This window comes from Metopolophium dirhodum, chromosome 1, assembly GCF_019925205.1.
Source record: "Metopolophium dirhodum isolate CAU chromosome 1, ASM1992520v1, whole genome shotgun sequence".
Lineage (NCBI taxonomy): Eukaryota > Metazoa > Arthropoda > Insecta > Hemiptera > Aphididae > Metopolophium > Metopolophium dirhodum.
The window spans coordinates 11,501,760-11,645,938 of record NC_083560.1 but is presented as its reverse complement, the minus strand read 5'-3'; the positions used below and the strand labels follow the sequence as shown (position 1 = coordinate 11,645,938).

Genomic DNA, 144,179 nt, shown 5'->3' with positions numbered 1-144,179 from the left:
AAAAAAAACTAAAAAAAATGAGAACTGACAATGTCCGCAAACAGCACAAAAAGAGTCAAATTATTTACAAAATTTTATCGTGTATAGAAAATGCTAATATAAACATTCGGTGAAATTTTCAAGTATCTACAGTTATACGTTTTTTAATTACAACAAAATAAGAAAATCGTTACACCAGAAATCGAGTGAATATCAAATGTTGTAAAAATATGAATTTTAAACGCTCATAAAAATTTAATTTGACTTTCTTGTAGACATTTTTTTTTGATAAAGGTAGACAAACTTATGGATAATCTTGTGTTACATTTTGAAATCTTAGATTTAAAAACAAAAAATTTTATGAATTCTCAACTCATAATAATTTGCTAATTTTCGTGATTTTTCCGTATTTTGTCAATATTTGAACTTTAAATGCTTATAAAGTTATAAATAAAAACTGTGACTAAGGATTTTTAATTTTTTTCATCTGCCTTTGAAACAATAACTTAATAGCCTTCTATTAAATTTTCAAGATTTTTTACCCAACAAATAAAATGTTATTGATATTTATAGAAAAAAAAAACTAAAAAAAATGAGAACTGACAATGTCCGTAAACAGCTCAAAAAAAAGTCAAAATATTTTATAAATTTCATGGTATATATAAAATGCAATTATAAACATTCAGTCAACATTTCATGTCCCTACGGTCATTTGTTTTAGAGTTACACCAAAAACCAAAATCGATTTTCTCGAAAACTGATTTTGCGTAAAAATTCCCGCTTTTCCTTAATTTTTCTTTTGTTTTTCACGTCGCTTTTGAAAACTACTGGGAAATTTTTACTTTTGACCCCCCAAAGTACCAACTAGATTCACTTTCCTATCAGAAAAGTTACTATTGAAGAAAATCCAAGCACTTTTACTGTCCTAAAAGGTGATGACAGACACAAAAAAAAAAAAAAAACACACATCATTGTAAAATCAATACATTCATCGTTCCACTCAGAATCTAAAATATATTTTAGACAAATAAAAAATGTTTATCTTATAGTTATAATTTCATATATACTCTGTGTTTGGTATGATTTAAGCATAATGCATTTTTTTTTTTTAAATTATTAACTTTTCTTATTAATTGAAGTTAAGCTAAGTTAACAGTATATGTTAACTTAATTTAAATTTAATTGATGTATTCAAAATAATAGCAATTAACTTAATTTTTAATTTAATTGAAAAATAAATACTCAAGTTTTCTTAACTGAATATACATATTATTAAATTGCCCAGAATTGTATAAATGTAATTTATTTGTCGAAAATACCTAACCTATTGTTGTACTAGGTAATGCATAATAATAAAATTAATTAATTTAATCACAATAATATCATCAAATGTACTTAGTAATATAATAGACAGCCTCAGAAATCATAATCGTTTTTTTTTAATACAATTATTATAGATTAGCCGAACGACACCAACCTAGCGGTTTTTATTGTATCCAGTGTACATATCATTCAATTAGTTTAAATAATAATATCAAAAGCTAATCCTTTTACAAATGGATTGAGTATGAAGAAAGTTCTAGGGGACCGGTTTTATGTGCTGATTGTGATGTGTTACAGGTTTAATGCACTAAACATAAATACCTATATAATATATACATTAGAAAACACAATTAATTGATATACTAATTGTATTTTGTATTTATAAAGATTTTAGAGAAACAATTGAATACTTACATCTTCTTTGGGTACCTTATCTTATTTTAGTTACAAACTAACTTTTGTAAAAAAGCATGACAATTTAATACAAGGCTCCTAATATATTGTTAGAATAGCAGTTGAAAAATATTAAAAATACATAGTTAAAATTTTTTTTTATAAGCATTTAAAGTTCAAATTTTGACAAAATGTATACAATTTAAAATTTAATAATTATTTTATAGTTAAAAATGTATAAAATGCTCAACTTTTGTAGCTAATGATTGAAAATTTAAAACACGGTTCCACGTAAATAGGTTGTATATAAATTACTTTATTCACAATAATATCATCAAATATACTTGGTAGTATCATATACCTAGGCTGACTGACCATTTTCGCTCAGAATCGTTTTTCTTAATGATATTATATCATTCAATTCAAATTTAACACCATCCATTACATTGACCCACTTGTAACCTACTGTACATCAGAGAAATATCCACTTACCCACTTTTTTATATTTTTGAAATTTTTTGGTTACAGAATAACCTATTTACGTGGAAACTTGTTTAAAATTTTCAATCCTTAGATATAAAAGGAGAATATATTTTTAATGATTTTCTACAAAATAATTATTAAATTTTGTCATAAAATATGACTTTTAGTGCTTATAAAAATAAATTGTCCTTATGTATTTTTAATATTTTTTAACTGCTATCGTAGCAGTATATCAGGAGCCTTGTACTACATTTTCAAAATTTTTAATGTGTATAATTAATGAAAATATGAATATTCAGTGAAATTTTCATCTATCTACAGTTATTCGTTTTTGAATTACAACAAAATAACAAAATCACTACCTATAGGAGAAATCGAGTGAATATCCAATCTTGAAAAAAATCTTCAAACGTTCATAAAAATTTAATTTGATTTGCTTAAAGACAAACTTATGAGGCATCTTGTATTTTATTTTCAAATCTTGGATTTAAATAGAAACATTTTTATGAATTTAACTCAATATAATTTGCTCATTTCCGTGAATATTACGTATTTTGTCAATATTTGAACCTTAAATGGTTTAAATAAAATAATATAAGTATATTGTGACTGTGGATTTTTAATATTTTTCATTTGTCTTTGAAACAATATATTAGGAGCCTTGTATTAAATATTCAAGATTTGTTAGCCAACAAATAAAATTTTATTCATATTTATAGAATAAAAAAATAAAAAAATTGGAAACTAAAAATGTCCGTAAACAGCTAAAAAAGACAAAATATTGAAAAATGTTATGGTGTATAGAAAATGCTAAAATAAACATTCAGTCAAAATATCATGTATCTACGGTCATTCTTTTCAAACTAAAATCAATTTTGCGTAATAATTCCCCTTTTTTTTTTTTTAATTTTTCTTTTCTTTTTCATGGTGCTTTTGAAAACTACTGTAAAATTACTTTTGACCTCCCAAAGTACCATCTATATTCACTTTCCTATCAGAAAAGATACTTTTGAAGAAAATCCAAGCATTTTATTACTGTCCTAAAAGGCGATGACAGACACAAAAAAATGTGGGTTCAGGACTTATAGCACTTAAAAACACAATAGGTAATAAGCGGTTTAACATGCACTTAAAAACAGTAGAATATGCATTTTCAATTTTAAAAATAATTAAAAGATATTTGTATTATTTATTTTAGCTGTTTATTGTTGTTCTAACGTTATTTTATATATTTTACGTGTTGTTCTAATAACATATATAATTACTTATTTCAATTACAAAAATAGTTAAAATGAACGATCTATTGAAGGTTAAATCAATATATTTTAATGTTTATTCTTACAAACTAACAGGTTGAATCAAGTAATCTACCTTTTAATTTAACTTACTCATAAATGAGTAAAGTAAACAACTAGCAATCTTAAAACAGTGGGCAAGTGGGCGTCGCTCTGCTTTACAGTAGGTTACAAGTGATACACTGTAATGGATTGTGTTAAATTTTAATTCAATGATATGTTATCAAAATATAAAAAAAAATAGGTTCTGAGCGAAGACTGTCAGTCAGTCTATGATATAAATAATAAGTATGTACCTAATAATATGATGATATTATTGTGAATAAAGTAATTTATATTATATAACATGTACGTAGAAGCTTTTTTTAAATTTTTAATCCTTAGATATAAAAGTTGAACATTTTATAAATTTTTAACTACAAAATATTTTAAATTTTAAATTTGACGTATTTTGTCAAAAATCGAACTTTAAATGCTTATAAAAAATTGTGCATATGTATTTTTAATATTTTTCAACTGTTATTGTATTTATATATCAGGAATTTTAATTAAATTATCACGCTTTTCGGCCCAACAAATACAATTATATATATATTTATAAAAAAAAAAAATAAAAAAATTGAAATTTGAAATTGTCTGTAAACGGCTCAAAACGAGTCTAAATTGTATAGTGTATAAATATGTATATATATATGATATATATTAGGGATGGTCCTTTATCAATTATCAATCCGATAAATAATTTAACAATGTTAAAAAGTTCACAAACTTCTGATTTGATTTCAATTTTTTGAAAGGTTTAACATAGGTACAGAATTTCAACTATCAAAAAGGAATATCTTTACTTAGTCAAGTTAAAGTTTCAAATAATGCAGCTGAGAGGGGAGTGAAATTAATAAGTGATTTCAATGACAAAATTACTAAAGACGAGGGACATAAACAATTTTTGATGCAGACAGTTATACTTATGATATGATATGTGTATAGATAATAGATAATATGTGATATCTTGTAAAAATATGAACTTCAAACACTCAAAAAAATGTAATGTAACTTTCTTGTAAACCTGAGATATCTATTTATTTTTCGGAGGAGTCAAAACAACTATTATCTCTCTTCCTGTAGATATGACTAATTGTCATGTTATTAATAATAATATACATATTACTACTATAGCGTCTATATATACTATTTAGGTACCTATTTGTTATACATTTTTTTTGATACTACCTACTAAAATTAATGTGTCTATAAAATATTTAAAGTTAATTATTGCTACCTAGAAAATATTGTGTGAGCCATTAAATTATTAAATAAAAATAAATGACAATAATTACAATTTAAAATATAATTTCAGTTAATTTTTGTATCAAAAACATATATGAGTTTTTCTATTTTATTAGGTATAATTGATAATTTTGATATTCCTATATTTATATAATTATAAAAGGTGGGCAAGTCGATGTCGCTCTGCTGTACAGTAGGTTAAAAGTGAGTCGCTGTAATGGAAGGTGTGAAATTTGAATTCAATGATATAATATCATTGTATAAGGAAAACGATTCTGAGGAAAAACGTTCAGCCTATGATATTACTAAGTATATTTGATGATATTATTGTGAATAAAGTAATGTATAATATTTTTCAACTACTATTGTAGTATATCAGGAGTCTTGCATTCAATTTTCACTCTTTTTGGCCTAACAAATAAAATGTTATTGATATTTATCGAAAAAAAGACTAAAAAAAATTAAAACTGACATTGTTTGCTAACAGCTCAAAAAGAGGCAAATTTTTTTCAAAATTGTATGGTGTATAGAAAATAAAAATATTAACATTTATTAAAATTTCCATGTATCTACAGGTATTCGTTTTTGAATAACAATAAAATAACAAAACCGCCAAATGAGAAATTGAGTGAATATCTAATATTGTAAAAATATGAATTTCAAACACTCATAAAAATTTAATTTGATTTGCTTGTAGAATTTTTTTTGATAAAGATAGACAAATTCATGAATAATCTTGTATTACATTTTCAAATATTAGATTTAAAAAGAAAAATTTTTATGAATTCTCAACTCAAAATAATTTGCTAATCTTCGTGATTTTTCCGTATTTTGTCAAGATTTGAACTTTTAATTCTTATAAAAAAAACTGTGACTAAGGATTTTTAATATTTTCAAATGTCATTGTAACAATATAGTAGGAGCCATGTATTAAATTTTCAAGCTTTTTTACACAACAAATAATAATGTTTAATTTACATTCATAGAAAAAAATACTAAGAAAATTGGAAACTGAAAATGTTCCTAAACAGTTCAAAACAAATCTAAATATTTTGAAAATTTGATCGTGTATGGAAAATGCAAATATAAACAAATAGGTAGTAAACATTTCATGTTTATACGTTCATTTGTTTTAGAGTTACACCGAAAACCAAAATCGATATAATCGAATTAAAATTAAAAAAAAAAAAAACACTCATTATTTTAAAATTAATACATTCATCGTTCCACTTAGAATCTAATATTAAAATGACTATAGATAAAACTTTTAAAAATATGAATGTATAATTATATTTTTTCTTTATTTAATCTGCGTATTTTTAGCACATATAAATGCATATTTCTGAACTTTTTAAGGTATATTTCCAATTAGGGAAATTTTTATTATGAAAACATATAATAATCATTATAAAAAAATAATGTTCGACAAATATATACGCGTTTTATGTTAGTAGTTTTCAAACAAATAAGTACACCTGTTGGTCGTAAATGACAAAATATAATTAATGAGATGTTAAATTCGATTACCTATTCGCAATAGTAGCTAATTCGTTATTTATTGAAAAAAAAAATAATACTACATATTTATTTGTTAATTATTTTTTGATACTATTAATTGATAATTGATAATTTTGATATTACTATAATATTAAAACGATTACAAATATGAACGTTCATTTATATTTTTCTTTATTTAATCCGCTTATTTTTAGTGAATATAAATGCACGTTTCTGAAATGTTTAAGGCATATTTCAACTAACGATTATGGATCGATGACATAGGATTTCGTTAAAACGAAAAAAGACGTGTTTCTTTATTTTTAACAGGCAATTTTTTTATAACAATCTCAAAATGTTTATACACGCAGGTGTACCGATAGCAAAATCAACTTTATTTTTTCAAATGGCAACTACTATATTTTTAATGGATTCTGGTAAAGCTTTTTTTTCTGAACATTTTGATAATCAAATCATCAATTTTGGTTTGCTAGTTTATTAACTATGGCCCTCTAAAGTTTAGTAAAATCTGTATTAATACTTTTAATTAAAATAATTATTGGTATAGGTTTAATTTACAAGAACTAAATACATTTTTCTTATAACTAACTTTTATAAATTGAAATTTGAACCATAAGTTCCCTATATTGGTAAGTATGATAGGAATTTATGATAGAAAAAGTACAAAATAAAATTTAAATGGCCAAAACTAAAAAAATAAGAAGGGTTATGAATTTCAACTCCTAAATTCATGCTTTGCATGCGATACCTACCAATATGGACCTACCAATATGGACCTACCAATAATTATAACCTATATGGTTCAAATTTCAAGTTTATCCCACTACGAGAAAAGGACCACAAAACATTGCACTTTTTTCATTACACAATTTTTTTAACCCCCATACATACCTAAGACATTAATGACAACAATCGAATAACATTTACCAATTTACCATTAGGTATTACTTCAGCCACCTAATAAAGAATCCAAATTTATGATATTGTAAGGTAAAAGTAACTGTGAAGTAATTAATTACGATTACCTATAATAACAAATTATATACTAAATTCATACTTTGCATGCGATATCTACCAATATAGGAAACTTCAAATTTCAATTTAAAAAAGGTAGAATAAGAAAAAATTATTTAGCTCTTGTAAATTAAACCTATACCAATTATTTCAATTAACAGTACTCATGCAGATTTTACTAAACTTTAGAGGGCCACAGTTAATAAACTAGCAAACCAAAATTGATGATTTGATTATCAAAATGTTCAGAAAAAAAAGCTTTACCAGAATCCATTAAAAATATAGTAGTTGCCATTTGAAAAAAAAGTTGATTTTGCTATCGGTTCACCTGCGTGTTTAAAAATTTTGAAATTGTTATAAAAAAAATTGCCTGTTAAAAATAAAGAAACACGTCTTTTTTCGTTTTAACGAAATCCTATGTCATCGATCCATAATCGTTAAAAAAGAACCCCGCGTACAATGACATAAGATACACCCTGTATAGTTAGTGGCTCAATTATATCTATCCATCCAACTAGTAATTTATGGATAACTTCAATAGTAGCAAAAACCACCTAGCTATACATACGATAACACTGATACAAGTTAAATGCATGAAAAAATAAAAAAATTCCTTTAGTGTTCAATAGCATCAGCAAAAACAAACAAAAAATTAAGGAAAAACTGAGATTTTATTTTTAGTTTCAAATTTATTGTAGCTAATCATTTACTATAAAATGTTCAATTTTTATAGCTATTGGTTAAAACATTTAATTTAAAGCAAGGATTCTCGTAAATAATTCATACTGTAACCAAAAAAAAAATAAAAAAGTGGATGTCGCTCTGCTGTACAGTAGGTTAAAAGTGAGTCGCTGTAATGGATGGTGTTAAATTTGAATTCAATGATATAATATCATTGTATATGAAAAACGATTCTGAGCAAAAACGGTCAGTCAGCCAAATAATTTATGTGGAGCCTTGTTTTAAATTTTCAATCCTTAGCTATAAGGAGTTATATAACGGACCAAGTATTATATCATACATAAAAAGCAAACAATTAGAATGGTTCGGTGATGTTTGGAGAGCGGATAGACAAGTATAAAAAAAGTTTCAGTTAAAAAAATAAAAACAAATGTCCATGATGTTGTTTCTTCTCTTCTCAAAATAATTTGAAAACTTTCGTCATTTTTAGGTATTTTGTCAAGATTTGAACTTTAAATGCTTATAAATAAAAACTGTAACTAAGGATTTTTAATTTTTTTCATCTGCCTCTGAAAAAATAACCTAGGAGCCTTCTATTAAATTTTCAAGCTTTTTTACCCAACAAATAAAATGTTGTTGATATTTATAGAAAAAAAAACTAAAAAAAATGGAAACTGAAAATGTCCGTAAACAGCTCAAAATAAGTCAAAATATTTGGAAATTGTTATGGTGTATAGAAAATGGTAATATAAACATTCAGTCAAAATTTCATGTACTTATGGTCATTTGTTTTAGAGTTAAAGCAAAAACCAATATCTATTTAGTAAAAAATCGATTTTACTTAAAAATTCCCGTTTTTCCTTAATTTGTCTTTGGTTTTTCATGGCACTTTTGAAAACTACTGGAAAAATTTTACTTTTGACCGCCTAAAGTACCAACTAGATTCACTTTCCTACCAGAAAAGATACTGTTGAAGAAAATCCATGCACTTTCTAATAAAAGGTTACAGGTACAAAAATAAATAAAAAAAACACACATTATTGTAAAATCAATACATTCATCGTTCCACTCAGAATCTAAAATATATAAACACAGTTATTTTTCTACAGACATTTAAAGTTAAAATTTGCATGAAATTACATAAAAAAACCAAGAATACGTTTTTAGTTATTTTGTTGTTATCTAAAAATTATTCGTTAGTATATGAAACTTTTAGTGTCTATTCTTATATTTTATAGACACAATTATATTTTTAAATGTAATTTATTCGGAAAAAATACCTAACCTATTATTGTAATAGGTAATGCCTAATAATAAAATAAATCATTTTAATCACAATAATATCATCAAATGTACTTGGTAATATCATAGCCTGTCTTCGCTCAGAATCGTTTTTTTTTTTTAATATAACGATTTTAGATTAGCTAAGCAACACCCACTTACATGGTTTTTTTATTGCATCTAGTGTATAGATTATGAAATCTGTTTAAATAATCATAATAATAATAATAAAATATTACTAACGGATTGAGTATGAAGAAAGTTCTAGGGGGCCGGTCATTATGTGTTGATTGTGATGTATTATAACTCACAGGTATAATACACTGAACATAATATAATATATACATTAGAGAACACAATTAATTTATATATTCATTGTATATTGTTTTTATAAAGATTTTAGAGAAACAATTGTATACTTATATCTTATTTAAGTTTAATTATAATAATATTTGTTTTATATTTAACTTTATATTATGTTTATAATATATTTTTGCAAAGATTTCTAGAATATCCATGATAGAATTATTTCCACAATGTGCTCAATAACAATAACATATAGCAGATCATAGATTTTCTGTCTACTAGTAAATTTCTTTAATTATATGGGTTGTACATTTTAAGGGTTACAGCAGATTTTCCTAAATAAAAAAAGGATAATCTGAAATAAAGGATGGTAAAATTATTAAAATATTCAATATGCATACCAAATTATAATAAAAAAGGTGGATAAGTGGATGTTGCTCTGCTGTATAAAATCAAATAATTGTTAACTTGTTTCTTGAATTTAACAGTTTTTTGAATTTTATTCGTCTACTATAGTTACAGAGTGTAACAGATAGAACTGACTTTTGGAATAACTTTTGTTCTAATCAATATTTTAAATTTTTTTACATATAACTAGCCGACCAGTCACAGCTTCGCCCGTGATTGGTTGTTTATTTTGTCTTCGGACGATGTTATGTATAATTTTTTATTCAAATTTTGTCGTTTAATGTGATCGGCAAGTAAATATAAAAAAAGGTCTATGGAAACGGATTGAAATGTTTCCAGCGGTATTAATGTTAGTATATTTTTATTAAAAAAAACACTGATCCCGTGCACTTCGTTGCCCGTTAAATGTATCAACTCTATATGACTCAAGCTTTGTTCAATTCGCTATTTAATATTCTGTGTTTGGTGTTCAAAACTTATCTTAACTTTTCCGTTTCCCGGAAAAAAATTCTGATTCGCAGCAGTATATTATCGGACCACGTGCCGTTTGTACGTAAGTGTATGATTTAACTCTAGAGTATCAAAGTTATACCAAGTTTATCGTTTTAACTTAATTACACTACGGTGAATTTATATACTCAATTAATACAAAATTCTAACCTAACCTAACCGTACTAAAATCCGATGAATAAAAAAAAACAAATTTAACACTTTTTAAATTAGCCTATCTTGTTCTCAGAGGTCAATCTACACACACACATTGATTCATATATTATATATTATATATATTGACAAAAAATGTTCATACAAATCAATAAACATGCCTGATTAACCTTTGGCAACCAATATATTATAATACACTACTATTATTTTAATCTGCAACAATAAATTACATTTTTAGATACTGAGCGAAGCGATGAATATATTGATTTTACAATGATGTGTGTTTTTTTTAAATTTTTAAAATTTTTTTTTATTTTTGTGTCTGTCATCACCTTTTAGGACAGTAAAAGTGCTTGGATTTTTTTCAACAGTAACTTTTCTGATAGGAAAGTGAATCTAGTTGGTACTTTGGGGGGTCAAAAGTAAAAATTTCCCAGTATAGTTTTTAAAAGCGACGTGAAAAACAAAAGAAAAATTAAGGAAAAACGGGAATTTTGGTTTTTGGTGTAACTCTAAAACACATGACCATAGGAACATGAAATTTTGACTGAATGTTTATAATTGCATTTCCTATACACCATAACATTTCCCAAATATTTTGACTTATTTTGAGCTGTTTACGGACATTTTCAATTTCCATTTTTTTTAGTTTTTTTTTCTGTAAATATCAATACAATTTTATCTGTTGAGTAAAAAAGCTTGAAAATTTAATAGAAGGCTCCTAGGTTATTGTTTCAAAAGCAGATGAAAAAAATTAAAAATCCTTAGTCACAGTTTTTATTTATAAGAATTAAAAGTTCAAATCTTGACAAAATACGGAAAAATCACGAAAATTAGCAAATTATTTTGAGTTGAGAATTCATAAAAATTTTTCTTTTTAAATCTAAGATTTCAAAATGTAACATAAGATTATCCATAAGTTTGTCTACCTTTATCAAAAAAAAAATGTTTACAAGAAAGTCAAATTAAATTTTTATGAGCGTTTGATATTCATATTTTTACGACAATTGATATTCACTCGATTTCTTGTGTAACGATTTTCTTATTTTGTTGTAATTAAAAAACGTATGACTGTAGATACTTGAAAATTTCACTGAATTTTTATATTAGCATTTTCTATACACGATAAAATTTTGAAAGTAATTTGACACTTTTGAGCTGTTTACGGACATTGTCAGTTCTCATTTTTTTTAGTTTTTATTTCTATAAATATCAATAAAATTTTATTTGTTGTGTAAAAAAGCATGACAATTTCATACAAGGCTCCTGATATATTGTTAGAATAGAAGTTGAAAAATATTGAAAATATATATGCACAATTTTTTTTTATAAGCATTTAAAGTTAAAATTTTGACAACATTTATCAAATTTAAAATAGAATAATTATTTTGTAGTTAAAAATGTATAAAATGTTCAACTTTTGTAGCTAAGGATTAAAAATTTAAAACAACGTAAATAGGTTATATATAAATGACTTTATTCACAATAATATCATCAAATATACTTGGTAATATCATAGGCTGATGGACCGTTTTCGCTCAGAATCGTTTTTCTTATTATTTATTATTTATTTATTTATTTATTTATGTATGAACGGGCTAAGAGCCCAATAGTACAACACAATTTGTAGTAATGAAAATGAATATTATAACAATAAATAGGTAAACGCCAAACAATCCACGGCGATTATATACAAATAAAAATAAAACAATAATTAAACAAAGGTAGAAACAGTAATAAGTAATAACAGATTAAGTATTAAAAAAAAAAAAAACAACAACAACAAAATAGAACTTACTAAGAGAAGCATAGGTGCTCATTACAAATGCGCATCATACGATGGATTGGATTATTTCTACCATAGTTGGTACTTGGTGTTGTGGAAAGGAACAATAAAGGGAGAATTAGACCTTATTAAGCTAAAGGGAACTTTAAAATCAATTAGAGAAAGGAGCAGGGAGCATATTATATCATTGAATTCAAATTTAACACCATCCATTACAGTGACCCAATTGTAACATACTGTACAGCAGAGCGACATCCACTTTCCCACCTTTTTATTATTTAGTTTAATTTTTTCTGGTGGATTTTCCTAAAATTTTCTTTCATAAGAACCCTGTCCCAACAATTACGAACACAACAAAAAAAGAATCAGCCAAATCAGCCAAATCGTCCCTCAATTGATAAATTAAGATACATTTTTGATACAATTTTTGTATATATAGATGAAAAATAAAATGAAATTGTGAATAATAGATCACTTAAAGGATTATTTGGTATACCCTTGTGAAAAAAATTGGAAAAATGTTAAATGGTGTCGTCGCAAAATAAGAACATATATATAAGAAAATTAGCTTTGTTTTTTTAATTTTTCAAGAACTGTATACTAATTTTTTATTAATAAAAGTAGTACTAAAACCTTCAGCAGACTTTCATGTATAACAGTAAAAAATTTCAGCCAAATCTGTTCAGTAGTTTTCTCGGTTTGCGCGGTCGTAGAAAATCCCTCACAATTTTATATAGTAGTATAGATTTATAGTCACTTGCGCTACACATAATATATTATACAAAAAAATTATTTTTATTTTTTAACATTGAAAATAAAAAAATTTAAATTTGATTTAAATTTTTTTGGGTACCTATATTCAAAATAGCCAATTTGTAAATCTGTTTATAAGAACAATTTTGATACTAAAAACATTTATTCATGTCAAGTAGTTATACGTATTCTACAATATATACTATGAACTTACTTATTTACTTACGTAACACTAAACCGTCACATAATTTATTTTCACAGGTACTTGCGAAAAGAAGTTTCTCTTCAAAAATACTTATAGTAGTATGGTATGGCCTGTCATAGGTACAATATAGCAATAACAATAAATTATTTTTCTAGATATATTTCAAAATATCTATAAATTATAATATAAATGCATGAAAAATCAGAACTATTCAAAATATTAATTTATCTCACAAACAAAATAGGAGTATATTATTATTATAAAACTAAAGCTAAATGGATAAAAATATGTAGATGCAAAATGATACTACTTGGAAGGGAAGTGTTATTTTTTATGAGTATGTTTTTAATACTATAGAATGTATTTAAAAAGTAAAGTAAAGTATATAAGTATATTTCACTCTCACTCGCCTAACTGTTGTCCGTGATTTTTCTAGGTAAGATATTTTGAACACTATAGTGTTAACTCTATAGATATAGTTTATTAAGAATTATTTTAATAGAAACATTTGTTTGTCACAAATTTAAAATTATTTATTAATTAATATATGTATATACTACGCTTGATACAACACCGAAATTAAGTAAAAATATGGTTGTAAATATTTTTAATGTTTAATTAAAGGTATGAAGGTCCGTTATAAATATTGATCAATAAAATCAGTGCAAAATAGCACCCAAAGGAAATCGACATGCGCATATCTACTAAAATCGCTCAACTGTAAATTATGTTAGGTACCTACACCGATCGTATTGTTAAAAAACACATTTAAAGCATATTATATTAATTAATTAAAATATTTTATTATGTACAATTCTGTAAAAATTAAAACCTCGAAATAAAATATCACGTTTCCTAATAATATTTTTACGATAATGTAAATTGGCTTAAACCCGATAACTGAGGCCATGACCTGTATAGGATGGTATTGTATAGGGTTTTGTAAGTATTTGAAAAAAAATTCCCGAAATAAGAATTTTAATAAATTCACAATCATATGAACAAATCTGGATAAGCATGTTCGGTCAATAACTCTGTATATTGTAACAAGACGTAACTCTCGTTGGTTTTTATCTCGTTAGCTTTATTGGATTTAATTTGAACATATCATACAATTTTCTCATGAATTTTGGTTACATTATTATCTTTTATATATTCATACTCTTCATAGTTGTATAGAGCTCATATTATGACATAATAACATTCATAGGCGCAAATTTGGGGGGGGGGCTAAGCCCTAACTTAGCCGTAGCCCCCCAAAAACCTAGGACCTAGGACCTAGTTTTTGAGTTTATTCGTTTCAAACAAACAAATCCTTCCTCTTTATATAATAATATAGATAATGATTATTATACCATTATTACGAACTATATTATAATGGAACAGCTACATACACACACGACGACACTTATCGTTATTTAATATTTTTATATTCTCGTAGTTTTAGTTCGTGTCATGTGAAGTATATAACAATAATTTGATTGTATACTACAGGTATATTAATTATTGTCGTTATAAGATTATGAGCGACGTGTTATCAGCTTGCAGGTGTGCGACTTTTAACACAGCCACCGGTTGATTGCGTGCGAGCCATATTTTTATAGATCGTACTAACCACAATTAGGTATAACATTAATTATTATTTTTTTTTTGTTATTTATTAACAGCAGTCGGTTTTTATAAATTATAACAATATCGACAAAATTATACAAAAAAAGTAATATGATATAATAAATATACGCAAAACTGAAATAATAAAACATTTATGCGTTGTCGTATACGCCATTAACAGACGTACACAAATAAAAACTTTATATTTATAATAAGCACTTTTATTCAACTTTGACGTCCAGTGATAACCGAGTCTCACGATCACCACTCACTGACCCTCTTTCTGTCTTTCCATATTACTTATGTATCAATATTACAATCGAAGCACTATTGGTAGTATCGATATTAAGTTTAACCTAGTTACATCATACTTACTGACTATGCTATGAATGTTTACTTAACCTAGTTTTAATTATAATTTTTATATATTATTAAGCATGATACAACAGCGTTAAACATGAATGAAAATTATGAATGTTTCTAAGTACGAAATTATTGGTACTTTTTAAATATGGACATCATTCTTATAAGGGGAACATTTCTTCCGAAATTGCCACGGCCTAATGGCATGTAAAAGAAATCTTCATTAGGAGTATTACCGGGGATTTGAGATTGTATTAGTGTTATAATGTATGGTAAATTATTCACCTCTTAGTACCCACGTACTGGTCCGCGGTATAGTCGTCGTCAAACGTTGCCGTGAACCGTGTTCTTATTATAATTCTCAGGCGCAAATCGCCAGTGTTTTTTACTGTTAGTATACCGTTTTCGTTATTGTTGATATCACATTAATCACGATCATTCCAAGTTATGATAATAAGTTTGTGAAATATTACTAATTTAATTTACTTATTTTTAATTCAGATATTAAAAATGCACTTTACAATATTAGAACAATATTATTATATATTAAGTCACTTTAAAATTTTGGCGCCAGGGGGGCCAAGACTCCCAGTGCGGCTCAATTTCGGTTCTAGAGTAAAAATATCTATAGTAAAATTGAATTGTGACATTATTTCTGAGGGCGGGTCGTTTCGTTTTTTTCCATTATACATACCTACCCAATATAACGTTCATTATATCGATTAGAAATAGAAAAAAATTAAAAAACATTAAAATTCCTTTAATTTTTTTAAATTTAAATTTTTAAAAAAAAACTCAACGTCTTACTCTACAAAATATTGTCATATTTTAATTTTGTAGTAGGTGTTTTTATTCTAACACCAAAATATTGAGCTAGTTATACTCGGATTGCGTAAACGCGTTTTGTCTATGTCGTACGTGTGTAAGACAGAGACAACTTTACTGAAAGCCAACTGACAGCTATAATCGACGACGTCGTGCGACGCTTTATATGGTACATCGATACCCCACTATCGGCGTAATAATTGAGGAATTTGGTGGGACAATTTTTTTTTTGTCATTCTACCCAAAGATTAGATTTACTATAGGTATCTGTAGTTTAACGTAATATGTGTGGAATTTTTTTTTCAAGTACTTACGATTTTTTATACCATTTATAAAAAGTTGCTTTTTTACAAATGAAAACCACAATTTTACTGTAAATGATTGTGAAGCAGATGATTTAAATTAAATACATATGAATTTAATTTAAAAGATATACGTATAGATACTAGATGGACAGTAATACCTACTATAATTTATTTATAGGTATATTATAGTCAAAGGTTCACACGTATTAACTATTGAGTAAACATAAAATACGAGGGACTTTAACCTATAATCAGCCCTTTTATTTCGCTCACTTTCCTTCTGGAGAGTCAAAATCGTAGGTTAGTCCACGCAGACCCCCCCCCCCCCCATTCTTTCCAAAATTATTCAAAGGTCACCCACCTCTGCATCTTGAAATTTAATAACTGCATAACTCAAAATGTTAAAAAAAAAAATGCGGATGACAAAATATAAACAACTTTTAAGTTTCTAAACATAAGTTTAGAAAAACTTATACCTCAGTACCCCGTCCGTCCGTTATTTACCAGTAGGTACATAGTTACAATATTGTTGATATTAAAATATTTATTTATTGTATATTACGTATATTTAATGTAATATGTAGATTCATATTAGCCAATTTACAGTATCGTAAAAATATTATTATGAAACGTGATATTTTATTCAAGGTTTTAATTTTTACAGAATTATACATAGTAAAATATTCTAAATAAACATAATGTGCTTTAAATGTGTTTTTTTTTTAACAATACAACCAATGTACCAATGGACTTTCATAACAATTAAATATTAAAAATATTTACAACTATATTTTTACTTAATTCGGTGTTATAGACGCACACCTTTATGGATTGATAAAAACTCAGTGACTCGGCACTCATAAATTATGTAGGTACCTATAACTATTATAATATCGGTAATTTATCACATATTAATTGGCTATTATTTATTAAGTATTTATTACTTTATTAGTATTCAATACAATATACCAACTTTTGAAAAAGGTGGGCAAGTGGTGTCGCTCTATATACGTATTTACGTGGAACCTTGTTTTACTTTTTCAATCCTTAGCTATAAAAATTGAAAATTTTATAAATTTTTGATTACAAAATAATTATTAAATTTTAAATTTGATACATTTTATTTTACTTTAAATAGTTATTAAAAAAAATTGTCTTTGTTATTTAAATATTTTTCAACTGCTAGTGTTCATATATAAAGCCTTGTGTTCATTTTTCACTTTTTTTGACTCCTACACATAAAATTTTATTGATATTTATGGAAAAAAAATTTAAAAAATTGAAATTTAAAATTGTCCGTAAACAGCTAAAATTGAGCCTTTTTTTTGAAAAAGGTAGACAAACTCATGAATAATTTTGTATTACATTTGAAAATGTTAGATTTAAAATAAAAATTATTTATGAATGTCTAGCTCAAAATAATTTGCGCGTTTTCGTTATTTTTACGTATTTTGTCAAGATTTGAACTTTAAATGTTTATAAAAACAAACTCTGACTAAGGATTTTCAAAAATAAAAACACACAACACTGTGAAATCAATACATTCATAGCTCCGCTCAGAATCTAAAACATATCATCATGAAATAAATTTGTAACGTAATTTGTACGACTATCAGTGTGGCAACGGCTGAATGAATCACCATGAGTAGCTCTAAATTTAAGGAACAACCTCGGGCTATGTAAAAAATATGAAATTTTTTCTTTATTTGATCAGCGGCGTGACAAAGGGCGGACAATTGGTAGCTTCTGAGTGTTTTAATGGGTGGTGGTTAATAGCTATACTAGGTAGTTTAAAAGTGTAACCTATCAGTTGATTTTCGGATATCATAAAATATTATTGTCTATGATAAATGTAATGAAATATAATTATTTAAAACTTAAAAGTCATAAATGAAGAAATCAAAAAACTAATTTATCTCTTTTTTAGAGCAGTATACAGGACATAAGTCTAGGTAGTATTTATAGGTGCGTATACAATTCTCAGTGAAAATTCCAAACTAATTTATTATCATTGTACCTAGTGATTAAAGTATGGTTCATAAATACATAGGTATATCATACCTATGACATAAGTCATACCATAATAAAAACCGTAGGAAGGAACCTAACTGTAGTATGTAACCATAATTGTTGGTGATAGTATAATATAGTATATTAATAAGCCTATTGCCTATTATATACACAATGAAAGTAATTGTCAAGCAATTTTATTGTGTTTCTATTTATGATATGACCTTTTAAGAAACATTATTAATGTGTTAAACTCTCAAGCTTTTATTTTTAAGATAAAAAATAGCTGCTATTATGTAGGTACCTTTATAATATACTTGCATATATCATATATTTACTTATATACATACATTAGATTCTGAGCGGAGGCGTGGAGCGATGAATGTATTGATTTTACAATGATGTATGTTTTATTTTAATGTTTTTTTCTATTTGTGTCTATGTACACGATAAGTGGTCGAAATAATGCTTCGATTTTCAACTTAAGTATCTTGTTCGATGGGAAAGTTTATAATTTTTTTTTTCTATGAATGTCAATAAGGTTATATTTGTTGGGTAAAAAATCTTGAAAATTTAATACAAGGCTCTAAATATAATATATTGTTACAATGAAATTTGAAAAATATTAAAAATCCATATTCTCAATTTTCTTTATAAACATTTAAAGTTGAAATGTTGACAAAACGCGTAAAAATAACGAAAATGTGCAAATTATTTTGAGTTAGAAATTCATAAAAATTTTTCTTTTAAATCTAAGTTTTGAAAAAGGAATACAAGATTCATCATGAGTTTTTCTACCATTATCAAAAAAAAAAAAAATTTCTACAAGCAAATTAAATTAAATTGTTATGATCGTTTGAAATTCATATTTTAGATTCTGAGCGAAGCGATGAATTTATTGATTTTACAAAGATGTGTGTTTTTTTTTTGTGTCTGTCATCACCTTTTAGGACAGTAAAAGTGCTTGGATTTTCTTCAACAGTAACTTTTCTGATAGGAAAGTAAATCTAGTTGGTACTTTGGGGGATCAAAAGTAAAAATCCCAGTAGTTTTCAAAAGCGACGTGAAAAACAAAAGAAAAATTAAGAAAAAACGGCAATTTTTACGCAAAATCTGTTTTCGAGAAAATCAATTTTGGTTTTTGGTGTAACTCTAAAACAAATGACCGTAGGGACATGCAATTTTGACTGAATATTTAATTCAGCATTTTTTATACACCATAAAATTTTGAAAATATTTTGATAAAATTTTAAATTTAATAATTATTTTGTAGCTACACATGTATAAAATGTTCAAATTTTATAGGTAAGGATTGAAAATTTAAAACAAAGTTCCACGTAAATAGGTTATATATACATTACTTTATTCACGATAATATCATCAAATATACTTAGTAATATCATACACTGTCTGATCGTCTTCGCTGGGAATCGTTTTTTTATACAATGACTTTAAATCATTGAATTAAAATTGAACACAATCCATTACAGTGACCCGGTTATTATGAATTGTAGATACCTTTGGAATATTGTTATAATATTTTAAACAAAATTATAATATGTGATGAATAATATACCAATTCAGTTAAGGTAAAAGACATTAGAATATTTGGCTACTAATTTCCATCACTTGCGTCCTTATTTTTAAATTAGGCACAACATGTATTATTTGCAATAACGATGGAGGTCCTATATATAATTGTAATTATTATAATGCACAGTGATAATTTAATTTTTATACGAGTATTATGATATTTTTTAAATTTTAATGTTTTACATGCTTATAACTTGCTAAATTAATTATTTCAAAAAACCCTTTAGAAAACACAGATAATTGTCTTTATTTTTCTTTATTTGATAACCAATACAATATTTACTCTAATACAACAGCAATATAAAAGCTAACCATTATTTGTTTCTATGGTGATGACTAGATCTCGGATGTTAATGACCAAAATGTCATTAAAATATGCATTTAAAAATTTCAAAATATGCTGATACCTATGCCTTTAAATATATCAAAAATATACCTATTTTTCAACAAATATATATGCTAAAATGAAAAAATATACGCAAAAAAGGTGTTAATATTAATTCAAAATAAATTATGAACACTATTAAATGTATAATAAATATTATATTTATTTTAAACAATTACAAAAAATGGGATAATAGTGATTCAGAATAACTTTTGTTTTAAATGATTTTAAAATAACTTCGTTGCAAAATACATAAAAGAAATAAAATACTATAAATAAAAATATATAAACTAAAATACATATTAGGTTAGTAAAAAGTGTTATATTTATATTATATTTAAATAATTTAAATGCCACTAAATCTAGAAATTAGCAATATATGCATTTATGTGCTCAAAAATGTCAAATATGCAAAAATATGCAAAAAAAGTTTGCCTATTTCTAATATAGACTTCAAGAATCAAATTTATATCTCACTCTGGTGTAATTCTGGCTGCGTGAAAAAAATATGCTATGTCGTCAACATCCGAGCTCTAGTGATGACTGATGAACAAAGCGTTAGTAATTAAAATCACGTTTTTGGCGGTTTTTCGTAATTTCTCAGTAGTTTTTTCCCGTGACATTAAATAACTATTGAGATTATATCGAAAAATGACCTGTCTAAAGTACCATTTTGATCCAATTTGCTAAATACTATACGTTGAAATTAGAGCACTCCTCCTGGTAGAAATTTTGTATACAGGAAAAAAAATGACAATAAACACCATTGTAAAACCACTAGCTTCCTCGCTCCGCTCAGAATCTAATAGCCTGATTAAACAATATAATTCTTTTCGTTAATTTCACGTTGGGTTCCATCACTGGTTGACCTCGCTTTTCATATTATTCAGTTATAATATTTTACATAAATTATCAAATTTACTTATTGTGCTGTCAAATACAAATTGTAAATATCTAATAAAAATAAAAATAAATTAAAAATTCTTTTCACAAAATAATATACGTAAATATTCATAATTAAAATTTAGGTATGCTTTTTCGGTGAAAATATTCACTATTTTAAATTACGAATAATAATATCATAATTATTGTAGAATTTAAAGTTAAATTTTTCAATATTATTACAAATTGCTGGCATATTATAAATAATAATATAATAGCATTGCAATAGTATATTTTGATATTTTTCTTAAAAGAACAAAATTCATAATATCAGCATGAGAATTATCTGCCAAACTAATTGAACTGGTCGTAATTTATCCGCATTCCCACAAAACTAGGTATTTTATAGAGGGCATTATATTATTATATCTTTTATTCTTATTTAAAATAAACACTTTAATACTATGACGATAATTTATTTGGACGAATGCGATTAAATGTCTATAATACAATAATGCCTATATAATAGTATATATTAATATACTTTACCTTTTATAAGAAAATAATTTTTGAGTATTATTTTTTTTTTATTACATTTCGTACTCGTAGTGATTAGGTTTAATTATTATTTAGTAACTATACCTATCTAATGTTGACAATAAAAATATTTGAATATAATTAATTTTCACTTCAATAATCTAAATGAGTACTAGGTATACATATAATATACACAGTTATTTAATGCATTCGGGTTCTAATCTATTCCATGGTACAAAAACGTAAAACACAATTAATAAACAGTAAAATAGTATAATATCTTTTGAAATAGGTAGCAGGTGTCCTACGATAATGTGGGTATTTGGTGCCGTACAGTTTTCGTATTGATAATGAAAATCGATACATTTATGTTCTTGTTAAAGTATATACCTACCCGGCTACCCAATATTATTCATAATATTAAATATAGAGGTTGAAATATTATATGTCAATAATCGTGACTTTAACGTAGATATTATGTTTCTGGGCAAGGTATACGACTTTTTTTATTAACCGATTTTCGCGAAGCCAATTTTCGTAACGCTTTGTCTATTGCCGTAGAAAAGCAAAGCAACTACAAAAAAAAAATCTACCAAGTTCCTCACAAAATGTACCATGGCTATGTGATGTTTTTCCTCTACACCGTATACGCATAATCATATATATGATTCCTCAAATTTCCTGGCAGATGAAAAATATCTAGTGGCACGATGCTACTCATAGTATTGTGTACGAACGACATTTTAAAATCAAATTGTATTGTATTCTAAGAACTGACTATAGTTATAATTTCCTAAATAGGTATATTTGATATTATAGCCGATAATCGATATAGATATTGATTATGGCCGTTTCTGAGTGGCACTCAGTTACAGTTCAGCGGGAATAGTGTGGTTTTCTATCAAATATTGAAACATCGTTGATGGACATCCATACATTCTACAATAGTAATTATATGTATTATTACACTGGTCTTGTTGTAATCATATTATTATACGCCTTAATATTGGGCCGTTGGCCGTTTATATTTTAGATTCTGAGCGGAGTGATCAATGTATTGATTTAATTTTTTTTATTTGTGTCTGTGTACACGATAAGTAGGTAGTCGAAATAATGCTTCAATTTTCAACTTCAGTATAGTGTTCAATGGGAAAGTGAATGTAGTTGATGCATTGGGGAGCATAGGGCATTGCATCTCAGTAATTTTTAAATGCGCCGAGAAAAACAAAACAAAACAAAAAAAAATTAAGGAAAACCAGGAATTTTTAGATAAAATCGAATTTGGTTTTTGGTGTAACTCTAAAACGAATCACTGTAGATATATGAAATGTTCACTAGTTGTTTATATTAGCATTTTCTATACACGTTAAAATTTTCAAAATATTTTGATTTTTTTTGAACTGTTAAAACCATTTTCAGTTTACAAATTTTTGGTTTTTTTTTTTTATGAATTTCAATAAAATTTTATTTTTTGGGTAAAAAAGCTTGAAAATATGAGGCTCCTAATAAATTTTCACAATAGTAGTAGAAAATATTAAAAATACATAGTCTATTTTTTTTTTATAAGCATTTAAATTTCATATCTTAAGAAATCACGGACATATGTAAATTATTTAGTGTTAGAAATCTAAGATTTTGAAATGTTATACAAGATTCCTCATAAAACGTCCTAATTTTATAAAAAAAAAAGTCTACTGGAAAGTCAAATTAAATTTTTATGAGTGTTTTAAATTAAAATGTTTACAAAATTGGATATTCACTGGAATATTCATGTAGCGATTTTCTTATTTTGTTGTAATTTAAAAACCAATAACTATAGATACATTTTATACTTACAGTTTCTTTACACCATATAATTTTGAAAACGTTTTGAGCTGTTTACGTTAATTTTCAGTTTTTAATTTATTTTTCTATAGTTAAAAATATAAAAATATATAAATATATAATATTTATAAAATTTAATTTGTTTGGTAAAAATCTTTAAAAATACAATACAATACTCCTGATATGTTGTTATTATAGCAGTTTAAAAATATTAAAAATACATTTGCACAGTTTTTTTTTATAAGCATTTAAAGTTCAAATTTTGATTAAATATGTATCACATTTCAAATTTCAAATTATTTTTTAGTTAAAAAATTATAAAATGTTTAACTTTTATATCGGAGGATTGAAAATTTAAAACAAGGTTCCACGTAATAGGTTATAATATATAAATTACTTTATTCACAATAATATCATCAAATATACTTAGTAAAATCATAGGCTGACTGGCAGTGGTTTTCGCTCAGAATCATTTTTCTTATATTGTATATCATATTATATTATATTATTATCTTTGAATTCAAATCTAACACCATCCATTACAGTGACCCACTTGTAGCCTACTGTACAGCAGAACTACTTGCTCAACTTTTGTTTATATTGTGTTAAATTATTTTGTTAATACGCAAAGGATTGCAAAGGAGGTACTTACTTTGAAAAAAATATTCCAGAGTAAAAATTAATTAATTAATTTTAAAATGTGTAATACAATATCATGTTTGCATGGGAATTTATATTTAATCTTACTTTATTTAGTTTTAGTAAATATAATTGATAGGTAGCTTTTAATGGTTAATGCGTAGTGACATACATCTAACACGACATACTCAAGACATAGGAACTTACCTATAATAGTTAAAATTGTAATATTTTTTTTAAATAAAACGGAATAAATTAGAACTGATTGCATCAGGTAACTGTGTATATTGTATATTATCTATACAGTTCATCCCAAAAGTCGCGTATCGCCCTTAGTAGCTCCATGGAAAATCAATATATTTAAATTCGGGTTTCTTACAGTAATGAGTATGTAAATTCTGATTGAATAACTTGAGTTTCGATTTTTTTTTCAAAAACTCAAAACATTTTTTTAGGCGATTACGTTTTTTTAAATTTCCAGCCGTTTGTTGATCATATTTTTTAAACAATGTTCTTTAAATTTCTTCTTTTTTTTTTTGCAAAAAAACAACAAGTGACACATTGTATAAGTACGTAAAATAATTATTTGCAGCACCCCCTAAAAGCTAAGCTTGTGCTAGGGGAGTGGTTCTTATATTATATTACTTAAAATAAATACATAAATAATAAATTAGTGATAGTTGGCATTAAGAAGTAGCAAAGTATATATATACAATATTTTAAACAGAGTAAAAGATAAGAGTATGAAGAACAAAATTAATTATAACAACATATTAATTATATAATAGACAGATCAAGATTTTTAACATATTTTTTTAACGATTTCAAATCATCAAAATGGCTAATGTTAATATTTAAGGTTTGCCATAGTTTTAGGCCGTTATATAAAACACTCATTTGACCAAAAACTTTACTATAGTTAGGTAGGCATATATTAATATTATGTTTATATCTTGTATAATGATCATGATCAAAAGGGATAGTTAAATTTTTATTTTTATAAAGTACAATTAGTGTATTAAAATTAAAAATATACCTAAAATCCTTGATTTTTAGTTCTTCATAAATTAATGTAGTACTTGTTTGAAATGATAGATTTAGAAGATATTTAATAATGCAGTTTATGATTGTTAATAATCTAGATAGATGATTGTTGTAAGTTCCTCCCCATATTGATATACCATAAGTAAAAACTGATTGTACCAAGGATAAATAAATAATTCTTTTAAATGTTAAATTATTGTATCTATGGCTATATGAAATTGTTTGGTGAAAATTCGATGTAAAAAAAATACGAGAGGGTGTGAGCCCACCATTACACTCTGAGAAAGTAAAACTTCTTTCATAAGTATTGGGGCCCGTGAAATTATAAGTGAATTAGGGAGATAGTGAGAAAAATCAATACAATAAAAATAAACTTGCACGCCGCCGCAACCGTGCATGACTTGCAAAATAAATGCAAACGTGTCGTTTCATTTTTCTGATCGTTTTATTTATTGTTACGATTTATTTATTGTTATTTATCGTACGATTTTTTTTTCACCCCACACCTCAAGAAAGAAGTTTTACTTCAAAAATTGGACAAGTTGGTACCGCTCTGCTGTACAGTAGTTGTGATGGATGTATTATATTTGAATACAATGATAAACCATTGTATGCGAAAAACAACTCAGAGAATTTCCCGGGGATATAATAAGTTCTTAAATATTAATCATAGGTTTCAGTTTTAAATTAAACTTATGGTTGTAAATGATCCAAATGACAGCTCTTTATAGATATTATGTCAGTTTAGATATTTATTCTTTAAAAAAAAGTTATTAAGTAACTCTAATTTAATTTTTTAATTAAAATCTGTACAATGATCACAAAATAAACGATCCAACTTTAATTTATATATGTTGAAAAAATAAAAATAAACATACTGTAATTGAAATACTGAATAACATAAAAGTTATCAATTTTTTTTAAGAAATTTCCCGAGAGGTTGGGAACCAAAATAATGCTAATAAATCTATACTAATTAAATTATTCATCAATTTTAAAATTACAAATTACAATTTGTTTACATAGGTACGTGATTTAGATTTAGATTTGAATTTTAAAACTGGTTTTAATCAAGAAAACAATTGAATATTTCGTTTAAAGCATTTTTCTTAATAGGTAGGTAAAATTAAACTATTTGATTGTTGAAAAATATACAGATATAAAAATGATAAATAATTCACTCATAATTATTCTCTAATTGTTAAAAAAAAATTGTAATGTTCTAAAACTTAAAATAAATTACCTATAATGCTATAAACGATAAAACGCAAACAAATTCAAAATACAAATTAGTTGTATACTTGTATAGATTCGTATGTAATTCAAACACATTTAACGCTAGGAAAGCATTGTCTATCATATTCTACCTAATTGATTTAATATTTTATTTTATTTCATATAATTATTGAAATTTTGATGAAGCTAAAGCTTTCTTTTAACAACTTCTAAATTCTAAATTAATTTTAGTATTTTAGATTCTGAGCGAAGCGATGAATGTATTGATTTTACAATAATGTATGTTTTTTTTTTATTTTTTTTTTTGTGTCTGTCATCACTTTTTAGGACAGTAAAAGTGCTTGAATTTTCTTCAACAGTAACTTTCCCAGTAGTTTTTAAATGTTACGTGAAAAACAAAAGAAAAATTAAGGAAAAAACGGGAATTTTTAAGCAAAATCTGTTTTCCAGAAAATCGATTTTGGTTTTTGGTGCAACTCTAAAACAAATGACCGTAGGTACATGAAATTTTGACTGAATGTTTATATTAGCATTTTCTATACACCATAACAATTTCCAAATATTTTGACTTATTTTGAGCTGTTTACTGACATTTTCAGTTTCCATTTTTTTTAGTTTTTTTTTCTATAAATATCAATAACATTTTATTTGTTGGGTAAAAAAGCTTGAAAATTGAATAGAAGGCTCCTAGGTTATTGTTTCAAAGGCAGATGAAAAAAAATAAAAATCCTTAGTTACAGTTTTTATTTATAAGCATTTAAAGTTCAAATCTTGACAAAATACGTGAAAATTAGCAAATTATTTTGAGTTGAGAATTCATAAAAATTTTTCTTTTTAAATCTAATATTTGAAAATGTGATACAAGATTATTCATGAATTTGTCTATGTCTATCAAAAAAAAAAGTCTATAAGCAAATCAAATTACATTTTTATGTTTGAAATTCATATTTTTACAATGTTGAATATTCACTCGATTTCTCATTTGGCGGTTTTGTTATTTTATTGTTATTCAAAAACAAATAACTGTATACATGAACATTTTACTAAATGTTAATATTTTTATTTTCTATACGCCATACAATTTTGAAAATATTTTGCCTCTTTTTGAGCTGTTAACGGACATTGTCAGTTTTCAATTTTTTTAGTTTTTTTTCTATAAATATCAATAAAATTTTATTTGGGTAAAAATGCGTGAAAATGTAATACAAGGCTCCTGATATATTGTTACAACAGCAATTGTAAATTATTAAAAATGCATAGGCACACATTTTTTTATAAATGTTTGAAGTTCGAATTTTGACAACATTTATCAAATTTATAATTTAATAATTATTTTGTAGTTTAAAATTTATAAAATATTCAACTTTTTATAGCTAATGATTGAAAATTTAAAACAAGGCTCCACGTAAATAGGTTATATATAAATTACTTAATTCACAATAATATCATCAAATATACTTGGTAATATCATAGGCTGACTGACCGTTTTCGCTCAAAATTGTTTTTCTTATACAATGATATTATATCATTGAATTCAAATTTAACACCATTCATTACAGTGACCCACTTGTAACCTACTGTACAGCAGAGCGACATCCACTTACCCACTTTTTTTTTAAATATAATATTATGAAACAATGAGTATGCAAATATAATGGTGTAACCACGATTTTGGTTGGACAAAGGTCCATGTGGTTACACACATAGACAACTGTTGTAGATTCAACACCATTTTGAGTTTATCTCATACACATTTTCCCTTTATATTTTGACTAAGGTTGGTTTGGTGTCAAGACAACACCAGTAGTTTGTTAAGCATGATTCTCAAATTATCCCGCTATTTTGGTCCTTTTGACTTCCAAATTTGGTTAAAATAACAACAATTATTGGTTATATTAAATTGCATAATATGTAGTTGGATTTACTATCATAAAAGTTGTCAAATCTACACCAAAACATTTTATTAATTGATTTTGAAAATAAATTCTAAAAAAATGCAAAATACGAGGTACGGCTGGCTTTTGCTAGCCAATCACCCTCACGGCCTCACGGATTCGATCTCGTTACCCCCAGATTTTTTCATTATTTCTATGCATACTATGAAAAGTATGTTTTTTTTAAAAAATAAATAAGTAACTTAACATTTGAACCTAATATGCATAGTTAGTGTTTTAAAGCAAACGTTTCAATATACTAAAATAAAATGTAATTAACTAAACATATTTTTAAAAGCAATTATATTATTTTTTGTCTTAAAGTTATTAAATTTACCTCAACGCCTCAACCAAATATTCACATTTTTACACTAGAAAAGTAAAAAAATATAAAGTTATAGTAAAGGGCGTCTGTGTAATACAGTAGTTACTTTTAATTTTGTATTTTTTTTTTTGATAAAAAGGTTAAAATGATAATAAAAACAAATTTAAGTGCATGATTATTTAGAAAAATAATAACAAGTGGTATTTTTTTTCCCAACATTTTTTACTGTAAAAACAAATAAAATAATTTACGTTATATTAAAATGTTTACAATACAATGTATATCTGCTTTAAGCGCAATAATACGCCTAAAATTAAATACTAGAAAATCGATAATGTCACAATTATTTAAACCTCCATTCACACTGTTTTCTGTACCATTCTTTATTTTTTATATATTATATTATTATCTCAACATTATAAATTATATAAATCCTAACATTTAACTTATTAGTGAAAATAACCACACGCCAAAGCACACCGCTTATATTACACGAACCTCATCACTGTTGGTATAAAAAGTAATGATACACACAAAACCCTCATTATTGTGATTGTAAAACAAATTTAAATTTAATAAACGCATAATAATAGACGTCGAGTAAATGGAAATGTTTAATCGAGTTAGTTAACTGTTTAATTTGTACAATATAATATTAATAGGTAGTTAATCTAAATCGTAAAAAGTTAATTTAGAGAATTATTGTACCTACAACAGTATTCACTGATATGCTCTGTTAATAAAGTTATTATGTTTTTAATTGCCGCGCCCGAGTCACATATAGTATTGTGATTGTACCACTTTTAATTATTTTAATCAAACATTTTTTTTTTTAAATTCTTACTACTTAATTCACATTGTAATGATAATAAGCAATAACATGTTTGTGTATGCCTAATACTAAGTTATATTAAATACAGAAATATATTGTGTACTGATTTGTTGTTATCAAAGACCATTCTTCTAGTATAGCAAATAATACGACAAACTGAAAAAAATATGTACTTAGGTATCTATGTAGTTTTAAATTTATCTACCAATAAATTTATATTTTTAAGCACTCGCGCAATAATGCACTTTTACTTTGTATTCGACAAAACCAATGGTTATTGGGCTGAATTAACTGAAGAACATTGTTACATAGTATTATTGTGTACGTCGTCGACGACGGTTGTTATTATCTTCTAGAAAACAAAATAATAAACTGACACGTAATTTTAATATTTACGATTATACATATAATTTTTTCTATCTATAATGGTGGGTACCTACATCAGGCTATCTAAGCTATCTTAGTAATAAAATTTAACAATTATCAACAAAAGATGATAGATTTATCATATATCGTATAAACGCGTAATACCTATATATAGTGCGCACGAGTGATTACTTATATAATACTTTGCGCGGTTTTTAAAGGGAATTTTGAAAAAGTGTGCTAACTAGTTGTTGCCTTTCACGTATTTGTGTGTAACTATCGTCTATTGGATGAGCGAAAACCGCGATAAATATTTGATTTTTATTAGGTTAGGTGATTATGAAAGCAAATTATAGTTTTAATATTATACAATACACTCAATACAGACACGCATAATTTTATATATACGACCAAAATTGAATACACGCAGATCCATACAAAAATCACTAGCTTCGTAAAAATTTTAATGTAAAATGCGTATTAAAAATATCGTAACTACCTAGGTAACCAGTTTTGGCGCATTTAAAATAAAATGTTATAAATTTATAAATTTTAATACCGAAGGCGACGATCACAATATTATGTTTGCAAGCAAGCGACGGCGGCGCATTTCCGGCGCATAACTGCGCTGTCCAGCGATGTCCTTCACAACCATACCTATTATTAATTATTCTATATATTATATATACATAGGGTTCCGAGTATCAGATATTTCAATGCAATTATGAAAAATATTTTTTCTTTTTTTAACGTGTTCGGTTATAGATGATTAGAAATAATATATTGATTAAACACTTGAAAATAAAGAAAAACATATTATTTTTGTTGATTTATTATTTCATATTTATATATTCTATATGTAGTGCTGAAAAATATTCCTAGCGTTATTTTGAGAGTAAAAATATTTTTTATATGAGTTTTAAAATATTGTTGTATGCGGACCGTCAACGATCCGAAGATAATGGTTTGACATAAAGTTGAAGTCAATTTCAACAGTGAATGAATTAATAGTTTAGTTTCAGTAATTATAAAGTGTGCAAAAGTCGTATAATATAATTATTATGTGTGTATGTGGCTGAGTGGTGTGAAGGTGCTCTAGACTCTTTTATTAAGTACACGGAAAAAAATAATTAGTTAGTTCAACTGCAATTATATGTACTTCAGCTGTAAAATATAGTTCCCTATGGCATAGCTATATTGGTAGTTGCAAATACTATTTGATTTTGGTTAAAATATTAATAGTCAATTCAATTAAATTTAATTCTAACTAAAATTGTAATTATATTTTATAGTTGTACTAACCAAACACTTTGATTGAATTTATAGTATATGTAACTAAAAAAAATAATTATTATTACTAAATATTTCAGTTGAAATAACTATTTTACAAAATGTATATTATAGTATTTCCAACTTAAAATTTCAGTCGAAATAACTATTTTACAAAATGTATATTATAGTATTTTGAACTTAACATTTTAATTGAATTAACTATTTTACAAAATGTATATTGCAGTATTTCCAACTAAACATTTTTAGTTAAAACTACTAATTACATATATATAAAAAATATATTTAGACCAAGTGTTGTACCCAGGGTGGGGGGACTAAGGGATTCAATCCTCCCTATTTACCATGAAAAATAATATAAACTATTCAATATTAAAAACTAAGATTAGATGACAAACATAATAATATTATATATTTGGTTCCCCCTAATGGAAAATCCTGAGTACACTACTGATAGGAATGGTAAATTTAGGTAAGCATACAATATATGAATAACACAACTGATGAAGTCAAAAAATGTATTTTATTGAATATATAATAATACATATTTTAGGTATAATAAATGTATAAAAGAATATAACATTATATAAAAACTATTTATTTTGGTATAAAACATAACCCATTAGACATAACACAATGAATTGTGGGTTGTACACAATCCAAATTTTCAACTGAGCAACATATTAATTTATTAGTAAGTTGTACATTATACGCTTGTAAATGTTCATCAAAATAATTATTATTATAAATACTACAAACTAAAAAAGGAATATTGTTATTAGTTATTATAAATACAGATAAAATTAATCCAAATAGAGGTAAAATATTTGGGTCATCACTAAAATTAATCAAAAACTGACATATTATTACAATTGTAAATGGTACCTTTAAAATCAATCCATGAAAAAAATTGTACCTTATCATCCAAAATATTAAAAGGCGAACATATAAATTTAATATTTCTGTATTTGACCCGCGTATTTGCTGAAAGTAATGTACGACGTCCTAACTTAATATTTATTGTATTAACTGACGACAAAACTCTATACGACAAATTAAGTTGATGCTTTAATGCTAAGGTATAAGGTGAATTTTTTCGGGAAGTTATAGATTTAGCTGTATCTTTTAATTGTTTATGCTTTGACTCGAAACGCATGGACCAAATTAATGATAAAGGTCCACACTGTTCCATTATTAAAGGATAATGTGTCATATGATGGAATTTGGGTTTTAAATTAGTGTTAAATAATCTAATATATAATGCATGGTGTTCAGATATTAACAGTTTACAAAGTTGAATATCTTCAAATTTAAGACATTTATCAAATATAATATCCATAATTTGTTTTAAAATAATATATAAACTCCAAAATGCAGAATTGAATGGAACTAATTCACCTATAATTAGTGTTAAATATTTTGTGAAACATAATGTTTCACTAGCGGACATTTTAATTGAACCATGTTTCAATGAATCATTGGATATTAGAGGAGGTCTGTTTCGAATGTCAATGGGTCCATAATTGAATGACTCTATTCTATTATTTAGAGTATCAATTGTAAAGTAGTTTAAATTGTATACCATTTCTTTTAACATCATACCAATATCATACTTGCAAACACCTTCCAAAATATCGTGCATAATGTCAACTGCATAATTGTTTGTCACATGAAATGACTGTATTTCATGAAAAACACACAACTCTTTTATCCCAGTGAGTGAAAGGTTATTAATCGCAATATCTGTAGAATAATTGACTTCATCTCTTAGGTTTTCATCAATCTGTACTAATTGATGATTGCAATCAGATTTATTTGACTTGCAAAAACGACAAGAAAAGTTTGCCATAAAACTTTCTGAAAAGCCTAGTATACTATGCAATCCTAAATTATCCCCTAAAATTAAACCCAATGAAAAAAAAACTCTTTTTATTTCACCATTATATAATATGTCTATTCCTGTAACTTCTAAAAAATTCAATTCTGATATCAGTTCTGAAAAAATAGCACGGTTCCCAAACTCCTGTCTATCCACTGATTTAAATAAACATGCCAAAAATATATTTTCTAAAGAAGAAGAATATTCAGGTGGCAAACATGGTAATGACGCATATACAGCACCTAACTTATTGTTACCTGCATGGGAGCCTAGAGCATTATTAATTTCAAAATCATCAAAATATAAAAATAATGGCAATAGTATCTTTTGTGAATTTTTTTCAAGTTTGCTTTTCCATAGTTTACACTGTACAAAGTTACTAATACATTTATTTGAATTAGATTCTAAATGATTCATAAATTCTATAATTACTTCAAATAAATTGCAATCTTGTAGCATGGTCTTAAGCACATACCTAAGAGGAACAAAAGACATTTGAAAAACTTTTGGTTCAAATATAACACGTCCAGCCTTCATTCTATCATTTAGTCTACATCCGATATCTACCAATCTTGGTCGAATAAGAATTCCAATTTCATCAAAGGTTTTAAAACGAAGATGCTCAGAACTCATAGAAGAAAAAGGATTTGAAAGTTTATCAAACATAAGAAGGATATCTTTAGTATGGTTTAAATCATATTTAACTTCAAGCATTTTATCTTTTAAGAGGGATAAAAATGAATTATTAAACTGTCTGATATCATTAAATAAGACTTGAATTATTTTCCTTGGTATTATACTATTACTATACCACTTAGATGCTAAAGTCACTGAACTACAACGCAATGTATCAATAAAATTATCAACGGATATTTGGTCTGAACTATTATTAGAATTTGAAGAAATAATTTCATTCAAAATGGGCGAATTGACAATATTTAAATCTGCATGTTCTTGTTTAGATGTGGAGACAGGAAAATTATCAGGTTTGTTATTTTCAACCAATACATCTTTATGCTGGGCTATATGATTTTTGAATGAATGAAAAGTAGATAAAACTCTATAACATCCAGTTTCTAAGCATTTAAATTCACTTACAGATTTAACATCGTGGAAGATATTTAAATGGCTTATTAAATGAGAATTTATTTTAAATATACTTTTGCACATAAAGCAAGAAGGCATTATTTTATAATTACTTAAGTACATAAAAAGAACATATTTTTAGAAAAAAAAAAATTATAATTATAATTGTATCTTATTACTATAATAGGTAAGTTATCGATAACTTATTAACTACATATTAATGTAAAATTTAATTTAATTTTATATACCAATCGGCAATCTTACATAACAAAATGCTTATAATAATAATAATATAAATAATGTTCAGCAAAACAAAATTTAATTATATCAAAATATAATTATATGTTACTCAAATCATTTATTAGAGTTTGTACTGATAATATGTTTTTATACGATTTAAGATTTATGTCATAAAAATATTTCTGTATGAAAAACCATACCTGCTCACTTTCAGCAGGATAGTGTACATTTAAAGAAAAAAATGTTTTGATACATACGTCCAGGCCTTTCAGTGGTGTTTTCAATTTAAAATAAATATTATTAACAACTGTAAATATTTCGGTTGAACCAACAATTACTACATACGGTTGCAATGTCAACCCAAATTGTAGAGCTTTTTCTATTTTTGAGTTGTGTAATGTTTTCAATTCACCAACATCCTGTAATATATTGTTTCATGTTAACATATTTTTTATTCATTTATTTTTAAGTTTACTTTCATAAATAAAACTTACAGGTATAAATGTTATAAAAGCAGCAGCTTGCTCCACTTTTGATGGTCTCCAAACTGATGGCATGCAATCTTTTTTTCTTTTATTGTTTAGTCTTATAGTTATTGGTTGAAACAATAAAGGAAGTAATTTTAAAATTGATACATAGTCGTTACCTATATAAAAAAAAAAAATAAAGAAATAAGGACACTTCAACAAAAATAATCGTTGATTATAATATTTACCAGGTTTTGAAGGATTCTTTAATTCTCTAACAGTATTGAAATGTTGAACTCCAAATTGAAAATTAAATTTGTCTATGTATTTTATGAGTTGAACTTTAAAATCATCAATTTTATTCAGAAGTAAAAATTCTTTGTTTGGATATAAATGCTGGAAATCAAGTTCAATCTAAAACAGATATAGTAATTTATTGTTGATAAAATATATAATTAAAGCAAAAACAACATTTTGTAATATATTATTTTATATTCGTAATATTTTTTTTTTATACTACAATACTAGTCATAAATCTGAAGTATAATTGTATTGTGTTTAACTCTTTATAAATAATGCAAATTAAAAAAAGTACCAAAATATATCCTGTAGGTCTTTGAAGACCAGGATAGAGTTCTATTAAATTTTCTTTTTTTTTTTGCCGGTATTCAATAGTTTCTATCCAGAAAGTTTGAAGTGTTTGCATGGGTTCTGTATTGTTTTTAAGCCATAATAATTTATCTTCATAACCTATTAAAATAGATTAATAATATAATAAATTAACATATTTAAGTAAAATGTCTTAATGTATTAGAAAAAAGTTTTAGAAAAAAGTTAATACCTGAATCTTTTAAGTTTATGCTATTATCATCACTGACCGAGTTTGTGGGTATATCAACTGATTGATCATTAGTTTTCTTAATTTCTTTTTTTAAATTACAATATTTTACTTACTTTTTTGTATATTTTGAACTTTGCCTAACAGTTGTATTGCTTTAAGACAATATCAGCTGGTGCATCTTATTTATTGAATTCATAATAATTAGGTGCAACATTAACTAATAAAATGCTTCTAACTCCTGTACACCAATAGAGTCTAATCCATTTAATATTGTAAGAAAAAAAAAAAATTGGGTATTTATTTTTTAATTACAATTATTATTTTTATTAGTATGATTTAATATTTTATGCATTGTGGATTTAGTCTTAAACAAATTATAAAGGTAAACACAATACCTTATATAAGTATATTTATAAGAAATCACTAGTATAAACATTCAATTATGATGATTAGAATTTAAGTATAACTATATGTGCAATATTCAATGTGTGAGTACAATAAGACCTCTCTATAACGGACCCTCTATATTAGACGAAATCCTCCTTATGACTGAAAATATCAAGTTCCGATTCAAAAATATGTGAAATTCACCTCTCTAATGCCAAACAACTCTTTTAACGGAAAAACTGGTTGGTCCCCAGCGATTCCGTCAGGTTTCATTGTACTTATAATATGTACAATACGCTAGCATTAGTTATATAATTTATGTATGAATCACCATGTCCTTATAATTCAACTAGCTTTATATTACCTTTGAAAATATTTATCGTATTATCATCAATTCCCCATTCCGAGCCCCATTCTTTCAACAAAGTTTCTGTAAAGTCGTCCATCTATAGATTTGTTGACTGAATAACATAGTGAAAAATAGCACGTAATTAAAAATAGTGATTTTGACTTACGAATCACGCTTATAAGTGTATACTGTATAGTGTATATTAGTTCATAATATTCATTATGTGGAATATATAATATATAAATATGTAATAAATGTAGGTAGGTACTTACATATAATGCCGCTTGCTGTACGCGTCCAACACGTGACACGGCGAAATGCGAATACACGATCAATAAATTCACAGACTTACAGATAACTAATAACAATGTTTTATAACAATTTAATTAAACATACACGCATTACATAAGAATATGCAGTAGGTACGCACTAAGAGTATAGACACGTTTCGGTTTCGATTTTCGAATGACAAAGGAAACAAATTCACAACACGATGACACAGCGCAGTGGGAAAAACCCATACTTACTATAGTATTATGGTTGTATTAACTATTTTTATTTAGTCATATCATTTTGACTATATTTTACAGTTAAATCAACCAAAATATTTCAACTAATTATAGTTAGTTGATTTCGCTAACTTATTTGGTAAAAATGTAGTATATTCAACTGAAATATGGTTGATATAACTATAATATTTCTACCTAAAACTTTTTAGTTAATATTTTTTTCCGTGTACTTAGATCATATTTTGTATATTGTAAAAGGTCACGACTCACGACTATTAAGAGAAGTTTATGTCTCATCATTGTGAATATAATATGCATTCGCAGAGCTATGGCTCTCAACAATATGTTATGATGTTGAGTTGGTTTGTAACTTAAAAGTTAAAAGGCGATGTTTAAATTTGTTATAATAGGTATAGGTTTGTTAAACAACTTATAAATTATATGTAAATATGTTACATGTTTTCTTTGCTTCATACAACAAACCAACTATTAAAAATGTTCACTTGGAAGTTGACGACTATTAACTTTTAGATATAATAAACATTTTATTTTTATTTCCCATGCAAATGAAATATTTTAAGAAAATAAATTTCATGAAATTTTAAAGCCCTATAATATAATAATATATTATAATAATTGTAATTATATAGATAATACATATAATAATGGATAGGCCACCATTAGCTATATAGATACCGCGAGAATGAACATTTTTTTATGTAGGACGTGTTAGTTTTCAAAGGTACTAATCAATTAAATAACAAATACAATTAATGATAAAACTCCTTTCTAGATCGAGTGCACTATATTATAATAATACTATAAATGCATGCAGCCGTCTTTCATCCAAATAAATTTATTTATTGCATATAAATACGGAATCGTGGACATTCCCCCCCCCCTCAACACCACGGATATATTATTGATGCGGACATTTTCAACCGATATTTTTTTTAAAGTTGAATATTTAATATGAATATATTTATGCCTATTGGCTAATATTTTTAAATATTTTCATAAATATAACAAATTATAGATGTATATTATATTTTTGATCAACTGAATTACTTGAATCAAATTCACAAGCAATTATTAAATTGTTAAATATTCAAACTGGTACAATTTTAACAAAAAATAAAATGATACATTTTTATATTAGAAGAAAAAATTATTTAGCTCTTGTAAACTAAACATATATCAATTATTTACATTAAAAGTATTAATGCATATTTTACTAAACTTTAGATGACCATAGTTAATAAACTAGTGAACCAAAATTGATGATTTGACTATCAAAATTTTCAGAAAAAAAAGTTTTACTGGAATTCGTTAAAAAATATTGTAGTTACCATTTAAAAAAATAAAGTTGATTTTGTTAGCGTGTTTAAACATTTTGAAACTGTTATAAAAAGATTGCCTGTTAAAAATAAAGAAACAAGTCCTTTTTTTTATTTTAGCGAAATTCTATGTCATCGATCCATAATCGTTAAAAACCCCACGTACAATGACATAAGGTACACCCTCTATATGTATTGTGTAGATACCTAATTTTACGCAGCATCGGCGTTATTAATTATGTGGGTCTAGAATCAAAAGATTCTAAATCGCATTTTTTTTCAAAATTCACTTTTTAACTGAAATGATTTTATATTGCAAAGGCGCATCTTTTGAGCTAACATTTATGCTCATTGTTGACGATTTTTTTTAAAGTAAAAGGTTCTAAATCACCAAAAATGAAAATAAAAACACAATTTAATCAAATCTAAAACCAAATTATTAACAATACGTTAACTATATATCACTACCAATAGTACCTACTACCTAATAACTATAACTGTTACATATTTTATCCATATTCAACAAGAATTTTACAACCAAGATACAGATTTCGATGTTTCATAATATTATTACATTGTTTCGTATTATAAGATTATTCTGAAAAAGATTCAACTAATAATAATAAAAATAATTAAGAAAAATGAAAAAGTTCTAATTAAATATATTTTTTTTTATTTTAGGATGAAAAGGTTCTAATATTGTAGAACCTTTTCATACTAAACATTTTATAATTTGTATTTTATTAATTTGGATACAGCAAATTATAATTATAATGTTTTGAATTAAACTATACAAGTTGCTGCATGTCTTAGAACTTAAATTTTCAAAAACTGTTGTTCAAGTAGTAAAATATTTGAACATAAACCTTAAAATTACTCTCGTGGACAATTTCATAAAAACGATTTGGAACCTTTTCATTCTAGACCCACGATTAACTTCCGATAACGATGCCCTTTTTTGTTCACGTTAGTAAATAATATGCTAAGTACCTACATAAATGTATAACAATAAACAAACAAATCATTTTTGAATTACAGAGTATCTTCGTGATGGAGTCTGCCAGAAAGAAATGCAAGCTCGCCGTGAGTGCCAAACAATTTTTGAGGATTGAATATATATTATGTGTAGTCACTTGCACAAAGCCTTTGGACTCTACATCAAAATTATTGAGTTGCCTTCATGGCGTATGCAACCAAAGTATTGATTTGGTTTTTTAAAAACCACGTGAAGTGTTTTTAATATTCTACTTGTTTACAATATTGTAGTATATATCGATGATAATACCTACGATGTACAATTTGATCAACAATACTAATATTATGTAATTACAATATTTTTAATTCATGTAGCACCAATGTAAGCTGACGGAGTAAAATAAAAAGTGAAAACCAATAATTAAAAAAAAATATCTCATAAAAAATGACAAAAATATATTATTTTTAGTTAACACGAGCTGTTTAAACTTGTTGATGTTACACATTTTAAAAATACAAAGCGTCATACTGAAATTCCCAATTAAATTTATCTACAATGACGCCCCATCAGAATTTGGTACTAAAATGTTAAAACATGAATTTTCTGGTAAAATTAATAATTACTATTAATTGTTGTTTTATCGTTTACCTACTTTTCTGCTAAAGACTACTTCATGGGTTAGGGAACACTTGGCTAAATATGTAAAATATTTGTGTTGTAATAAGTTTTTAAGTCATGTACTTACTGTACCTACCTATAAAATTATTTTAAGTAGCAATAAGAAATATTATTACTTAAAAACTATAGATTAAGAAAACAATCATGTAATAAGTAAAATGCGATACAAATGATACGATTGTATTCACAAGCTAACTTAACAACATACAAATTCGTCAAAACTTGGTCGAGACAACATTTACGTAATAAAATAACAATTCATATAATTTTACCCATAATACGTACGATTTAGCCAATGCCATATTTAGGTTAAATTTGATTATTAATTTATTATTATGAAGAATATGTTGAGACAGAAAAAGGGTTTTCGTGGTGACACGACCACTATATTGAACGCCATGCCAGCTATTAATAAAGCTATTAATAAAGTGCTATTAATAGGTATTATAATATTATAATATTTTGTTCATTTATTTGTGCCTTTAGGTACGTCTGAATATCGGCGTATAGACGACATTATTGTTTGTAAGCTTTACTTGCCGATGACAAATAATTGTCTAATCATGGCACAGATCAGAACAATTTAATAAGAAAAATATACAACATATAATATTATCGGAATATGTAAAAATATATATTATGACATTGATGATAATTAATTACTGTAAATTTTTTTGTACCATTTTCTTTTGTTGCTTTCTTCGTGTCCATACAACTGTACTTAAATATATTTTAGATTATGAGCGAAACGAAAGAATGTATTGATTTTAAAATGATGAGTTTTGTTTTTTTTCTGTCTGTCATCAACTTTTGAGGCAATATAAGAATGTTCCGATACTCTACTTCTGCATCTTTTCTGATATGAAAGTGAATCTAGTTGGTGCATTAAAAAAAGTCAACATTTAAAATTCCTAGTAGTTTTTAAAAACTGAAATACGAAAAAAAAATAAGGAAAAATGGGAATTTTTACGCAAGACAAATATTTGACAAAATCCATTTTATATATTTGGTGTTACATAAAAACGTAGACACGTAATAAACGTAGACACGAATCATCGTAGACACGTGCAATTGTCATCAAATGTTTATATTTTTATTTTCCATACATTATAAAATTTTCAAAATATTTTGATTTTTTTTGAGTCATTTAAGGCAATGAGAAAATTTCAATATTTTAAAGTTTTTTTTTTATAAATGTTGATAAATAATATTTTGCTCAATCAAAAAACTTTAAAATGTAGCAAGTACATTAGTATATCAGTACTTACATAGTAAGTTGTCAAAAGAGTAATTAAATAAAAGTTGAGCGCAAATCCACAATATTTTTTATGATTGTATGAAATTGTATGAAATTGTATGAAATGTTGTTAAAATTCATCAAAATTCCGAAAATTTGCTAATTATTTTTCAGTTTAAAAAACTTATTTCAATTTAACATTTTTACGATATTGGATACCTCTATTCATTGGTAAATTAACGAATTCCCATCAATCGATTGTTTCAATTCATCAATTGATATTTTAAATTCAAAAACGAATAACTGTAAACGCTTGACATTTTCATCAAATGTTTATATTAGAATTTTCTTTTTTTAAATTATTAAATTAGATTATTTACGTCCATTACAATGACATGCCCGAAAATTACTGAAAGTGGTACCCACTTGCCCACCTTTTTGTTGGATTGGGTGCAGTTTATTTTGAATAATATTCTATATTTAATATTTATATAATATTAAATATAGGTACCCACCTACATAACATTTTACCTGTTTATAATAGATAATGGCATAAAAGAACATTTATTAAGTACTAACTTATACAGTTCTAATATTCTATATAAAAGTATTTCACTTTTATATGTTTATAAATTACTTTTGGAATATTATATCGGTTGACTGTCGTGAATTTTTTAATTTGCGGGTAAAATATTAAAAATACACTTTTGGAGGAATGGTTCAAATACAACATTTTTATTGTTACAAATAATAATAATAATAATTATTATTATTACAAATAATAATAATAATAATTATTATTATTTGTTATCTGAATTAAGACACCAAAGACTGAAAGATGCATTTTTATATGAACAAAAAATGTAAAAACATAATGTTTAAGAATACTTCAATTAGAATTACTTCTATTTGATTTACTTTGTAACGGTAGTACAAGTGTGCTTATTATAATGTTTTTTATTGTTGATTAAGGTCATTTCGTATGCGATTGTGGAATGGTAACTGGAATTTCAAAAAGACTCATACATTGTATATTATTTTGTGAACAGTTTGATGAAATAATCAAAAGTTGTATAATATATATTTTATATACCAGCTTGTATAATATTGTATACTCAGGGTACGGGTGCAATTTTATAGAAAACAATAGTAGTGAAGGCCAGTAGTGAAGGCAATTTTGTATACAGGATATTAACACAGTTTTTTCCATAGGTAGATATTTTAAATTTGGATGAAATTAGTTATTTAAACAAAAAATAACAATTTTAGTTATTTTTATGTAATTTAAAAATATTTTTATATGTTTATAGTAGATACCTATACCTAAATTATTATATTTTATACACACAATGACATTTTAAAAATTACTTCAACCTACCGTATTACTTATAGATAAAGTTATTTATCGACAATAATTGAACAAAAACTTTCGAAAATCGATAATGTCTCATGGCTATAAATAGCTTTAAAAGTGTTAATTTTTTTTTCAAAATATTATCAAGTATAGAAAATAGTTATATTAACATTTGAGGGAAATTTAAAGTACCTATCTACAATAGTCCGAAAAAAAACACATATCATTGTAAAATCAAAAGTTTCTTTCGGTTCACTCAGAATCTAAAATAGTAAGAATTGAAGTCCTAGGTATTATTTTGATAATAATTTACTAGTTGAATAAACATAAATAACATTATAATTATAAATGCTAAGTTTTCTTCTAAAAATTATTTTGTTTTTCATTATGTTACAGTAATAAGTCATAGTATAATAAATAATCACCCAACATCCAACCAATCATAACAATTTTTTTTATAAGCATTTTAAGTTTAAATTTTGACAAAATTTATCAAATTTAAAGTTAATTAATTATTTTGTAGTTAAAAATGTATAAAATGTTCAACTTTTATAGCTAAGGATAAAAAATTTAAAACAAGGCTCCACGTAAATGGTATATATAGAAATTATTTTATTCACAATAATATCATCAAATATACTTGGTAAAATCATAGGCTGACTGATCGTTTTCGCTCAGAATCATTTTTCTTATACAATGATATTATATCATTGAATTCATATTTAACAACATCCATAACAGTGACCCACTTGTAACCTACTGTACAGCAGAGCTACATCCACTTACCCACCTTTTTTAAAATTTTTTTTTTTTTTGTGTCTGTCATTGTGGTTTGGGACAGTAAAACTACTTCGATTTTCTTCAAAAGTATCTTTTTTGATGGGAAAGTGAATCTAGTTGGTTCATTCAGGAGGTCAAATTTTAAAATTCTCAATAGTTTTAAAAAACACCGCGAAAAAAAAACATAAAAATTAAGGAAAAAAAAGAATTTTTACACAAAATAGGTTTTGTTTTTTTTAACTTCCTAACAAATTAACGTACATGAAATTTTCACCGAATGTTTATATTTGCGTTTTCTATACACGATAAAATTTTGATTTATTTTGAATTGTTTAGGAACATTTTCTGTTTCCAATTTTATTAGTATTTTTTTCTATAAATGTCAATAAAACTTTATTTGTTGGGTAAAAAAGCTTGAAAATTTAATACAAGACACCTACCATATTGTTACAATAACATTTGAAAAATATTAAAAATTCTTAATCAAATTATTTATTTATAAGCATTTAAAGTTCAAATACTGACAAAATACGGAAAAAACACGAAAATTAGCAAATTATTTTGAATTGAGAATTCATAAAAATTTTTTTTTAAATCCAAGATATGAAAATGTAATACAAGATTCCTCATAAGTTTGTCTACCTTTATCAAAAAAAAAGTCTACAATCAAATCAAATTTAATTTTTATAAGTGTTGGAAATTCATATTTTTACAATATTGGATATTCACTCGATTTCTCATGTAAACGATTTTCTTATTTTGTTGTAATTAAAAAAACGTATGACTATAGATACTTGAAAATTTCTCTGAATGTTTTTATTAGCATTTTCTATACACGATAACATTTTGAAAATAATTCAATATAATTGAGCTGTTTACGGAAATGGTCAGTTTTTAATTTTTTTACTTTTTTTTTATTAGCATTTAAAGTTCGAATTTTGACAAAATATATCAAATGTTCAACTTTTATAGCTCAAGATTGAAATTTTAAAACAAGGTTCCACGTAAATAGTTGATTTAAAAAATTACTTTATTCACAATAATATCATCAAATATACTTGGTAATATCATAGGCTAACTGATCGTTTTCGCTCAGAATCGTTTTTCTTATACAATGATATTATGTATATATTATGATATAATGGGTCACTGTCCCACTTGTAACCTACTGTACAGCAGAGCGACGTCCACTTAACCTCCTTTTTCAATTTAATAATAATAAATTATATTCAAGATATAATAGTATTATGGTGATTTGATAACAAATTATCCGTGGATAAATATGCGTCGCGCATTCGCATAAGTGACCCACTTTTTTTTATAATTATCGTTATCATTACTGAATTAAATAATTTCAAATAATTATAATACACATAACTGGACTGAAATTATTTGTCATCTTTTTGTGAAGCTTTCGTAAAAATGTATTACTATTAAATGATACAACGGCAGCTTCAACACGTGTATTAATAGTTCCCTCGACTAGAAAAATTAATTCGTTTACCAGCAACGTGTTAGTTAATTAGCGAGTTAAATTGTTCACAGATATTGTTCTCTTTATTTTCCAATAAACTTTCGGCATTAACAATAAATCTCGACACACAATTTTGAATTTCAGACATAATTCCCCCACCGACAGCTTCTAGAACTAGATTCCTTTCGTTGGTTTTTGAATCATTGCAAAAATAAGTTTCACAATTCAAATCATTTCAAATTCCTGAATATGTAAATAATTAATATTAACTTAACTTTCACAAAAATAAGTACAATAATCAATACACCAATTAAAATCTATTAATAATAAAAATTTAAAAATTTAAAATTCATACACTCGCCTTAATTTTTTTGAGACATAGTTAAACCATTTAAATTTTGGCAGCTTCAGTGACATCAGACCGGAACCGAAAAATGTTTTTTATATAAATTTGCGGACATGAAGTGGATATTTTGAATTCCTAGCTAACGTCAACTTAGTCATATAGTTTCGTATCAAATGATTACAACATTCATTTTTTTTTATATAAAAGTTTGGTCCGTACTGCTGAATTTCGTAGATCCTTTTTGTTTCACTACTATCTCCGTCCCCTACATCAAAACCTGGTACAAATGTTGTTAAATAAAAAAATTTCTAGTTATTATGCAAAAAAGGTTTGTCATCTTTATTTTACCAATTAGTCGATTAAACTTTAGGCCGTGCATTTCCAGGATTTTTAAAAAGCCTTCAACCACACCATCAGCTTCCATACTTGTGGACGATTTTTTCTAATTTAGGAAACATTTGTGTTCTACAACTTCCTTTCTCGACGCTGATCTCTGGCAACTACATAATATTTGTCGCGAATACCAACAAACAAAACTTTTTTGGTCTTATGGTCAATTATTGTTGCCTGTTAAATTAAAATGTAATTACTAAACTATAACTATTAACAGATCCACATATTATATTGAGTACAAATTAAAATAACTTACAACACTAGATGACGCGTCTTTGTCGCTCTATAGCTCCGTTTGGACCGTTGTCCATCCGCAACTAATGTAATCATAGGAATACCATCAACATCTATATCACCACAATCTAAAGCTATTCTCTTTTCTTCCTCGCCAGCCTTTTTCATTTCTTCCAATACAGTATCGTGAACAATTTCGGCTATAGAAGATAAGATAAACATAACTACTACATGCCAATGATGGTAGTTCTAAAAATGCCGTGAACTCGTTCAACTGAGTATGTCCAATTCCTAAATTTAAACTTATATTATTAATTAACTTATATATTCCAAATTATTTAAGGTTTAAAGTTAATAAATACGACTGTGAAATTATAGTGTACCTTTCCATATTTAATTGGTTGCTAGATATAAATGGTTATATGGTAACATATTACATGTTATATGTTATATATAAGTACAACATTTAAAAGTGTATGTATATTGACTGTGAAAAAATATTATTTTTTTGCATTTCTAGTAAAAATAATTCTTTGATTTTCAACTTCAGCAACTTTTCATATGGGAAAGAAGATCTATTTTTTTAAAAATTATTATGGATAAAAATGTTTTCGCTCGATCAAAATATTTAAGTTAAAAAATATTAAAGATACATAGTCACGATTTTTCTTGATAAGTATTTAAAGTTAAAAATTTGACAAAATTCGTCAAAATCTCGAAAATTAGCAAATTATTTTGTTGTTACCAATTTATAAAATGTACAATTTTTATAGCTATAAATATTAAAAAATTATAACAAGGTATCTCATTAGAAGTTCATACTATCACCAATAATCTAAATTCAAATTTGGACGAAATGAGATATTTAAACGAAGAATAACAATTTTAGTTATTTTGTTGTAATTTAAATATATTACTATATTTTTACCTGTAAGGTTGTACAATTTAGAATTGTTTACTTTTTTAGTGCCATAAGTTCACAAACCTGGTAATGATAAATAATTGTTATAATATATAATATAAAAATGCAAACTTATAGCTTGACATGCATTTACAACTGATTTATTAACTGATATGGACTCGATATTCGAAATATTATCAATATACAATTTTTACACTATATTACACATTTTACATTTGAAATATAGACTTGATTGTAAACCTTGAATTATTTCAGATTGGTATTCCATATCAATAAAAGAACATCCCAATCCACCTTCATGTCTTTTTTGAATCTGGTTAATAAAATATTCAATATCGACAATCCTTCTACCTTCAAGACTTTTAATACAGTCGATGAATAAATACAAATTATTTCATTATAATTGGTCAAACATTTAAAATAAATTATTTAATAAATTATTTACTTGGAAAGTATAGGTCCATTATTACTCGATTTCACATTCAACTTTTGATCAATAATAGAATCCATAGTTGAACTTGTATCAGCTGGTGTATCAAATGCGGTACCTACTAGGTTTCTGAGCCATTGCATGCGATTTATAAAATGATATCGGAGTGCTAGTTAATATAGGTTACCTAAACAAATTTAAAGATATTCAAAAGTTGTATTGGAATTTAATGTCTTATGCGTTTAGTATTATACTTACAAAATAAAAAAACAAAGACACAATAGCAGTTTTCATTGTATATTGAACTAATGCTGTAATTTATTATGGATTGCACAATAAATAAATAACAATAAAATTGTATATTTGTATACATATCTACGTATTGGACATTTAGATAAATTTACTTCTTTTTAGCGCGAATCGCTCTCATTCTAGTTTAAATTGCTTTCGATTTATATACATAACGCGTACTTGTATAACCGTGTGATTTTTTTGAGCCTCCCATTATAATTTAATTTGAAAAAACAATATTGTTCAATATAGAGAATAACAGAACACAAAATTATAATACCGTCTTCCAGAACACTTGGAAAGTAAATGATAAAACTATTTAAAATATGTTGTTGATGACTCTAAATTGGGGCTATATTGCTTATTTTTGGTACCTACTGAAAACGTTGAATATTAGGTAAAGTGCTTTTATAGTTCGCCATACATGTCTTATTTTATTTTACCCAGAATATTATAATATTATTATTTTACCGGTCGAAGACCATAATTATTATTGTAATTAGTTATTGGAAACTCAGATAACACCAAGTCGTCGCCCGTATTGCTGAAATTAGAATATATAGTGACGTCAGTTCGTCGTCGACCGTCCTGTATAATAATTAGGGCTAGGATTTCGATGCACTTTGCATTGTTTTCCAAAGCTTACTGTGCAATGCTCGTCTTGTCACAAATTTGTTTTATGTTTTTTTGAATAAGAATAAGAAAGTTTATATTGCAATTTTTTGCATTTTTTTTGCATTTTTTGGAATTTTTTAGTTTTTAGGTAATTTTGACATTTTTTACGGCATTTTAGAGGCTTTTAAGTCATTTTTGATGTTTTTGAATTTAAAATTAAAGATTATAGATCAAAGATTTATAATATAAAATATTTATATGCTAACAATATATAAAAACCCAAATGACCTATTTCTTATCTAAAGTTCTTACATATTAAATTTATATTATATAAAATATATATATTCTTAACTAGCATAGCGATCTACTAGAGCAATAAAATCGCGCCAAATTAAATTGGAAAAAATCGTTTATCAAAAGCTATTACTATACGGTTTTCAATAAGAATGAAACGCTCTCGTGATTCAGTGAAACAATAAAGAATAATTTTTTATTTATTAATATATGAAGACACGAAGTAAAATAAAACGTTTATGCACATGTAATGTAATTTTTTAAAATTTTAAGCTATTTTAAATAAATTTTAAAGACATTTTTTTAATGAATTTTTGAGTTTTTCAAGTAATTTTTCATTATTTTAAGGTAATATTTCGCGATTTTTAAGCACATTAAAATCCCAGCCCTGATAATAATATATACGATATACCTACTATCCGCTGTATTTCTGTGACAGCACATACCACGTACGGCCTAGCAAGATTTTCATATTATTTCGATTCAAACTAATTTTTGCTCTATAACCACAATTTGAATAATAATTAATATAAATAAAATGTTATTCCACCATCTGAAAGTTAGTTATTTTAACTACAGCCTAGCGTGGAGTTTTTTTCGATACCTTTTTTGTTACTGTCCAAACGTTTGTGGTTAAAAAATGTAAATATTCAAATTTTGACATAAAAAAAATGTATGCCTGTATTACCGACTTAACTGTTCGAGTGTTTCGAGTATACGAGTACGTAGTAACTATACGATAATTATGATAGTCACAGCCGTTTAACATTTTAAGTTTTCACTCGACATATTTTTATATGATATTGAAGTTTTGATGATTTGGTGCTGTGTTATTAATTTGTGATAGTTTTAAAATTGTATCTACTGACTAGTCACTATACTGTTGTACTGTTACAAATGGATCAATTCGTTTTTGATATTTTAACGGATTTACGTATACCGGAACAAATTATTCAAGAATTTAAAGGTGAGTTTTATACTTAATTTGGTAAGCATTTAAATTATCATATTTTTTAGGTAGGTAAAAAATCCGAAAACCTTTTATTAAACACGTGTTTGGGTAGGTAATAGGTAGATATTTAATCTATTGATTGCTTGATCTGATTTTCCATTTTTAATTTTCATAGGCTACGCTATAGTATTCCATTGATAGAACTTCATGACGTATTTACCGTGTGTCCTAGGTACTGATCTAGAAGTTAAATTTGATTTTAAATATTTAATGAATTATAGATCAACAAATTGATGAAGAAAGTTTCAAAAGTTTGACAGAATCTATGGTCAAAGAACTAGTTCCTCAAATGGGATCACGCTCTAAAATTTTTAAAAAAATTGAAGAATTAAAATCTACTAGCAGAAATTTGTACAATGGACAAAATACTTTTAGTGATCAAGATCCAGATCAAGTATTACCTCACTTATAAAATTACTTTAACTTTGAGAATATTATAATAATTGTAATTATTTACCTACTTATAATCAACATTTTGTTTAAATAATAGGCCTTAACAAATTCTATGTTAAACATTGGTTCAACTGAAATATATGATTTTCCAATTGTACCGAATAGTTTCAATACCGATGTTAGTGTAATCAATTCAAATACAACTCCTAATAATATACTCCATAATATGGACCTTGGACATAATTCATCATTAATAGACAATATGGTGACTCCTAGTGTTACAACTCAAATCCAGTCAAATACTGTGGATAATACTAATGTATGAATTTTACCTTTCTGTCATAAGAAAATTCTTAATTTAATATAGGTACATATTTTATTTCTTATCAGGCAATCGAAGCAAAAGACTTAAAAGATATTCTTATGAAATATCATGATGGAACAATTATTTTAGAAAATTATGAAAGTCATAATGAGCTTAATAGCTCCATGAGAAATAAATTAAGTCATTTACTAATTAACCATTATTTTAGCAACAATGCAGAAAAAAAATATCGACAGATACATTAAAGAAGTTATCTCAAGCTATAGCATTCCTCTTCCCTAATGAAAGTAAAGAAACATATTATACCGCCTACAAAAAATTATCAAATAAACTTACTCCTGCTCGTGGGAAATTATGGGATAAATACTGTAATATGCGAAGGGAAATCAGAAATAGCACAAAGCAATTGGATGGCATAAGAAATTATTTGGATACAATAGGCCAAGAACAGTTAACCATAAACAATAAAGGTATCCATACTAGTATGATTGAGATTTAGGTACTTAATGAAATAATTATTTACAATTTTTTGAAGTTAAAAACCATATTTTATTTGCTTACTATTTGAACTTGCTGAATATTTGTTTTTATTTTCTTATATTGATTCTTAGAGCTATTTGAAGAAGATATATTGTGGTTAAAGAATAATATTGCTCCATGGGACCTAGTGAATACAAAATGGAAAAATACATTTCAAACAAGATTTAATTCTTTGGTTAACGGAGTAGAAAACAATTCTTACCTAACTGATTATCCTGCACTTAAAAGTTCACTTGGGTTCACTTTGGTTAGAATAAAATATAAATAATTGTATTCATAATTTTAATAATATTGTTCGTTTAGGGTACCTACCTAATGGCCTATTAACATTATAATATTGTACATTAATTAAGTACCTACATAATTATAGATTGAATTGGATTTTGAAGAAATATACCCATGAAAAAACCTTGCATTGTACAATAAGTTTGAAGTATTCAAAAATAAACTGCCAAGTTTTGTGAGAAAATGTAACATCAAGGAAGTTGACCAACAAGTTGATGTAATCCAGAACTCTTTTGAATTTGGTAAGTTTATACTAAATTAATAAGAATTAAAACAAATCATAGCACTTTCAATGCTTATATTTAATTACATATTATACTTAAAAATTGTTTATAGGAAATGTTGTGACTATTGCTGCTCTTAACATTTTTGTTCAGTTATTTAAACCAGTTACTGTGTCGAAACGAACAAACACTGGGAGTTCAAAAACAAGTTATTTCAGACCATCTAAACTTGAAATACAGCAGTCATTTATATACTACACCAGTGTAAGAAAAAAATATATAAAAATTATATGAAAAATAATAAATGCATAAAATATTAAATGAATTTGTTTTTTACAGAATGTATCGCAGTTAAAAGAAGTTGATGATGCCAAATCAAATAGGGCCTATGAAATAGGACAAAAATTGCAACCATACATGATATTTGTTGAAACTGGTGATGGGCAAGTGATCTCTTTTTATGTTGTAATTAACAAATACTTTTACAAGGTCGAAAGTGCGCTAAAAGCAGTAGATATTTGCTTCAAATCTTTTTTTTCATTTCATTTGAATTATACCCCTGAATGTGAACAAATATGGAACTTCATTCAAAAATATATGTATAATATTGAAACTAAATATGACAAAAATTTTCAATCTGTCAATAGTATGATCAACGACTTAAATAACTGTTAGTTCATATCCAAGTTTTATTTTCACTATTCTATTTAATTATTTATATGTTATTTAAAAATTAAGATACAAACATTTTATTTTGTTAAAGTTTTGTTAAAAATTATTCAGTTTTTATTAAATATTTTTTAAACTACTATCATGCCTGGTTGTTTTGTTTGTTCCAATAATTTTAATTGCCCCATAGCTTTATTGAGGCATATAAAGTTATTTCATTGTTTTGATAAAATAGCTGAGTATGAGTGTTTAGAAGTGAACTGTCATAGAATTTATAGTTCATTTCATTCATTTAGTAAACACTGTAAAGGTCATAATTTTGTTCATCAACAACCATTGGATAATATAGCTGCACCATATAATGTACCATTGAATTTGAATCTTAATGCTAATAATGATAATAGTTTAAGTTTTAGTGTGCTAGATGACCATTCTGAAATAGCTGATGATCAGGAAATAACTGTAGCTAAGTTTAAAAAAATAGTCACAGGGGATACAATAACATTAATGTCAAAATGGTATGATGAATCAGTTGTACCAATAAACAAAGTTCAAACACTTATTAATGATGTAAATTTTTTTAATGAAAATTGCTTACAAACATTAAAAACTAAAGTCTTACACAGTCTAAAAAACCATGAAAATGATTGTAATTCACTAATCAAAATATCAGAAATGTTTGATGTAGTTAGTAATCCCTTTATAAACCTACAATCCGAGTATAAGCGTATGCAAATGTTAGAAAATATGGGCCTTTATATAAAACCTATTGAAATTACTATTGGCAGTAAATATAAAGAAGTTATGAAGGATGGTAATATTTTGGTTGAAACTGTTAATGTAAATATTTGTTTTATTTCATTAAGATCTGTCTTTAAAGTTTTTTTTGAACAACCTAATGTTTTAAAAACTATTTTGAAATATTTTGATGATTTGATGTCTGAGAGTGAAGACATTATTTCTAGCTATATACAAAGTGAAGTTTGGAAGGAGAAATGCCGTAATAATCCTGGCAAAATAGTTATACCTTTCTTTTTATATTTTGACGAGTATGAGACTGCTAACCCACTTGGATCTCATGCTGGGAAAAAAAAATAGGAGCTGTTTATGTGTCTTTTGGATCATGTTTCCCTCCAGAATTTAGTTCATGCTTAAACTATATTTTTCTTGCCCAACTTTTTAACGCTAATGACAAGAAAACATTTGGGAACAAAATTATTTTTAAACAATTAATTTCTGAAATTAACTATTTACAAAGTAACGGTATAAATTTAAAAATTGAAAATAAAAGTATAACTGTATTCTTCTGTTTAGCCTTAATTCTTGGTGACAATTTGGGTATACATTCTATTTTAGGATTTAGTGAGAGTTTCATGGCAAATTTTCCATGTCGGTTCTGTAAATGTTCTAAATTTGATTGTAACTACTAACTATTCAGTAATTTGTAACAACTGTAAATTAAGAGATGAGGAAAATTATTTACAAGACTTGTTAACTGATAATGTATCTGCAACAGGCATTAGAGAAGCATGTGTATGGAATCAAATTAATGGGTTTCATGCAGTTTATAATTATTCTGTAGATTTAATGCACGATGTTTTGGAAGGTGTATGTTCGTACGATATTTCTAATATATTATATGAATTTATTCTAAATTTTAAATATTTTTCTTTAGAAATTTAAACAATCGCATTCAGTGTTATAATTATGGTGCTCTTGAAATTCAAAATAAACCACAGTTAATTTCCATTGATGTTTTGAAAAAAAAAAAAATTTTAAATGTCTGCTATTGAAATGTTGTGTTTTAGCCGGCATTTATGTGTAATGATAGGTGACTTAGTCCCTGTTGATTCTGAAATTTGGCAGTTATACATACTATTAAGAAAAATTATTGAGATTGTGGCTTTAACATCGATACAACCAGGATATGCAATACTTTTAACAACTTTAATCACAGAACATCACCAGTTATATCTAAAATTATTTAACACCAATCTAAAACCTAAACATCATCATTTGTTACATTATCCATATGTTATGAGAAAAGTCGGACCAGTATCTCATTTATGGTCGATGCGTTTCGAGTCAAAACATAGGGAATCTAAATTAACTGCACATTCTATTACCAGTCGAACAAATATTTGTTTAACATTAAGTATAAAACAGCAATTAAAACTTGCATACCGTTTATTATCAAAAATATCGAGTATATTATCATTATCATTAGACATAGGAAAAAAAATTGATTTATCTGAAACTATCATTGAAAATATTCAACTTGAGATAACTGATCCAGTTATTAATTTTAATGTTGTGAGCTTTGTATCTTGGGTAGAAGTGAAGGGTACTCGATATTCAACTAAACATAATATGACAATAATAGTTGATGTAGAAGACATGCCAACATTTATTACCATTAAATATATATTTTTTAAGCCCCAGAGTGAAATTCCATATTTAATTGGTCAATTATTGAACACTCAACATTTTAATGAACATTTACAAGCATATGAGGTTAAAACTAATACTAGTTTAATATGCATTTCTTTTAACAGTCTTTTAGTTGAACATAGCCCATGTACTTTAAACACATCAGCCAATGGTTGTACATATCTTGTAATTTATAAATGTATGGATATTATAATATATTATATAATTTTGTATTAATTTTTATTTTTGATCTTTATAATAAAATTATTAACCTTAATAGGTTTTTGTGTATATTTTATTTTTGTATCTTTATTCTTTAAAATTATTGCATATTTATTACCTATTGTTTTCTCCATTTGTGTTTCAGTAAGTAGATACCAATCTATATTTGATGCATTTGGTATAGGTAATTATATTATATGTTATGAGCATATAATATTTAAATATATAAAAACAATTATAAAGAAAACTTATTTTTAAGTTTTTTAATTCCAATCTCTAATGTACATTTTATGATAGTTATTTATGTAATAGGTACTAATTTATAAGATGTTAACTACCTACCTAATTAGATTTTAAAAACATCTGTAGGTGCATAATACTACCTATAGTCTTCAGAATATTATGTTGTGCATAAATTACACCTCTACCGATACATAATATTAATAATAATAAAAATAAAATAACCACCAACATAATAACTATGTCAGGACAACCATAATACATTGAAGCTGTAACTATTTTGTATGGTTAGATACACTATATGAGACCCTATAAAATAATAGAACTAACCTAAATATTATGTTAGGACAACCATAATACATTGCTGCTGTAACTATTTTGTATGGTTAGATACACTATATGAGACCCAACAAAATAATAGACCTAACCTAATTATTATGCTAGGACAACCATAATACATTGTAGCTGTAACTATTTTGTATGGTTAGATACACTATATGAGACCCAACAAAATAATAGACCTAACCTAATTATTATGCTAGGACAACCATAATACATTGTAGCTGTAACTATTTTGTATGGTTAGATACACTATATGAGACCCTACAAAATAATAGACCTAACCTAATTATTATGCTAGGACAACCATAATATATAGTTGATAATTTAACCATAATATTTATGTTGTCGCAACACAATCATTCCAACATTCTTCATTTGGTATTCCCAACTATGCTAAAATGTTGTCTGTATACTGTATAGCTACATTAATTAATGGTTACAATAACCATTTTTATGGTTACTGCAACCAAATATTTTTTTCCGTGCTTCTTTCATAATCTGTAACGATTTTGTTTATACGATTAATACAACGAAATCTGTACGCAGAGCATGCGTACGTGTTTTATTACGTATAGAATGGGTGTGTAGCGTCCTCTCAATATTATTATCGAACACCTAATTCGGTTACTCGTCGGCCTTCGCTGATATCAAAATGTTGACATAAAAAAAAAATGTTTATAACAAAAACTCAACGCTGGGACCCAGTAAATATTCCCTTCTTTCATAATCTGTAACAATTTTGTTTATACGTTTAATACAAAGAAATCTGTACGCATAGAGCATGCGTACGTGTTTTATTACGTATAGAATGGGTGTGTAGCGTCCTCTTAATATTATTATCGAACACCTAATTCGGTTACTCGTCGGCCGTCGCTGATATCAGCAACGTTGTATTGATCGGGGCTCCGCCGTCCATTGATAAGACAGTATACTTTCTCCGTTCAACTTCATAACAACTCGTCGCATAATACATCAAGTATTTACGTAATATAGTATTTACATAAATATATACGTTAGTATTTATAATACCAATTGTGACGAGGCAATCGCGGCAGCTCCGAGGATCGTGTTATCACTACTATTATGTATGTATCGTAAAACATTATCATTTTTAAAATGTTCGTGAAATCAGAATTTGGCGCACGAATTCGTAGTTATAGCTGCTAATCGAAATGTTCAGTTTACATTATTATAACCAAAAAATACTCAACATTATGCTACATTTTTCATCGGCCGACCTGTTGCGAGTGATTATGTCTCGCTGCGCTGGGACAAATAAATCGAAAACATCCCTAGATTTGCTGTGTAAAACCCCTGCACCTTGGGTGTACCTCGGCATTAAACAATGTTCTTAAAAAACAATTATCTGCCTGTTTAAAGAAATTAAAATCTGTTATAGGCACCGAGCGTTGTCGTCAAGTAGTGTAGTTGCCCATAAACGTGTGGTAAACTGACAGCCGGGTCGACTGTGTGGTTTACCGGGTTGCAGAACCGTTGTGATGAGGTTTTCCTTCTTTTGGATCGAATAAAATGTAACTCTCGTTGAATCGTTAAGACATATTTAATTAATGTATACTCCGTTGAAATTATTCCGAGTCCAAATAGTACAATATTTTATTAGCCCGTGTGAAGATGCTTGTGATGGCAATGGGCGAACACGTCTGAATACAGGCGACGGCTGTTAGGTCTGCTTTTATAAGGCCCCACGCCCCTCCTACCTTCCCCCTTGTCAATCGACTTATCCGTATTGCGTAAAGTCATTATCTGTATCCTGCATGCCTACAAGTTGTGCAAAAAGTCATCATATCGTCGTTTCCCCGAAACACAAACATTCATTAGAGATACCATGTCCTTGTTTCTAGTTTATGTATATATATATATCCATATCCTGTCGCCACATACGCGATTCGTGTTTTGCATAATATAATATGATGTGATTTTTCATATTAGAAGTTAAAAGGTTAAAATATGTACTGCGCTTTAAATACTACCTACTCCCGTATTCCATGATAATTCGGCTGACCTCCTCCTACCCCCCCCCCCCCCCCCCCATAACATCGTCGTATATCTGTGTGTTTGACAATTGCCAAATTGTTGTTGTGTTTGCTTTCCTAAGTCCCACGGACGGTACTATTATTCATTATATCTTTCAATTAACTACCTAGGTACCTATGTTAATTATGTAATACGCGTCGTAGTAAACGGACATCATCCGCTACAAACGTATTATCGAACACTTTGGAAGGCTATCACTTCTAAAATAATAATTTCCTGTGAAAAAAATGCACACCGTCGATTTAAGCATAAAAAACAAGTCGTTTGAAAAAAAAAAAAATTGAAAACCGTGAGGGGGTTGGTAAAGTGTATTTTAGCCCGATATACATAGTAGGTAGGTACATAACCTATATCGTATTGTGGAAAATAAACTTTCGCACTTTTTGTCGTACACTTCTGTAGATTTCACGTTTGAATTCAAAATTTGACACCCACTAGTAAAACACTGTACAGCAGAGCGACATCCACTTACCCACGTTTTTTTAAATCAGTTTTATAACTCAATAATATAATAATATTATAATGTAATTTATTGCAAACAACAGATAACGTATTATCTGAACGCATAATAGTAGTGATAACACGATCCCTCGAGCTGCCGCCATTGACTCGTCTATAATAATAATTTTGTGTTTATGTGTTTTGTGTAGTTGGTGGACACGTTTGCGTTCATTTTTTTCCTTACACTTCAGTACTCAGTAGTCACGGTCACGGTTTCTTTTGTATCTACGCTGTTTGCTACTGTTGTACACTGTAATACTGTAGTTGTACGAGTATCGTCGCTGTTGGAGTTTGTCATTCGGAAGTCGACTGTACGAGGACCGTTGTTGATCCGATTCGACGTCCGTCCAGTCCACAGATTAGCATAACTCCACTCTCAGGTCGCCAACGGTTCGTGGTTCAGCTACCTAGTACTAGGTGTGCATGTTTTCAGTCCAGAGGTCTCGAGGTCTCAATCATCTGCAGCAAAACGTGCTCTGCTCCGGCGACTCGTAAGACCTCCGTTTATTGGTAATATTCTTGTGGAAGTATCGGCCGTGTACAACAATAGGTGATCAAGTATGGAAAATCGATTTTTGTTACTTTCGTTTTATGTTTTGCTACCCTAGGGACAGACCAACTCCTTTGTCGTAAGGCCAAGGGGGTTGTCACCGTATCAAACCTACAATATAATGACTATAATATTGTTGTTTCTCGTCCAAAATTTAATATTGCTATGACCTGTTAGTCCTTGCACTAAAAATTATTGATTTTGCTCCTCAGCACCTGTGCTAAACTGTGAAGTAAAAAACCTTTGATTATTTAACTACCTACTAAATAAATACAGTATATCAGTTGTCAGTATATCATAAATATTGAAAATTTCAGACAACAACAATAACAACAGCAACAGCAAACAATGTCTAATTCAGCAAATTGTGTTGCACCAGTAAGCTTTTAGAATTATTTTAAAATTTGTTTCATTATTATCATCATTATTTATTTTATAACTTCCTTAATATTAAGTATCTACCTATCTATACTTTGTGATAAACATAATAGATACAATATTAGTATCGTTGAGATGTAGGTATACATGCACTTTTCATAAATTTTAATGTGCTTATTTTTACTTAGTTAATGTTGATCACATTATTAGTTCTAATATAATTAACGGTCAAATATTAAATGTATAGAAATATCATTTGTAGAGTTTGTGTGTTATTCATTGAGTGTAGTTGTTTTAAAATTTCATAAAAATTAGTTAATACATCTTAACCTCTATAAAGTAGAGTATCTATAATCGGTTAACCATTATTTATTAATTACCTTTTTGTTTTCTTGCCTAAAAAATGATTATGATGATAATAATATTAATATTAATTATTTTATTGTATTTAATATAGTAACTATATTTGCTTTTATTTTTAGAAAACAACTACTCCAATGAAAAATCATATTCAACAACAATCCATGCTCTTGCATGATGCACCATCACAATCAATGTGTCCTAAACCTGTTGTTGAAACTCAAATACTGACAGCCTCAGTTGCTCAAACGTCTTCAGTTAAAGATTTGGAGGTATATCGCTATGTTTTTACATTTAACGATTGCAATGGTCACATACTCATATTTACATATATATACATGTAGAAGTTAATACAGTGTCGTATAACTTTAAGTGGGTTGAGGGTGATTAATAAACATAATTAAACATAATAATATCAAGCATTAAGAAATTATGTAGTACTGTAACTCGCCAAAACTTAACCTACTTGGTACAAAACATCACGATCACGGTTCACTGGCTACTGACCGGACTGTGTGCTATTGTGACAACAATTCGATAATAAGACTAATAACAATAGTAACAACATAATAGTACAATACAATAGATTATAGAACTGATAATAGTAAATCTAATGATAATACAAATAATCCCACATACATGAAATCACTTTTATCACCATTTTTAAAAACTTATGATTTATTAACAAATTTATTTACCATTGCCTTGAGCGGTGTTAAATTTTTTATAGTGAATACTAATTACATTTATATATTTAAAACTTAAGGTTAATATAAAATGACACCAAACTATTAATTTGTGTATTGATTTAGAACGAATTACTATAACATTGCACAAGAACATGTCTATATATTCTGGCAGATTTAAGTTTCCTACATATTTTAAAATTACAGTACATCTATTTCAGAGTCATAGTGAGGATTTTATCAATCCATATTATTTTTGCAAATATTATTGAACAAATGCGAGACAGCTAAGCTTAAAATTTGTGGTGATGTTTTAAATTCAGTTTGGTATGAATTACTTATTATTTGTATATGTTACGGGCAATGTGGTCAATGAGTTCCTGCCCGGGTAATGTGAAATACGATATTTTTTATCAATCAACTAATATTATTTTTTATTTTTATTATAATTTTACTATAACCTATTGGCTAATTATAATAATTTATAGTATCTATTGTGTTTTTTTTTTATTTTTACATATTTATAATATTTTTTTAAAAAACAATGATTATTAATTTTATTATTATATAACGAATATTTTAAAACAATTATAATAATAACAATTCTTATATAATATTGATGGAATGAAAAAGAAAATTAATTAATATTATCATTATGTTATTTTTATTATAAATTAAATTCAATGCAATTTTACAATATAATTTATAATAAAAAAAAAACTATAATATTTGTTAATTTTGTTTGTTATTCAATCAAAAAATTCGTAATAATTATAATTAGGCCCGGAAATTCTTGCATTTGCATGTGTTTTTGAACCATTCGATTTATTGATAAGTGAGCTAAAAATGTATTCCAATACACTACAAAAAACATATCAAAAGTGTATTCTGCATATTTTTGCATATTTAGTGGTTTTTAAATTTTAGAGCATATTTCTTAATTTTACAATTTTTTAGAGCATATTTTATAATTTATGAAGATACAGTATGAAAATTTGTAAATTAAAAAATAAATATATTTTTATTGAGAGAATTTCCTAGATATTCTTATATCGTATTTTTCAAATTTCTATTTGACATTAAAAACAATATTTTTCCCCAATTGGTTAATATAATATATTAATATATATATATTTATAATTTTTAACTACAGCTAGCTTTATCGGCTTTATCGGCTTTATCTTATTACGCCGATCGACGGGCGCACCCATGTCGAATCGATGTCGGCGTTTAACGTGTTTAACTTGCTCATTATAATATTCCATTACGATAAGTTATTGCCTATCCTAATAAAGATAGTTATCTTTTTCAAATATGAAAAAAAGTATTCTTAAAGGCACCAGCTCGCGTTGAATTATTCAGAAGAGAAGCTTCAGAAACGCCATTGCCTCCTTCTCCTATCATTACGCGTTGGGAAATCTGGTTAAAAGCTGCATTGTACTATTATAAGAATTTTAAAACAATTAAAAAATCCTCTATTTATTAAATGCTGATGATGCACTAGCCATTGGAAAAGTTAAAAAAATTATGTCAGAAACAAATTTAGAATCAGATTTAGTTTTTATTTATACAAATTATGGATTTATGGCTACAGCTATTACAAGTTTAGAAACTCAGCTAGGGAACTCTTATTTTAACTGATGCAATCATAACTGTGGAGAATGTAGAAAATAAATTAACTACAGTAAAATGTTCCAAAGGCATTCCAATTTATAAAAAATTTGAACAAGTTATTGAAAAGAATCTAGGCTTTAAAACACTATCCAAAATTTCCAAAATTATGCTGGGAGAAGAAATGACAATGGATAATTTACCTGAAGATTTTTCATGTAATGATTTAATATATTTTAAATACGCACCAATTTCTTTGGTTGACGTAGAACGGAGCTTTTCGTAGTACAAAAATATGTTGGCAGATAACAGGGAGTCATTTATATTTGAGAATTTATCAAAATCGTTGATTGTAAATTGTAATGTTTAAAAATGTATATTTATCAATGAAATAATGTTTTTAATCACTAGTCAAATAAATTGAAATAAAAATGTTTTTTCCCTCATATTTATAAATTATAAAAAAATATATTTAAGCGCATAAGTGCATACATATTTTGGTAGTTTTTAGTGCATGAACTTCCGGGCCCTAATTATAATATATGAATACAATTGATAAATAAACATTGTTTAGTTTCATAGTTTATTGTAAAATTGTATTGAATTAAATTTAATATATGAATAACATAATCATAATATTAGTTAATTTTTTTTTTTCATTCCATCAATATTATATAACAATTATTATGATGATTATAATTGTTTTAAAATATTCGTAATATTATGTTAATAACATTAATAATCATTGTTTTTACAAAAAATATTATAAATAGGTAAAAAAAAAAAACAAACTATAAATTATTATAACTATCCAATAGGTAAAATTATAATTTATAATGAAAATAAAAAATGATATTAGTTGGTTAGTAAAAAAAATTGTGGTTCATATTGCCCGGGCTGGAACACATTGACCGGACTATGTACACATTGCCCAGTATTCCATATTGCCCGTAATATATATAAATATAAAATTTCCAATATGATTACCTAACTGATATAATTAAACTATTCAAAAGAAAAAAATAATTTGTGTGTTTTTAGTTACACTAGACTATTAATTAAGCTTAATAAAGTTTAATTTGAAAATTAATCATATTTTTATAATAAAATTACCTATATTAAATCAATTTAAAATTTTAATTGATTGTGATTGGCAACTTGTAAACCCTACCATTAATTTTATGGTTTTTATCGTATCATCTGACAAGGAGGATCTGTATATACACAAATTTTGTGGTTATTTACAGTCCAAGTCAGTGATATTTGTCATAATTTGTGATGGATTGTGTCACAGCTTTTTTGGTAATAAAATAGACCTTGGAAGATTAAATACATTCCTCTTATAATAGTAATAATGATAATTATAGTTAATACAATTAAAATATTATTATTTATACTAAACTATTTTGATGGGTTATCTGCTATAGTATAATATGTGTCTTGCGCTGAATGAAAATACTTCTTCACCGCATTTATAAAAATTGCTTATGTTGTCTCTTTGTCTATACAGAATAAAGGGATAAACCTTGAAGATGAAAAATCAAATAGCAAGATATCAGAAGTAAAATTGCCTGTCAGACGAAGTATGCAATTTTTTTTAAACTAAGTTTCTGTAATTTGTATTAATTTATTATTTTAAATTTATAAATTTATTTTTGTGTTAGAAATTAGTAAGAAAGAACAGAAAAAGCGCCGGAATGCTCAAATGCGTCGTTTAGTATCTCCTAAAAGTCCATTAATGGTATTTTCTGAGTTGTTCAATGATGTACCAATTCACTTACAAGAGCACTCAATAAATAATGTTACGGGTTACACTGCTACACTTCGGGTAAGATAAATGTTGAGATATAATTGAATGAATTAGAAGACTTAATTTTATTTCTTGTGTATTATTATAATAATTAATAATTTATACTTTAAAAAACAATGTAGGTTGATGGTCAGGTGTATACTGGAAATCACATTTCCAAGATTCAAGCCAAACAAAAGGCATGTGAACATTTCTTGCGCATTATGTTGGCTAAAAAAATAAGTGAACAATCAGGTAGGTTAAAAGTGTTAAACTAGTTAACTTTTAATATTGCTCGTATAGTATATGTATACATATATATGAATACTGTCATATATTTAATTAGAAAAAAAAGAAGAATCTCCCATTGAAATAGATATGGAAGATAGACAAAATGGTACTGTGCCAAAACCTAAAGGACCCCCACAAGAGGATTTCCCATGGCCACATTTTGCTTCATTAGCTATGCATAACTTGATACATTACTGGGAACTACAGCCTGTTTCAAAAGTTATTAATTTACAAGAAGGACAACCAAATGCCATAAGATCACCACCAAAAGTAAAGGTGAATAATCATTTATTTACTATTTAAATTTTATTTTGTGATATAAACTTGTAACTAAATAATTATTAATTCAAAATTCATTATTCTATGTTTGGTACATACACACAATTTTTTGTATAATGGAATAGTTTTATTTTTAAATTTTAAAATGTTATAGTTACAACTTAAAAGTTAATATTACAAAATTAAATATATAATAGACCAAAATAATATATCATTGTATTTTTTTAATTTGTCAATATAAGTTGTTGAAACTGGTAGCAATTTCAATACAAATTCAGGGTCATATATTATTCATATTTTGTGTTACCTTTGATTTTTTAGTTGATATACACAAGTACACTACACCATATTATAGTTGTATAATTTATATCTTAAGCCCTTTTATTTATTTTAGATTGGTGCTATGAAAAAGTTTCCCGAAGACCCAAAACACTGCAATCCAGTACAGTTAATAAATCAAATGAAGCCCGGTGTCAAATTTATTGAAACTATTATTAGTTTAAACACCCCATCAGTTTTCCAAGTGAAATGTGAAATAGACGACATTCTATTCACTGGACTAGGTAATGTTTTTGTAACAATTTTATGTTACAATTTTACTTGTTGAACTTATTTTGAATTTAAAATAGATTTAAAAATTCCATTTAATATAAACTGATAGGTAAATTACTTTTGAAAATTAATAAAATTATGTTACTCGTTACATAGAATATTTTTATTTAAATTGCATTTACGTTACCTTACATTATTTTTATCACGTCACTTAATGTTTTCATTCAAAAAGTAAGACGTTACAAATAATGTTATTTTTTTTAAAAAATAATTACAAAACCAGTACATAATGACTAAATGTTATACATGGACAAAATGTATAAGTATTAATTCCCGTAATCTTTAATAATATTGTTATTTATTATAAAAACTTTCGGAATCATAAATAAATGTTATTGATTTCTAATTTTTCTCAAATATCATATTCTCTAGTTTTTGTCATACATTTTACGATCATAACTTGTTATAATAACGTGGAAAATAACACGTTTCCATAGAAATTACTTTTTAAAAGTAATTCTGTTACAATTGCGTTAATATAAATAAAATGTAATGATATTACTACAGCGATACTGCAAAAGTAATTTTGCTACAGTAATTTGTAGTTTGGGAAATGTTACTACCCAATACTGCTGATAGTATGATATGTGAATTTTTTTTTTATATAATCAGTAATTACTTGACAATATAAAACAAAAATTAATAGAATTATTAGTCAATAGGTACCTCAAATGTAGAGATTAGCTTCACAAATAAATTTTAAAAAAACCAAAACTAGCTTTAATTTTGCAAAAAAAATTGTATTTATATGATAAAACCTAAAAAATAAATTTGGAAAAACATAAATAAATAATAATAAATATTTTTATTTTTACTAAAAATTATTTCTACTTTTATATCTTATAGGATCATCAAAAAAGGCTGCTAAGAAGGAATGTTGTATTGCAGCAATCAAATATTTTTGGCAATTTGATTTCCATGCTATAGAAGACAATTTACTCACTAAGAAATGAACATAATATTTAAAATAATATATTATGTTTGCGTATTAGTCAACGTTATTAGTTAACTGTATTTATTTTGCTTTCAACGTTTAAGGTTAATCTTGGTTAAGTGAATTAGTATTATCATATAACTTACAAATATATCATAATATGTAATATTTACAATTTTAAAAGTCAAACAAGTATTAACATTTTAAAGAGCTTATTTTTAACATATTATTTTTAATCAATTTTTTTTATTTAATTTAATTTGATTGTGAAGGTACTATGAATAAAATAATTAACACATATATTATTATTTATAGTTGAATTATTGGGCTCATTGTAGTCTTCTTCATCATGAATCGGCAACGATTATTTTGATGAATTTGATCAATCTCATCACTTTCATCTGCAATATTATCATATTCATCATTGTGACAATTATATCCTATATTATGCATATAATGATATTCATAATTGTCATAATTTGGTCCAGAAATAAAATAATAAAATATAATTATATAAATAATTGTCTGTAAATACCATCATATTCCCTATATTATATACACCCATGTTTGTTGTATCTGCATTATAAATGTACATTGTACAATATAGTAAAGTTTATGTTAATACTTTATATTTTAGAGTTCATTTTGCAAATATTAGGTATCACATTTTAAGGTGAATATACAAATATAAGGCATCTTGTAGATTGGTATTTTTATTATGATTTAGGAGTAAGTTATGAGCATTTTTAAATACCTATTGTAATTTTTTTCATATTTCATAACTCACTATAAAATTAAAATTTCAATAAAACCCTAAAATTCCCTAGATAATATACTTTCCTTTAACTTGATTATTAAGGACAGTCAATGAACTCTAAAATTAAAGCGTTCATTTATAACATGAATACAACAAATATGAGTGTATAATATAGGGAATATGATGACAATAACAATTATTTGATCAAGAATTTTTTTCTATTATGGCTGAATGCCAAATCACAGTGTGATTGTAAGTAATAAAATAAATATCCAATACTACATCACAGATTTTCTGCATTATTATTATTGTAGAAAATCAATACTGTCTAATGTCTTTGGGCTAACGAGTGTTTTCGCGGTCGAAGTCACCGTCAAAAGGGTACTGCCTCAAATGTCAGCTAGTGACTTGCGTGTCGTGTGAGAGGCTGCCCAAGCCATCTAGTTAGTTGTTAGTTGCTTGCCAATTCCTATCGCTAGATGTGAATAGTCTTAAGTTTAACGATTTGGTCCGATTATATTTGTATTCTGTGATCATTGCATTGGACAGAACAGACCACTAATTTATTGCTCTAGGACATGAGGGTTTTGATTTTAAAATAAAAATACACCCAAGAGTGTATTTAAAATACACCCAAGAGTGTATTTAAAATACTTTAGAAAGTGGTATTTTAATACATTTAATTATCCAAATAGCTTTAATTACCCATTTATTTACCCAAATAGACTTAGAATAGGCCACACCCGTACGTCACACGGATACCTCATGGCCAAAAAAGATCATGCACTACTTGCGGAACAATAATTACGGTCAAACACATCCTCCTCGAATGTCGCCAGTTCAACGAAATGCGCATCCAACAGGAACTACCGGAAACACTATACGAGATACTTTCACCCACTCCCGAGACGTCCGAGTAAATAATCAAATTCATAAATGAAACTGAGCTGCATTATCTTATTTAAAACGTACAAATATATTAGTAATAAGTAATTTATGTAATTTAATACATGTAACGCAGGCTAATAACCTTGAAGTCGATGCCTTTAATAATTAATAAAAAAATACAACAAAACCGTTTTCATATTATGTAGAATTGATGTAATTTATTACAGTATTATAAAATATTAAAACATAAACAATCATTTGTAGGTAAATACTAAATAATATAATTTGTAAAAAATGGAAGTCTTGTACTTTTTTGTTGAAGAAATCCGTATGTAGAGGTTGACCGGCGTTCACTTATTGGGTGTTTCTTATTTTTAAAAATATGAAGACTATTATATATTTGGAATATGCGTTATACGACGTATTATGACAAGGGTATACGTATATAAGACGGATTCCCAACAATATATTATTATGTTATTAACCCTTGATTGATAAGATTAAAAATCAATTGATATAGTTAGCAAGCATAAGTACCTACTTAGGTATAAATACAAATACAACTTCCTATATACAAGCTATTAGGTAACTATTATTATAAAATAGTATAAAAAAAAATATTATAAAAAAGTAGTTACCTACCTATTTAAAAATTAAAATATATCATTTTTCTGAATTAAAATGTATAATTATATATGTTACCGTAAATGCCCGATCAGTAGGTAAACCTAGGTTTTACTAGTTAATGCTAGGTCTTGCTGTTTGTATACCTACTCAGTAAATGTTGAAATTCTTAATTTTATTTGGGCTTTTACTAAACACGTTGTGTACATCCTTGGATATACAAATTGACTTAGTAAAAGCTGATCAATACACGACACATAACATTTAAGCGATAAGCTGCGTAAAAATTATATATTATTAAAACAAACTACTGACATTATTTTATTTAAATTATTTTTACAAAATAAAAATGCATTTTAAGTTGTACAATTTTTCTGGCAATCACACCTCAAAAATTTTTGCTCGCAACGATCAATAACAATTAATTTGCGAAGATAAATTTACGACTACAATGTGTATACCTAGTTACAACATTATACGTGTAGATATTAATAATTTACTTTAGGACTTGCATTTTATCGGGTTTAAGATTAATATTACATTACTTATATCATGATATAACTTAGTAAATAGTAATAGCTGATCGGTAAATTGATCGGCGGCACTAACGGATACGTCATCGCTTAGATATTATGGTTTTATTAGGTACATGTTCAGTCTGTTTGGATTTTACGTGATAGACGGATCCATTTGTATAACGGTGTAATATGTGTTACTACCCACCAATTTTACTAATTTTTATGAGCAAATAAATAATAATTCTGTTTCCAAATGGTTTTTTATTTTGTATAAAGAATTTAAATAAATTTCAGTAGTTTGTTTTAATAATAAGTAATTATAATTTTTACGCAGCTTATCGCTTAAATGTTATGTGTCGTGTATTGATCAGCTTTTACTAAGTCAATTTTTGTAACCCAGGATGTACACAACGTGTTTAGTAAAAGCCCGAATAAAATTAAGATTTTTAGCATTTACTGAGTACAAACAGTAAGACCTAGCATTAACTAGTAAATTCTAGGTATACCTAGTGATCGGGCATTTACGGTAACATATCGATAGCTAAGAGGCCAAAAAGAGATTTTAAATTATTCTACACCAAAACATTTGTGTTTTAGATTTTTGTTTTTCGGTGTTGCAACTGATTTATTTGTAAAATATTCTGTAGATTACATAAATTATTACTTTTAGGTCTTATAATTTTTTTTCAACGTAATTATAATGTTTCTTTAAAATTTAAATGGAACTTGTTATGAATGGAAATTATAATATACCTATTTTTACCGTGGACATATAAGGTTTTGGTGGACATATTAACAGTTGTTAATTTAATATAAACTCTAAATTATTTATTACATAAATAGTTAAAATGTACGTAAGACTAATTTTTTTGATATAAAAAATTCTATTTGTTTATATAATTAGTCAAATAAAACCCGTGTTTAAAGATATCATATTATTTAGTGTAATTTAAAATTAAAAATTTTTATTATTTAAAATAATACGTCCGGACATATTCATTTTTTATAAATAGATAAACAAATTCAATATTATCTAAAACATTACCCGTCCAAAATTGAATGTATTATTTTTGACAAAAGTAACAAGTTCGGACTTGTTATATTTGTCCGCTTGATATTTAGATCATGTTAAAATATTTATTGTATGTCTCATTAAATTAGGACTTGTTATATGTGTGCACTAAAAAAACCTATCTTGCACTAAAAACACAAACATTAAAGTATAAATAAAACATGTTTTAATTATAATATTGACTTGTAATGTTTTACCGAATTAAAAACACGACCCAGATAAACCCTATGGAGTAATAAAACTATTTTGAGAAAAATTGGACTTACAACTTTTGGCCTCTTAGCCATCGATATACATTTCTAAATTGTGTTCATGAAAATTGTATCGACTGTTACTTAAAATATATTTACATACCTATGTAATGAAAAAAGTACGTTCAGCGTCTGCACTTGTATCAACACATATTTAAAATAATTTAAAGAAATTGACGTTATATCTAAATTAACATTTTGATTTCCTGCCATAACATCAGTAAGTTTTATTAGTTTTATATCCTTCATTTTTCTTTCTAAAACATATTTAAATTTATCTTTAACTATTTTCGCTTTGGTACCAGCTGGAATAGGTACGTTGGTAAATACTTAATTATTATTATCAATAAATCAATAATAACACGACACTATCGTATGACCATATTTATAGAACGCTTCTCTACTATTAGAAAAAACAATAATGTAAAAATTTACATCGTAGTTATATTTTTATTGTAAAATCACCTAATAATGTGTATATTTTATATGTCCATGAATTTGACCCACCCACTTTCTATGATAAGACCCAAACCAATACCAAAAGTTAGCAAATAGTTAGCAAATAATAGCAAATTTACTATAGAAGATAGCAAATCATTATTGAGGCAGTTATAAGCATTATTTATTTGGGTGGGCCAAGTTCAGGTAACCCACCCACTTTGTCCGATCGTCTCCAAACAAACGCCGGTAGTTAGCAAACAGTTAGCAAATAATAGCAAATCAATTTTTGAAGTTAGCAAATCAAAATTCTATTTTTGGCCGATTTTAGAAAAAAAAATTCCAGCCCACCCACTTTGTCCGATCGTCTCCAAACAAACGCCAATAGTTAGCAAACAGTTAGCAAATAATAGCAAATCAATTTTTGAAGTTAGCAAATCAAAATTCTATTTTTGGCCGATTTTAGAAAAAAAAATTCCAGCCCACCCACTTTGTCCGATCGTCTCCAAACAAACGCCATTAGTTAGCAAACAGTTAGCAAATAATAACAAATCAATTTTTGAAGTGATCAAATCAAAATTCTATTTTTGGCCGATTTTAGAAAAAAAAATTCCAGCCCGCCCACTTTGGCCGATTTTAGAAAAAAAAATTCCAGCCCACCCACTTTGTCCGATCGTCTCCAAACAAACGCCGGTAGTTAGCAAACAGTTAGCAAATAATAGCAAATCAATTTTTGAAGTTAGCAAATCAAAATTCTATTTTTGGCCCATTTTAGAAAAAAAAATTCCAGCCCACCCACTTTGTCCGATCGTCTCCAAACAAACGCCGATAGTTAGCAAACAGTTAGCAAATAATAGCAAATCAATTTTTGAAGTTAGCAAATCAAAATTCTATTTTTGGCCGATTTTAGAAAAAAAAATTCCAGCCCACCCACTTTGTCCGATCGTCTCCAAACAAACGCCGATAGTTAGCAAACAGTTAGCAAATAATAGCAAATCAATTTTTGAAGTTAGCAAATCAAAATTCTATTTTTGGCCGATTTTAGAAAAAAAAATTCCAGCCCACCCACTTTGTCCGATCGTCTCCAAACAAACGCCGGTAGTTAGCAAATAGTTAGCGAAATAATAGCAAATTATTAATTATTATTTTTGCATTACTCTTTTATATTATTTTTAGATTATGAATTACGATAATATCCATAATAAAACTCATATACTCATATACGATATTAGTTATTACTTATTAGGTGTAATTTTTAGTGTTTTATAAAATAGATACGTGTATGAGTATGATTTTTCGTATCCTTGGTGATATGACAACTTCTAAAATATTCTCAATCTGCTTGAGTAGCGTACATAAGCCTTTTTTATGGGTGGGGGGTTACAAAAATATTTTCATATCTACATTATATGGGATTTGACCATGTTATAAATAGTATAGTTAATACCTACATCACTTTCACGAACTTCATGCCTGTGTATTATTTGGCTGTAATAATATTATATACTAATTAGTGACATAAAGCAAATAAACGTGTTGTGTTATTTTACCACCTCAATCCAAACTAACACTACGACCGGATCATGATCAACCAGTGTTCAATCATCGTGTATGCATCACACTCTGTAGTCTGTGTTTTTTTCACACGATTTCACACTTCTGGTATCATCACATATCGTGGTTACTGCTAATAAGATGAACACGACAAATGTAAATCTATTAACGGACTAAGATATTAATATTAAACAGGATTATGGAACACAAATAATATTTGTTGGGGACTTCAGCACTTCACCACTAGTTTGGATTGAGGTGGTAAAATAACACAACACGTTTACTCATACTCATACTCATACACGTATCTATTTTATAAAACACTAACAATTACACCTAATAAGTAATAACTAATATCGTATATGAGTATATGAGTTTTATTATGGATACTATCGTAATTCATAATCTAAAAATAATATAAAAGAGTAATGCAAAAATAATAATTAATAATTTGCTATTATTTCGCTAACTATTATAAAATCGGCCAAAAATAAAATTTTGATTTGCTAACTTCAAAAATTGATTTGCTATTATTTGCTAACTGTTTGCTAACTAACGGCGTTTGTTTGAAGACGATCGGACAAAGTGGGTGGGCTGGAATTTTTTTTTCTAAAATCGGCCAAAAATAGAATTTTGATTTGCTAACTTCAAAAATTGATTTGCTATTATTTGCTAACTGTTTGCTAACTACCGGCGTTTGTTTGGAGACGATCGGACAAAGTGGGTGGGCTGGAATTTTTTTTTCTAAAATCGGCCAAAAATAGAATTTTGATTTGCTAACTTCAAAAATTGATTTGCTATTATTTGCTAACTGTTTGCTAACTACCGGCGTTTGTTTGGAGACGATCGGACAAAGTGGATGGGCTGGAATTTTTTTTTCTAAAATCGGCCAAAAATAGAATTTTGATTTGCTAACTTCAAAAATTGATTTGCTATTATTTTCTAACTGTTTGCTAACTACCGGCGTTTGTTTGGAGACGATCGGACAAAGTGGGTGGGCTGGAATTTTTTTTTCTAAAATCGGCCAAAAATAGAATTTTGATTTGCTAACTTCAAAAATTGATTTGCTATTATTTGCTAACTGTTTGCTAACTAACGTCGTTTGTTTGGAGACGATCGGACAAAGTGGGTGGGCTGGAATTTTTTTTTCTAAAATCGGCCAAAAATAGAATTTTGATTTGCTAACTTCAAAAATTGATTTGCTATTATTTGCTAACTGTTTGCTAACTACCGGCGTTTGTTTGGAGACGATCGGACAAAGTGGGTGGGCTGGAATTTTTTTTTCTAAAATCTGCCAAAAATAGAATTTTGATTTGCTAACTTCAAAAATTGATTTGCTATTATTTGCTAACTGTTTGCTAACTACCGGCGTTTGTTTGGAGACAATCGGACAAAGTGGGTGGGCTGGAATTTTTTTTTCTAAAATCGGCCAAAGTGGGTGGGCTGGAATTTTTATTTCTAAAATCGGCCAAAAATAGAATTTTGATTTGCTAACTTCAAAAATTGATTTGCTATTATTTGCTAACTGTTTGCTAACTACCGGCGTTTGTTTGGAGACGATCGGACAAAGTGGGTGGGCTGGAATTTTTTTTTCTAAAATCGGCCAAAACTAGAATTTTGATTTGCTAACTTCAAAAATTGATTTGCTATTATTTGCTAACTGTTTGCTAACTACCGGCGTTTGTTTGGAGACGATCGGACAAAGTGGGTGGGCTGGAATTTTTTTTTCTAAAATCGGCCAAAGTGGGTGGGCTGGAATTTTTTTTTCTAAAATCGGCCAAAAATAGAATTTTGATTTGCTAACTTCAAAAATTGATTTGCTATTATTTGCTAACTGTTTGCTAACTACCGGCGTTTGTTTGGAGACGATCGGACAAAGTGGATGGGCTGGAATTTTTTTTTCTAAAATCGGCCAAAAATAGAATTTTGATTTGCTAACTTCAAAAATTGATTTGCTATTATTTTCTAACTGTTTGCTAACTACCGGCGTTTGTTTGGAGACGATCGGACAGAGTGGGTGGGCTGGAATTTTTTTTTCTAAAATCGGCCAAAAATAGAATTTTGATTTGCTAACTTCAAAAATTGATTTGCTATTATTTGCTAACTGTTTGCTAACTAACGTCGTTTGTTTGGAGACGATCGGACAAAGTGGGTGGGCTGGAATTTTTTTTTCTAAAATCGGCCAAAAATAGAATTTTGATTTGCTAACTTCAAAAATTGATTTGCTATTATTTGCTAACTGTTTGCTAACTACCGGCGTTTGTTTGGAGACGATCGGACAAAGTGGGTGGGCTGGAATTTTTTTTTCTAAAATCTGCCAAAAATAGAATTTTGATTTGCTAACTTCAAAAATTGATTTGCTATTATTTGCTAACTGTTTGCTAACTACCGGCGTTTGTTTGGAGACAATCGGACAAAGTGGGTGGGCTGGAATTTTTTTTTCTAAAATCGGCCAAAGTGGGTGGGCTGGAATTTTTATTTCTAAAATCGGCCAAAAATAGAATTTTGATTTGCTAACTTCAAAAATTGATTTGCTATTATTTGCTAACTGTTTGCTAACTACCGGCGTTTGTTTGGAGACGATCGGACAAAGTGGGTGGGCTGGAATTTTTTTTTCTAAAATCGGCCAAAGTGGGTGGGCTGGAATTTTTTTTTCTAAAATCGGCCAAAAATAGAATTTTGATTTGCTAACTTCAAAAATTGATTTGCTATTATTTGCTAACTGTTTGCTAACTACCGGCGTTTGTTTGGAGACGATCGGACAAAGTGGGTGGGCTGGAATTTTTTTTTCTAAAATCGGCCAAAAATAGAATTTTGATTTGCTAACTTCAAAAATTGATTTGCTATTATTTGCTAACTGTTTGCTAACTACCGGCGTTTGTTTGGAGACGATCGGACAAAGTGGGTGGGCTGGAATTTTTTTTTCTAAAATTGGCCAAAAATAGAATTTTGATTTGCTAACTTCAAAAATTGATTTGCTATTATTTTCTAACTGTTTGCTAACTACCGGCGTTTGTTTGGAGACGATCGGACAAAGTGGGTGGGCTGGAATTTTTTTTTCTAAAATCGGCCAAAAATAGAATTTTGATTTGCTAACTTCAAAAATTGATTTGCTATTATTTGCTAACTGTTTGCTAACTAACGTCGTTTGTTTGGAGACGATCGGACAAAGTGGGTGGGCTGGAATTTTTTTTTCTAAAATCGGCCAAAAATAGAATTTTGATTTGCTAACTTCAAAAATTGATTTGCTATTATTTGCTAACTGTTTGCTAACTACCGGCGTTTGTTTGGAGACGATCGGACAAAGTGGATGGGCTGGAATTTTTTTTTCTAAAATCGGCCAAAAATAGAATTTTGATTTGCTAACTTCAAAAATTGATTTGCTATTATTTTCTAACTGTTTGCTAACTACCGGCGTTTGTTTGGAGACGATCGGACAAAGTGGGTGGGCTGGAATTTTTTTTTCTAAAATCGGCCAAAAATAGAATTTTGATTTGCTAACTTCAAAAATTGATTTGCTATTATTTGCTAACTGTTTGCTAACTAACGTCGTTTGTTTGGAGACGATCGGACAAAGTGGATGGGCTGGAATTTTTTTTTCTAAAATCGGCCAAAAATAGAATTTTGATTTGCTAACTTCAAAAATTGATTTGCTATTATTTGCTAACTGTTTGCTAACTACCGGCGTTTGTTTGGAGACGATCGGACAAAGTGGGTGGGCTGGAATTTTTTTTTCTAAAATCTGCCAAAAATAGAATTTTGATTTGCTAACTTCAAAAATTGATTTGCTATTATTTGCTAACTGTTTGCTAACTACCGGCGTTTGTTTGGAGACAATCGGACAAAGTGGGTGGGCTGGAATTTTTTTTTCTAAAATCGGCCAAAGTGGGTGGGCTGGAATTTTTATTTCTAAAATCGGCCAAAAATAGAATTTTGATTTGCTAACTTCAAAAATTGATTTGCTATTATTTGCTAACTGTTTGCTAACTACCGGCGTTTGTTTGGAGACGATCGGACAAAGTGGGTGGGCTGGAATTTTTTTTTCTAAAATCGGCCAAAACTAGAATTTTGATTTGCTAACTTCAAAAATTGATTTGCTATTATTTGCTAACTGTTTGCTAACTACCGGCGTTTGTTTGGAGACGATCGGACAAAGTGGGTGGGCTGGAATTTTTTTTTCTAAAATCTGCCAAAAATAGAATTTTGATTTGCTAACTTCAAAAATTGATTTGCTATTATTTTCTAACTGTTTGCTAACTACCGGCGTTTGTTTGGAGACGATCGGACAAAGTGGGTGGGCTGGAATTTTTTTTTCTAAAATCGGCCAAAAATAGAATTTTGATTTGCTAACTTCAAAAATTGATTTGCTATTATTTGCTAACTGTTTGCTAACTAACGTCGTTTGTTTGGAGACGATCGGACAAAGTGGGTGGGCTGGAATTTTTTTTTCTAAAATCGGCCAAAAATAGAATTTTGATTTGCTAACTTCAAAAATTGATTTGCTATTATTTGCTAACTGTTTGCTAACTAACGTCGTTTGTTTGGAGACGATCGGACAAAGTGGGCGGGCTGGAATTTTTTTTTCTAAAATCGGCCAAAAATAGAATTTTGATTTGATCACTTCAAAAATTGATTTGCTATTATTTGCTAACTGTTTGCTAACTAACGGCGTTTGTTTGGAGACGATCGGACAAAGTGGGTGGGCTGGAATTTTTTTTTCTAAAATCGGCCAAAAATAGAATTTTGATTTGCTAACTTCAAAAATTGATTTGCTATTATTTGCTAACTGTTTGCTAACTACCGGCGTTTGTTTGGAGACGATCGGACAAAGTGGGTGGGTTACCTGAACTTGGCCCACCCAAATAAATAATGCTTATAACTGCCTCAATAATGATTTGCTAACTTCTATAGTAAATTTGCTATTATTTGCTAACTATTTGCTAACTTTTGGTATTGGTTTGGGTCTTATCATAGAAAGTGGGTGGGTCAAATTCATGGACATATATTTTATCTCGTGAAGTATACAAAAATTGCAACATAAGACTAAATAATATGAGAAGACCGTGATTAGTGCAATTTGTGTAGGTACATAATATTTGATCAGACTTGAATAAAAAAATGCAATATCTACAGTGTTGGGATTAGATTTGTACTTTTTATCCAGATAAAGATAAAGATAAAAGATAAATACATTTTTATCTAGATAAAAAAAAGATGTTTTTTTTTATACTTACTATAAAGTCTAACTTTTGAGAGTACAGCTTAGATACTACTTAGGTCTTCAATATTATATAAACACCGGCTTTATGTTTAAATGAATGTTAGCAGTGAACATTATTATTAAATCAATAACTAAGGTATAAAAAACATTTTCAAAATTAGGTATAAATACCAAGAAAAAACTATTTTAAACAACTCGTCATAGTAAACTTTAATTATTATGAGCCTTTACAAAAGTTTTAGTACCTATGTATTTAAATTTTTTTTAGTAGATATACAATTATTGTTATTATGTAAAGTACATCTAATAATTAATATCATGTATACTATGTACATTGTACAAGTAAATACTATACAATAAATAAGAGAACATTAAATGTTATTTTTATTTTACGTGATGATCATGTCATAATGATAATATAATTTATACACGGGTGACAAGTAATATGAATCTATATATATATATAAATAAGTGTACATTTTGAATACATTTTATAACTCAAGATCCACCAAACCGATTTTGATAAAATTTCAGGGCATATTAAGATTGATATGTAGATAGTTTCTGTGAAGTTTGTACGCTGTGCGATAAGTGGTTGCGGAACGTACGTTGCGACAGCCCGGCCCATTTCGAAATATTGGAAAATTTTTGCACCAATATTTAGCATGCAATTAGCATGAATTTGCATGACTAAAATTAAAATTTGCATGGTATTGGTTTAACTGCAAAACTCAAAATTTAATGGCACCAGCCCGGCCCAATAGAAAAAATATACTTATCGACTTAATATATATGCCAATATTTAGCACGCCATTAGCATGAATTCACACAACAGTCACCGGAATTCGCACGACATTTTTTAATGGCTAAAAAACCGTTTTGGCGATTTTACCGTTGCGCCAGCCCGGCCCATTAGAGAAATTTTGCGATTTTTCCAAAAGTGATACCGCCAATATTTAGCACGCCATTAGCATGAATTCGCACGACAGTCACCGGAATTCGCACGACATTTTTTAATGGCTAAAAACCCGTTTTGGCGATTTTACCGTTTGCTGCCATAAAAACAATAGTTAATTATTATACTGATCACTGATGAATAGTATAAATTAATATTATTTTATTAAAATGCAAATATTTAGCATACCGTTAAATACATATCAACATTTTTAATTTTTATACATATATTTACTACTAACTTAATTAGGTAGGTATTTAGGATAATGTAGGTAAATGTGTACATGCTACGTATTAATTAAGGGTATACCCACCGTTTGTATCATTCATAATATATAAAAAATAAATATTATTAAATATTAAACTGTTGATTATATTAAGTAAATATTTATGTAATTTAAAACAACATTTAGTATATCTAATTCAGAATGTTTTAATAGGTGTAGCAAAATAGAAACTAGTTAAAGCGATAATAATATATAAGTTATAAGAGTAGACAAATGTGTTTCCTTCAACGTCAGTCGCCTCATTTAGTTATGTGAAGTGGTCAATGTGGTCTTTAGATGTCCTATTTGTCTGTTTTTTTGAAGCACAATACAGAATTATTATTGTTATTATTATTAGGTATTATGTATACAGTTTTTTTAATTCTTAGGAAATACCTACTTAAGTGTTTTCTAATTAAATAGCCATAATTGATTATATAGGTAATTTAGTTGTACATGTTGTTCAGGTATTAATATTTGGTAAGTACCAATTGTTGAATCATGCATAATAATATACACAAATAAACATTATTAATAACTAAACTATTACCCAGGTTAAGTGAACATGTATGTAATGTGAAACAAAATGTAGTATAAGTCTAATACTCTAACCCTGTTTCATTTAGAAACTACTGAATATTTGCACTGCGATTTTTGTAATTTATTTGCATTTGAATAAGTAATATACTAACATTTCACCATTTAGAAAAATGCTAAAGTCATCAACATCCTAACGCCAGTAATTGTTATAATATTATATACTAATTAACGTGTTCTTAGATACATATATTATGTTGATTGTGTATTGGTTACAAGTTTATAAATTATGTGATTGTTTTAAGTATAATATTTTATTTGAGTTAATTGAAAATAAATAACATATAAATAAAATTTGAGTCAATTTATTAAAAACTTGTTTTGATTAAAATACTGAATGGTATAAAATAAAAATTCACATGGTACTTTTGATGTGGATTTTGTAGGAATTGGTTTTTTCTGGAGATCGTCATAAAGTTCCCAATTATTTCCTCCAGCTCTCTTTAAATAGGCTTGATAGTGGCCAATCGAGTTTCGTAAGCTGCTTTTTCCTTGACGAAAACTTATCACTCCACGAAGCTCATATGTTATACTACCATGAGTTAACACTTGAGGAATATCTGATAATTTTATTTGCGCCATCCTAGCTGCTTCCGTGCTGTGTTGGCTCAATTCCAAACGTTCATCTACAATTTTTTTCTAATTAGTACTATATGAAATAATTGGTTCAACTTAAAAGTCGTCATGAAAGAAGCCCGATTGCAATTTAAAACTATCACTATTATTTTATGTTATGATTACGTATTTTAGATTCTGAGCGGAGCGATGAATGTATTGATTTTACAATGATGTGTGTTTTTTTTTTTTTAAATTTTTTTTTTGTGTCTGTGTACACGATAATTAGTCGAAATAATGCATCGATTTGCAACTTCAGTATCTTGTTCGATGAGAAAGTGAATATCGTTGGTGCATTGGGGAGGTCAAAATTCCCAGTAGTTTTCAAAAGCGCCGTGAAAAACAAATGAAAAATTAAGGAAAAAACGGGCATTTTTACGCAAACCCGACTTTTGACAAAATCTATTTTTGTTTTTGGTATAACTCTAAAAGAAATGACAGTAGGTCCATGAAATTTTGACTGAATGTTTATATTAGTATTTTCTAAACACCATAAGATTTTCAAAATATTTTGATTTATTTTGAGTTGATTACAGACATTTTCTATTTCCAATTTTTTTACGTTTTTTTTCTATAGATGTCTATAAAATTTTATTTGTTGGGTAAAAAATTTTGAAAATTTAATACAAGGCTCCTACTACATTGTTACATTGATATATGAAAAATATTAAAAATCCGTAGTCACAATTTTTTTTTTTTTGGTAATCAAAGTTCAAATTTTGACAAAATACGTAAAAATGACGAAAATGTGCAATATATTTTGATTTAGAAATTGATAAAAATTTTTCTTTTTAAATCTAAGATTTGAAAACGTAATACATGATTCCTCATAAGTTTGCCTATTTTTATCAATGAAAAAATGTTTATAAGCAAGTCAAAATAAATTTTTATGAGCGTTTGAAGTTCATATTTTTTCAACATTGGATATTCTCTCAATTTCTCATGTAGGGATTTTCTTATTTTGTTTTAATTCAAAAATGAATAACTGTAGATGTATGAAAATTTCACTGAAAGTTTATATTAGCATTTCCTACACACCATTAAATTTTCAAAAAAATTTGACTTATTTTGAGCTGTTTACGGAAATTTTCAGTTTCCAATTTTTTTAGATTTTTTTTTTATAAATATCAATAAAATTTTATTTGTTGGGCCAAAAAGCGTGAAAATTTAATGCAAGGTTCCTAATATATTGTTACAATAGTAGTGGAAAAATATTAAAAATACATAGGCACAATTTTTTTTTTATAAGCATTTAAAGATCGAATTTTGACAAATTAAGTTCAATTAAAAATTTAAAAAAGATTTTATAGTTAAAAATTTATAAAATCTTCAAATTGTATAGCTTAGGATTGAAAATTTAAAATAATGTTCCCCTTAAATAGGTTATATATAAATTATTTTATTCACAATAATTTATATTCGTTATATATTCTTACTTTCCCAAAACAAAACGTCTATAAACAAATGCATTTTTGACAATTGAATATAAATTGATGAAGTGCAATTATCAATACATCTTGAATATTCCGTATTCACTCGTTCGTTCAAAAATGATTGAAGCTCTTTAATCATTTCACCGTTGCTGACTTGATATGATATAAAAGTAATATTACGTGTTGATTTATTTTTTGTACCAGGACATTTATCATTTGAACAGGACCTTTGTTCTATTGCTGTTGAGTAGTCATTGAGCATAGTTTCTATGACATGTCCAGCTGTTGTATCACATTTTGCCATTATTACACCATACTGAAGTTCTTGTAATGTCACTTCCATACGACTAATTATCAAATCTGCTCTTTATGAGTATGTTAAAGAGTTTATTCCAGTCTTAACAATATTAGAAATAAACGTAAAAAAAGTGTTTCCTTCAACTAAATCTATTTTGTCTGCATATTCTTTACTATCACAGTAAGATCCCTGAAAATTAAATAACAAATTTATACATAACAAGCAATTATAATTTATAATATCCCTAGTATTATATTATTCTAAAAAAACTGGTCAGAAATGTACAGTTTATTATTTTCTTAAAAGTACTTGCTCAAGTAAATATCAAAATGAATTGAAAAATGTTCTGTTGATATTTCAATGGTTTTGCATCAGTGAACATAACTTTATTCTCATAATTTTGGATGTATTTATATATTATGTGTCAAGAATATTTATTTTTATATTTTGGAATTTTGAATCTATAGTTATCCTTTATATTTCAATAAATATTAATCATATTAAACAGTAAAAACACTTGTTTAATAAACACGTCATGATGTTATTATAATAAATTTACTTCAATTTAGAAAATAATCCTATTATTATTGTATAATAAATACAAACATTAATTGATATAAAGAATGTCTTACACACATATCAAGTAGTACCTATGTTTGCAATTTTTGAAGTAATTGATATTTATAATATAAAAAATGGGAGGACGAGGTGGCCGAGCGGTCTAACGCGACGGATTCGGCACAGCCGGTCCGAGTTCGATCCTCCACCACTGGGCGGCATTTTTCTCCGTGCAAGTCACGGTGTCCGGAGAACAAGTGCCGCCATCCCCCCACCCCGGGGTACGGCAGAAACCTACGGGTGCCCCATTAGAAATTCTGCCAAACACAACACACGTGTATCAACCTACCCAATATAAAAAACCTACAGTGCCCTCCCCAATGGCCTATGTTGCCACGGGTTACCCAATAAAAAAAAAAAAAAAAATATAAAAAATAAAATGTTCAAACAATATATTACCTACCTAAAATACTCAAAAGTACAAAAAAAATAGTAAAATTATGGTTGAGTTACTTTTTAACTGAAAGGAGCATGATACATTAAAATATATACCTTAGTAATAATTTAAAATAGTATAATCATTTTTAATTACAAACCATTATGAATGAAGTGATTGAATCAAATGCACAGGTATTGCTCAAAATAAATTTATCCTGCTTATTTTTGAGTACAGTGCTTTTCAATTCTGCAAAACGGGAACCATTTTTTAATACCGGCAATGATCGTTTGTTTCGTGGCATGCTTATATCGATATGGCGTAAATGAGGATTTGGAACTAGGTAAAAGTAACTTTTTCTTTGCTTATTATTTTTTCTGTTCCAACTCTCTCTTGCTAGATTTTCTTCATTCAAACGACGGTGTAACGAACCTAATTTCATTTTCTTCCATAATACAATACAACGCTGAGGGTGATTCATCTTTATTATTATTATCATCATCATAATTTGCAGTATTATTTAATGGCGATGGACACATATCACGGTTTTCAAGTACTGCACACAATGATGGTTGCGTATCATTACAATCACCATTTGTGACGTTTAATGGTGGTAGTTCTACGTAGTCATCATATTCAGTACCAACTTGGTCTGACACTACCGAAAGTGTAGACAAATCGTTCATATTCCTGGCTGAACGTATTAGTGTAGCTCCTTTTAACGATGAAATATGATTTTCTAAATATTGTTCAATATCGGTAGGGATACATGTTTAAAAGTCACAGTTTTTAGTTTTCTAAAACTCGACTCAACGGCTGATGAACTACAAACATCGTCACCATAACCAAATATCGGTATCATTATGCCTGACCATAGCGGTAACAGTTTTGTTATTTTAATTAAAATAGGAACTAATGATGGAATAAACAATGGATTTATTCCTGATCCTTCGTTTATCAAACTCTTAGTGGTATCATATATATTATCTGCCCATGGTTGAAAAGGGTTTTCATAATCATATAGTCCTTCATTTTGTTCCTCAAACATTTCTTCTAACGCATTCCGTGCCTCGTCTTGTGATTCAGATATTGCAATTAAATCATCAAATTCTTGTTGACATTGTATAAAACCACTAGAAGTAGCCTCAATCAATCTTTTTTTATGTACCTCACACTCGGTCTCTTTTCTACTTATTACATTTATCCCGTCAGTTTCATTAATAAAAACTACAAACATTGAAAATAGCAAAAGGCGAACTTCTTTCAATGATTGACACTTTATTAATAAACACATAGTACGAAGAATGATTTCTCTAACTCTCCGCGGTACTGTCTTCAGAGGAGTCCACTTACTACATATATTAATAAAATGAGCTACATCGATTCTTATAAAGCATTCAAACCCAGTGTGAATCAGAAGTTTTTTTTTTTGTAAGCAAATCAGAACAAGCTCTTATATAGTCCTGTAATGATGAATATTGGGTAAAACTTTGAACCATAGCTGAAAGCAGAGCCAAAGAATTATCGCAAACAGTCTCCTTTGGTTTTTTGATGTCAGAACTTATCCACTGTAAAAGCCAATTTGAAATTGCAATATTAGTGTGTCTTTCGCTAACCATATTTGTGACAGTGAAGTTTTGATTTTTTTGTTTGTCATATACAAGTGCTTCGTATAAGTAAATTGATTTTGTTTTTTCAATACCAAATTTATGAAATTGTTTTACAATTGAACCGGTTGCGTCGATTATAAGTTTTGGAGTTTCTGTACTATTACAATATCCTCTATATAAATGTATTTGTTCTGCGCAATGGTAATGTATAAAAAAGGGGTCACATCCTATATCATGTATAACATTTTGATATTCATTTTCCATTTTCATTATCATCAAGGATATTAAAACATCTTTATGCCTCCTATTATTGGCTAGTGTTTTAGATTTGAGAGAACGCAAACAATTTCCTGTTGGAATAATAGCTGGTTCGAAACCTCCTAAAATTAAATTAAACGTAGGTATTAACTGTGGAATATTTGTGTAAAACGTATTATAATTCTTACCATTTGTCATAAGACGATTTGCTTCTTTTTCTCTAAAAGTTTCGCTTGGTACACTTTTCAAAACCACAGAAGATATCGCCTTTTCTTTTGCTGGTCCAATTAGACGTCTTTTTTTGTTTAAATGATGCACATCAAAGTTCCCAATATACGTACATTCCATCAAAACTCTATTGGATAAGATAAAATAATACACGGATTAAATTTTTGAAAATATTTAATATTGAAATTCAAAATAGTTTATGTAATATGTTATGTAATAGGTATTTCAAAGCTAATAATGTATAAATGCATAATTATAAAATATAAAAAAATACCTTGCGTTATCGGATGGTTGATTTAAAATAACACCCTTAAAATGTGAGCTACATACAGAGCATCGTCCGACAACAGTAACAAAATTATTTCCATTTCGATATACATGAGCTCTTTGGAACGATATACAGCATGGCAATTGAGTATGGATCCAAAAGTGTTCGGCTAGTATGGGTGTCCATTGATTCTGTTGTAATACATGATGACTTTTAAAATTTTGTTTTGGTCGATTTTTGTCATTCAGTCTATACACAATGTCATGCGGCTTGATCAACTTCCACTCATTAACAGAAAAAGTAAAAACAAACTTTTTTTTTGGTAGATCTTCATCTAAATTGCTACTATCGTCTGAACTATCTAAAAAAAAAAATTAAATCTATATATGTAGCAATTTTGATTTTACTAGCCAAAATAATTTAATAAAATATTAAATTGTCCCAAAAATGATAAAATACCAATATATTAAACAAAAATATAAATAAATAAATTATAATATAACAATAATTTATGTAAATGAAAAATCATATGTTGATCTATTTTTGGGCTATCGGATTTTGTATAGGTATATATGATGAAAAGATTAATAGAAAAAAAAATAATGTATGAACTTCTTTTAAGATGGTGAAATATAATGTACATGAGATTAAATATTCTTTAAGTGGTTGCCGTACTACTGTTTCGCTGTACATTGGGTATCGAGTATGTGATTATAATGGATGTGTTATATTTTAATTAAATAATAAATCTTTGCATACGAAAAATGATTCTGAGCGGAGATAGTGTATTATTCGTTATCCTACCATAATTGTGTTAATAGTTTGACTCTACCTTATTAAATGGTCTAGCTTTTTAACTTAGTGAAGAAGTTTTTATTGACAATAATTTAAAAAAAAATTACAGAGTTCAAAATTTGCTTATGGCTTAGCTCAAAAAGAGACAAAATATTTTGAAAATCCTACCATGTATAATAAGTGCTAATTGTAATATTTGGTGAAAGTTTCAAGTATTGCTATTAAAGCAACTCATAAGGAACTTTGAATTAATTTTTTAAGATCTTTACCAACTCCCATAAATACTTAACCAAAAAATGTTTAAATTTTTTTATAATAAATGTTACTAACCATTTTCATTCGCTGAATCAATAATAACATTAGATGTTAAAGTTTTTGAACAAATTGGAAATCCAAGTTTTTCCTTAATATCATACCGGTTTTTAAATACTAATGTATGTATAGCACTTTTAGATATGTTATTTTCTAAATAAGCGCTAATTTCAGCCCATATTGGGTTAGTGGCAACAGCTATTTCTAAAAAAGAAAAAATATAAAAACGCATCTTAAAATAAATTTTAAGTATAAATTGTGAATTTTTAGTAGGCAATACCTAAGGACTTATATTAAATGCAAAAATATTATTTCATACCTAAAAATTAAAACTGAAAAAATAAAAAAAATTTTTTTTTTTAATATTAGTACCTACTTATTTACCTAAATTATATTTAAACATTTAAATTAATGTGTTGGTAAATATTGTCTAAGAAAATTAATTTTTCAAATAATTTTTCAAAAATTTAAGTTTACAAGAAAATGAATTTTTCTTTTAACCTAGTTTATCAAAACGTGTTGATTTAGAATAATATTTATAAAGATAAATTCTTTCGGTAAAATAATTCCTAACGGTTATAAGTTGTAATATAAACAACTGATGGTTAATTGAATTGGACATTTTGACTATACTGGGTGATTCTTTTATCAAACAACACTCATTATTTCAAAAAGTATAAAATATGTTTTTAAAAATATTTTTTTACATAGTTTCAATCTGTTAAAAAATAACGTTTTTATTAAAAAAATATTTTTTTAAATATTTTTTATCCTTATATTTTTTTAAGTTTTTACTTTTTTGAATGACGACATAATGTTTTAATTTTATATTCCAAAGCATAATATTTTTCTACGTATTTTAATATATAAAAATCGAATTTAAGGCAAATAGTTTAGGAGTTATACGTATTTAAAGTCTTGATGACCGGAGTAGTGGACAAATATTTTACAGGTAACCCCGTACCACTCCACTCCGCTCAACTTAACTTTAAATTCTTCTAACTCCTAAACTATTCGCCCTAAATTCGATTTTTATGTATTACAATGTAAAATACTTAGAAGAATATTATGCATTGGAATATAAAATTAAAACACTATGTCGTCGTTTAAAAAAGTAAAAAACAAAAAAATATAAGGATAAAGAATATTTAAAAATATAATTTTTTTAATAAAAACTTTTTTTTTTAACAGATTGAAACTGTGTAAAAAAAATATTTTTAAAAACATTTATACTTTTTGAAATAATGAGTGTTGTTTGATAAAAGAATCACCCAGTATATGATATAAAAGTGTAATGCAAGATAACATTACATATTTTTCAAAATATTTTTAAATACAAGTTTTAAATTTATTTAAGTAAGATAAGTGAAATATTTTGAAAAATGTTTCGAATATAACTTTGCTGGCCAAAAATGTTTTTAAATACATGTTTCTAAGACATTTAAAAACGTTATAACAAAGTGATGAAAATCATTCAAAAAAATTTTCGTTTCTTGGAAAACTGATTTTAAATATACTAATAATTTTAATTCGCTGTATCGACAATGGGAATCATATGTCTGCAACGAAATCCTGGGCCAAAATACAACCTGAGCAACATGACCCACCGCGGACCGGTCACCATAATCGGCGCCTCGCTGGCGTCGAAGCAAAAGATGATTCGTTCAGAGCGTACACCCGGGCCGGCCAAGTACAACACCGTGCCCAGCATGTCCGTCACTATGCCCACGATACCATCGTATTTCATAGGGTTAGTATACAATTATAATGTACAATAGTGTATAATATTAATACTAATTAATTACATATTATATTTTAAGGTATATGTATACAAATATAATGTTTAGTATTACAGTGTTCGGATTGGATAAGTATTTTTTCATCTAGATAAAGATAATGCAACTCAAATGTATCTAGATAGATATAAAAGATAACTTGACTCATATTTATCTAGATAAAGATAAATACTTTTTTATCTAGATAAAAAAAAGATACAATTATTTTTTAAAAGGTTTTAAATTTTGGTATATTTTAGTTGGGCACTAGGAACATAATAATAATAATGATATAAATAAAAATAATTACATTATTTATAAACCATGAACTTTGTTTCAGAAACTGTATAAATATTTAAAAATGTTGTACAATTTTGCGATTTTTATCAATAAAAAATATATCTAGATGAATTTATTTAGATCAGTAAAAAAATTATCTAAGATGAACGTTTAGATACCTTGTAACTATTTATCTAGATAATATAAAAGATAAACAAATAATTATCTTGATATTCATCTCTTGTTTGCCTTCTCAGAGATGATCTACGGATGCCAGACGCCAAGTTAAGTGACATTTAAAATGAGATATTGAACTAGAACTTCTATAGGAAGTCATGTGTAGACTTCTCAGAGAAGTTACTCAACTTGTTAGGTACATTACACTAATCAATGGGGTTTCAAAATTAACACTTCTTTAGAAGTTCACACATTAACGTTATGGCCTTATGGCTTATATAAACTTCTCATAAAAGTAATAACTAAATTGTATGATGTATTAAATATTGCTATTACAGATTTTCACACAGACATCAGATTTTCATCCTACATACCACTTAACAAGCCCATATACAGGCGTTTTTATGGGGCTTAAAATTTCAAACCACCCAACATTTGAAAGTATATATTATTATATGTAATAAGCGGTGGTTCGGAAAATTCCATTGATATTTGTTTCATGTATTTAAAATATTTTAACTCCCTCCCCCCCCCCACAAAAAAAATGGTCCTGAATGTGCCTGAAATTAAATTTCAAGTGTTCATTTCTAATAACTAATTAGTATACAATACATATCATTTTGTGTAATAGAATATCATTATATTAAAATATAATACTTCTAGCCGGGCGTTGCCCAGGTCATGACTTGAATAATTTAAAGTGGAAGAAGAATTTTTTGATATAGACTTGAAATTAAATAGAAAATCACTATCCATTCTGAATAATGAAAAATCAATTAGTAAAATAAGTTGTAAATTATGCTAACTTTAATTAATATACCTAATAAATATTATCATATAAAATGTACAACTATTAGTGGTGTTTTTTTTTTTAACGAAGAGCCTTGCCTCATCACTGTCACTATTAATTGTATTTCTTTTTATTTTCAATTCTTTCTCATCACTTGAATATATTGTGTTAATTTCTCTAATATTTTCGAGCATTGCAATAACATCTGAAATTATTGGGTTTTTTTTTTTAAATTTAGATCTATCGAATTAATATTATAATGTCATAGATGCATACCATGTATCTATGTATATCTATTATAGTGGTTTATAATATGCCAGTGTTTTTTTTACGTATGGCAATTTTGGTTTTTAAGATTTGAAATGTTTTTTTACTTTTGTGAGCTTTGTTTTTTCTAAATTACACTTAAACGTTCTTTTATCATGCTTTCGTCTCAATCAATAATACAATAATATAATACAAATAATAACAATATTTATTGGCAAAGAAATATTTTATTACATATTTTATGTTTTTAATTCCGTTAGTTTATACAATTTTAGATTCTAAGTGGGACGATGAATGTATTCATTTTACAATAATGTATTTTTTTTAAAATTTTTTTTTTTGTGTCTGTCATCACCTTTTAGGACAGTAAAAGTGCTTGGATTTTCTTCAACAGTATATTTTCTGATGGGAAAGTGAATCTAGTTGGTATTTTGGGTGGTCAAAAGTAAAATTTTGCCAGTAGTTTTCAAAAGCGCCGTGAAAAACAAAAGAAAAATTAAGAGAAAACGGGAGTTTTTACGCAAAATCTGTTTTTGAGAAAATCGATTTTGGTTTTTGGCGTATCTCTAAAACAAATGACCGTAGGTACATGCAATTTTCACTGGCTGTTTATATTTGCGATTTATATAGACGATAAAATTTTAAAAATATTTTGATTTGTTTTGAACTGTTTAGGAACATTTTCGGTTAGGTTAGGTTAGGTTTTTTAAGTAATTAGGTAAGTTCAAATATTAACAAAATACGAAAAAATCATGAAAATTGTTTTGAGTTGAAAATTCATAAAAATTTTTCTTTTTCAATCTAAGATTTGAAAATGTAATACAAGAGTATCCATAAGTTTGTCTAGCTTTATCAAAAAAAAAAAATGTCTACAAGATAGTCAAATTAAACTTTTACAACATTTGATATTCACTCGATTTCTCGTGTAACGATTTTCTTATTTTGTTGTAATTAAAAAACGTATGACTGTAAATACTTTTAAATTTCATTGATTGTTTATATTAGCCTTTTCTATTCACCATACAATTTTGAAAATAATTAGACTCTTTTTGACCTGTTTGCGGACATTGTCAGTTTTCAATTTTTAGTTTTTTTTTCTATAAATTTCAATATATTTATAAGCATTTTAAGTTCAAATTTTCACAAAATTTAATAATTATTTTGTAGTTAAAAATGTATAAAATGTTCATTTTTATACAGCTAATGATTGAAAATTTCAAACAAGGCTCCACGTAAATAGGTTGTATATAAATTACTTTATTCACAATAATATCATCAAATATACTTGGTAATATCATAGGCTGACTGACCGTTTTCGCTCAGAATCGTTTTTCTTATGCGATGATATTATATCATTGAATTCAAATTTAATACCATCCATTACAGTGACAAATTCCGTTAGCGACTGTTTGGGCGTTTGTCGTGTAGACACGATATCAGCGCGCAATTGGGATTAAATTTCGGAATTATTGAAATTTTCAAAAAATTTCAACCATAAATTCTTCTCAGGATAGATCGAGGGTTTTGGTGGACGTATACCATGCGCTCGCCGTTCCTTTTGATTGCGGTGAGGGGTGTATGTGTGCCTCTACCAATATCGACGCGGTATTAGCTATATTCCTGACACTCTTCAGCCCTTGTTCCTGTGTACTCGGGTAATGACGACTTTGTGGCGCGCAAGTCGTCGTATGGTATTAGTACCGATCGCTCTTGTGTGTATGTGTGTGTGTGTGTGTGTGTTTGTGTGTGTGTTATACAAGTAAAATGTCAGTGGCCAAGTAGAGGCTATTGATGCTATTGATGATCTATATTACAGTTTATAAATCTTGTTTATAAAACCCGTAGGATCAGACGCGATGAATTGAGAAAATCATCACGAACGCCAGCGCCGAACGCCTACGCCTTGGCCACCACAATCGGAAACCTGGCACCCGATATGCCGTCCGCGCCAGTATATTCGATGTTGGGACGGCATCCGGAACCGGGACGTGGCGTTGGTGGCAGACGGGGCACGGCGGCATGTTATTCGTCCCCTGGTCCGGCGCGTTATTCGGCCGTGGACTTGGAACGGTTCAAGATGCAGACGCCCAGGCCCGTGATGCTCGGCCGCCTTGAAGAGAAGATGCGCGGCAAACGGACACCGGCGCCCAACGCCTATTTCCCTCCTCCGGGCCCAGCTTCGCCCTTCGCAAACGCCCCACAGTACACGATTGGTGGCCGGATGAAACGCGCAGCAAATCCATATTACACAGCCGCCGATAAAGTGCCGGACTGGGAGTGATGATCGGAAATAAAAATAGCAAGATAATTTTGAATATCGAGTCCTGGCGAAGAACTTTTGTCTATGCACAAGCCCTTCCAAATTTATCAGCAATTTATTTAGACAATAATTTCATACTTTAAAAAACTTAGTTTATAAAGACTTTCTTCTCTTTTTTTTACACATCTATATACTTGGTGATCTCTAAAAAATGTGATATTGATTAGGGGCGATTTTTTAACATGCTCACCCCTGGTTTCCCCTTGATATTAAATTTATTTGAATTCTGGTTTTTAGAATTTTTATGTTTATTTAAAAACAATATATGATCATACAGTTGATATTTTTTGTACTATACTTAAGGAGTGTCCTGTGATGAAACAAATATCTATTATTCAAATGAGAAAACCCCCTTTTTTTACTCTATATTTTTATCGTGTAATTTTCTTGAAAATGTTAATGTATCTAAATCAAAATTCTAATAAGTAGGTTCTGAGTTATTAAAATGTTTGTTATAAGAAATCCTTAAATATGATTTTAAAAACATATAAGTTACCTATATGTAATATTAGATATAGTATTTATTATAGATACTTGGATAATTTTTACAAATTATTTACATTGATTTTATTGATAGATCAGTATTTATAACTAAATAATACTGCACAATATCATTTACTACTGTCGTATATTGTAGACAGTCGTCAGTATAATATTATTTAATAAATATGTAACAAGCTGTCCCTCTCAGCGTTGCCTGGGCAAATGTTACCTCAGGTGAAATAGTTGGAAATAGCCAATATTATAACTTATGTGTATAGGTTCAAGGACTCAAAAATGCATTAATTGTATATATATTATAGCTGATCCCGTTCACTGCGTTGCTCGTTAAAATATGTACCAACTCTATAGGATTCAAAATTTGTTCAATTCGTTTATTTAATATTCAGTGTATGATGTGCATGTGTCGACAAATTAGTCTTGGGAATGCCGTTTTTACTAAGTTACATAGCTACAGGTCTAAAATTATATTCATTATTCAATCATGACCAATAGCAACCTTACAATAAATAAAAATATATTACTATTTAGTTTCTGTTCTTACTGGACAGATGGTACCTACATCCAAATTTCCTACTTTTCTGGTAAAATTATCTTACTTTAGAGTTAAGAACCTTTTCCTGACAATATTACGAACACAACAAAAAAATAATTAGCCAAATCGGTGCAGCCGTTTACTTGTGATGGAGCGTTCAAGGCAAATTTATATATAAAGATTAATTTATCATAAGTAAGTGCCGACATTTCACGGCGACGCCACGGAACACGTGGTTCAACTAAATTTTCGGCAATAGGAAAATCGTGAATATTATTAATAATATCATTAATAATATCGACTATATCACTATCATTAAATGCAAAGTTGTTACTAAACAACCTGGGGGGTCAAGGAGGATCGAATTAGTAGTGATTGTGGAAACCCAGAATGCTTGCCATGTTACCAAGTCTACGTAACAGGCCATTATTTATAAAAATTGATAACTCTTTTGTTTATTAAGTTAGAGAATCGATCAAATGCCATAAACCTTTTCCGCAATGAACTCTTCAATTTTTAAAAAAAAATCATAACGATCGGTACAGTTGTTTCCAAGAAAATAGGCCTCAAAGGTTTTCATTTTCACATTTATATATTAAGATAGATGGGAATATTATTAGAACCGATCACACGCACCTGCGTACAGCTCCTGAGCCGTTTTTCGTTTTCGACAAAAACACTGAACCGATTCATGTAATTCTAGTGACCATCGCTTCGTCTCGACCCCATCGTGCGTCGAAATCGGACCAGCATCGGCTGAGAAATCACGACAAAAGTGCTCGAAATCCGCCGCCCGCCACGGGAAAAAATAATCGTCCGAAAAGTACCACCGACCTTCGCGCTCTAGGACTTAAAATCTTCGTCAGGCTGCCATTAAGAGAATAAGCCATCGCGAGCGAACGTAAGTCAAATAGCCAGCGTGCAACGGCGACCTAAACCCCTGTGGCAGGCCGCTCTTACGGCTTCTCGCGACTCACCGATCGTCGACATACCGATCGCTACACACACCCGTTCGATACACCAAAAAATCCGCACCACACGTACGCATCTTTTGGTGTACTCATTGTGTCCGTAGTCGCCCGCCTGAGTAAATCCGACGCCGATTTGCAACAGCACCGTAATCAAGTGCTACCGAATTACGCAGGTGCTAAAAGTGCACTGAACGACAACGACCGTGACCGCTAAAAATCATTTGCGCAATAATTAGTGTCTAGTGGCCGTACGGATACATAAAGTGTTTGTTTGTTCGTTTCGCCTGCGAACTCAGTGTGCCAGACCGATACAAGTGAATTCAAAAAACCGTTCTACCAAAGTAGACTTTCAGCTACAACCAAACGACCCACAAAAATGTACATTAGCTGATCTGATCCACATCGTTGAGTTCTTTTTAATAAAACTCCGAGGGGGCAAATCCGACCAGAAGGGCCCAGGTAGTGCACTATAAGTACTCCCCATAAGGTTTATACGGCCGCCAGCCTTATCACACGTCTGTGGACGTCATGATAACGGATTTCGACATTGCAATCGGGTCGGTTGAAATACGTGAAACTCAGATTCTGACATCGCGATCATGTCGGTCAAAAATCCGAAAATTCGAAAATGCCAGTGAGCGTCAACCATCGCTCCGATAGCGCGGCAGAAAACAGCCAAGCGGCTGGGGCATCGCTCCCATCCCTACGCGAAAGTTTTCCCCCTCACCCTGTTTCGAAAATCACCTGTAACTCAAGCTACTAAGAGGTCTAGCGGCACCTCCCAGACGAGGTCCCCCAACAGAAAAAAAAACAAAAAAAAAACTCCCAACCAATTTTTCTTTTCTTCCCTGCCCTTTGCAACCCCGTTCTACGGGATAAGAAGTCATGCTGTCAAGCGTTCCCAACAGCTAGGACATGGAACGCGATTCGAACCAAAATCCACAACACAAGAGGAAACAAGTCAGCTCACCTACCATGGACGTCCCCGTCAAGAAAAAAAGGACTGAAAATCCCGAGGGTTCCGACCAACACAGACGTTGGACAGCGCACTTGGTGACCGAATATACCTGCAACAAGGTTAAAGGCCTCGCTGACGAATACCACTCCGAAAGCGACATCGGGCCATGCCTGAAGAAAGTCACCAAGGCCCTTGAGCAAGTCTGCAAGGCCCTGTCTCTCTTCTCCATGGAGCGAATCGCAACACCCGCCATCTAAAAACATTACTTTTGCCGCGTATGTACAGCGGCCGCCCCTATGGGGGCCATCAGGCCGATGCTTAGTACGTTAATGCGGCAAAAGTAATGGCACAGAGAGGAGGGGACCCGCGTATGTCGTCGTCGTTGTCGTCGTGGTCGAAATTATAGAATAATTTGAGCAAGCACCCAGTTCTTTTTCTCGCGGGATGACGTCATAAACGGGCGGCCATGTAAAGTGATATAAAAATAATAAACATGTGATACAAAGCATCAGTCTGTGGTTCGCAATGGCATCGGCTGGTCTAACTATGTGTACCGGTCTGTTGAATGCTTGATCAGCGGAATATTCTTTTAATAAGAAATCCAATATGGTTTTACCTGGTACTGCTAACGCCACTGCTTCTGACAGTGATACGGGAAATCCAAGTGCTGAAAATGCTGTATTACCTAGACCCACACAGATTACAACAGGTTATACTATGGTATTCAAAAAATGTCATTCATTTATATCATACGGATTGGCTTGGAAAATGTTGGACTTATCTTCTACAGTAAAAGGATTGCACGTGGTAACAACGTCGTTAAATCACATACCGGTTGAATATCCATTTTTGTATTTATCGCCCAACGAATACAAGCTAGTGAGTACTACACCGGGTTCGTTGTGTAAACACGTAAAAGTGAACGTCGTAATGCGTAATCCGCGAACGGCCTTCGAGACAAATGCAACTACGTCTAGTTTGGCTACACTGAATCAAAATAAATTTGCCGTGGTCGCACATAATTTAACTAACATTACTCGGGGTGTGAACTACAAATACGATTTTGGAACAACCGATGCGATGAATCCGACTTCGTGTTCCGATGACAATAGTAAATATCAAGAGGAAACCATACAAGCAATGTACGGGTGTAAGTACGATGGAAAACCGATTTTTACCGGTGAATTCGACGGTATACCGAATTATTATTTTCACTTACCGTTTCACAACAATCATTATTACACAATGGTCGCGGACAAAGGACACAGCACAAAACTCGGTTGGCCATTGTTAAACGAACTCATCACCAAAATTGATGCTAGTTTCACAACCGGGAAAACTATTGCCGAGTATTCGTACAGCCCTAAATTGGGATTGTTGGGAAAACCTATAGAAGGAGTTTTTAACGGGATTTCCGGAAAATCGGTTAAAGGAAATGACACTGTTATTATGGTGAACAAGAAAAACCGAAGAGCTGGATTCACACAAATCAAAATTGGTAAAAATACGGAAAAAGTGAACGATACGGAGACCAAAGAACTGCGAGAAGATGCGTACACGAAATTGTTTGATAGCAAACGTTATTTTAGACCATTGGAATGCGGTCAATACATATGACAGCGCAGTCGAAAAACAACCGTCGTTGCACGTGGGCGTCTATCTGGTACACAGATTGACTACCACCAGTCAAGCAATAAAACCTAGCAGTTTCACTGACATTGAAGTCGTGTTTGAGGTCAACACTGAAATGGTTGTTGAATTCGGAGCACCGTTCCAATTCACGCACTTTGACAAAATTCATATTCCATTCGAAGACGGTGTGATGCATCACAATTTATCTACTACACAGGGCCAGTTCTTTTTCCGTGACGATTTGTCGTCGATGTACAATCAATTTGTAACAATAGAATAAGATACGTAATAAATAATAACACACGATTCAATAATATGTAATATTGTATTTATTTAATAAATGATAAAAAAATAATGGTGACAGTTTTTTATTGTACATTTTTAGGAAAGGTGCGCTTATCCACGTGTACACTGATAAACGGTCTTTGAACGATGGGTCATTGATTATTGATAAATAGTGATTGGTTAATAATATTATCGGGGGGCCTTGCAGGGGAACATCGTTTTTGTATTTAACATGCACTCTAGTGGTATCCCCTCCTAGTAGCTCTTTCATTTTTTCCAAATGATACACCTCGTAATTAGGTTCGTTCCATATGACGAGACGTTTGCCAGCGCCATCGGAAAAACTGAAATTATTCGTTTTGTTGGCAGTTCCGAACATACCGTAATTCAAAAAAAAGGCGGCGACGGCATCGAAAAAATAATTTTTGCCCGCGCTGGGAGGAGAATGTACTAGCATGCTATTTCTTTTCAGAATTTTTTTATCTAATATATTGACTAGAGTTTGTAAAAATCGACAAATAAGACCCTCGTTGTTTTCAAATTGATACATCAATAACTCGGAAGCTATTGAAACGGATTTATCGATATCGTAATAAACTGTTCCAGGACCTCTAGCGTACGCGTTAAAATACGGTTTTACGTTAGGTTTATTATAATATTCAACGAATTCATTAATACTCCAGTCCCGTATAATAGCGCACCAATTCCTAAGAGCTACTTTAAATTTTTTATCTTCTTCTAGTATACAATTTAATTTATTATTCAAGTAAAATTCCTTAATATTAGTGAACGCGTCGGGTGGGCAACATGGATACTGGTACAACAAATTTTTTAGCGACGTTGGATACTCGCATACTGGCTGGACACTGGAACCTCTCTCATGGTATCCGAAGTCTTCATCAACGGGAGAGTGGTTCGCATCGCCGTCTTGATGTTCTGCAAATGCACTGAGCTCTCTGGGAACGTCGTTCGGCATTTCATTGACGCATATTTCCACATTTCCTTCGTGTCCCTGAGTCCTTCGAGATCTGACTTCCTAAATTTATGAAAAGTCAATATTATCCATATAATTAGGATCGTACATGTGGTCGAATATATGGTCATAAGTAGCTTGGTTTAATAACGGATAGCATAATTTCACCAATTTTTTATTATGACGTGTATTTTCCCTATAGTGTTGGTATAAACAAAATTGACATTGTTTAGGCGCGAGTATTTTGCTAGTACCTTTGTATATTTTTAATTTATCCGACATACTATAAACGAGTTCATTTATATGAATATAAAACGGAGTTGCTTCAAACGGTTCGTAATAGTATTTATGATTTTGAAACATTTGAAATTTATTTTCGTAATTTCGTACACTGGGCAAATGTCTGTTATACAAAATGTCAACTTCTGTGGTCCGAAATTTATATTTATTTAAATTAACCAAATCGTATTGATACGATGGACCGTATTTTTTAACCATGGTCGACATGAACACTTCTTTTAAATACGAACGACGAACATATTGCAAATAATTTTTCATCACATACTTGTACAAAATTGCGTCCATCACATAATCCTCCATAGGAACCGACGCCGTCAATTTGTTGGGGTTCCCGGCCGTCTGTAGAAAAATATCGCACGATGCTTTCCCAGTCCGACGACGTGAGGCGTATCGCCCAAACGCGTCTTCGAAGGCGTCGTCGTCCATGTTGGTGATAGAGGACGGATCGTTGCAACCATATACACCGACAATCCGAGTTTGACTGTCGGCAGACGTGGACGCAATGGACATGGTCGCCATGGGCTGTGACGATGACTGGGAGTTTTGGGGGATACTGTCGCAACATAGTTTGTAGCTCTTTAGCAACTTCATCAACTCCGTTAGGTCCGCATTAACGTACTAAGCATCGGCCTGATGGCCCCCATAGGGGCGGCCGCTGTACATACGCGGCAAAAGTAATGGCACAGAGAGGAGGGGACCCGCGTATGTCGTCGTCGTTGTCGTCGTGGTCGAAATTATAGAATAATTTGAGCAAGCACGTCACGGCCATCAGGAAAAGAATGAAAGGTCGTCTCCTCGTGGAGCTTACCAAAGGTTCCAAAGCAGCAGCGGCCACCTCCGTCATCCAGGACAAACTGGCCGATGCTATCTCCGGATCCACCGTCACCAGGCTCCAACACACCACCGAAGTCAAAATCATGGACCTCGACAAAGTGACCACCAAAAAGGAAGTCCAGGGAGCCATTTTTAAAGCTATACACAGCGACGATCTACCCTCGGAGGACGAAGTAAAAGTAACCGGCCTGTGGACTATCCGCGGAGGTTGGCAAATGGCCACAGCTACCGTTAGAGTTGCGGACTGCCAAAAACTGACCATCATCCGCATCAGCTGGAAACAGTGCCGGGTCCCTACGCCAGGTCCAACGCTGAGTGAATCATTGATATCACCTTCCACCCCTCTGGACCAACCATCTCCCTCGTGGGTTAGAGGGTCATTGAAGCAGTCGATTCGGCAAGTGATCATAGGTATATTCAATTCTGGTCACAACAGGCTCCTGATCTACAAGATCCTACTAGATGACTCAGTGGGTAGCCATTCAGACGTCTAGACATGGTTTCCCTGGCCACTCACCTGGCCGCCTTCCCAACTCCTCGCACTGACACCACCACAACCTCCGACAAAGCTGCTGATCAGCTGGTCACGAACCTCTCCTCAGTTTGCGACTCCTGTATACCATCCAGAACTCCTCCTTTCACAGGCAAGAAGCAGGTCCGACTGATGGAACGATGGTATAGCAACGCTTCGTTTCAAGCACAGCGGGATACCCCGAACAATGCTACTTCTCCACAAAGCTTATACCGCAGAGAGGAAGAAGTTCCAAATAGCAATTAAAAACGCTCAAGCAAAGAGTTGGTCTGATCTTTACGGCTCCATTGACACTGATCCTTGGTCACTTCCATACAGAGTCGTGACAAAAAGCATAGGTCGCAACCACCCGAGAATTGAATCGCGAGGCAGGTAGTCCACAATAGCTGATCATCTCTTCACATATCAACATCTCACTGAATGGCAGATCTAATAAGTATTTTTGCCCCGTCCAGTTTTCCTTCTTTTCCTTGGTAGTTTCCTGAAAATTGTCACTCGTAAAAATCTCGCACTCACAATTGCAAAAATAACAAAAATAAAACAGGCAAATCGGTCAAGTCATTTCGGAGTTTATCCCGTACAAAAAAAAAAAAAACGACTTGGTTGATATAATATAATAAATAATAATATTCAGATGTTTTTAAATCCCCTTTAACCATAACGTTTGTGTTTGGAGTATTACTTATATTCTATACGAAGTCATTTTTCCAAAAAAAAATATAAATAATTGTAACAAACAAAAAAGGCATAACAACAATACTCCATTAGGTTTAAAATTAAACCACCAGGCCGAACAAACAGACCTAATCAAAACGGTCCTTTTCAGGAACAACAACTCAAAACCTAAAACCACGTACAACATTTGCTGAGAAAATGGGTCATGACAATTATTGAAACCCGGACCGATATACGCGGCAGCGGATATGATCGGTGCTGTTTTTATAAACAATACTTAAGATAAATATTATATAGTTCGCAAACATCATACAACCGTTAAGAGGACGTTTCACGGAGACGTGTCGATATACGGCGATAGTTCATTAATTCTCCTATAGGCAGCGTATAAGTAAAGTTTTTACAGTTTCTATTTATTTATTATTTTTTATTTTTCATAACATAATATAGTAGATTGTTGTACACGATCCATGCATTTTAATTTCTCCAATACTATTCCGTATTACACTATACATGATAATGTCCGTTAACAGCACAGAGACAGTGAAAATATTATAGACATTTGATGGTGTATAGAAAATTAAAATAGAAACATTCTGTTAAATGTCCGTGTATCTGCAGTTATCCGTTTATGAATTACAACAAAATAACAAAATCGCTACGTGAGATATCTTGTGAATATATTGTATCAATCTAGTAAAATTGTGAAATTCAAACGCTTATTAAATTTTTTCTTGATTTGCTTGTTTACATTTTCTTTATTGATTAAGGTAGACAAACTTATGAGGAATCTTGTCTTACGTTTTCAAATCTTAGATTAAAAAAGAACATTTTTTATGAATATCTGACTCAAATTAATTTGCATGTTTTCTCGATTTCTACGTGTTTTGACACCATTTGAACACTAAATGATTATAAAAAATAAAATCGTTATTATGCATTTTTAATGTTAATTGACAATTATAGAAAGTACAACTAAAGAATCGGAAACCGAAGATATCCGTAGACATTTCAAAAAACATGTAATCGTGTCTATAAAATATAATAATATTATACCTTAATAGATTCAAATACCAACGAAAATTATTCTTAAATTACAAAGAAATAACTAAAATCATTATGTTATGCTTTGATTAATATGTTATTTCGTTTAAATTTTAACGGTATATTTCTAAAAATAAATAAATTACTCGAATAGCGGACAATGTGAGACATCATATCAAATAGGTTATACGATGCCGTCACCGCCGATGAGCGGTACAACCCAGCCACCATTGTGCGAATATAAATGTTAAAACCAAACGTGTCACAAATGTAAAATACAGGTCGAAAATTATCTTCAATCATAATAACGGTTTTATAAATTTGTAACCAATAGCAACCTCGTTATAAAAAGTATATATTATCATTTGGCTTATATTTTACCGGGCGGTTCGCACTCTTGAGAGAACAGTGACGCAAACGAAATCGTCATAATGTTGGGAAATCGACTTTTTGATTAATTTTACTTTTTTCAATCTAATATCACTCATAATATTGTATAGTTTACTTTTGTATGCTTAAAATAATAAATTAAGTACCTTTGATTTATTGTAACTCTCATTTCAGTTTGTCTTGTGTCGTTAGTTCTGCTAAGACTAGAAACAAAATCGTCTAACAACATAAGTTCAGGCCAGAATAAAGTCACATCTCAGCAGTGTCGATATTCCGGCTCGAGAGTATATAATATTTTAAGCAGAAATAAAGACGTTTGAGCTCTTACTGACTTTAATATTATATAAATCAAAAATGTCAGGCATACTAAAATATAGGATGATATTATGTAAATTTGTACGGTTATAACTCCAATAACGAATTTCTTTGAGTTGTGTCACTATTCTTCGGGGGTGCGACTGATTACGTCAATGTCGTATTTTTGCCCCGTCAAGTTTTCCTTGGTGGTTTCCTGAAAATTTTCACTCGTAAAATTCTCGCACTCGCAATTGCGAACACGACAAAAAAAAATCAGCCAAATCTGTCAAGTCATTTCGGAGTTTATCCCGAACAACGAAAAAAAAACGACTTGGTTGATATTATATAATATATAATAATATTCAGATGTATTTAAATCCCCTTTAAGCATAACGCTTGTGTTTGGAGTATTACTAAAATTCTATACGAAGTGATTTTTCCAAAAAAAAATATAAATATTTGTAGCAAACGAAAAATGCATAACAACTATACTCCATTAGGTTTAAAATTAAAGCATCCGGTAGAACAAAACTATTTTTTCCTTGTATCATCACCACGACCGGTTATACCGTTGACACCAGTGCCCAATGATAACTGTCGACCAATCACAAAACGCACAACACCGACACATAATGTATAAAGACGGGCGCATTTGAGTCGGAGAGTACCAGTCTGCTTCAAGGTTTCATACAGTCAAGATGTCTGAGCAAATTTTACAAGAGCACAATATGTTTCGCCGAGAATGTGTTCGGTGCATGGAAACAGAGTTCCAACGCAGTTTGACGGGAAGTTCTTCGTTCGTTGAGGAAACAACCACTGAAGCCATCACGAGATATGAAGAGAAAATAATTAAAAAATTTCGCACAAAACGAAGAATCTTAGACGAGGAGGTTTTCAATGAACACATGAAGAACTATTTCAAACAAAAATTGAAGACCACGAATTAGTTGTGGACTAAAATATCTATTACGGGAAAAAAGACCTAAGTAAAACGGTCCTTTTCAGGACCAACAACTCATAGCTAAAACCACGTACACCATTTGCTGAGAAAATGGATCATGACAATTATTGAAACCCGGAAGGATTCGCGCGGCAGCGGATACGGTCGGTGCCGTTTTTATAAACAATACTTAAGATAAATATTATATAGTTCGCAAACATCATACAACCGTTACGAGGACGTTTCACGGAGACGTGTCGATATACGGCGTTAGTTCATTAATTCTCCTATAGGCGTATAAGTAAAGTTTTTATAGTTTCGATTTAATTATTACTTTTTAAGTTTTCATAACATAATACAGTAGATTGTTGTGCACGATCCATGCATTTTAATTTCTCCAATACTATTCCGTATTACACTATACATGATAATGTCCGTAAACAGCACAGAGACAGTGGAAATATTATAGACATTTGATGGTGTATAGAAAATTAAAATAGAAACATTCTGTTAAATGTCCGTGTATCTGCAGTTATCCGTTTATGAATTACAACAAAATAACAAAATCGCTACGTGAGATATCTTGTGAATATATTGTATCAATCTAGTAAAATTGTGAAATTCAAACGCTTATTAAATTTTTTCTTGATTTGCTTGTTTACATTTTCTTTATTGATTAAGGTAGACAAACTTATGAGGAATCTTGTCTTACGTTTTCAAATCTTAGATTAAAAAAGAACATTTTTTATGAATTTCTGACTCAAATTAATTTGCATGTTTTCTCGATTTCTACGTGTTTTGACACCATTTGAACACTAAATGATTATAAAAAATAAAATCGTTATTATGCATTTTTAATGTTAATTGACAATTATAGAAAGTACAACTAAAGAATCGGAAACCGAAGATATCCGTAGACATTTCAAAAAACATGTAATCGTGTCTATAAAATATAATAATATTATACTCTAATAGATTCATATACGAACGAAAATTATTTTTAAATTACAAAGAAATAACTAACACCGTTATGCTTTGTTTAATATGTTATTTCGTTCAAATTTTAACGATATATTTCTAAAAATAAATAAATTACTCGAATAGCGGACAATGTGAGACATCATATCAAATAGGTTATACGATGCCGTCACCGCCGATGAGCGGTACAACCCAGCCACCATTGTGCGAATATAAATGTTAAAAGCAAACGTGTCACAAATGTAAAATACAGGTCGAAAATTATCTTCAATCATAATAACGGTTTTATAAATTTGTAACCAATAGCAACCTCGTTATAAAAAGTATATATTATCATTTGGCTTATATTTTACCGGGCGGTTCGCACTCTTGAGAGAACAGTGACGCAAACGAAATCGTCATAATGTTGGGAAATCGACTTTTTGATTAATTTTACTTTTTTCAATCTAATATCACTCATAATATTGTATAGTTTACTTTTGTATGCTTAAAATAATAAATTAAGTACCTTTGATTTATTGTAACTCTCATTTCAGTTTGTCTTGTGTCGTTAGTTCTGCTAAGACTAGAAACAAAATCGTCTAACAACATAAGTTCAGGCCAGAATAAAGTCACATCTCAGCAGTGTCGATATTCCGGCTCGAGAGTATATAATATTTTAAGCAGAAATAAAGACGTTTGAGCTCTTACTGACTTTAATATTATATAAATCAAAAATGTCAGGCATACTAAAATATAGGATGATATTATGTAAATTTGTACGGTTATAACTCCAATAACGAATTTCTTTGAGTTGTGTCACTATTCTTCGGGGGTGCGACTGATTACGTCAATGTCGTATTTTTGCCCCGTCCAGTTTTCCTTTATTTCTTTAGTGGTTTCCTGAAGATTGTCACTCGTAAAAATCTCGCACTCACAATTGCGAACATGACAAAAAACAAATCATCCAAATCGGTCAAGTCAATTCGGAGTTTATCCCGAACAACGAAAAAAAAAAACCACTTGGTTGATATTATATAATAAATCATAATATTCAGATGTTTTTAAATACCCTTTAAGCATAACGCTTGTGTTTGTAGTATTACTAAAATTCTATACGAAGTGATTTTTCCAAAAAAAAATATAAATATTTGTAACAAACGAAAAATGCATAACAACTATACTCCATTAGGTTTAAAATTAAAGCATCCGGTAGAACAAAACTATTTTTTCCTTGTATCATCACCACGACCGGTTATACCGTTGACACCAGTGCCCAATGATAACTGTCGACCAATCACAAAACGCACAACACCGACACATAATGTATAAAGACGGGCGCATTTGAGTCGGAGAGTACCAGTCTGCTTCAAGGTTTCATACAGTCAAGATGTCTGAGCAAATTTTACAAGAGCACAATATGTTTCGCCGAGAATGTGTTCGGTGCATGGAAACAGAGTTCCAACGCAGTTTGACGGGAAGTTCTTCGTTCGTTGAGGAAACAACCACTGAAGCCATCACGAGATATGAAGAGAAAATAATTAAAAAATTTCGCACAAAACGAAGAATCTTAGACGAGGAGGTTTTCAATGAACACATGAAGAACTATTTCAAACAAAAATTGAAGACCACGAATTAGTTGTGGACTAAAATATCTATTACGGGAAAAAAGACCTAAGTAAAACGGTCCTTTTCAGGACCAACAACTCATAGCTAAAACCACGTACACCATTTACTGAGAAAATGGATCATGACAATTATTGAAACCCGGAAGGATTCGCGCGGCAGCGGATACGGTCGGTGCCGTTTTTATAAACAATACTTAAGATAAATATTATATAGTTCGCAAACATCATACAACCGTTACGAGGACGTTTCACGGAGACGTGTCGATATACGGCGTTAGTTCATTAATTCTCCTATAGGCGTATAAGTAAAGTTTTTATAGTTTCGATTTAATTATTACTTTTTAAGTTTTCATAACATAATACAGTAGATTGTTGTGCACGATCCATGCATTTTAATTTCTCCAATACTATTCCGTATTACACTATACATGATAATGTCCGTAAACAGCACAGAGACAGTGGAAATATTATAGACATTTGATGGTGTATAGAAAATTAAAATAGAAACATTCTGTTAAATGTCCGTGTATCTGCAGTTATCCGTTTATGAATTACAACAAAATAACAAAATCGCTACGTGAGATATCTTGTGAATATATTGTATCAATCTAGTAAAATTGTGAAATTCAAACGCTTATTAAATTTTTTCTTGATTTGCTTGTTTACATTTTCTTTATTGATTAAGGTAGACAAACTTATGAGGAATCTTGTCTTACGTTTTCAAATCTTAGATTAAAAAAGAACATTTTTTATGAATTTCTGACTCAAATTAATTTGCATGTTTTCTCGATTTCTACGTGTTTTGACACCATTTGAACACTAAATGATTATAAAAAATAAAATCGTTATTATGCATTTTTAATGTTAATTGACAATTATAGAAAGTACAACTAAAGAATCGGAAACCGAAGATATCCGTAGACATTTCAAAAAACATGTAATCGTGTCTATAAAATATAATAATATTATACCTTAATAGATTCAAATACCAACGAAAATTATTCTTAAATTACAAAGAAATAACTAAAATCATTATGTTATGCTTTGATTAATATGTTATTTCGTTTAAATTTTAACGGTATATTTCTAAAAATAAATAAATTACTCGAATAGCGGACAATGTGAGACATCATATCAAATAGGTTATACGATGCCGTCACCGCCGATGAGCGGTACAACCCAGCCACCATTGTGCGAATATAAATGTTAAAACCAAACGTGTCACAAATGTAAAATACAGGTCGAAAATTATCTTCAATCATAATAACGGTTTTATAAATTTGTAACCAATAGCAACCTCGTTATAAAAAGTATATATTATCATTTGGCTTATATTTTACCGGGCGGTTCGCACTCTTGAGAGAACAGTGACGCAAACGAAATCGTCATAATGTTGGGAAATCGACTTTTTGATTAATTTTACTTTTTTCAATCTAATATCACTCATAATATTGTATAGTTTACTTTTGTATGCTTAAAATAATAAATTAAGTACCTTTGATTTATTGTAACTCTCATTTCAGTTTGTCTTGTGTCGTTAGTTCTGCTAAGACTAGAAACAAAATCGTCTAACAACATAAGTTCAGGCCAGAATAAAGTCACATCTCAGCAGTGTCGATATTCCGGCTCGAGAGTATATAATATTTTAAGCAGAAATAAAGACGTTTGAGCTCTTACTGACTTTAATATTATATAAATCAAAAATGTCAGGCATACTAAAATATAGGATGATATTATGTAAATTTGTACGGTTATAACTCCAATAACGAATTTCTTTGAGTTGTGTCACTATTCTTCGGGGGTGCGACTGATTACGTCAATGTCGTATTTTTGCCCCGTCCAGTTTTCCTTTATTTCTTTAGTGGTTTCCTGAAGATTGTCACTCGTAAAAATCTCGCACTCACAATTGCGAACATGACAAAAAACAAATCATCCAAATCGGTCAAGTCAATTCGGAGTTTATCCCGAACAACGAAAAAAAAAAACCACTTGGTTGATATTATATAATAAATCATAATATTCAGATGTTTTTAAATACCCTTTAAGCATAACGCTTGTGTTTGTAGTATTACTAAAATTCTATACGAAGTGATTTTTCCAAAAAAAAATATAAATATTTGTAACAAACGAAAAATGCATAACAACTATACTCCATTAGGTTTAAAATTAAAGCATCCGGTAGAACAAAACTATTTTTTCCTTGTATCATCACCACGACCGGTTATACCGTTGACACCAGTGCCCAATGATAACTGTCGACCAATCACAAAACGCACAACACCGACACATAATGTATAAAGACGGGCGCATTTGAGTCGGAGAGTACCAGTCTGCTTCAAGGTTTCATACAGTCAAGATGTCTGAGCAAATTTTACAAGAGCACAATATGTTTCGCCGAGAATGTGTTCGGTGCATGGAAACAGAGTTCCAACGCAGTTTGACGGGAAGTTCTTCGTTCGTTGAGGAAACAACCACTGAAGCCATCACGAGATATGAAGAGAAAATAATTAAAAAATTTCGCACAAAACGAAGAATCTTAGACGAGGAGGTTTTCAATGAACACATGAAGAACTATTTCAAACAAAAATTGAAGACCACGAATTAGTTGTGGACTAAAATATCTATTACGGGAAAAAAGACCTAATTAAAACGGTCCTTTTCAGGACCATCAACTCAAAACCTAAAACCACGTACACCATTTGCTGAGAAAATAGGTAATGACAATTATTGAAACCCGGACCGATACACGCGGCAGCGGATACGATCGGTGCAGTTTTTAAAAAACAATACTTAAGATAAATATTATATAGTTCGCAAACATCATACAAACGTTAAGAGGACGTTTCACGGAGACGTGTCGATATACGGCGTTAGTTCATTAATTCTCCTATAGGCGTATAAGTAAAGTTTTTATAGTTTCGATTTATTTACTATTTTTTATTTTTCATAACATAATACAGTAGATTGTTGTACACGATCCATGCATTTTAATTTCTCCAATACTATTCCGTATTACACTATACATGATAATGTCCGTAAACAGCACAGAGACAGTGGAAATATTATAGACATTTGATGGTGTATAGAAAATTAAAATAGAAACATTCTGTTAAATGTCCGTGTATCTGCAGTTATCCGTTTATGAATTACAACAAAATAACAAAATCGCTACGTGAGATATCTTGTGAATATATTGTATCAATCTAGTAAAATTGTGAAATTCAAACGCTTATTAAATTTTTTCTTGATTTGCTTGTTTACATTTTCTTTATTGATTAAGGTAGACAAACTTATGAGGAATCTTGTCTTACGTTTTCAAATCTTAGATTAAAAAAGAACATTTTTTATGAATTTCTGACTCAAATTAATTTGCATGTTTTCTCGATTTCTACGTGTTTTGACACCATTTGAACACTAAATGATTATAAAAAATAAAATCGTTATTATGCATTTTTAATGTTAATTGACAATTATAGAAAGTACAACTAAAGAATCGGAAACCGAAGATATCCGTAGACATTTCAAAAAACATGTAATCGTGTCTATAAAATATAATAATATTATACTCTAATAGATTCATATACGAACGAAAATTATTTTTAAATTACAAAGAAATAACTAACACCGTTATGCTTTGTTTAATATGTTATTTCGTTCAAATTTTAACGATATATTTCTAAAAATAAATAAATTACTCGAATAGCGGACAATGTGTGACATCTTATCAAATAGGTTATACGTTGCCGTCACCGCCGATGAGCGGTGCAACCCAGCCACCATTGTGCGAATATAAATGTTAAAACCAAACGTGTCACAAATGTAAAATACAGGTCGAAAATTATCTTCAATCATAATAACGGTTTTATAAATTTGTAACCAATAGCAACCTCGTTATAAAAAGTATATATTATCATTTGGCTTATATTTTACCGGGCGGTTCGCACTCTTGAGAGAACAGTGACGCAATTGAAATCGTCATAATGTTGGGAAATCGACTTTTTGATTAATTTTACTTTTTTCAATCTAATATCACTCATAATATTGTATAGTTTACTTTTGTATGCTTAAAATAATAAATTAAGTACATTTGATTTATTGTAACTCTCATTTCAGTTTGTCTTGTGTCGTTAGTTCTGCTAAGACTAGAAACAAAATCGTCTAACAACATAAGTTCAGGCCAGAATAAAGTCACATCTCAGCAGTGTCGATATTCCAGCTCGAGAGTATATAATATTTTAAGCAGAAATAAAGACGTTTGAGTTCTTACTGACTTTAATATTATATAAATCAAAAATGTCAAGCATACTAAAATATAGGATGATATTATGTACATTTGTACGGTTATAACTCCAATAACGAATTTCTTTGAGTTGTGTCACTATTCTTCGGGGGTGTGACTGATTACGTCAATGTCGTATTTTTGCCCCGTCCAGTTTTCCTTTATTTCTTTAGTGGTTTCCTGAAGATTGTCACTCGTAAAAATCTCGCACTCACAATTGCGAACATGACAAAAAACAAATCATCCAAATCGGTCAAGTCAATTCGGAGTTTATCCCGAACAACGAAAAAAAAAAACCACTTGGTTGATATTATATAATAAATCATAATATTCAGATGTTTTTAAATACCCTTTAAGCATAACGCTTGTGTTTGTAGTATTACTAAAATTCTATACGAAGTGATTTTTCCAAAAAAAAATATAAATATTTGTAACAAACGAAAAATGCATAACAACTATACTCCATTAGGTTTAAAATTAAAGCATCCGGTAGAACAAAACTATTTTTTCCTTGTATCATCACCACGACCGGTTATACCGTTGACACCAGTGCCCAATGATAACTGTCGACCAATCACAAAACGCACAACACCGACACATAATGTATAAAGACGGGCGCATTTGAGTCGGAGAGTACCAGTCTGCTTCAAGGTTTCATACAGTCAAGATGTCTGAGCAAATTTTACAAGAGCACAATATGTTTCGCCGAGAATGTGTTCGGTGCATGGAAACAGAGTTCCAACGCAGTTTGACGGGAAGTTCTTCGTTCGTTGAGGAAACAACCACTGAAGCCATCACGAGATATGAAGAGAAAATAATTAAAAAATTTCGCACAAAACGAAGAATCTTAGACGAGGAGGTTTTCAATGAACACATGAAGAACTATTTCAAACAAAAATTGAAGACCACGAATTAGTTGTGGACTAAAATATCTATTACGGGAAAAAAGACCTAAGTAAAACGGTCCTTTTCAGGACCAACAACTCATAGCTAAAACCACGTACACCATTTGCTGAGAAAATGGATCATGACAATTATTGAAACCCGGAAGGATTCGCGCGGCAGCGGATACGATCGGTGCCGTTTTTATAAACAATACTTAAGATAAATATTATATAGTTCGCAAACATCATACAACCGTTACGAGGACGTTTCACGGAGACGTGTCGATATACGGCGTTAGTTCATTAATTCTCCTATAGGCGTATAAGTAAAGTTTTTATAGTTTCGATTTAATTATTACTTTTTAAGTTTTCATAACATAATACAGTAGATTGTTGTGCACGATCCATGCATTTTAATTTCTCCAATACTATTCCGTATTACACTATACATGATAATGTCCGTAAACAGCACAGAGACAGTGGAAATATTATAGACATTTGATGGTGTATAGAAAATTAAAGTAGAAACATTCTGTTAAATGTCCGTGTATCTGCAGTTATCCGTTTATGAATTACAACAAAATAACAAAATCGCTACGTGAGATATCTTGTGAATATATTGTATCAATCTAGTAAAATTGTGAAATTCAAACGCTTATTAAATTTTTTCTTGATTTGCTTGTTTACATTTTCTTTATTGATTAAGGTAGACAAACTTATGAGGAATCTTGTCTTACGTTTTCAAATCTTAGATTAAAAAAGAACATTTTTTATGAATTTCTGACTCAAATTAATTTGCATGTTTTCTCGATTTCTACGTGTTTTGACACCATTTGAACACTAAATGATTATAAAAAATAAAATCGTTATTATGCATTTTTAATGTTAATTGACAATTATAGAAAGTACAACTAAAGAATCGGAAACCGAAGATATCCGTAGACATTTCAAAAAACATGTAATCGTGTCTATAAAATATAATAATATTATACTCTAATAGATTCATATACGAACGAAAATTATTTTTAAATTACAAAGAAATAACTAACACCGTTATGCTTTGTTTAATATGTTATTTCGTTCAAATTTTAACGATATATTTCTAAAAATAAATAAATTACTCGAATAGCGGACAATGTGTGACATCTTATCAAATAGGTTATACGTTGCCGTCACCGCCGATGAGCGGTGCAACCCAGCCACCATTGTGCGAATATAAATGTTAAAACCAAACGTGTCACAAATGTAAAATACAGGTCGAAAATTATCTTCAATCATAATAACGGTTTTATAAATTTGTAACCAATAGCAACCTCGTTATAAAAAGTATATATTATCATTTGGCTTATATTTTACCGGGCGGTTCGCACTCTTGAGAGAACAGTGACGCAATTGAAATCGTCATAATGTTGGGAAATCGACTTTTTGATTAATTTTACTTTTTTCAATCTAATATCACTCATAATATTGTATAGTTTACTTTTGTATGCTTAAAATAATAAATTAAGTACATTTGATTTATTGTAACTCTCATTTCAGTTTGTCTTGTGTCGTTAGTTCTGCTAAGACTAGAAACAAAATCGTCTAACAACATAAGTTCAGGCCAGAATAAAGTCACATCTCAGCAGTGTCGATATTCCAGCTCGAGAGTATATACTATTTTAAGCAGAAATAAAGACGTTTGAGCTCTTACTGACTTTAATATTATATAAATCAAAAATGTCAAGCATACTAAAATATAGGATGATATTATGTACATTTGTACGGTTATAACTCCAATAACGAATTTCTTTGAGTTGTGTCACTATTCTTCGGGGGTGTGACTGATTACGTCAATGTCGTATTTTTGCCCCGTCAAGTTTTCCTTGGTGGTTTCCTGAAAATTTTCACTCGTAAAATTCTCGCACTCGCAATTGCGAACACGACAAAAAAAAATCAGCCAAATCTGTCAAGTCATTTCGGAGTTTATCCCGAACAACGAAAAAAAAACGACTTGGTTGATATTATATAATATATAATAATATTCAGATGTATTTAAATCCCCTTTAAGCATAACGCTTGTGTTTGGAGTATTACTAAAATTCTATACGAAGTGATTTTTCCAAAAAAAAATATAAATATTTGTAACAAACGAAAAATGCATAACAACTATACTCCATTAGGTTTAAAATTAAACCACCCGAACGAACAAAACTATTTTTTTCCTGGTATCGTCACCACGACCGGTTATACCGTTGTAACTGGCGCCCGATGATTACTGTCGACCAATCACAGAACGCAACAATAACGACACATTATGTATAAATACGGGCGCATTTGAGTCGGAGAGTACCAGTCTGCTTCAAGGTTTCAAACCGTCAAGATGTCTGAGAAAATTTTTCAAGATCACAATATGTGGTGCCGAGAATGTGTTCAATGCATGGAAACAGAGTTCCAACGCAGTTCGACGGGAAGTTCTACGTTCGTTGAGGAAACAACCACTGAAGCCATCACGAGATATAGAGAGAAATTAATTGAAAAATTTCGCTCAAAACGATGAATCTTAAACGAGGAGAATCTCAATAAACACATGAAGAACTATTCCAAACGAAAATTGAAGACTACGAATTAGTTGTGGACTAAAATATATATTACGGGAAAAAAGACCTAAGTAAAACGGTCCTTTTCAGGACCAACAACTCATAGCTAAAACCACGTACACCATTTGCTGAGAAAATGGATCATGACAATTATTGAAACCCGGAAGGATTCGCGCGGCAGCGGATATGATCGGTGCCGTTTTTATAAACAATACTTAAGATAAATATTATATAGTTCGCAAACATCATACAACCGTTACGAGGACGTTTCACGGAGACGTGTCGATATACGGCGTTAGTTCATTAATTCTCCTATAGGCGTATAAGTAAAGTTTTTATAGTTTCGATTTTTTTTTTAGTTTTCATAACATAATACAGTAGATTGTTGTGCACGATCCATGCATTTTAATTTCTCCAATACTATTCCGTATTACACTATACATGATAATGTCCGTAAACAGCACAGAGACAGTGGAAATATTATAGACATTTGATGGTGTATAGAAAATTAAAGTAGAAACATTCTGTTAAATGTCCGTGTATCTGCAGTTATCCGTTTATGAATTACAACAAAATAACAAAATCGCTACGTGAGATATCTTGTGAATATATTGTATCAATCTAGTAAAATTGTGAAATTCAAACGCTTATTAAATTTTTTCTTGATTTGCTTGTTTACATTTTCTTTATTGATTAAGGTAGACAAACTTATGAGGAATCTTGTCTTACGTTTTCAAATCTTAGATTAAAAAAGAACATTTTTTATGAATTTCTGACTCAAATTAATTTGCATGTTTTCTCGATTTCTACGTGTTTTGACACCATTTGAACACTAAATGATTATAAAAAATAAAATCGTTATTATGCATTTTTAATGTTAATTGACAATTATAGAAAGTACAACTAAAGAATCGGAAACCGAAGATATCCGTAGACATTTCAAAAAACATGTAATCGTGTCTATAAAATATAATAATATTATACTCTAATAGATTCATATACGAACGAAAATTATTTTTAAATTACAAAGAAATAACTAACACCGTTATGCTTTGTTTAATATGTTATTTCGTTCAAATTTTAACGATATATTTCTAAAAATAAATAAATTACTCGAATAGCGGACAATGTGTGACATCTTATCAAATAGGTTATACGTTGCCGTCACCGCCGATGAGCGGTGCAACCCAGCCACCATTGTGCGAATATAAATGTTAAAAGCAAACGTGTCACAAATGTAAAATACAGGTCGAAAATTATCTTCAATCATAATAACGGTTTTATAAATTTGTAACCAATAGCAACCTCGTTATAAAAAGTATATATTATCATTTGGCTTATATTTTACCGGGCGGTTCGCACTCTTGAGAGAACAGTGACGCAATTGAAATCGTCATAATGTTGGGAAATCGACTTTTTGATTAATTTTACTTTTTTCAATCTAATATCACTCATAATATTGTATAGTTTACTTTTGTATGCTTAAAATAATAAATTAAGTACATTTGATTTATTGTAACTCTCATTTCAGTTTGTCTTGTGTCGTTAGTTCTGCTAAGACTAGAAACAAAATCGTCTAACAACATAAGTTCAGGCCAGAATAAAGTCACATCTCAGCAGTGTCGATATTCCAGCTCGAGAGTATATAATATTTTAAGCAGAAATAAAGACGTTTGAGCTCTTACTGACTTTAATATTATATAAATCAAAAATGTCAAGCATACTAAATTATAGGATGATATTATGTACATTTGTACGGTTATAACTCCAATAACGAATTTCTTTGAGTTGTGTCACTATTCTTCGGGGGTGTGACTGATTACGTCAATGTCGTATTTTTGCCCCGTCAAGTTTTCCTTGGTGGTTTCCTGAAAATTTTCACTCGTAAAATTCTCGCACTCGCAATTGCGAACACGACAAAAAAAAATCAGCCAAATCTGTCAAGTCATTTCGGAGTTTATCCCGAACAACGAAAAAAAAACGACTTGGTTGATATTATATAATATATAATAATATTCAGATGTATTTAAATCCCCTTTAAGCATAACGCTTGTGTTTGGAGTATTACTAAAATTCTATACGAAGTGATTTTTCCAAAAAAAAATATAAATATTTGTAACAAACGAAAAATGCATAACAACTATACTCCATTAGGTTTAAAATTAAAGCATCCGGTAGAACAAAACTATTTTTTCCTTGTATCATCACCACGACCGGTTATACCGTTGTAACTGGCGCCCGATGATTACTGTCGACCAATCACAGAACGCAACAATAACGACACATTATGTATAAATACGGGCGCATTTGAGTCGGAGAGTACCAGTCTGCTTCAAGGTTTCAAACTGTCAAGATGTCTGAGAAAATTTTTCAAGATCACAATATGTGGCGCCGAGAATGTGTTCAATGCATGGAAACAGAGTTCCAACGCAGTTCGACGGGAAGTTCTACGTTCGTTGAGGAAACAACCACTGAAGCCATCACGAGATATAGAGAGAAATTAATTGAAAAATTTCGCTCAAAACGATGAATCTTAAACGAGGAGAATCTCAATAAACACATGAAGAACTATTCCAAACGAAAATTGAAGACTACGAATTAGTTGTGGACTAAAATATATATTACGGGAAAAAAGACCTAAGTAAAACGGTCCTTTTCAGGACCAACAACTCATAGCTAAAACCACGTACACCATTTGCTGAGAAAATGGATCATGACAATTATTGAAACCCGGAAGGATTCGCGCGGCAGCGGATATGATCGGTGCCGTTTTTATAAACAATACTTAAGATAAATATTATATAGTTCGCAAACATCATACAACCGTTACGAGGACGTTTCACGGAGACGTGTCGATATACGGCGTTAGTTCATTAATTCTCCTATAGGCGTATAAGTAAAGTTTTTATAGTTTCGATTTTTTTTTTAGTTTTCATAACATAATACAGTAGATTGTTGTGCACGATCCATGCATTTTAATTTCTCCAATACTATTCCGTATTACACTATACATGATAATGTCCGTAAACAGCACAGAGACAGTGGAAATATTATAGACATTTGATGGTGTATAGAAAATTAAAGTAGAAACATTCTGTTAAATGTCCGTGTATCTGCAGTTATCCGTTTATGAATTACAACAAAATAACAAAATCGCTACGTGAGATATCTTGTGAATATATTGTATCAATCTAGTAAAATTGTGAAATTCAAACGCTTATTAAATTTTTTCTTGATTTGCTTGTTTACATTTTCTTTATTGATTAAGGTAGACAAACTTATGAGGAATCTTGTCTTACGTTTTCAAATCTTAGATTAAAAAAGAACATTTTTTATGAATTTCTGACTCAAATTAATTTGCATGTTTTCTCGATTTCTACGTGTTTTGACACCATTTGAACACTAAATGATTATAAAAAATAAAATCGTTATTATGCATTTTTAATGTTAATTGACAATTATAGAAAGTACAACTAAAGAATCGGAAACCGAAGATATCCGTAGACATTTCAAAAAACATGTAATCGTGTCTATAAAATATAATAATATTATACTCTAATAGATTCATATACGAACGAAAATTATTTTTAAATTACAAAGAAATAACTAACACCGTTATGCTTTGTTTAATATGTTATTTCGTTCAAATTTTAACGATATATTTCTAAAAATAAATAAATTACTCGAATAGCGGACAATGTGTGACATCTTATCAAATAGGTTATACGTTGCCGTCACCGCCGATGAGCGGTGCAACCCAGCCACCATTGTGCGAATATAAATGTTAAAACCAAACGTGTCACAAATGTAAAATACAGGTCGAAAATTATCTTCAATCATAATAACGGTTTTATAAATTTGTAACCAATAGCAACCTCGTTATAAAAAGTATATATTATCATTTGGCTTATATTTTACCGGGCGGTTCGCACTCTTGAGAGAACAGTGACGCAATTGAAATCGTCATAATGTTGGGAAATCGACTTTTTGATTAATTTTACTTTTTTCAATCTAATATCACTCATAATATTGTATAGTTTACTTTTGTATGCTTAAAATAATAAATTAAGTACATTTGATTTATTGTAACTCTCATTTCAGTTTGTCTTGTGTCGTTAGTTCTGCTAAGACTAGAAACAAAATCGTCTAACAACATAAGTTCAGGCCAGAATAAAGTCACATCTCAGCAGTGTCGATATTCCAGCTCGAGAGTATATAATATTTTAAGCAGAAATAAAGACGTTTGAGCTCTTACTGACTTTAATATTATATAAATCAAAAATGTCAAGCATACTAAATTATAGGATGATATTATGTACATTTGTACGGTTATAACTCCAATAACGAATTTCTTTGAGTTGTGTCACTATTCTTCGGGGGTGTGACTGATTACGTCAATGTCGTATTTTTGCCCCGTCAAGTTTTCCTTGGTGGTTTCCTGAAAATTTTCACTCGTAAAATTCTCGCACTCGCAATTGCGAACACGACAAAAAAAATTCAGCCAAATCTTTCAAGTCATTTCGGAGTTTATCCCGAACAACGAAAAAAAAAACGACTTGGTTGATATTATATAATATATAATAATATTCAGATGTATTTAAATCCCCTTTAAGCATAACGCTTGTGTTTGGAGTATTACTAAAATTCTATACGAAGTGATTTTTCCAAAAAAAAATATAAATATTTGTAACAAACGAAAAAGGCAATACAACTATACTCCATTAGGTTTAAAATTAAACCACCCGAACGAACAAAACTATTTTTTTCCTGGTATCGTCACCACGACCGGTTATACCGTTGTAACTGGCGCCCGATGATTACTGTCGACCAATCACAGAACGCAACAATAACGACACATTATGTATAAATACGGGCGCATTTGAGTCGGAGAGTACCAGTCTGCTTCAAGGTTTCAAACCGTCAAGATGTCTGAGAAAATTTTTCAAGATCACAATATGTGGTGCCGAGAATGTGTTCAATGCATGGAAACAGAGTTCCAACGCAGTTCGACGGGAAGTTCTACGTTCGTTGAGGAAACAACCACTGAAGCCATCACGAGATATAGAGAGAAATTAATTGAAAAATTTCGCTCAAAACGATGAATCTTAAACGAGGAGAATCTCAATAAACACATGAAGAACTATTCCAAACGAAAATTGAAGACTACGAATTAGTTGTGGACTAAAATATATATTACGGGAAAAAAGACCTAAGTAAAACGGTCCTTTTCAGGACCAACAACTCATAGCTAAAACCACGTACACCATTTGCTGAGAAAATGGATCATGACAATTATTGAAACCCGGAAGGATTCGCGCGGCAGCGGATATGATCGGTGCCGTTTTTATAAACAATACTTAAGATAAATATTATATAGTTCGCAAACATCATACAACCGTTAAGAGGACGTTTCACGGAGACGTGTCGATATACGGCGTTAATTCATTAATTCTCCTATAGGCAGCGTATAAGTAAAGTTTTTATAGTTTCGATTTTTTTTTTAGTTTTCATAACATAATACAGTAGATTGTTGTACACGATCCATGCATTTTAATTTCTCCAATACTATTCCGTATTACACTATACATGATAATGTCCGTAAACACCACAGAGACAGTGGAAATATTATAGACATTTGATGGTGTATAGAAAATTAAAATAGAAACATTCTGTTAAATGTCCGTGTATCTGCAGTTATCCGTTTATGAATAACAACAAAACAACAAAATCGCTACGTGAGATATCTTGTGAATATATTGTATCAATCTAGTAAAATTGTGAAATTCAAACGCTTATTAAATTTTTTCTTGATTTGCTTGTTTACATTTTCTTTATTGATTAAGGTAGACAAACTTATGAGGAATCTTGTCTTACGTTTTCAAATCTTAGATTAAAAAAGAACATTTTTTATGAATTTCTGACTCAAATTAATTTGCATGTTTTCTCGATTTCTACGTGTTTTGACACCATTTGAACACTAAATGATTATAAAAAATAAAATCGTTATTATGCATTTTTAATGTTAATTGACAATTATAGAAAGTACAACTAAAGAATCGGAAACCGAAGATATCCGTAGACATTTCAAAAAACATGTAATCGTGTCTATAAAATATAATAATATTATACTCTAATAGATTCATATACGAACGAAAATTATTTTTAAATTACAAAGAAATAACTAACACCGTTATGCTTTGTTTAATATGTTATTTCGTTCAAATTTTAACGATATATTTCTAAAAATAAATAAATTACTCGAATAGCGGACAATGTGTGACATCTTATCAAATAGGTTATACGTTGCCGTCACCGCCGATGAGCGGTGCAACCCAGCCACCATTGTGCGAATATAAATGTTAAAACCAAACGTGTCACAAATGTAAAATACAGGTCGAAAATTATCTTCAATCATAATAACGGTTTTATAAATTTGTAACCAATAGCAACCTCGTTATAAAAAGTATATATTATCATTTGGCTTATATTTTACCGGGCGGTTCGCACTCTTGAGAGAACAGTGACGCAATTGAAATCGTCATAATGTTGGGAAATCGACTTTTTGATTAATTTTACTTTTTTCAATCTAATATCACTCATAATATTGTATAGTTTACTTTTGTATGCTTAAAATAATAAATTAAGTACATTTGATTTATTGTAACTCTCATTTCAGTTTGTCTTGTGTCGTTAGTTCTGCTAAGACTAGAAACAAAATCGTCTAACAACATAAGTTCAGGCCAGAATAAAGTCACATCTCAGCAGTGTCGATATTCCAGCTCGAGAGTATATAATATTTTAAGCAGAAATAAAGACGTTTGAGCTCTTACTGACTTTAATATTATATAAATCAAAAATGTCAAGCATACTAAATTATAGGATGATATTATGTACATTTGTACGGTTATAACTCCAATAACGAATTTCTTTGAGTTGTGTCACTATTCTTCGGGGGTGTGACTGATTACGTCAATGTCGTATTTTTGCCCCGTCAAGTTTTCCTTGGTGGTTTCCTGAAAATTTTCACTCGTAAAATTCTCGCACTCGCAATTGCGAACACGACAAAAAAAAATCAGCCAAATCTGTCAAGTCATTTCGGAGTTTATCCCGAACAACGAAAAAAAAAACGACTTGATTGATATTATATAATATATAATAATATTCAGATGTATTTAAATCCCCTTTAAGCATAACGCTTGTGTTTGGAGTATTACTAAAATTCTATACGAAGTGATTTTTCCAAAAAAAAATATAAATATTTGTAACAAACGAAAAAGGCAATACAACTATACTCCATTAGGTTTAAAATTAAACCACCCGAACGAACAAAACTATTTTTTTCCTGGTATCGTCACCACGGCCGGTTATACCGTTGTAACCGGCGCCCGATGATTACTGTCGACCAATCACAGAACGCAACAATAACGACACATTATGTATAAATACGGGCGCATTTGAGTCGGAGAGTACCAGTCTGCTTCAAGGTTTCAAACCGTCAAGATGTCTGAGAAAATTTTTCAAGATCACAATATGTGGTGCCGAGAATGTGTTCAATGCATGGAAACAGAGTTCCAACGCAGTTCGACGGGAAGTTCTACGTTCGTTGAGGAAACAACCACTGAAGCCATCACGAGATATAGAGAGAAATTAATTGAAAAATTTCGCTCAAAACGATGAATCTTAAACGAGGAGAATCTCAATAAACACATGAAGAACTATTCCAAACGAAAATTGAAGACTACGAATTAGTTGTGGACTAAAATATATATTACGGGAAAAAAGACCTAAGTAAAACGGTCGTTTTCAGGACCAACAACTCATAGCTAAAACCACGTACACCATTTGCTGAGAAAATGGATCATGACAATTATTGAAACCCGGAAGGATTCGCGCGGCAGCGGATATGATCGGTGCCGTTTTTATAAACAATACTTAAGATAAATATTATATAGTTCGCAAACATCATACAACCGTTAAGAGGACGTTTCACGGAGACGTGTCGATATACGGCGTTAATTCATTAATTCTCCTATAGGCAGCGTATAAGTAAAGTTTTTATAGTTTCGATTTTTTTTTTAGTTTTCATAACATAATACAGTAGATTGTTGTACACGATCCATGCATTTTAATTTCTCCAATACTATTCCGTATTACACTATACATGATAATGTCCGTAAACACCACAGAGACAGTGGAAATATTATAGACATTTGATGGTGTATAGAAAATTAAAATAGAAACATTCTGTTAAATGTCCGTGTATCTGCAGTTATCCGTTTATGAATAACAACAAAACAACAAAATCGCTACGTGAGATATCTTGTGAATATATTGTATCAATCTAGTAAAATTGTGAAATTCAAACGCTTATTAAATTTTTTCTTGATTTGCTTGTTTACATTTTCTTTATTGATTAAGGTAGACAAACTTATGAGGAATCTTGTCTTACGTTTTCAAATCTTAGATTAAAAAAGAACATTTTTTATGAATTTCTGACTCAAATTAATTTGCATGTTTTCTCGATTTCTACGTGTTTTGACACCATTTGAACACTAAATGATTATAAAAAATAAAATCGTTATTATGCATTTTTAATGTTAATTGACAATTATAGAAAGTACAACTAAAGAATCGGAAACCGAAGATATCCGTAGACATTTCAAAAAACATGTAATCGTGTCTATAAAATATAATAATATTATACTCTAATAGATTCATATACGAACGAAAATTATTTTTAAATTACAAAGAAATAACTAACACCGTTATGCTTTGTTTAATATGTTATTTCGTTCAAATTTTAACGATATATTTCTAAAAATAAATAAATTACTCGAATAGCGGACAATGTGTGACATCTTATCAAATAGGTTATACGTTGCCGTCACCGCCGATGAGCGGTGCAACCCAGCCACCATTGTGCGAATATAAATGTTAAAAGCAAACGTGTCACAAATGTAAAATACAGGTCGAAAATTATCTTCAATCATAATAACGGTTTTATAAATTTGTAACCAATAGCAACCTCGTTATAAAAAGTATATATTATCATTTGGCTTATATTTTACCGGGCGGTTCGCACTCTTGAGAGAACAGTGACGCAATTGAAATCGTCATAATGTTGGGAAATCGACTTTTTGATTAATTTTACTTTTTTCAATCTAATATCACTCATAATATTGTATAGTTTACTTTTGTATGCTTAAAATAATAAATTAAGTACATTTGATTTATTGTAACTCTCATTTCAGTTTGTCTTGTGTCGTTAGTTCTGCTAAGACTAGAAACAAAATCGTCTAACAACATAAGTTCAGGCCAGAATAAAGTCACATCTCAGCAGTGTCGATATTCCAGCTCGAGAGTATATAATATTTTAAGCAGAAATAAAGACGTTTGAGCTCTTACTGACTTTAATATTATATAAATCAAAAATGTCAAGCATACTAAATTATAGGATGATATTATGTACATTTGTACGGTTATAACTCCAATAACGAATTTCTTTGAGTTGTGTCACTATTCTTCGGGGGTGTGACTGATTACGTCAATGTCGTATTTTTGCCCCGTCAAGTTTTCCTTGGTGGTTTCCTGAAAATTTTCACTCGTAAAATTCTCGCACTCGCAATTGCGAACACGACAAAAAAAAATCAGCCAAATCTGTCAAGTCATTTCGGAGTTTATCCCGAACAACGAAAAAAAAAACGACTTGGTTGATATTATATAATATATAATAATATTCAGATGTATTTAAATCCCCTTTAAGCATAACGCTTGTGTTTGGAGTATTACTAAAATTCTATACGAAGTGATTTTTCCAAAAAAAAATATAAATATTTGTAACAAACGAAAAAGGCAATACAACTATACTCCATTAGGTTTAAAATTAAACCACCCGAACGAACAAAACTATTTTTTTCCTGGTATCGTCACCACGGCCGGTTATACCGTTGTAACCGGCGCCCGATGATTACTGTCGACCAATCACAGAACGCAACAATAACGACACATTATGTATAAATACGGGCGCATTTGAGTCGGAGAGTACCAGTCTGCTTCAAGGTTTCAAACCGTCAAGATGTCTGAGAAAATTTTTCAAGATCACAATATGTGGTGCCGAGAATGTGTTCAATGCATGGAAACAGAGTTCCAACGCAGTTCGACGGGAAGTTCTACGTTCGTTGAGGAAACAACCACTGAAGCCATCACGAGATATAGAGAGAAATTAATTGAAAAATTTCGCTCAAAACGATGAATCTTAAACGAGGAGAATCTCAATAAACACATGAAGAACTATTCCAAACGAAAATTGAAGACTACGAATTAGTTGTGGACTAAAATATATATTACGGGAAAAAAGACCTAAGTAAAACGGTCCTTTTCAGGACCAACAACTCATAGCTAAAACCACGTACACCATTTGCTGAGAAAATGGATCATGACAATTATTGAAACCCGGAAGGATTCGCGCGGCAGCGGATATGATCGGTGCCGTTTTTATAAACAATACTTAAGATAAATATTATATAGTTCGCAAACATCATACAACCGTTAAGAGGACGTTTCACGGAGACGTGTCGATATACGGCGTTAATTCATTAATTCTCCTATAGGCAGCGTATAAGTAAAGTTTTTATAGTTTCGATTTTTTTTTTAGTTTTCATAACATAATACAGTAGATTGTTGTACACGATCCATGCATTTTAATTTCTCCAATACTATTCCGTATTACACTATACATGATAATGTCCGTAAACACCACAGAGACAGTGGAAATATTATAGACATTTGATGGTGTATAGAAAATTAAAATAGAAACATTCTGTTAAATGTCCGTGTATCTGCAGTTATCCGTTTATGAATAACAACAAAACAACAAAATCGCTACGTGAGATATCTTGTGAATATATTGTATCAATCTAGTAAAATTGTGAAATTCAAACGCTTATTAAATTTTTTCTTGATTTGCTTGTTTACATTTTCTTTATTGATTAAGGTAGACAAACTTATGAGGAATCTTGTCTTACGTTTTCAAATCTTAGATTAAAAAAGAACATTTTTTATGAATTTCTGACTCAAATTAATTTGCATGTTTTCTCGATTTCTACGTGTTTTGACACCATTTGAACACTAAATGATTATAAAAAATAAAATCGTTATTATGCATTTTTAATGTTAATTGACAATTATAGAAAGTACAACTAAAGAATCGGAAACCGAAGATATCCGTAGACATTTCAAAAAACATGTAATCGTGTCTATAAAATATAATAATATTATACTCTAATAGATTCATATACGAACGAAAATTATTTTTAAATTACAAAGAAATAACTAACACCGTTATGCTTTGTTTAATATGTTATTTCGTTCAAATTTTAACGATATATTTCTAAAAATAAATAAATTACTCGAATAGCGGACAATGTGTGACATCTTATCAAATAGGTTATACGTTGCCGTCACCGCCGATGAGCGGTGCAACCCAGCCACCATTGTGCGAATATAAATGTTAAAAGCAAACGTGTCACAAATGTAAAATACAGGTCGAAAATTATCTTCAATCATAATAACGGTTTTATAAATTTGTAACCAATAGCAACCTCGTTATAAAAAGTATATATTATCATTTGGCTTATATTTTACCGGGCGGTTCGCACTCTTGAGAGAACAGTGACGCAATTGAAATCGTCATAATGTTGGGAAATCGACTTTTTGATTAATTTTACTTTTTTCAATCTAATATCACTCATAATATTGTATAGTTTACTTTTGTATGCTTAAAATAATAAATTAAGTACATTTGATTTATTGTAACTCTCATTTCAGTTTGTCTTGTGTCGTTAGTTCTGCTAAGACTAGAAACAAAATCGTCTAACAACATAAGTTCAGGCCAGAATAAAGTCACATCTCAGCAGTGTCGATATTCCAGCTCGAGAGTATATAATATTTTAAGCAGAAATAAAGACGTTTGAGCTCTTACTGACTTTAATATTATATAAATCAAAAATGTCAAGCATACTAAATTATAGGATGATATTATGTACATTTGTACGGTTATAACTCCAATAACGAATTTCTTTGAGTTGTGTCACTATTCTTCGGGGGTGTGACTGATTACGTCAATGTCGTATTTTTGCCCCGTCAAGTTTTCCTTGGTGGTTTCCTGAAAATTTTCACTCGTAAAATTCTCGCACTCGCAATTGCGAACACGACAAAAAAAAATCAGCCAAATCTGTCAAGTCATTTCGGAGTTTATCCCGAACAACGAAAAAAAAAACGACTTGGTTGATATTATATAATATATAATAATATTCAGATGTATTTAAATCCCCTTTAAGCATAACGCTTGTGTTTGGAGTATTACTAAAATTCTATACGAAGTGATTTTTCCAAAAAAAAATATAAATATTTGTAACAAACGAAAAAGGCAATACAACTATACTCCATTAGGTTTAAAATTAAACCACCCGAACGAACAAAACTATTTTTTTCCTGGTATCGTCACCACGGCCGGTTATACCGTTGTAACCGGCGCCCGATGATTACTGTCGACCAATCACAGAACGCAACAATAACGACACATTATGTATAAATACGGGCGCATTTGAGTCGGAGAGTACCAGTCTGCTTCAAGGTTTCAAACCGTCAAGATGTCTGAGAAAATTTTTCAAGATCACAATATGTGGTGCCGAGAATGTGTTCAATGCATGGAAACAGAGTTCCAACGCAGTTCGACGGGAAGTTCTACGTTCGTTGAGGAAACAACCACTGAAGCCATCACGAGATATAGAGAGAAATTAATTGAAAAATTTCGCTCAAAACGATGAATCTTAAACGAGGAGAATCTCAATAAACACATGAAGAACTATTCCAAACGAAAATTGAAGACTACGAATTAGTTGTGGACTAAAATATATATTACGGGAAAAAAGACCTAAGTAAAACGGTCCTTTTCAGGACCAACAACTCATAGCTAAAACCACGTACACCATTTGCTGAGAAAATGGATCATGACAATTATTGAAACCCGGAAGGATTCGCGCGGCAGCGGATATGATCGGTGCCGTTTTTATAAACAATACTTAAGATAAATATTATATAGTTCGCAAACATCATACAACCGTTAAGAGGACGTTTCACGGAGACGTGTCGATATACGGCGTTAATTCATTAATTCTCCTATAGGCAGCGTATAAGTAAAGTTTTTATAGTTTCGATTTTTTTTTTAGTTTTCATAACATAATACAGTAGATTGTTGTACACGATCCATGCATTTTAATTTCTCCAATACTATTCCGTATTACACTATACATGATAATGTCCGTAAACACCACAGAGACAGTGGAAATATTATAGACATTTGATGGTGTATAGAAAATTAAAATAGAAACATTCTGTTAAATGTCCGTGTATCTGCAGTTATCCGTTTATGAATAACAACAAAACAACAAAATCGCTACGTGAGATATCTTGTGAATATATTGTATCAATCTAGTAAAATTGTGAAATTCAAACGCTTATTAAATTTTTTCTTGATTTGCTTGTTTACATTTTCTTTATTGATTAAGGTAGACAAACTTATGAGGAATCTTGTCTTACGTTTTCAAATCTTAGATTAAAAAAGAACATTTTTTATGAATTTCTGACTCAAATTAATTTGCATGTTTTCTCGATTTCTACGTGTTTTGACACCATTTGAACACTAAATGATTATAAAAAATAAAATCGTTATTATGCATTTTTAATGTTAATTGACAATTATAGAAAGTACAACTAAAGAATCGGAAACCGAAGATATCCGTAGACATTTCAAAAAACATGTAATCGTGTCTATAAAATATAATAATATTATACTCTAATAGATTCATATACGAACGAAAATTATTTTTAAATTACAAAGAAATAACTAACACCGTTATGCTTTGTTTAATATGTTATTTCGTTCAAATTTTAACGATATATTTCTAAAAATAAATAAATTACTCGAATAGCGGACAATGTGTGACATCTTATCAAATAGGTTATACGTTGCCGTCACCGCCGATGAGCGGTGCAACCCAGCCACCATTGTGCGAATATAAATGTTAAAAGCAAACGTGTCACAAATGTAAAATACAGGTCGAAAATTATCTTCAATCATAATAACGGTTTTATAAATTTGTAACCAATAGCAACCTCGTTATAAAAAGTATATATTATCATTTGGCTTATATTTTACCGGGCGGTTCGCACTCTTGAGAGAACAGTGACGCAATTGAAATCGTCATAATGTTGGGAAATCGACTTTTTGATTAATTTTACTTTTTTCAATCTAATATCACTCATAATATTGTATAGTTTACTTTTGTATGCTTAAAATAATAAATTAAGTACATTTGATTTATTGTAACTCTCATTTCAGTTTGTCTTGTGTCGTTAGTTCTGCTAAGACTAGAAACAAAATCGTCTAACAACATAAGTTCAGGCCAGAATAAAGTCACATCTCAGCAGTGTCGATATTCCAGCTCGAGAGTATATAATATTTTAAGCAGAAATAAAGACGTTTGAGCTCTTACTGACTTTAATATTATATAAATCAAAAATGTCAAGCATACTAAATTATAGGATGATATTATGTACATTTGTACGGTTATAACTCCAATAACGAATTTCTTTGAGTTGTGTCACTATTCTTCGGGGGTGTGACTGATTACGTCAATGTCGTATTTTTGCCCCGTCAAGTTTTCCTTGGTGGTTTCCTGAAAATTTTCACTCGTAAAATTCTCGCACTCGCAATTGCGAACACGACAAAAAAAAATCAGCCAAATCTGTCAAGTCATTTCGGAGTTTATCCCGAACAACGAAAAAAAAAAACGACTTGGTTGATATTATATAATATATAATAATATTCAGATGTATTTAAATCCCCTTTAAGCATAACGCTTGTGTTTGGAGTATTACTAAAATTCTATACGAAGTGATTTTTCCAAAAAAAAATATAAATATTTGTAACAAACGAAAAAGGCAATACAACTATACTCCATTAGGTTTAAAATTAAACCACCCGAACGAACAAAACTATTTTTTTCCTGGTATCGTCACCACGGCCGGTTATACCGTTGTAACCGGCGCCCGATGATTACTGTCGACCAATCACAGAACGCAACAATAACGACACATTATGTATAAATACGGGCGCATTTGAGTCGGAGAGTACCAGTCTGCTTCAAGGTTTCAAACCGTCAAGATGTCTGAGAAAATTTTTCAAGATCACAATATGTGGTGCCGAGAATGTGTTCAATGCATGGAAACAGAGTTCCAACGCAGTTCGACGGGAAGTTCTACGTTCGTTGAGGAAACAACCACTGAAGCCATCACGAGATATAGAGAGAAATTAATTGAAAAATTTCTCGCTCAAAACGATGAATCTTAAACGAGGAGAATCTCAATAAACACATGAAGAACTATTCCAAACGAAAATTGAAGACTACGAATTAGTTGTGGACTAAAATATATATTACGGGAAAAAAGACCTAAGTAAAACGGTCGTTTTCAGGACCAACAACTCATAGCTAAAACCACGTACACCATTTGCTGAGAAAATGGATCATGACAATTATTGAAACCCGGAAGGATTCGCGCGGCAGCGGATATGATCGGTGCCGTTTTTATAAACAATACTTAAGATAAATATTATATAGTTCGCAAACATCATACAACCGTTAAGAGGACGTTTCACGGAGACGTGTCGATATACGGCGTTAATTCATTAATTCTCCTATAGGCAGCGTATAAGTAAAGTTTTTATAGTTTCGATTTTTTTTTTAGTTTTCATAACATAATACAGTAGATTGTTGTACACGATCCATGCATTTTAATTTCTCCAATACTATTCCGTATTACACTATACATGATAATGTCCGTAAACACCACAGAGACAGTGGAAATATTATAGACATTTGATGGTGTATAGAAAATTAAAATAGAAACATTCTGTTAAATGTCCGTGTATCTGCAGTTATCCGTTTATGAATAACAACAAAACAACAAAATCGCTACGTGAGATATCTTGTGAATATATTGTATCAATCTAGTAAAATTGTGAAATTCAAACGCTCATTAAATTTTAACAAGATTTGCTTGTTTACATTTTCTTTATTGATTAAGGTAGACAAACTTATGAGGAATCTTGTCTTACGTTTTCAAATCTTAGATTAAAAAAGAACATTTTTTATGAATTTCTGACTCAAATTAATTTGCATGTTTTCTCGATTTCTACGTGTTTTGACACCATTTGAACACTAAATGATTATAAAAAATAAAATCGTTATTATGCATTTTTAATGTTAATTGACAATTATAGAAAGTACAACTAAAGAATCGGAAACCGAAGATATCCGTAGACATTTCAAAAAACATGTAATCGTGTCTATAAAATATAATAATATTATACTCTAATAGATTCATATACGAACGAAAATTATTTTTAAATTACAAAGAAATAACTAACACCGTTATGCTTTGTTTAATATGTTATTTCGTTCAAATTTTAACGATATATTTCTAAAAATAAATAAATTACTCGAATAGCGGACAATGTGTGACATCTTATCAAATAGGTTATACGTTGCCGTCACCGCCGATGAGCGGTGCAACCCAGCCACCATTGTGCGAATATAAATGTTAAAAGCAAACGTGTCACAAATGTAAAATACAGGTCGAAAATTATCTTCAATCATAATAACGGTTTTATAAATTTGTAACCAATAGCAACCTCGTTATAAAAAGTATATATTATCATTTGGCTTATATTTTACCGGGCGGTTCGCACTCTTGAGAGAACAGTGACGCAATTGAAATCGTCATAATGTTGGGAAATCGACTTTTTGATTAATTTTACTTTTTTCAATCTAATATCACTCATAATATTGTATAGCTTACTTTTGTATGCTTAAAATAATAAATTAAGTACATTTGATTTATTGTAACTCTCATTTCAGTTTGTCTTGTGTCGTTAGTTCTGCTAAGACTAGAAACAAAATCGTCTAACAACATAAGTTCAGGCCAGAATAAAGTCACATCTCAGCAGTGTCGATATTCCAGCTCGAGAGTATATAATATTTTAAGCAGAAATAAAGACGTTTGAGCTCTTACTGACTTTAATATTATATAAATCAAAAATGTCAAGCATACTAAATTATAGGATGATATTATGTACATTTGTACGGTTATAACTCCAATAACGAATTTCTTTGAGTTGTGTCACTATTCTTCGGGGGTGTGACTGATTACGTCAATGTCGTATTTTTGCCCCGTCAAGTTTTCCTTGGTGGTTTCCTGAAAATTTTCACTCGTAAAATTCTCGCACTCGCAATTGCGAACACGACAAAAAAAAATCAGCCAAATCTGTCAAGTCATTTCGGAGTTTATCCCGAACAACGAAAAAAAAAAACGACTTGGTTGATATTATATAATATATAATAATATTCAGATGTATTTAAATCCCCTTTAAGCATAACGCTTGTGTTTGGAGTATTACTAAAATTCTATACGAAGTGATTTTTCCAAAAAAAAATATAAATATTTGTAACAAACGAAAAAGGCAATACAACTATACTCCATTAGGTTTAAAATTAAACCACCCGAACGAACAAAACTATTTTTTTCCTGGTATCGTCACCACGGCCGGTTATACCGTTGTAACCGGCGCCCGATGATTACTGTCGACCAATCACAGAACGCAACAATAACGACACATTATGTATAAATACGGGCGCATTTGAGTCGGAGAGTACCAGTCTGCTTCAAGGTTTCAAACCGTCAAGATGTCTGAGAAAATTTTTCAAGATCACAATATGTGGTGCCGAGAATGTGTTCAATGCATGGAAACAGAGTTCCAACGCAGTTCGACGGGAAGTTCTACGTTCGTTGAGGAAACAACCACTGAAGCCATCACGAGATATAGAGAGAAATTAATTGAAAAATTTCGCTCAAAACGATGAATCTTAAACGAGGAGAATCTCAATAAACACATGAAGAACTATTCCAAACGAAAATTGAAGACTACGAATTAGTTGTGGACTAAAATATATATTACGGGAAAAAAGACCTAAGTAAAACGGTCCTTTTCAGGACCAACAACTCATAGCTAAAACCACGTACACCATTTGCTGAGAAAATGGATCATGACAATTATTGAAACCCGGAAGGATTCGCGCGGCAGCGGATATGATCGGTGCCGTTTTTATAAACAATACTTAAGATAAATATTATATAGTTCGCAAACATCATACAACCGTTAAGAGGACGTTTCACGGAGACGTGTCGATATACGGCGTTAATTCATTAATTCTCCTATAGGCAGCGTATAAGTAAAGTTTTTATAGTTTCGATTTTTTTTTTAGTTTTCATAACATAATACAGTAGATTGTTGTACACGATCCATGCATTTTAATTTCTCCAATACTATTCCGTATTACACTATACATGATAATGTCCGTAAACACCACAGAGACAGTGGAAATATTATAGACATTTGATGGTGTATAGAAAATTAAAATAGAAACATTCTGTTAAATGTCCGTGTATCTGCAGTTATCCGTTTATGAATAACAACAAAACAACAAAATCGCTACGTGAGATATCTTGTGAATATATTGTATCAATCTAGTAAAATTGTGAAATTCAAACGCTTATTAAATTTTTTCTTGATTTGCTTGTTTACATTTTCTTTATTGATTAAGGTAGACAAACTTATGAGGAATCTTGTCTTACGTTTTCAAATCTTAGATTAAAAAAGAACATTTTTTATGAATTTCTGACTCAAATTAATTTGCATGTTTTCTCGATTTCTACGTGTTTTGACACCATTTGAACACTAAATGATTATAAAAAATAAAATCGTTATTATGCATTTTTAATGTTAATTGACAATTATAGAAAGTACAACTAAAGAATCGGAAACCGAAGATATCCGTAGACATTTCAAAAAACATGTAATCGTGTCTATAAAATATAATAATATTATACTCTAATAGATTCATATACGAACGAAAATTATTTTTAAATTACAAAGAAATAACTAACACCGTTATGCTTTGTTTAATATGTTATTTCGTTCAAATTTTAACGATATATTTCTAAAAATAAATAAATTACTCGAATAGCGGACAATGTGTGACATCTTATCAAATAGGTTATACGTTGCCGTCACCGCCGATGAGCGGTGCAACCCAGCCACCATTGTGCGAATATAAATGTTAAAACCAAACGTGTCACAAATGTAAAATACAGGTCGAAAATTATCTTCAATCATAATAACGGTTTTATAAATTTGTAACCAATAGCAACCTCGTTATAAAAAGTATATATTATCATTTGGCTTATATTTTACCGGGCGGTTCGCACTCTTGAGAGAACAGTGACGCAATTGAAATCGTCATAATGTTGGGAAATCGACTTTTTGATTAATTTTACTTTTTTCAATCTAATATCACTCATAATATTGTATAGTTTACTTTTGTATGCTTAAAATAATAAATTAAGTACATTTGATTTATTGTAACTCTCATTTCAGTTTGTCTTGTGTCGTTAGTTCTGCTAAGACTAGAAACAAAATCGTCTAACAACATAAGTTCAGGCCAGAATAAAGTCACATCTCAGCAGTGTCGATATTCCAGCTCGAGAGTATATAATATTTTAAGCAGAAATAAAGACGTTTGAGCTCTTACTGACTTTAATATTATATAAATCAAAAATGTCAAGCATACTAAATTATAGGATGATATTATGTACATTTGTACGGTTATAACTCCAATAACGAATTTCTTTGAGTTGTGTCACTATTCTTCGGGGGTGTGACTGATTACGTCAATGTCGTATTTTTGCCCCGTCAAGTTTTCCTTGGTGGTTTCCTGAAAATTTTCACTCGTAAAATTCTCGCACTCGCAATTGCGAACACGACAAAAAAAAATCAGCCAAATCTGTCAAGTCATTTCGGAGTTTATCCCGAACAACGAAAAAAAAAACGACTTGGTTGATATTATATAATATATAATAATATTCAGATGTATTTAAATCCCCTTTAAGCATAACGCTTGTGTTTGGAGTATTACTAAAATTCTATACGAAGTGATTTTTCCAAAAAAAAATATAAATATTTGTAACAAACGAAAAAGGCAATACAACTATACTCCATTAGGTTTAAAATTAAACCACCCGAACGAACAAAACTATTTTTTTCCTGGTATCGTCACCACGGCCGGTTATACCGTTGTAACCGGCGCCCGATGATTACTGTCGACCAATCACAGAACGCAACAATAACGACACATTATGTATAAATACGGGCGCATTTGAGTCGGAGAGTACCAGTCTGCTTCAAGGTTTCAAACCGTCAAGATGTCTGAGAAAATTTTTCAAGATCACAATATGTGGTGCCGAGAATGTGTTCAATGCATGGAAACAGAGTTCCAACGCAGTTCGACGGGAAGTTCTACGTTCGTTGAGGAAACAACCACTGAAGCCATCACGAGATATAGAGAGAAATTAATTGAAAAATTTCGCTCAAAACGATGAATCTTAAACGAGGAGAATCTCAATAAACACATGAAGAACTATTCCAAACGAAAATTGAAGACTACGAATTAGTTGTGGACTAAAATATATATTACGGGAAAAAAGACCTAAGTAAAACGGTCGTTTTCAGGACCAACAACTCATAGCTAAAACCACGTACACCATTTGCTGAGAAAATGGATCATGACAATTATTGAAACCCGGAAGGATTCGCGCGGCAGCGGATATGATCGGTGCCGTTTTTATAAACAATACTTAAGATAAATATTATATAGTTCGCAAACATCATACAACCGTTAAGAGGACGTTTCACGGAGACGTGTCGATATACGGCGTTAATTCATTAATTCTCCTATAGGCAGCGTATAAGTAAAGTTTTTATAGTTTCGATTTTTTTTTTTAGTTTTCATAACATAATACAGTAGATTGTTGTACACGATCCATGCATTTTAATTTCTCCAATACTATTCCGTATTACACTATACATGATAATGTCCGTAAACACCACAGAGACAGTGGAAATATTATAGACATTTGATGGTGTATAGAAAATTAAAATAGAAACATTCTGTTAAATGTCCGTGTATCTGCAGTTATCCGTTTATGAATAACAACAAAACAACAAAATCGCTACGTGAGATATCTTGTGAATATATTGTATCAATCTAGTAAAATTGTGAAATTCAAACGCTTATTAAATTTTTTCTTGATTTGCTTGTTTACATTTTCTTTATTGATTAAGGTAGACAAACTTATGAGGAATCTTGTCTTACGTTTTCAAATCTTAGATTAAAAAAGAACATTTTTTATGAATTTCTGACTCAAATTAATTTGCATGTTTTCTCGATTTCTACGTGTTTTGACACCATTTGAACACTAAATGATTATAAAAAATAAAATCGTTATTATGCATTTTTAATGTTAATTGACAATTATAGAAAGTACAACTAAAGAATCGGAAACCGAAGATATCCGTAGACATTTCAAAAAACATGTAATCGTGTCTATAAAATATAATAATATTATACTCTAATAGATTCATATACGAACGAAAATTATTTTTAAATTACAAAGAAATAACTAACACCGTTATGCTTTGTTTAATATGTTATTTCGTTCAAATTTTAACGATATATTTCTAAAAATAAATAAATTACTCGAATAGCGGACAATGTGTGACATCTTATCAAATAGGTTATACGTTGCCGTCACCGCCGATGAGCGGTGCAACCCAGCCACCATTGTGCGAATATAAATGTTAAAACCAAACGTGTCACAAATGTAAAATACAGGTCGAAAATTATCTTCAATCATAATAACGGTTTTATAAATTTGTAACCAATAGCAACCTCGTTATAAAAAGTATATATTATCATTTGGCTTATATTTTACCGGGCGGTTCGCACTCTTGAGAGAACAGTGACGCAATTGAAATCGTCATAATGTTGGGAAATCGACTTTTTGATTAATTTTACTTTTTTCAATCTAATATCACTCATAATATTGTATAGTTTACTTTTGTATGCTTAAAATAATAAATTAAGTACATTTGATTTATTGTAACTCTCATTTCAGTTTGTCTTGTGTCGTTAGTTCTGCTAAGACTAGAAACAAAATCGTCTAACAACATAAGTTCAGGCCAGAATAAAGTCACATCTCAGCAGTGTCGATATTCCAGCTCGAGAGTATATAATATTTTAAGCAGAAATAAAGACGTTTGAGCTCTTACTGACTTTAATATTATATAAATCAAAAATGTCAAGCATACTAAATTATAGGATGATATTATGTACATTTGTACGGTTATAACTCCAATAACGAATTTCTTTGAGTTGTGTCACTATTCTTCGGGGGTGTGACTGATTACGTCAATGTCGTATTTTTGCCCCGTCAAGTTTTCCTTGGTGGTTTCCTGAAAATTTTCACTCGTAAAATTCTCGCACTCGCAATTGCGAACACGACAAAAAAAAATCAGCCAAATCTGTCAAGTCATTTCGGAGTTTATCCCGAACAACGAAAAAAAAAACGACTTGGTTGATATTATATAATATATAATAATATTCAGATGTATTTAAATCCCCTTTAAGCATAACGCTTGTGTTTGGAGTATTACTAAAATTCTATACGAAGTGATTTTTCCAAAAAAAAATATAAATATTTGTAACAAACGAAAAAGGCAATACAACTATACTCCATTAGGTTTAAAATTAAACCACCCGAACGAACAAAACTATTTTTTTCCTGGTATCGTCACCACGGCCGGTTATACCGTTGTAACCGGCGCCCGATGATTACTGTCGACCAATCACAGAACGCAACAATAACGACACATTATGTATAAATACGGGCGCATTTGAGTCGGAGAGTACCAGTCTGCTTCAAGGTTTCAAACCGTCAAGATGTCTGAGAAAATTTTTCAAGATCACAATATGTGGTGCCGAGAATGTGTTCAATGCATGGAAACAGAGTTCCAACGCAGTTCGACGGGAAGTTCTACGTTCGTTGAGGAAACAACCACTGAAGCCATCACGAGATATAGAGAGAAATTAATTGAAAAATTTCGCTCAAAACGATGAATCTTAAACGAGGAGAATCTCAATAAACACATGAAGAACTATTCCAAACGAAAATTGAAGACTACGAATTAGTTGTGGACTAAAATATATATTACGGGAAAAAAGACCTAAGTAAAACGGTCGTTTTCAGGACCAACAACTCATAGCTAAAACCACGTACACCATTTGCTGAGAAAATGGATCATGACAATTATTGAAACCCGGAAGGATTCGCGCGGCAGCGGATATGATCGGTGCCGTTTTTATAAACAATACTTAAGATAAATATTATATAGTTCGCAAACATCATACAACCGTTAAGAGGACGTTTCACGGAGACGTGTCGATATACGGCGTTAATTCATTAATTCTCCTATAGGCAGCGTATAAGTAAAGTTTTTATAGTTTCGATTTTTTTTTTAGTTTTCATAACATAATACAGTAGATTGTTGTACACGATCCATGCATTTTAATTTCTCCAATACTATTCCGTATTACACTATACATGATAATGTCCGTAAACACCACAGAGACAGTGGAAATATTATAGACATTTGATGGTGTATAGAAAATTAAAATAGAAACATTCTGTTAAATGTCCGTGTATCTGCAGTTATCCGTTTATGAATAACAACAAAACAACAAAATCGCTACGTGAGATATCTTGTGAATATATTGTATCAATCTAGTAAAATTGTGAAATTCAAACGCTTATTAAATTTTTTCTTGATTTGCTTGTTTACATTTTCTTTATTGATTAAGGTAGACAAACTTATGAGGAATCTTGTCTTACGTTTTCAAATCTTAGATTAAAAAAGAACATTTTTTATGAATTTCTGACTCAAATTAATTTGCATGTTTTCTCGATTTCTACGTGTTTTGACACCATTTGAACACTAAATGATTATAAAAAATAAAATCGTTATTATGCATTTTTAATGTTAATTGACAATTATAGAAAGTACAACTAAAGAATCGGAAACCGAAGATATCCGTAGACATTTCAAAAAACATGTAATCGTGTCTATAAAATATAATAATATTATACTCTAATAGATTCATATACGAACGAAAATTATTTTTAAATTACAAAGAAATAACTAACACCGTTATGCTTTGTTTAATATGTTATTTCGTTCAAATTTTAACGATATATTTCTAAAAATAAATAAATTACTCGAATAGCGGACAATGTGTGACATCTTATCAAATAGGTTATACGTTGCCGTCACCGCCGATGAGCGGTGCAACCCAGCCACCATTGTGCGAATATAAATGTTAAAAGCAAACGTGTCACAAATGTAAAATACAGGTCGAAAATTATCTTCAATCATAATAACGGTTTTATAAATTTGTAACCAATAGCAACCTCGTTATAAAAAGTATATATTATCATTTGGCTTATATTTTACCGGGCGGTTCGCACTCTTGAGAGAACAGTGACGCAATTGAAATCGTCATAATGTTGGGAAATCGACTTTTTGATTAATTTTACTTTTTTCAATCTAATATCACTCATAATATTGTATAGTTTACTTTTGTATGCTTAAAATAATAAATTAAGTACATTTGATTTATTGTAACTCTCATTTCAGTTTGTCTTGTGTCGTTAGTTCTGCTAAGACTAGAAACAAAATCGTCTAACAACATAAGTTCAGGCCAGAATAAAGTCACATCTCAGCAGTGTCGATATTCCAGCTCGAGAGTATATAATATTTTAAGCAGAAATAAAGACGTTTGAGCTCTTACTGACTTTAATATTATATAAATCAAAAATGTCAAGCATACTAAATTATAGGATGATATTATGTACATTTGTACGGTTATAACTCCAATAACGAATTTCTTTGAGTTGTGTCACTATTCTTCGGGGGTGTGACTGATTACGTCAATGTCGTATTTTTGCCCCGTCAAGTTTTCCTTGGTGGTTTCCTGAAAATTTTCACTCGTAAAATTCTCGCACTCGCAATTGCGAACACGACAAAAAAAAATCAGCCAAATCTGTCAAGTCATTTCGGAGTTTATCCCGAACAACGAAAAAAAAAACGACTTGGTTGATATTATATAATATATAATAATATTCAGATGTATTTAAATCCCCTTTAAGCATAACGCTTGTGTTTGGAGTATTACTAAAATTCTATACGAAGTGATTTTTCCAAAAAAAAATATAAATATTTGTAACAAACGAAAAAGGCAATACAACTATACTCCATTAGGTTTAAAATTAAACCACCCGAACGAACAAAACTATTTTTTTCCTGGTATCGTCACCACGGCCGGTTATACCGTTGTAACCGGCGCCCGATGATTACTGTCGACCAATCACAGAACGCAACAATAACGACACATTATGTATAAATACGGGCGCATTTGAGTCGGAGAGTACCAGTCTGCTTCAAGGTTTCAAACCGTCAAGATGTCTGAGAAAATTTTTCAAGATCACAATATGTGGTGCCGAGAATGTGTTCAATGCATGGAAACAGAGTTCCAACGCAGTTCGACGGGAAGTTCTACGTTCGTTGAGGAAACAACCACTGAAGCCATCACGAGATATAGAGAGAAATTAATTGAAAAATTTCGCTCAAAACGATGAATCTTAAACGAGGAGAATCTCAATAAACACATGAAGAACTATTCCAAACGAAAATTGAAGACTACGAATTAGTTGTGGACTAAAATATATATTACGGGAAAAAAGACCTAAGTAAAACGGTCGTTTTCAGGACCAACAACTCATAGCTAAAACCACGTACACCATTTGCTGAGAAAATGGATCATGACAATTATTGAAACCCGGAAGGATTCGCGCGGCAGCGGATATGATCGGTGCCGTTTTTATAAACAATACTTAAGATAAATATTATATAGTTCGCAAACATCATACAACCGTTAAGAGGACGTTTCACGGAGACGTGTCGATATACGGCGTTAATTCATTAATTCTCCTATAGGCAGCGTATAAGTAAAGTTTTTATAGTTTCGATTTTTTTTTTAGTTTTCATAACATAATACAGTAGATTGTTGTACACGATCCATGCATTTTAATTTCTCCAATACTATTCCGTATTACACTATACATGATAATGTCCGTAAACACCACAGAGACAGTGGAAATATTATAGACATTTGATGGTGTATAGAAAATTAAAATAGAAACATTCTGTTAAATGTCCGTGTATCTGCAGTTATCCGTTTATGAATAACAACAAAACAACAAAATCGCTACGTGAGATATCTTGTGAATATATTGTATCAATCTAGTAAAATTGTGAAATTCAAACGCTTATTAAATTTTTTCTTGATTTGCTTGTTTACATTTTCTTTATTGATTAAGGTAGACAAACTTATGAGGAATCTTGTCTTACGTTTTCAAATCTTAGATTAAAAAAGAACATTTTTTATGAATTTCTGACTCAAATTAATTTGCATGTTTTCTCGATTTCTACGTGTTTTGACACCATTTGAACACTAAATGATTATAAAAAATAAAATCGTTATTATGCATTTTTAATGTTAATTGACAATTATAGAAAGTACAACTAAAGAATCGGAAACCGAAGATATCCGTAGACATTTCAAAAAACATGTAATCGTGTCTATAAAATATAATAATATTATACTCTAATAGATTCATATACGAACGAAAATTATTTTTAAATTACAAAGAAATAACTAACACCGTTATGCTTTGTTTAATATGTTATTTCGTTCAAATTTTAACGATATATTTCTAAAAATAAATAAATTACTCGAATAGCGGACAATGTGTGACATCTTATCAAATAGGTTATACGTTGCCATCACCGCCGATGAGCGGTGCAACCCAGCCACCATTGTGCGAATATAAATGTTAAAACCAAACGTGTCACAAATGTAAAATACAGGTCGAAAATTATCTTCAATCATAATAACGGTTTTATAAATTTGTAACCAATAGCAACCTCGTTATAAAAAGTATATATTATCATTTGGCTTATATTTTACCGGGCGGTTCGCACTCTTGAGAGAACAGTGACGCAATTGAAATCGTCATAATGTTGGGAAATCGACTTTTTGATTAATTTTACTTTTTTCAATCTAATATCACTCATAATATTGTATAGTTTACTTTTGTATGCTTAAAATAATAAATTAAGTACATTTGATTTATTGTAACTCTCATTTCAGTTTGTCTTGTGTCGTTAGTTCTGCTAAGACTAGAAACAAAATCGTCAAACAACATAAGTTCAGGCCAGAATAAAGTCACATCTCAGCAGTGTCGATATTCCAGCTCGAGAGTATATAATATTTTAAGCAGAAATAAAGACGTTTGAGCTCTTACTGACTTTAATATTATATAAATCAAAAATGTCAAGCATACTAAATTATAGGATGATATTATGTACATTTGTACGGTTATAACTCCAATAACGAATTTCTTTGAGTTGTGTCACTATTCTTCGGGGGTGTGACTGATTACGTCAATGTCGTATTTTTGCCCCGTCAAGTTTTCCTTGGTGGTTTCCTGAAAATTTTCACTCGTAAAATTCTCGCACTCGCAATTGCGAACACGACAAAAAAAAATCAGCCAAATCTGTCAAGTCATTTCGGAGTTTATCCCGAACAACGAAAAAAAAAACGACTTGGTTGATATTATATAATATATAATAATATTCAGATGTATTTAAATCCCCTTTAAGCATAACGCTTGTGTTTGGAGTATTACTAAAATTCTATACGAAGTGATTTTTCCAAAAAAAAATATAAATATTTGTAACAAACGAAAAAGGCAATACAACTATACTCCATTAGGTTTAAAATTAAACCACCCGAACGAACAAAACTATTTTTTTCCTGGTATCGTCACCACGGCCGGTTATACCGTTGTAACCGGCGCCCGATGATTACTGTCGACCAATCACAGAACGCAACAATAACGACACATTATGTATAAATACGGGCGCATTTGAGTCGGAGAGTACCAGTCTGCTTCAAGGTTTCAAACCGTCAAGATGTCTGAGAAAATTTTTCAAGATCACAATATGTGGTGCCGAGAATGTGTTCAATGCATGGAAACAGAGTTCCAACGCAGTTCGACGGGAAGTTCTACGTTCGTTGAGGAAACAACCACTGAAGCCATCACGAGATATAGAGAGAAATTAATTGAAAAATTTCGCTCAAAACGATGAATCTTAAACGAGGAGAATCTCAATAAACACATGAAGAACTATTCCAAACGAAAATTGAAGACTACGAATTAGTTGTGGACTAAAATATATATTACGGGAAAAAAGACCTAAGTAAAACGGTCGTTTTCAGGACCAACAACTCATAGCTAAAACCACGTACACCATTTGCTGAGAAAATGGATCATGACAATTATTGAAACCCGGAAGGATTCGCGCGGCAGCGGATATGATCGGTGCCGTTTTTATAAACAATACTTAAGATAAATATTATATAGTTCGCAAACATCATACAACCGTTAAGAGGACGTTTCACGGAGACGTGTCGATATACGGCGTTAATTCATTAATTCTCCTATAGGCAGCGTATAAGTAAAGTTTTTATAGTTTCGATTTTTTTTTTAGTTTTCATAACATAATACAGTAGATTGTTGTACACGATCCATGCATTTTAATTTCTCCAATACTATTCCGTATTACACTATACATGATAATGTCCGTAAACACCACAGAGACAGTGGAAATATTATAGACATTTGATGGTGTATAGAAAATTAAAATAGAAACATTCTGTTAAATGTCCGTGTATCTGCAGTTATCCGTTTATGAATAACAACAAAACAACAAAATCGCTACGTGAGATATCTTGTGAATATATTGTATCAATCTAGTAAAATTGTGAAATTCAAACGCTTATTAAATTTTTTCTTGATTTGCTTGTTTACATTTTCTTTATTGATTAAGGTAGACAAACTTATGAGGAATCTTGTCTTACGTTTTCAAATCTTAGATTAAAAAAGAACATTTTTTATGAATTTCTGACTCAAATTAATTTGCATGTTTTCTCGATTTCTACGTGTTTTGACACCATTTGAACACTAAATGATTATAAAAAATAAAATCGTTATTATGCATTTTTAATGTTAATTGACAATTATAGAAAGTACAACTAAAGAATCGGAAACCGAAGATATCCGTAGACATTTCAAAAAACATGTAATCGTGTCTATAAAATATAATAATATTATACTCTAATAGATTCATATACGAACGAAAATTATTTTTAAATTACAAAGAAATAACTAACACCGTTATGCTTTGTTTAATATGTTATTTCGTTCAAATTTTAACGATATATTTCTAAAAATAAATAAATTACTCGAATAGCGGACAATGTGTGACATCTTATCAAATAGGTTATACGTTGCCGTCACCGCCGATGAGCGGTGCAACCCAGCCACCATTGTGCGAATATAAATGTTAAAACCAAACGTGTCACAAATGTAAAATACAGGTCGAAAATTATCTTCAATCATAATAACGGTTTTATAAATTTGTAACCAATAGCAACCTCGTTATAAAAAGTATATATTATCATTTGGCTTATATTTTACCGGGCGGTTCGCACTCTTGAGAGAACAGTGACGCAATTGAAATCGTCATAATGTTGGGAAATCGACTTTTTGATTAATTTTACTTTTTTCAATCTAATATCACTCATAATATTGTATAGTTTACTTTTGTATGCTTAAAATAATAAATTAAGTACATTTGATTTATTGTAACTCTCATTTCAGTTTGTCTTGTGTCGTTAGTTCTGCTAAGACTAGAAACAAAATCGTCAAACAACATAAGTTCAGGCCAGAATAAAGTCACATCTCAGCAGTGTCGATATTCCAGCTCGAGAGTATATAATATTTTAAGCAGAAATAAAGACGTTTGAGCTCTTACTGACTTTAATATTATATAAATCAAAAATGTCAAGCATACTAAATTATAGGATGATATTATGTACATTTGTACGGTTATAACTCCAATAACGAATTTCTTTGAGTTGTGTCACTATTCTTCGGGGGTGTGACTGATTACGTCAATGTCGTATTTTTGCCCCGTCAAGTTTTCCTTGGTGGTTTCCTGAAAATTTTCACTCGTAAAATTCTCGCACTCGCAATTGCGAACACGACAAAAAAAAATCAGCCAAATCTGTCAAGTCATTTCGGAGTTTATCCCGAACAACGAAAAAAAAAACGACTTGGTTGATATTATATAATATATAATAATATTCAGATGTATTTAAATCCCCTTTAAGCATAACGCTTGTGTTTGGAGTATTACTAAAATTCTATACGAAGTGATTTTTCCAAAAAAAAATATAAATATTTGTAACAAACGAAAAAGGCAATACAACTATACTCCATTAGGTTTAAAATTAAACCACCCGAACGAACAAAACTATTTTTTTCCTGGTATCGTCACCACGGCCGGTTATACCGTTGTAACCGGCGCCCGATGATTACTGTCGACCAATCACAGAACGCAACAATAACGACACATTATGTATAAATACGGGCGCATTTGAGTCGGAGAGTACCAGTCTGCTTCAAGGTTTCAAACCGTCAAGATGTCTGAGAAAATTTTTCAAGATCACAATATGTGGTGCCGAGAATGTGTTCAATGCATGGAAACAGAGTTCCAACGCAGTTCGACGGGAAGTTCTACGTTAGTTGAGGAAACAACCACTGAAGCCATCACGAGATATAGAGAGAAATTAATTGAAAAATTTCGCTCAAAACGATGAATCTTAAACGAGGAGAATCTCAATAAACACATGAAGAACTATTCCAAACGAAAATTGAAGACTACGAATTAGTTGTGGACTAAAATATATATTACGGGAAAAAAGACCTAAGTAAAACGGTCCTTTTCAGGACCAACAACTCATAGCTAAAACCACGTACACCATTTGCTGAGAAAATGGATCATGACAATTATTGAAACCCGGAAGGATTCGCGCGGCAGCGGATATGATCGGTGCCGTTTTTATAAACAATACTTAAGATAAATATTATATAGTTCGCAAACATCATACAACCGTTAAGAGGACGTTTCACGGAGACGTGTCGATATACGGCGTTAATTCATTAATTCTCCTATAGGCAGCGTATAAGTAAAGTTTTTATAGTTTCGATTTTTTTTTTAGTTTTCATAACATAATACAGTAGATTGTTGTACACGATCCATGCATTTTAATTTCTCCAATACTATTCCGTATTACACTATACATGATAATGTCCGTAAACACCACAGAGACAGTGGAAATATTATAGACATTTGATGGTGTATAGAAAATTAAAATAGAAACATTCTGTTAAATGTCCGTGTATCTGCAGTTATCCGTTTATGAATAACAACAAAACAACAAAATCGCTACGTGAGATATCTTGTGAATATATTGTATCAATCTAGTAAAATTGTGAAATTCAAACGCTTATTAAATTTTTTCTTGATTTGCTTGTTTACATTTTCTTTATTGATTAAGGTAGACAAACTTATGAGGAATCTTGTCTTACGTTTTCAAATCTTAGATTAAAAAAGAACATTTTTTATGAATTTCTGACTCAAATTAATTTGCATGTTTTCTCGATTTCTACGTGTTTTGACACCATTTGAACACTAAATGATTATAAAAAATAAAATCGTTATTATGCATTTTTAATGTTAATTGACAATTATAGAAAGTACAACTAAAGAATCGGAAACCGAAGATATCCGTAGACATTTCAAAAAACATGTAATCGTGTCTATAAAATATAATAATATTATACTCTAATAGATTCATATACGAACGAAAATTATTTTTAAATTACAAAGAAATAACTAACACCGTTATGCTTTGTTTAATATGTTATTTCGTTCAAATTTTAACGATATATTTCTAAAAATAAATAAATTACTCGAATAGCGGACAATGTGTGACATCTTATCAAATAGGTTATACGTTGCCGTCACCGCCGATGAGCGGTGCAACCCAGCCACCATTGTGCGAATATAAATGTTAAAAGCAAACGTGTCACAAATGTAAAATACAGGTCGAAAATTATCTTCAATCATAATAACGGTTTTATAAATTTGTAACCAATAGCA

At 29.6% G+C, this 144,179-nt stretch overlaps 6 protein-coding genes and 1 pseudogene across 13 annotated transcripts; 4 read left to right on the top strand and 3 right to left on the bottom strand.

Annotated features, from left to right (window-relative positions):
• Positions 1-31,973: 31,973 nt before the first annotated feature.
• Positions 31,974-34,440, bottom strand: LOC132952808 (uncharacterized). Its single transcript, XM_061025287.1, has 4 exons — positions 34,062-34,440; positions 33,315-33,959; positions 32,775-33,272; positions 31,974-32,047 (listed from the first exon to the last, which is right to left on the bottom strand). Exons 1-4 carry the CDS (start codon positions 34,438-34,440, stop codon positions 31,974-31,976), a joined length of 1,596 nt encoding a protein of 531 aa, XP_060881270.1.
• Positions 34,441-34,661: 221 nt separating this feature from the next.
• On the bottom strand, positions 34,662-37,071 carry LOC132935282 (uncharacterized). The gene is made up of 5 exons (XM_061001774.1): positions 36,641-37,071; positions 35,644-35,798; positions 35,297-35,462; positions 35,076-35,227; positions 34,662-35,000 (listed from the first exon to the last, which is right to left on the bottom strand). Exons 1-5 carry the CDS (start codon positions 36,720-36,722, stop codon positions 34,680-34,682), a joined length of 876 nt encoding a protein of 291 aa, XP_060857757.1. The 5' UTR covers positions 36,723-37,071; the 3' UTR covers positions 34,662-34,679.
• A 12,321-nt stretch (positions 37,072-49,392) lies between these two features.
• Positions 49,393-51,949, top strand: LOC132952732 (uncharacterized; annotated as a pseudogene).
• Positions 51,950-52,087: 138 nt separating this feature from the next.
• LOC132952664 (uncharacterized) lies at positions 52,088-54,510 on the top strand. The gene is given in 7 exon segments (XM_061025056.1): positions 52,088-53,029; positions 53,032-53,332; positions 53,382-53,559; positions 53,619-53,681; positions 53,752-54,098; positions 54,177-54,457; positions 54,499-54,510. Coding segments are annotated over 7 exon segments (2,124 nt in total).
• A 1,560-nt stretch (positions 54,511-56,070) lies between these two features.
• LOC132935047 (uncharacterized) lies at positions 56,071-65,512 on the top strand. Of its 8 annotated transcripts, none has more exons than XM_061001495.1 (10): positions 56,071-56,153; positions 57,883-58,291; positions 58,601-58,661; positions 59,144-59,293; positions 62,829-62,901; positions 62,983-63,146; positions 63,251-63,362; positions 63,454-63,674; positions 64,072-64,240; positions 65,136-65,512. In XM_061001495.1, exons 3-10 carry the CDS (start codon positions 58,632-58,634, stop codon positions 65,240-65,242), a joined length of 1,026 nt encoding a protein of 341 aa, XP_060857478.1. In that variant the 5' UTR covers positions 56,071-56,153; positions 57,883-58,291; positions 58,601-58,631; the 3' UTR covers positions 65,243-65,512. The 8 variants fall into 8 exon arrangements, with proteins under 8 accessions (XP_060857478.1, XP_060857476.1, XP_060857480.1 ...); XM_061001493.1 differs by having other exon boundaries at positions 56,083-56,189; XM_061001497.1 differs by having other exon boundaries at positions 56,102-56,262; positions 57,883-58,224.
• Positions 65,513-86,718: 21,206 nt separating this feature from the next.
• On the top strand, positions 86,719-90,743 carry LOC132952576 (protein CIMAP1D-like). Its single transcript, XM_061024942.1, has 2 exons — positions 86,719-86,924; positions 90,308-90,743. Exons 1-2 carry the CDS (start codon positions 86,719-86,721, stop codon positions 90,741-90,743), a joined length of 642 nt encoding a protein of 213 aa, XP_060880925.1.
• Positions 90,744-96,495: 5,752 nt separating this feature from the next.
• LOC132952490 (uncharacterized) lies at positions 96,496-97,856 on the bottom strand. The gene is made up of 3 exons (XM_061024831.1): positions 97,746-97,856; positions 97,203-97,555; positions 96,496-96,700 (listed from the first exon to the last, which is right to left on the bottom strand). Exons 1-3 carry the CDS (start codon positions 97,854-97,856, stop codon positions 96,496-96,498), a joined length of 669 nt encoding a protein of 222 aa, XP_060880814.1.
• Positions 97,857-144,179: the final 46,323 nt, after the last annotated feature.

Coding starts and splice junctions, on each gene's coding strand:
- LOC132952808 (XM_061025287.1), bottom strand. CDS start 34,440: ATGCCTTCTTGCTTTATGTGCAAAAGTATATTTAAAATAAATTCTCAT. Junction 33,960..34,061: donor TTTAGCATCTAAGTGGTATA/GTAATAGTATAA, acceptor AAATGCTTGAAG/TTAAATATGATTTAAACCAT. Junction 33,273..33,314: donor AATAGACATATTATATAATG/GTGAAATAAAAA, acceptor GTTTAATTTTAG/GGGATAATTTAGGATTGCAT.
- LOC132935282 (XM_061001774.1), bottom strand. CDS start 36,722: ATGGACGACTTTACAGAAACTTTGTTGAAAGAATGGGGCTCGGAATGG. Junction 35,463..35,643: donor GACCTACAGGATATATTTTG/GTACTTTTTTTA, acceptor TATCTGTTTTAG/ATTGAACTTGATTTCCAGCA. Junction 35,228..35,296: donor AAAGAATCCTTCAAAACCTG/GTAAATATTATA, acceptor TTTTTTATATAG/GTAACGACTATGTATCAATT.
- LOC132935047 (XM_061001495.1), top strand. CDS start 58,632: ATGTCTAATTCAGCAAATTGTGTTGCACCA. Junction 59,294..62,828: donor CTTCAGTTAAAGATTTGGAG/GTATATCGCTAT, acceptor TTGTCTATACAG/AATAAAGGGATAAACCTTGA. Junction 64,241..65,135: donor CATTCTATTCACTGGACTAG/GTAATGTTTTTG, acceptor TATATCTTATAG/GATCATCAAAAAAGGCTGCT.
- LOC132952576 (XM_061024942.1), top strand. CDS start 86,719: ATGGGAATCATATGTCTGCAACGAAATCCTGGGCCAAAATACAACCTG. Junction 86,925..90,307: donor ATACCATCGTATTTCATAGG/GTTAGTATACAA, acceptor TAAAACCCGTAG/GATCAGACGCGATGAATTGA.
- LOC132952490 (XM_061024831.1), bottom strand. CDS start 97,856: ATGATTTTGACTTCGGTGGTGTGTTGGAGCCTGGTGACGGTGGATCCG. Junction 97,556..97,745: donor CTGCTGCTTTGGAACCTTTG/GTAAGCTCCACG, acceptor GCCGATGCTTAG/TACGTTAATGCGGACCTAAC. Junction 96,701..97,202: donor ATGGACGCAATTTTGTACAA/GTATGTGATGAA, acceptor TCATAAATTTAG/GAAGTCAGATCTCGAAGGAC.